The 115945-nt window shown below is 37.3% G+C and overlaps 12 protein-coding genes and 1 pseudogene across 17 annotated transcripts; 5 read left to right on the top strand and 8 right to left on the bottom strand.

The window, feature by feature from the left end:
- The first annotated feature begins 8214 nt into the window (after positions 1-8214).
- On the top strand, positions 8215-11053 carry LOC137956746 (transcription termination factor MTERF4, chloroplastic-like; annotated as a pseudogene).
- Positions 11054-11615: 562 nt separating this feature from the next.
- On the bottom strand, positions 11616-25376 carry LOC137955365 (choline/ethanolaminephosphotransferase 1-like). 3 transcript variants are annotated; one of them, XM_068802276.1, is made up of 19 exons: positions 25306-25376; positions 24820-24997; positions 24220-24229; positions 24071-24121; positions 23474-23551; positions 17709-17784; positions 17597-17619; positions 17410-17510; positions 16462-16556; positions 16302-16370; positions 15550-15619; positions 14528-14591; positions 14417-14457; positions 14256-14340; positions 12856-12918; positions 12405-12463; positions 12205-12257; positions 11986-12058; positions 11616-11897 (listed from the first exon to the last, which is right to left on the bottom strand). In XM_068802276.1, the coding sequence occupies exons 2-19, from the start codon at positions 24954-24956 to the stop codon at positions 11876-11878; spliced, it is 1170 nt and encodes a 389-aa protein (XP_068658377.1). In that variant the 5' UTR covers positions 24957-24997; positions 25306-25376; the 3' UTR covers positions 11616-11875. The 3 variants fall into 3 exon arrangements, with proteins under 3 accessions (XP_068658377.1, XP_068658376.1, XP_068658375.1); XM_068802275.1 differs by lacking the exons at positions 24820-24997; positions 25306-25376 and having other exon boundaries at positions 14420-14457; positions 24220-24815; XM_068802274.1 differs by lacking the exons at positions 24820-24997; positions 25306-25376 and having other exon boundaries at positions 24220-24813.
- Positions 25377-29270: 3894 nt separating this feature from the next.
- Positions 29271-33350, top strand: LOC137955935 (probable protein phosphatase 2C 35). The gene is made up of 5 exons (XM_068803163.1): positions 29271-31044; positions 32002-32136; positions 32213-32416; positions 32496-32553; positions 32729-33350. Exons 1-4 carry the CDS (start codon positions 30004-30006, stop codon positions 32496-32498), a joined length of 1383 nt encoding a protein of 460 aa, XP_068659264.1. The 5' UTR covers positions 29271-30003; the 3' UTR covers positions 32499-32553; positions 32729-33350.
- Positions 33351-33689: 339 nt separating this feature from the next.
- On the top strand, positions 33690-36921 carry LOC137955820 (small ribosomal subunit protein uS11y-like). The gene is made up of 6 exons (XM_068802974.1): positions 33690-33797; positions 34119-34241; positions 34323-34368; positions 35443-35528; positions 36315-36444; positions 36627-36921. The coding sequence occupies exons 1-6, from the start codon at positions 33795-33797 to the stop codon at positions 36692-36694; spliced, it is 456 nt and encodes a 151-aa protein (XP_068659075.1). The 5' UTR covers positions 33690-33794; the 3' UTR covers positions 36695-36921.
- A 3324-nt stretch (positions 36922-40245) lies between these two features.
- LOC137954805 (uncharacterized) lies at positions 40246-41044 on the top strand. The gene is made up of 2 exons (XM_068801702.1): positions 40246-40522; positions 40594-41044. Exons 1-2 carry the CDS (start codon positions 40354-40356, stop codon positions 40899-40901), a joined length of 477 nt encoding a protein of 158 aa, XP_068657803.1. The 5' UTR covers positions 40246-40353; the 3' UTR covers positions 40902-41044.
- Positions 41045-52785: 11741 nt separating this feature from the next.
- On the bottom strand, positions 52786-53844 carry LOC137956143 (probable galacturonosyltransferase-like 4). Its single transcript, XM_068803502.1, has one exon. The coding sequence runs from the start codon at positions 53842-53844 to the stop codon at positions 52786-52788; it is 1059 nt and encodes a 352-aa protein (XP_068659603.1).
- A 2795-nt stretch (positions 53845-56639) lies between these two features.
- LOC137955866 (sugar transporter ERD6-like 5) lies at positions 56640-60802 on the bottom strand. 3 transcript variants are annotated; one of them, XM_068803046.1, is made up of 18 exons: positions 60520-60796; positions 60346-60408; positions 59537-59626; positions 59386-59445; positions 59211-59276; positions 58969-59034; positions 58794-58869; positions 58473-58537; positions 58303-58395; positions 58102-58182; positions 57924-58008; positions 57810-57856; positions 57644-57706; positions 57498-57557; positions 57369-57422; positions 57203-57262; positions 57003-57117; positions 56640-56913 (listed from the first exon to the last, which is right to left on the bottom strand). In XM_068803046.1, the coding sequence occupies exons 1-18, from the start codon at positions 60655-60657 to the stop codon at positions 56780-56782; spliced, it is 1416 nt and encodes a 471-aa protein (XP_068659147.1). In that variant the 5' UTR covers positions 60658-60796; the 3' UTR covers positions 56640-56779. The 3 variants fall into 3 exon arrangements, with proteins under 3 accessions (XP_068659147.1, XP_068659148.1, XP_068659149.1); XM_068803047.1 differs by lacking the exon at positions 59211-59276 and having other exon boundaries at positions 60520-60795; XM_068803048.1 differs by lacking the exon at positions 56640-56913 and having other exon boundaries at positions 57030-57117; positions 57203-57252; positions 60520-60802.
- A 537-nt stretch (positions 60803-61339) lies between these two features.
- Positions 61340-64903, bottom strand: LOC137955865 (sugar transporter ERD6-like 7). 2 transcript variants are annotated; one of them, XM_068803043.1, is made up of 17 exons: positions 64565-64903; positions 64394-64456; positions 64221-64310; positions 64082-64141; positions 63872-64003; positions 63709-63780; positions 63558-63638; positions 63376-63468; positions 63227-63307; positions 63049-63133; positions 62909-62952; positions 62379-62441; positions 62213-62272; positions 62093-62146; positions 61951-62010; positions 61751-61865; positions 61340-61677 (listed from the first exon to the last, which is right to left on the bottom strand). In XM_068803043.1, exons 1-17 carry the CDS (start codon positions 64766-64768, stop codon positions 61538-61540), a joined length of 1497 nt encoding a protein of 498 aa, XP_068659144.1. In that variant the 5' UTR covers positions 64769-64903; the 3' UTR covers positions 61340-61537. The 2 variants fall into 2 exon arrangements, with proteins under 2 accessions (XP_068659144.1, XP_068659146.1); XM_068803045.1 differs by having other exon boundaries at positions 63558-63622; positions 63705-63780; positions 64565-64902.
- Positions 64904-66467: 1564 nt separating this feature from the next.
- Positions 66468-71766, bottom strand: LOC137956217 (sugar transporter ERD6-like 16). Its single transcript, XM_068803603.1, has 18 exons — positions 71423-71766; positions 70893-70955; positions 70224-70313; positions 70056-70115; positions 68701-68766; positions 68549-68614; positions 68372-68447; positions 68217-68281; positions 68047-68139; positions 67890-67970; positions 67725-67809; positions 67594-67640; positions 67453-67515; positions 67310-67369; positions 67155-67208; positions 67000-67059; positions 66801-66915; positions 66468-66706 (listed from the first exon to the last, which is right to left on the bottom strand). The coding sequence occupies exons 1-18, from the start codon at positions 71636-71638 to the stop codon at positions 66591-66593; spliced, it is 1476 nt and encodes a 491-aa protein (XP_068659704.1). The 5' UTR covers positions 71639-71766; the 3' UTR covers positions 66468-66590.
- A 1905-nt stretch (positions 71767-73671) lies between these two features.
- LOC137956218 (sugar transporter ERD6-like 16) lies at positions 73672-77195 on the bottom strand. Its single transcript, XM_068803604.1, has 18 exons — positions 76893-77195; positions 76460-76522; positions 76234-76323; positions 76077-76136; positions 75917-75982; positions 75750-75815; positions 75584-75659; positions 75425-75489; positions 75238-75330; positions 75079-75159; positions 74897-74981; positions 74763-74809; positions 74615-74677; positions 74471-74530; positions 74329-74382; positions 74181-74240; positions 73978-74092; positions 73672-73904 (listed from the first exon to the last, which is right to left on the bottom strand). Exons 1-18 carry the CDS (start codon positions 77082-77084, stop codon positions 73786-73788), a joined length of 1455 nt encoding a protein of 484 aa, XP_068659705.1. The 5' UTR covers positions 77085-77195; the 3' UTR covers positions 73672-73785.
- Positions 77196-85127: 7932 nt separating this feature from the next.
- LOC137957318 (sugar transporter ERD6-like 16) lies at positions 85128-88666 on the bottom strand. Its single transcript, XM_068805073.1, has 18 exons — positions 88454-88666; positions 88133-88195; positions 87796-87885; positions 87662-87721; positions 87494-87559; positions 87340-87405; positions 87183-87258; positions 87017-87081; positions 86833-86925; positions 86665-86745; positions 86496-86580; positions 86362-86408; positions 86223-86285; positions 86071-86130; positions 85910-85963; positions 85759-85818; positions 85553-85667; positions 85128-85443 (listed from the first exon to the last, which is right to left on the bottom strand). The coding sequence occupies exons 1-18, from the start codon at positions 88649-88651 to the stop codon at positions 85328-85330; spliced, it is 1458 nt and encodes a 485-aa protein (XP_068661174.1). The 5' UTR covers positions 88652-88666; the 3' UTR covers positions 85128-85327.
- An 11293-nt stretch (positions 88667-99959) lies between these two features.
- Positions 99960-102302, bottom strand: LOC137956571 (probable LRR receptor-like serine/threonine-protein kinase RKF3). The gene has a single exon (XM_068804113.1). It carries the CDS (start codon positions 102143-102145, stop codon positions 100217-100219), a length of 1929 nt encoding a protein of 642 aa, XP_068660214.1. The 5' UTR covers positions 102146-102302; the 3' UTR covers positions 99960-100216.
- Positions 102303-105799: 3497 nt separating this feature from the next.
- On the top strand, positions 105800-108093 carry LOC137957129 (receptor-like cytosolic serine/threonine-protein kinase RBK2). Its single transcript, XM_068804854.1, has 8 exons — positions 105800-105836; positions 105886-106263; positions 106362-106613; positions 106703-106857; positions 107001-107080; positions 107166-107301; positions 107485-107634; positions 107725-108093. The coding sequence occupies exons 1-8, from the start codon at positions 105800-105802 to the stop codon at positions 107881-107883; spliced, it is 1347 nt and encodes a 448-aa protein (XP_068660955.1). The 3' UTR covers positions 107884-108093.
- The last annotated feature ends 7852 nt before the right edge of the window (positions 108094-115945 follow it).

Below are 115945 nucleotides of genomic sequence, written 5' to 3'. Positions count from 1 at the left end.
TGAAATAATCTTCTTCGATAGAATTTTTTTTTGTCGAGCAACACTAATTATTTTTAACAAAAAATAGCGTCTTTCCACAATGAACTTGAATTGAAGTGAAGAATTGAATTGAACTTAAATGAATTTATTCAACTTCAATTCATATTTGGGTGTAAGTGTAGACTAGTTCAAGTGCACTGGACAACAAATTCTACTGTTAGTGTCCAAAAAAAAAAGTATGATAGAAAGAAGAGAATGAGTAACCTTTTATAATATAATTATATAGAACATATACCTAAACATATAATTAACATAAATAAACATGGTTACTACACTTATAAGTGATTTAATGTGTAGTATTAGAATATATTAATATCCTAATTAATGAAAAACTATATTCTATTACTTAATGATTATAGTTTATTATAAATTAAAACAATAATTACATGTGACTAGAATAAATTATTAAAAACTAATAAACAAATTAAAAAATAATGTAAGCGAATATAAAAAATAAACCTAATTGTTTAATTAATTATAAAATTTGTATAATTAAACAAATTAATGATTACAATTTATTATAAATTAATATACTAATTAAATGTGACTAGAATAAATTATTTAAAATAAATAAAAAATTAAAAAATAACATAAGTCAATATAATAAAAAAAATTATTTTGTAAAAACATAAGATATATTTTAACATTAAAAATCACAATTTTAATACAAAATAAAAAAATACATAATAAATAAATAAATATATTAATTTTTCAATAACATAATATATATTTTACATATTAATAATTAATAATATATTAACACAACATGAAAAACTAGTGGTTTAATTAATTGGATAATTAAACCAATTAATGATTACAGTTTATTATAAATTAATATACGAATTACGAGTAACTAGAATAAATTATTTAAAACAAATAAAAAAATTAAAAATAACTTAAGCGCATATAATAAATAAATACATAATTTTTTAATAACATAAGATATATTTTGACATTAAAACTCACTAATTTAATACAATAATAAAAATATATTATAAATAAATAAGTATATTAATTTATCAATAACATAATATATATTTTTACGTATTAATAATTAATAATATATTAACACAAAACGTAAAACCATTTGTTTAATTAATTATAGCAATTGGATAATTAAATTAATTAATGATTATAGTTGATTATAAATTAATATACTAATTACGTGTGACTAGAATAAATTTTAAACACGTACAAAAAGTATAAAATAACAAAAGAGAATATAATTAACGAATAAATTATTTAATTGAACTGAATAAATAAAAAAGATTATTTTATTAATAACATACTATGAATTTTTTTTGTAATTAATAATATATTTTTATGAAATAAAAACGAATAATTTAAATAATTTTTAATAATATATATATATATATATATATAATTTAAAGTTAATTTTTTTTTGAGTTACTCCTAATAGTCCTCAATTTACAGCATAAAAGCAAACATTTATGCTTTGGAATATAACAACGAGTTCGTGTGTTTAAAATCATCAACTTACTAGTTTAGTACATACGAACGACAATATACATGTTCATAAGCAATAAAGTACAACCATTAATAATCACTCCACATGCTAATCGCTATGGCATCTCAAAATTGTACAACTCTAGTAGATTCTAATATACGGCGCCTCCGCATGGTTGTTGATAAGTTACCTTTATCCCCAAGATCATCGCTATCATTGATATCTTCATCCTCAATTACACTTGCTAATTGAACCTCATCACCTCCTCCACCAAGTTCATCATTTGAATCACCCTTCCCCTAAAAGCCCCAAACCATAAACCCTAGACCTTAAAACCCCTGAAAGCCCCAAACACTAAACCCTAAGCCCTTAAAACATTATCACCCCAAAAATCGAGAACCCTATTTTTTTAAGAGAAGAGCGAGAGCGAGAAGGGAGAGGGAGGCCGAGAGGGAAAAGAGAGAGGGAGAAGGAAGAGTGAGGCCGAGAGAGACATGGAGAGGAGATGCGTAGAAGAGAAGAAGAAGATGGGGCCAAAAAAATCGTCGGGAGAGGGAGAGGAGAAAGGGAAATGACAATAATTTTTTCCTTTCGGGGAGGAAGAAGCAACGCGAGTCACGCGAGTCAAGTGGTTGATTCGAAAAATCGGGCTGAATCCAAATTCACCGATTTTTTATTGAGAGAATGAAGTGACATGATTCACTTTACACGTAATTCATTCTACACTATGAAGTGGAAATGAAGTGGAAAATTGAATTGAAGTGAGATGAATTACTTCCACTTCAATTCATGTTTGGGTGTTAGTATAGACGAGTTCAAGTGGCTGGAAAACAGATTCCAGTGTTAGTGCCCCTAAATAAAAAATATGATATAAAAAAGAGAATAAGTAACATTTTATAATATACTTAAATAGAATATATACCTAAATATATAATTAACAAAAATAAACGTGGTTACTACACTTATAAGTGATTTAACGTGTAGTATTAGAATATAGTAATATCTTAATTAATGAAAAATTATATTATATTACTTAATGATTATAATTTATTATAAATTAAAACAATAATTATGGTTTAATTAATTATAACAATTGGATAATTAAACCAATTAATGATTATAGTTTATTATAAATTAATATACTAATTACGGGTGACTAGAATAAATTATTTAAAATAAATAAAAAAAGTTAAAAATAACATAAGTGAATATAATAAATAAATAAATTATTCTGTAATAACATAAGATATAGTTTAACATTAAAACTCATTATTTTAATAAAAATAAATAAATACATAATAAATAAATAAATATATTAATTTATCAATAACATAATATACATTTTAAATATTATTATTTAATAATATATTAACAAAAAATAAAAATAGTTTAATTAATTGGATAATTAAACCGACGATGTTTAATTTTTCCTAACTTAGGAAAAATTAAATATCGTCTTCGTCTTCCTCTGCTGCGATCTTGGCAACGGCGACGGCAGCGGGCAACGGCGATGGCGGCGAGCAACGGCGACAGAGGCGACGCTCCGACGGTGCGCCGAGAGGGAGAAAATAGGGAGGCCGAGAGAGAAGAGAAGCCAGGAGGCCGAGGGGCTCTGGCCTCCCGTGCTCTGCGACGGAGGTCGAGAGAGGGAGGAAGGAAGGAAGGCCGACGGGGGGGGAGGAGAGGTGGAAAGAGAGGGAGACCGAGGGGCTCTGCAACAGAGCCTCCCGTGCTTTGCGACGGAGGTGGGGGCAGAGGGAGGACAGCCGACGGGGGTGGGGGCAGAGGGAGGAAAAAATATCGCGGAGGGGGGGAGAAGAGAGGGAGGCCGAGGGGGCTCTGCGTCTGGAGAGGCGGACGAGAAGGGGGAGGGGAAGAAGCAACGCGCGTCGCGCGTGGAAAGCAAATGATTTGCAAAATAGGTAGGAAACAGCTTTCCCCCGTTTTTGCCTGAGCGAATGAAATGGTGTTATCTCACTTCAATTCAAGTCATTCTAGACTAATACCATAAATGGGATGAACTAAGTAATGCGGGGGTAATTCATTCCACTTCATTGTGGACTAACCCCCCCTAACGACATTATTTAATGAACTAGGTAATACGAGGGAAATTCATTCCACTTCATTGTGGGGTGAGTCAACAAAACGAAAATTTGAAGTTCATCTTCATCTTCATTTCATGCATCTACATGAACTTCATCGTCGAACTGGGTGTTAGTGTGGACAAGTTCATGTGCACTGGAAAACAGTTTCCAGTGTTAGTGCCCCCAAATGAGAAAAATGTGGAAAATAAGAGAATTAATAATTTGTAATAGTATACTTAATTAAAATATAATACTTAAACATTAAATGAGGTAAAAAAATATTATTACTACACGAATAACTAATGTAATGTATAACTAAAATATATTAATATACTAATTAATTGAATTATATATTATATTAGTTAATGATTACTGTTTATAGTCCCCTGTAAATGATGATTCCAGTAATTGAAAACTCACATCCCCTATATAGTCCTCTTAACTCCAAATTTTAATATCGCAAAGCTTAGAGACTCTTATCTAATGAAGAATTTGGCTAACATGAACCGAGTGCATAAGAAAAGTTGAAATTTGGGAATCAGTGTCCACCTCTTAAACCGGCTGAGATCCAATGAAGAACTGAGCATGGAGAATGATTATAAAAATGACAAACTATTAGTTAAAAGTTTCCTTTGATAGTCAGCTCATAACACACAAAAAGGAAATAACATAGAAGACGAATTTGAGACCAGTGTGACCATCAAATAAATGCATCGAATTTTACTTCACGTAACAATTAAAGTACAAAGCTATATTTACCCAATTAAGGCTTATGTATACAGAGGCTCAATGCCTCATAGCCCACCCTCAGTTTGCAGGAAGCAATTTAGAAACAGCTGTGCAGACAAGGAACTTCACTCTTGTCATTTCAAACCACTGAGGGATTGATCAAAACCATAGCCATATTCGGAAACAATGCGATGCAACTGATCATATCCTGCCAGGACTCCAGCACCAGCCATCCCTGATAGTATGTTTACAGTAATTCCTCTAAACAATGCAGTCGGATCTTCACGGGAAACAATTTCCTAAAGGGCATGATACGCATTTTGATATTTGCATGGTTGGCCAGAAGTAAAAATATGATTACAAAAGAAAATCATCTTAATTTTAAAATAATGATACTTGTAAAAATATAATATGAATAAATGGACATAAATAGTTACTTTTATTTTTTTTTAAATTAAAGGTGTAGACATTATTCTAATATGTTGAAATCAAAAACGGTTTTCAAGAAATTTTGGGGAAAATTTTCTCGATTTTTATGTAAAAGTTCAGTTTGTCTAGAAGTGTTTACAATAAAATTAATTAGTTTATAATTTTTATATGAAATTTAATTTATCTTGAATTTGATATAAATTTTTTTTGTTTCTCATTAATTATTAGTAGAAATTAAAATTTGTATTATTATAATTTTTCTAAATGCAAGTGTTTTTAAATAAATTTTAAATAGTAGAAAAATTTAAATGAATTGTAGAGATGATAAATTCTAAAATAAAATATTGATTCACCATAAGATTTCATCATTCTAAAATGAAAAAAAAAATAGTGCATTGCAAATCTATATATGAGTTTTAAATTTTATCTTTAAATATGTATATTTGTGTATGCTCATGAATAAAAAATATGTCATCCCATTAGGTTGAGATTCAGTAATGACACATTACATTATTAATGAGGATTAACACAATTTTTATATTATGTTAAGATTTTTTTAAATTTGGATAATGTGATGTAATGTGACCCTATCAATTGACAAACATTGTCTTCAATAATGAAATGATAAAGGACAGAAGTCATATGTATTTCTAGAATCTCAAGTACAAGGTCTATGAGGAAGAATTGGCAAATCCGACACAAGACCTCGAGTCAAAATGAAGACTCAAGTCATATTGAAGAATCACCTTAGGGTGGGTTAGTGCACATGACTCAGGACATGATCTTCATGCGTATTACGCAGTTCATGTCCTGATGTCGTTAGGGGGCGCCGAAATTCATGTCATGTACATGAATATACATGAATCAAGAGTTCATGTATCAAGAGTTAAGGGCGGAAAGTGCTTTCCGCCCGATTTTGAGAATCATCCACTTGATTCTCTCGCGCGGGCTCTCTCTGGCTCGACCGTCTCGCTCTTTTTTTTTTCATTTCGCTCGTTTCGTTCCCGCACAGACACTCTCGTTCCCGTAGCCCTCTGTCGTCTCCGTGAAGCCCAAGCTCTCTGCTCGCTCTCTCATCTCTGCCGTCCCTCTCCGGTCTCCCTCTCTACTGCCTCCATCTCTCACTGCAAACGTTCTTCCGGCGTCCTTCTCTTTCTCGGACTCGCTCTCCCTCTGAACCTCCCGCTCGCTTCTCCCTTTCGGCATCTCACTCCCTTCTCCCAACGCTATTATTTTTCCCCCAAAAGACCTTCCAATTTCTTGCGATTTCCCCTGTTTCAGTTTCGTTTTTCTTCGATTTTGACATTTGGACTTCTCGGCCTCCCTCTCTTCTCCCTCTCTACGTACCGTCGAAGCGCCGCCTTCATCGGCGTTGCCCACCGCCGTCGCCGTCGCCTTTGCCCGCTGGCTCGCCCCTGACGAAGACGACGATAGTTTAAAACTATCGTCATTAATTTATAAAATAATTATTTTTATTTATTTAATACATTTATTTTATAATTACTATATTAAAATAGTGATTTAATAGTCATAATTAAAATATTTTTAAAATAAATATTTGATAAATTATCTTGGCATAATTATCCAGTTGCTATAGTTAATTAAACCAATGGTTTTAATTTTTGTGATAATATATTATTAATTGATAATACATAAAATATATTATATACAAATATATAGTGTGTTAAATTTATGATTAGATCAATTTTTTCTCTTAAATTATTCATTTTTAGGTTAAAGTATATCATATGTTATTAATAACTCCACGTATTACTCTCATTTTTTTTATTTATAACGTTATTAATAACTCCACGTTATTTATAACGTTATTAATAACTCCACATTATTTATTTATTATTTTTAATTAATCATGTGCGTATTTCATTGGCTCATATAATTACCATATTAATGCATAATAATATATCTAATTCAATTAATAGATATATTAATATATTTAATTATACATTAAATAATTTATTCGTGTAGTAATAATGGTTGTTTTACCTAATTTGGAGTTTAAAGACTATATTGTAATTAAGTGTATTGTAAAGGTTTAGAAATTCTCTTGTTTTTTATGTTTTTCTCATATTGGGACACTAACACTGGAAACTGTTTTCTAGTGCATATGAAGTTGTCAACACTAATACCGAATGCGAATATGATCTTCATGTACATGACTAACATGATCCTCATGTTGGACATGAACTTGATCTTCAAGAATCCATTAGGGGCACTAACCCCCCCTTAGAGAAGAATGGAGAATTGAAGACTCTTACCTATGTAAAAAATATAGTCATAAAGACTCCAAATTTTAGGCATAAATATGTTTTGGACCACAGGAGATGCATACTCTTTCCAAAACCATATTTTCAAAACTCATTCCATATTTTGAAATCTTTAACTCAAAAAGTTTTGGTGTTAATCATGTTTAGTACTAAAATATGTATGTTTCAAAATAGAGTGATGGATCAACCACTATAAGGCATGATCAATCACATGCTAGGCAACAAACCTTCAGCATAAAGTATGATCAACCAACCTCTATAGGCACGATTGATCAACCCCTCTAGGCATAATCGGTCATACAAAAAACTAAAAGCAAAAGTTATAAAACATGATTGATCAACCTATAGTAGCATGATCGATAAACTTGCTAAAAAAACATAAAAAGATCGTTTTAATCAATGATATGATTGAACATAATGCCATTGAAACTTCAAAATACGGTTCTTGGGGGTCAATTGGTCGATCAACCCTTCAAAACAACTTTTTGCACAACATTTCAAGAAACTTGTAAATTAGGACTCACACTGGTCCTTTAGCCACAATTGAGTATTTATTGGCAATATAAGTATTCAAGAAAGATTTCCTATTACAAACTTTCAACATTACCCTTTTGGCAAGACAAAACTCTGATTTTAGTCTTATCTTTCAACTCTCTTGCCTTTTTCTTGGCATTCTTAGTTTCTCAATGGCTCCAAACACATTTTCATTCTTGCTTAAAAGTATAAATATGGTTCATTTTTTATTTTTAATTATATCCATAAAAGTAAAAATATTATAGGAATAATTTTTCATTGTAAAATATTTTCAATAAAAAAAATTAGTCTGAAGTATTTTTTTTTTGTAAAATAAATAAAAATAATTATTTTATGACATAAATTTCAACAAAAAATTATTTTCTCAATTTCTGCACATTTTTTTATTTTTTATGCTTTAAGAGCAAAATGTCTAAGATAAAAAAAATTGATGCAATTAATTAATTAATTGACTAATTATCAATCAAGTTTAAAATTCTAAAATCTAAATTTTGTTTATTTTAATTTTTATGTCAAATCAATTTGTTCCGTAGCTGGTCCGAGACTCCGGTGACTGGTGAGGATGCAACGAACCCCTGAGAGATTTCTTTTTCCTATCCAAAACTATCTCGAGCTTTACGGAATCAAGTATTGATACTTGAGACGGACTACTTCTGAGTTCTGACATCTGGTCATTATATTTGTGTCTGCGTTTTTTCGTCTCCTGGCAGCCCCCGTCGATGTTTTTCTGTTCTTCTTCAGGTTACATTTTTATGCTAAGTGTTTTTCTTCCTCCCCCTTCACGTAGTAGAGATTTTGGAGAACCCATTTTCGCATTTGAGAAATTTTGGATTTTTTAAGAGGGATCCTAGGAATTTTCCAGGTAGAAATTTACTGGTATTATTGTCTTCAAGTGGTGTTTCTATTGCTGTTGTTTTAATTTACTGTACCGGCTACGCATTATCGATGTTGCCACGGAAAACCCAGGTTCTTATTATCGATTATCTTCTTCCTTCTCTTCTTGTTTTTTGCTTCTGCTCTTGTTTCTTACTTCTTTGCTGTCCCGTGATGAACTGGCAACAGACCGCTCTCTTTAAGAATTTAACTGTTATTTTTTCTCAAATTATAAGGAATCAGTGATTCTTGTTCTCTTATCTGGAAGTTGTCTTCGAATGTTGAGAATTGCTAGATTTCTATATTGTCTTGTTCATATTATTGGACTCGTTTTGCTTCTATTGTTGAGCTATTTGACCACAGTAGGCATGCTGAACTAGGATATCTCTCTTTCAGCTCCAGGGAGGCATGGACCTGACCCTTCTCTCTGCTTATTTATCTGTAAACTGCATATCAACCTTTCCCGGGTGGTAGAAGTTCAGATCACGATTCTACTGCTAAAGAGCCACCTCAAGAAATTTCTCCTCTTTTCTTAAGCTCTTAAAGGTGCTAATCATTGTTTTGGAAAATATGAATTATGATTTTACTTTATGCTTAATCCTTACATCTGCACTGCTTGAGCTTCCATTTTATCTCCAATCAGCCATGCTGTGAATTTTAAATACAAATCCACAAAAAATAAAATATTGAACATTTACCTCTCCTTGTAATTCCTTTATTTGGTTTTGACTTAATTAAATCTACCTATTTGATGTATTGATGCTTCTGTCAATTGTAAGTAACTTCTTCAGTATTATGAAATGCTGGATCTAATCTCTCATGCTGGTGGAAGCCTCTCTGTATGACAGGCGCTTATAAATATGAAGTCTTTCATCAATTGTAGCATAATTCAACCCGGACAGTTTTTCCTACATTATGAGTTATCCACTCCAACTCTCTGGTTTACCCAATTCAATGCGTACACTGAAATTTCCTGTAAGAAGAAAAATTGCATGGTTAGGCCAAGTCTGTAGTTCTGTTCTAGCAATCACATATTATTCTGCAGCATCTACCAAATCATCTTTGACAATGACAGCAGACTCAGATCGAAAACCAGGACGCCCTACATCACTCTACACTCAACCAAGTTTACATCAAATGAAGAATGAAAAGATAGCAAATAGGGCTCGAATTTTTGAGTTTTTGAGGGGTTTGAACTGGATGGCTTGGAGCTCCATGTCAGTGTTGAACTCATGAGGGAGCGGGTGGACTTCTTGCTTAAACTGGGTCTCACCATAGTTGATATGAACAACCATCCACTAATCCTTGGTTGTAGTGTGAAGAGGAATATGATTCCTGTGCTGGATTATCTTGGCAAATTATGTGTTAGAAAGGCCTCTCTAACAGAATTCTTGCGTAGATACCCACCAGTTCTCCATGCCAGTGTAGTTGTTGATCTCCAACCTATTGTGAAGTACCTACAAGGGATGGATATTAAGCCAAATGATATCCCTTGAGTTCTGGAAAGATATCCAGAGCCGCTTGGTTTCAAACTTGGAGGAACCATGAGTACATCAGTGGCATATTTGGTTGGGATCGGAGTGGGAAGGAGGGAGATTGGAGGCGTTCTTACCAGCTTTCCAGAGATATTAGGGATGCGAGTGGGAAGGGTCATCAAACCTTTTGTGGAACATCTTGAGAACCTCGGGATTCCAAAACTAGCTGTGGCTTGAAAAGCGGCCTCACATTCTTGGCTTTAGCTTGGATGATCAAGTGAAGCCAAATATGAATTCTCTCTTAGAATATAACGTCAAGAAAGAGTTGTTATCTTCTGTAATAGCACAGTATCCTGAGATCATTGGACTTAAAATCAAGCATAAGCTTTTCAAAGAAACTTTTTGGAGTCAATTTTGGAACTGGGTTTTGAGGATCTTGGTGTGATGATTGAAATGATGCCTCAGGTTGTGAGTCTAACCCAATCATCTATCCTAAAACATGTTGACTTCTTGAAGAATTGTGGGTTTTATCCACCACAACTGAAAAAGATGATTATCAGTTGCCCTCAGTTGCTTGCATTGAATCTTGATATCATGAGATTGAACCGAGTACTTTCAGAATGAGATGCACAGGGATTTGAAAGACTTGATCATCTTCCCTGCTTTCTTTACTTTTGGGCTTGAATCAACAATACGACCTCGACATGAAATTGTTGCTAAAAAAGGTCTCAAGTGCTCTTTAGCATGGCTTCTCAATTGCAGTGATGACAGGTCTGAGGAACGAATGAGCTATGATTCATTTGATATTCAAGAAATGGCAGTGGAGCCATCATTTGATTTGGGAACGCTAACCCAACCTAGGAACGAGGAATCAGATTCAGATAAGGATTATTAGGAGAGATGATGGGCATGTATCACTAACACAGTCAATCGGCGGTGCAAGGACTGATTCGTGTACATTAAATCACAATTGAAATATATGGACCCTTTTTTCTTGGTGAATTTGACCAGGGGAGATCACCAGTAGCTGAGTCTTGAAGAACACAAGGGTTCTGTTGGCTAATCGTTGTTATGGCATTATACAATTGATGCACTTTATTGTTCAGCTAACAGAAATACCTCATGAAATTGAAAGGATTCACTTACCAAAAAGATACAGCCTTTGCGAACTTATTTTCCAGCTTAAGACTTCGGCCGTCAATGGTTGCAGAGGGCGACCAATGTACCGTGTAGCATAACGATAAAGACAACAACCAGATGGGGACGGGTTAGTACAGAGCCAATTCCGATAATTCTTCAACCTAAACTTGCACGTGTTTGTGCGTCTCCACAGCCTGCTCCATTGCCTTTATCCCTTGATTTTGATGAGGGATAAGAGCCACGAGTGATACACCATTAGCAAATTTGATATCCCGGTTGCGGTACGACTGTCTACTCAACCAATAAATAAAATAATATAAAACGAATAAAAAATAACAACAGTAAAAGTAAACAGCCGGACCGGTTTAGCCAAAGCAACTAGCTGATTCCACCTAAACCCTAGAGTCCAGCAACATTGGACAGGAAGAGATGCATTTGGATCCACATAACTGCAGAAAAGAAAACTTGCATAGATTGTAGAATGCTTCACGCTCATAATAATCTCACTGAAGAAAACCTGTCCAGATCGAGCGCTAGCGAGGGTAAAAATGATCGCGTGTAAGCAGTTCAAAACAAATTTACTTCTAACTAGTCCTTCATTAATGAATTACAGTGATATTTTCAATAAAATTATTCTACAGCTGTGATGCCAAAATGACAAGACATAATCAGTCAGGGCAGTTTAGAAGACTTTTCGAGTAGTAACCGTAGAACTCATGGTAGTGGTTCCACCTGAATTGCAGGGACGATCACCAAAGATTATTCTACAGCTGTGCGGAAGACGCATGCCACAGCATCCAAAAAATAACTTCATTTATTTCAAGCTTCCTTCCGAGTTGTCCTGTCAGTCACAATCGTTACAAGCAATGAAATAATTTAAAAATATAAAAAAACTCAACAGTGATAAAAATTAAAGGCAAATGACGCACCTGAAACAGTAGATGCCTAGAGCGGCGGTGATCTCTTTGATCACTGAAGTAGCAAAATACAAGTAAAGTGATACTGTACCACATAAAAAAGGTGCAAGAGAACAGTTCAGCTAAATATCGTTGATTTTCTTCGTTATCTTTCACAATACTGCAGAGAACTGCCAAGCTAAATTTCCTTAATCCTAACAGTGGTCTAACTGCTAAGGAATCATTTTTTACCTGTGAATGCACAATACCCAAGGATCATTTTTTTTTCATCAGCCAGAGGAACTCTGTGAGAAAAAGCATGAAAAAGAAGGTGAAGTAAGGGAACTCTGCATCTAGCGAAAAAGAGGAATGTTGTATAGGTGCATGGTTCCAAAGGCAATCAAAACTGAAGTTAATGATACTTCCAGATGCGACAAGCTCTTTATACTTACCCATCATTGATCCAAGCAGTGAGCGAATTTGCAATAGCAAAAGGCAGAACCAAAAGGGACTGTACAGAATAATGAAATCCATTAATTTCCAGGATCATTTTTTGAATAACAAATATCCAATGGAATGACATTTTAAGAACCTATCTTAGAAAATAGTAGTAATAAGGAAATAAGATATTGCCTACGTGTTACCATGGAACCAACGAATGACCAACTTTGGACTTTAGCAGTCACATGACAAAAATTTAACCTCAGAGCGTCCACAAAAACAAAAACAAACAAAAAAAAAAGATTAAAAAGGAAAAAATATTTGTGGTGAATAAATAGCCCATATGCAGGTGAGTATATTACAAGAGCTAAAGCAGTAATAGGAATTTCCACTCAATACCAAATAATTAAAAATATGCAAATCTGAAATTGCACTTCTCGTTCTGTTAGAGATCAAACTCACCATACACATTCCAGTTTTTAAGCCCTTGGGTTCATCACATAAGTGAGCCAGAATCATTCTTCCCTGTGGACAGAACAACATGGGAACCATAAGTAACGGTCAGGAAAAGAGAAGTATTTATCATTTATTTGCATTACTCCTGAAAGGCACAGAGTATATTCAAAATTTAAATTTCATCCAATTTCCTCCTGCCTTCAGAGATTGTGCCCAGGCAATCTAAATTCACACACACACACACACACACACACACACACACATTCACACACACACACACACACACACACACACATTCACACACACACACACACACACATTCACACACACAAATACACACACACACACACACACACACACATTCACACACAAAAATTCTCACACACAATCACACACACACACACACACAAATTCACACACACACAAAAATTCACACACACACACAAACACACAAATTCACACACACACAAAAATTCACACACACACACACACACAAAAATTCACACACACACACACACACTTTCACACACATATATATGAAACAGAAAACTATCAGCTGTATGGCACCAAAAAGAAAAAACAGAATACCACCGGACATGCCTTTAATAAGCCTGATTCAATGAATATCCCAAACAAATCCCACAGAGTACTAACACCTAGTACATTTCTAAGTTGGGTTCTCATGTTGGATTATGAATGCCAATAAGAAAAACATAAAGAGATAATATGGAGGTTTCCCCACAAAACTACAATTTTTACTCTTGCCCAAACTACAAGCAGCCCGATGAAGACTAGAAGACACAAGCAGGCATAAACACTCAACATGGAACTCCATGCAACACTCGTCACCTAGGCACATGTCTGAAACCACTTCAGAAAGCATGAGGCGCATAACACCGTGTAAGATGTAAAGTTGAGCAGATGAATTTGCCAATAATACTACAGTGGGGTGCATTTGGAAAAAAATAAATCTTTTTCATAAAGCAAAAACGAGGAGTGAAAAACATAGAATGGCTGCTATTTCCTGTTTCAGCCAAAGCAGGCTAAAAGATTTCTAAACCAGTTCATCATTTTTACAGAGCGGGAGGCATCTTAATACGTTTTATGACTTTAAACCCCAAAAATCTAAACACAAGAGGCTCTAGTGCAGAAATGGCAGCTCAAAGCAACAAAGACATGTGATCCATAGCTCTCCTTGAATCGGTAGCAATTGCACAACTAGGCCAAACAATGTAGAGTTCAATAGGATTTCCCAATGCAAACATAGCAAAGGGTAACCAAATATATGAGGTGAAGAAAAAAGAATGTCTTCACCACAGTTAACCCAAGAAAACCCAAGAAAAGAAACTCAACCTATTCACTCTAGAACAGTTAATCCTAGGATAAGGGGAGCAAAAGGATCTCACCACAAGGTAGCCAAATGCAAGCCCTGTCCCTATTATCAACAAATGTGGGTAAGTTTGCATTATGTCAGACGTCGACAAATAAGACCTGCACAGATCAGGATTTCATGTCCATAAGCAGATCAAACATCAAACGAAAGAGCATTAGGCTTACGGGAACTAACCACGTTACAACTCCACCTAGAAGCACAGCAAATGGAAAGAGCTGGAAAAAGCAAACAAAGTCAATAAAAGAAGGATGGAAATTGGCTATGATGTAAACGGTTGTGTAGTACCATTGCTAGTGCCAACAGCATACTGCCTTTTCTTGCATGGACCACCTTATAAACATTGTAAATGCTGCAGAGAGAAATATAAATAAATAATGTGACAACATTGAAAATTTGGCCCTAGTTTGAAACCTTATTAAAGCATGCTCAACATCCCAAAGTAAAACAAATAGACCAAGGAGTTTGATGAGAATTTTGATGAGCTACATCAAAACTTCGCTTTCATTTCCTTTGCCCCATATTGTAGTCAACAAGAATGTCAGCAGCTGTGACAACCCACTAAAATAAAGTAAACTAAACCAATTGAAAGTAGCTGCGTTTATCCCAACTAATTGTCATCATTAGCAACTTGTCCAAACTTAAGAGTTGTTTGAAAAGAATTGTTCTTCATTCTGCTAATAGTTTTTTAATTTGCTTATGCTACTAGTTGGAATCATAAATTTCCATCTAAGCACTTTCTCCTAGCAAGGTGAGCTCATTTTCTCTCTATTTTCTGAAAGCATAGGATGCTGATACCTGGACAACTCCAATTCCGTCGTCCAAGCTTTTTCATGAAAGTACTTTTTTCCTATGACTAGTTTTTTCATGAACGTGAAAATACATTTCCTTTTGTTTTCTTTTTTTATTTTCTATGTTGATCACACACCTTAAAACTCCCAATGTGACCACTGAACCAAAGGCCCAAGTCACTTTTCCTTCAGTTTTTTTTATCCAAACAAATTACATTTCCTTGGTTACTGTGTAAAGTGAAGGATTCTAGCCAATAAGCAAAGGAATTACCAAATGTGGGAGGATGGCCCTCAAAAACAGTGGTGTATCCACCCACCATAAGTAAATTGAAAGACATCATAGTAACTTCCAGCAAGTGAAATCAATGGGCCTAATTTTTTAACTTATACCTCATAGTGAGTGTGGCAGCTTTTCATTTTAGAGTTGTTACCTATATAACCCTTTATCAACGTGTTCCAGATCAAACGAAGCAAAACCAGATATAGGATTCTAGACAAGATGTGTGAGCAATAACTTACTTGTATCCAACAGTAGGTATAACAGCACCAATGATCATACCTAAAAGCACAAGTTTGTACATAGGCATGCCTGACAGAAATCCACAAGCCAAAAGACAGTTCTTAGAAAAGAATAATATAACTGACATACAATGTAGGAATACAAAGACAATAATTTTCAACAACTGGTTCCTTCAAAAAATTGGATAAAGATCGACAGCTCAGTTCTGATGAAATCTAAGTACATGATAATATCTTTTTCTACCAATAATTCTTGCCACAACCCACTAGCAGCAACAGTGCCACCTTTTGAATTTTATCAAGAAGCACTTAGAACTTCAAAGTACTTACATTAGCACTTCTTGCAACTAGAACCCCACTCCAACAAGTGAAGGCAGTATAAGGATGGGAACTTTAAAAAGAGAGAACTATACGGGAACAATGGTAAAAAATTTAAAATAAAACCTCATACTTTATTAAATAGTTTTCCATTCCATGTATCATATTATAACCTAAAAATCCAAAACTGAACAGCCAATACAGGCAGAGCAATATAAGGCTCAATATCAGCCTGTATCAGCCAATGACTCCCATATTGGACACCTAAAAATACTAAATACAGTGATACAGAAAACAATCAACTCTTTTGCTGGATAACTGTTTTTATTTTTATTTTCTTAAAAAAAAATGCCTTCAATGCTTTCTACCCTCACATCTTGCTTCATAAAAAAGGAAAAGGAAACTATGCATCTTGTACTACTGAAAAATCTTACCAGGAACCAATGGAATCCAACTCAAGAAGGGAATAGATGTCCTAAAATCAAGCACCCACCATTCAGCACCTGAAGACACTCACATAGAACAGAGAATGATATAGCTTTTTATTAAAGGTAATAAGCATATTTCAGAAGAGAAGAAAATAATACAACTTACCTACAAATCCAGTAAAGATATGGCAGAGATAAATCAACATAAGACCTTCTGTAGGACCATTGATTTCTGGAAGAATAAGGGTATTGGTGAAAAAGCTGCACCAGCATGAGCAATGTCAATAAGTATACAACCAAAAAGCGTTTTAATTTCTCTCTCTATGATTATTTAAGAATACAATAAAGGACACATCAATTGTTATCAAGGTTTACAGTATCTGTCATGAAACAAAGATCCTCTCATCCCCAGCAATGTGGCAAATTGTGCATATTATCTGTTAAGGAATAGTCCCACATGGGTTAGTGAGTATAAAGATCTTTAGTTTATTAGTTAGGAAAAAGGTTTCCTAAGTTGGCTAGCCATTTTGGAATGGGCCTTGGACCCAATTTCACATTATAATTGCTAGATTAAAAGATAGAATAACCACGAGAAGAAGAGAAATTTAGTTTCAACATAGCAATGTTGGTTGAGTGTTTCAGAAGGAAAATGCTTTAAAAGTGCAAACAAACAACGATTAACTAAAGAATCTGGTCTAAAGTTGAAAATAACTGCATCCAATAAACAACAATGAGAATGCTTAAGCTACATAATTATTCTTACAAACTACATGACAGTTCAGCTTCACCATTTCATGATACTTTATCTAGATTGTTTCTCATTTAGACAGAAGTGAAGTCTAAAGAGGAAATGATGACAAAATGAAAAAATAGATACACATAAAAATGAGTAAATTATCTCTTAAAAACTACATGAAAGTTCAGCTTCACCATTTCAGGATACTTTGCTCTGGATTGTTTCTTATTTAGACAGAAATAAAATCTATAGAGGAAAGTACGACAAAATGAAAAATTGAATACACATAAAAATGACCAAAAAAGCCAAAAGAAGTTAAAATATGCCAACTTCTCCAGGAAGAACCTAAATAATAAACTAGTAACCTCAACAACTTACTGTTCCCATGTAGCACAATAAAATGGAACAGCTGAAATAACCCAGAACCAGAAAGTGTCCTTTCCACACATTGCAGTACTTCCAAATGCCAAGGATTCAAACTGAGAACCAGTAAAAGAGCCTACTCAGTGATGCCATAGCACAGTCAACAACACATCAAAACAGCTAAAATTTAAAGTAGACATACCGTACAAGCAAGTGCATCACATCCTGCAAATTAGGGTAAAATGTTTAAGGTTGTGTAATATGTAGACAAGTAACCTGCTCAAACATAAAGCACAGTGTTTAAAAAAAATAACCATGATCAAAAAGCTCCCCAAGTGGACTGGATGAATTTGTACGCCTAGCTTGTTTCCCATCAACAGCATCAAAAGTCTGATAAGCACAATGTTCAGGAATTATGAAAGGAACCAAGAGGCAAAAAAATGAATTTTATTCTTTTAAGTTCATGAATAGAAATAGCCAAAGATGCACATATTTCTCTTTTTTCTGTATTTTTTAAATTCTCAGAATGGCATAAAGACATTGACTAGGGTGCACCACTAATGAAAACATGCTGCAACTTGCATTGGTGCATGGGCAACTTGAAAAACCTGTACACGTGTTCCTCTACCATCATCACAGTCACATTTCTCTAGATCGAGAATTCAGAAGCCGATTTCCCTCAATTGTCTATTTTCAAAGCACTTCAACAAAGGTATTTGATCCAGACCAACCAAGGTCGACCAATCAAAATAACTGAAGAGCCAAGGTACTTAAGAGTGCATAGAGAGGATTGACAAGTAGGGGTGGCATTGAATCAAGCCGATCTCGAACCTACCTATGTTCGAGTTGGGTTTGATTTAAATATTTCGAACTCGAGCTCCAGCCGAACCCAACCTCGAGCCTAAAATTGTAATCGAGCTCGAGCCCAATAATTTTAACCAAGTTCGAGCTCGAGCTCAACCTACATTTAAAACTTTGCAAATAATATATGTCAAATAAATTATATATAAAATTATGCATATATTTTACATAAAATTGGGCATAACTTCGACAAAAAATTGGGCATAACCTATGTACATAATACCTGCATAAATTGTCTATACACTCATATTCCATTCAAAATGGTGATGGTGTTAAGATGAAAAAACAAGTGATCTATTTCATCAAGAACATCAAAAGTAATGTCTTCATGAACCCAATTCGTATTTGTAACTTCCGTTGGGATAACTATCCAGTTGTGCATAGACAAACATATAAAATGTCAAAGCGGTGAAGTCGGTCAATCACTTTGGCTCTGTCAAGGATGTGATTGCCCTGACTATAGCCACAATTGTTCCATTAGAGCACGATCTTCTTCCACGAAATAGGGTGTTGTTTAATCTTCCATATTCGTTCACCTACAATAAACTGATAAGGTTCACAACATCTATGCCTCAACTAATACATGATAAAACTAGTACAACACTGCAACTGGCTTTTTCTGAATGATTGAACTATTTGATGATCACTTGGGACCAATCATATACTTGTTGGCTTTCCCACAAAGAAACGGGATAATCTATGTGACATATCCAACTGTGATGGATAAGCCTTGATGCTTAATAACAGAGGTGAGAAAAATATAAGCAAAGGTGAGAAAAATAACAGAATAACGTAGCAATCGAAGTGAAGAGCATTCAGCAGCAAGATGAGTAAGAAATTGATTTGATGGCATTCATGTTCGATAGGTTTTTGAAACATCAAGCTGAAATAAGACTTCTACGCAATGCAAATAATGTACTTAGAATTCATCTTAGCGTGTTCCAACATCTATCCATCTCCTTTAATGGTAAGATTGAAGAAATTCCCTAGGAATTACAGAAAAAGGAAGAAAAATCTACACCACCTTGACCTCCTTCAATCATCCAATTGTTTTAGCTCTGCTTTCAGTTGCTCAATTTTAAGGCCAATCGACCTCTGCAATGTTGCTTCCTCGTCTTCCGGTAGTTTAGCCTAAAGGCCATCAAACATATCTAAAACAGTTTTCACCCCATCCCAAGTACATTCCGCCTCTTCGTTGAAATAAATAGTTTCTTTTGATTCCAACCCCATCTCAATCTCCTCATGAGCTTTTGTGAATTGGGTCAAGAGACTCGAGCGGCAAGAGAACAGAAAAGGACGAATTTTCGAAATGGATAAGGAAGACACATTGGGGTTTGCGAGTGAAAGAGGTTCTGAAATGGTTCGCTTTTGTTGAAGAACAGGGTTTTCCAGAATAAAGGAAGATAAGGGTTTCGAAGGTTGACGAAAAGGGTAACTGGAGATAAATTTGCAAAGTAAGCAAGGTCAAGTGGGCAACATTATTGAGAGTTGAGAGGAGAAACAGAAGAGTAAAGGTTTGGACGGTAATGGTCGGCTATGGCAACGACGAGAAGGATTTAGACTTTCGAGCCTCTCGAATCCCTAGCGAAATCAAAGATCAAAGACAAAGTCGAAGAGAGGAAGGTTTGAGGAAATCAGGGTTCGGGCCCGAAATTTCTTGTTAAGAGACAAGCCAACTCGCAAGTCGCTGAACCAAACCGCAGTCCGCTCAAGCTCGCTTCGTTTACTTAAACAAACCCGAAACTCTACTTGAATTCGGTTCGAGTTCGGGATTTATCGAGCCGAGACCGAGCCGATCTCGAGCTATTCGTAAACCGGCTCAGTTCGATGTCACCCCTATTGACAAGGATATAGGACCAAAGTGACACGTTCACATTGGTTGGGATTCAGCAAGGATGATATTTAATCAATAATATTTAGGATCATTAACCCCGAAATACCTCAATTAAATTGTTTCATCAATTGAACCCATCTGCTCAGGACCAACTAATGCAGCATTTCACCAAACAATCATAAAAAAAATAGTAGTTATAAAAATTTGAATTAGACCTAGTAGTGACACTAACCCAAATGTTCAATCTCAGTTGTCTCTGGTTGGCCCCAGATTAAGCAACATTGAAACATTCAAAATATTCAAAAAAAATTGCTTAGAGATCATCTTTGTGTTGAAGAGAAGATATTGAAAGCCCTTACATGACTCTCACAGTAAGAAGTCTCACAGAGCCAAAATTAATATGGTAGAATCTTACAGGAGTTTCTTTTTTTTTTTAGATAAAGATGTATATTTATATAATAACAAGAAAAATACAAAAGTTATAGGAGCAAATTCCTATCAATTGCCGAATTGGCAGATCTTGGAATGTGAGACCAAATACAAGAAATTGAGAAACAATTTTGAGAATCTCCCTAAAAGAGTCTCAATGGCGCCACAGGGGAGAGGAAGCATACTCAAACTCGCACCAACTAATTACCACCTTTGAGTCTCCTTCAATATGCAAAGGGCCACTACAATTTTCTTTGAAAACGCGAAGCCCATTCAGAAGACCTTGAAGCTCAGCCGACGTGGAATCAACAATGCCTAATTGGGAATCCCGCTTGACATTGGTTGACATTGGACACCTTTTCATAATGCAACTGAATTTCATCCTCAATGCTCATGATGATAAAATATGCATCAAAGAGGTATGGACAAGGGATTCCCAATTTATCATTTCCTCTTTCCACTTCCAAAGGACCGAATGTAAAATTACTCATACCCGTGCTACTCAGGTCCTTACTCAACTTTACAAACCAAAATCCACCAATGATGGTTTCAACTGGTTCCAATTTCTTGAGTCCCTTAAAACTTTCCTTCCAAAAACAAGGCTGAGAAGCTCACCTGGTTCCCAGACTTAAATGGAAACTTCACAGTTGCTTCCTGCCATGCCACCTTAATTGAAGACAGCACCTCTTCCGCCCCTCCCCAGCGGCCATCTCTTGGAGACTATCGCACCCTCCCAATGCAAAGCTTTTCCTATGGAGCACTCTTCATGAGAAAATTCTCACAAAAGAAAACCTTATACGTTGTGGCTCTACTTTTACTTGCAGTGTTTTGCCCCTTTGTCTTGGCAAGGAGGAATCAATTGATCACCTCCTGGTTTGTTGCCACTTTTCTTGGGGAATCTAGAGTTTCTTTCCATACAAGTTCGAGCTGCAAATGTGCCTCCCCAGCACCCTCTCACTCATAAAAAACAGCTCCAGTCTCATGCTCCCTGCTCTTGGCCACCTCATGACCGGCTTGCCTTGCAACTATTACTTGGGCCATTTGGAACAAGAAAAAGATTTCCTCGACTCAGCAAAGAGTTGCTGAAACCGCATTCTCTCATGTGGTAACTTGACTTAGGAGGGGATCTCCTTTCAACCCCCCTGTTAGTAGTTTTCACCTTTTGGCTAATAAAACCTCAAAATTTTCGAATAAAAAAAAACAGAAAATCCTAAATTAGGTAATTTGGAGAATCAGGATGCCCCTATAGCCACTATGGCAATTGTTTAATTCATGTCTCTTGCCTGACTATGGATTGAGCAGCACCCAATAGGTCAAACTATTCAAAGGTAGCCATCGTCTTTTAAATCCTTGAGCACGATAGTTTAAGACCAAACTCCATTTTTGCTCTATCAGTTGCTAGCTCATTTTTCTAGGCTAACCTGCACCAAGTCCTTCACTACTTTCATTTAATTCAAGTGTTCATCTATTGCTCTTGACCCAGTCTCCATCTAACACACACTATCTCAAAGGACTCCCTTATTTTCTCATTTATCGGTCCCATTCCAACCTGTTCTAATCAGTTCATATACAATTTTTAACTTTTCTAGTTCTGTCACATTCATAAAATACCGTTCAATGAATAAAGAATCCTTCCTATAAGATAAAGCAAGTCTCCATTAGTCTCTTGTTGCAGCAGAAAAAAAGCCTGAGCTGACTAAGAAGCAGGCTAACTTTTGAAAAGTCAATCTAGGAGAAGGGAATCCAGTATCTGTAATGCTCTTTGCACCATATGTGAGGGTAAGGAAAAAACTATTAACCACCTACTCATCCACTACCCTTTTGCTTGGCATGTATGGACGCATTCTTCGAGCAAGTTAGGAATTCAAACCTGCCTCCCCAACAGCATGCATGACCTAATCTCTTGGTGCACTGGAATTGGTCTGCGCAAATTGGGCAAAGCCCTTCTTTCGGTTTGCCTAACCCTACCATGGGAACTGTGGCTTGAGAGAAACCGCAGCAGCTTTGAGAACAAGGCAGCAGTCCTGAGAAGATCATTGAGACCATTTCCAGCTCTGTTCTTGCCTTGCCCAGCACTCGAAAATTTCTCTTTCCCTGACCAGAGGAATCATCAAGAACAACTAGTGCTTGATTGCCGAAATGACCTTGCCTCAGTGTTGTGCAAATGCTGAATGGACTCCTCCCCCGGGGCGTCATCAAACTGAATTTTGATAGGAGTATCTTTGGGAACCTGCGCCTAAAGATATTGACAATACTTTCAGAAGATATAAATGTGTCTCCATCATGCATACTCAGGACCCATTGGTACTGCTGACTCCACACAGCTGAGCTCCAGAGTCTTCAGCAAGGCCTCATTATCTTCAAGAATTCCATTTGTTGGCTCCCTATGGGTTGAAGAGACTCTACGAATGTCACTGGTTGGTGCTCAAAGGCGAAATGTACTCCTTGGGAGCATTTGCAAGTTTTCCATGAGAATATGGACATTGTACCTGAATTTCAATGTATTTGGAGCAATGTCCTGAGATCAGCCAATAGCATGGCTGATTCATTAGACAAAGTAAGGTAGTCCCTCCAATCTCTCATTGTAAAGAGACCCACTGCCTAAACTTTATTCTAGTAAACTTTGCTTTGAAATAAAATTTTCACCCTCCAAATAAGAAAATCAGTCTACAAGGCCCAGCATTTCTCAACAGATTAGATTTTGCTGCATCAGGTGACACAAAAGTGCTTTTAGATAAATATTGTTCTAGTTATCCTATATCTACGAATTTCATTCTATCAATCATTGATCTATAAGGCATAAAAGAATCATGAAAAGATAATGTATGGCTTTGAAACTCTCTGAAGATAACAGATAAAGAAGCCGACATTCTTAAAAGTGCTTAAGCAGCCACAAGGTGCAGAAATTACATGCATCAATGACAAGCACAGATTCACATAAACAAGAAATTGAACCTGATACAAGAAGAGAAGCAATCCATGTGCAAAATGAACCCATCTCGGCGGGGGTGTGTCAAGAAAAGGTGAGTATATCTGCCAATACAAATCGACAAAATCATAAGAACATTGATGAATAAGGATTATATAGAACAAGACATTATAAATTCTTTACATATGTCTTTTCTGTCACAGTTGGGGTGAGATGAATGGGTGTATGATTAGACATCTATATGCCTGTACAAAAGAAGTCCGCAGGAAATCCTTTGAGAAACCAGAAAAATGAATATATAGAAAAAGAAAATACAAGCTTCACAAAATTGCTTGGAAACCCCAAAAGAAACAGTAGCCTCAAGAAGGAAAAACATATCATTATTTCCTGGACACCTACAAATCCTCTTTCAGCAAAATGCTAATGGACACATGTTTCATTTCAAGAATTCCATTGCATCAGTTTGCTGAGTACAAAATGAAATACATTCTCTAGTTCCTCCAGATAATTTTGTCGATGACGTCAAATAGAAAATTATAAAATTTAGCTGATGAAAACAAAAACTATTGCAATAAAAAGTACCTAGCATGAATAATACTAAGCATGAGATAACAACAACTCACATATCCAAGAAGTGCGGACAAGACAAGGAACATGAAACCCGTTAGTGTAATCTGGAAACAGAAAATGACAACGAAAATTATAAGTAAATACAAACAAAGAAGAAGTAATAAATGCTTATTTTTTGTGGCGATTATAGAGTGTGCCTTACCATATTTGGCCTGGCAACGTACCCAGACATTCGAAAAGGAGAAAAAAAGAAACAGAATTTGCAGTTAGTGACCTCTCTTAACAGAGTCCATAAACTGATGTAGCAAAAAGAAATACTAACAGTGAAACAATACACCTCAGTAATAAGGTAAAGCCTAAGATGCAGGAAGATCATGTTGCACTTGGAAGAATACATACTGACTAAAAACGTAGCTATAGATATGAACTCAGATCCATTTAGAACGGAATTTCAGAATAATAGAGAGGATATTGGTCTGTGAAGATTAAAGACCGCAGCCCATTAATTTTCCTCCTCTCTCCCTCTCAAAAACTGTTTGCAGGTATAGAAAACATGCCGACAAAGGCCACCGTGATCATATAAATATGACCGGGCAGCTAAAGTTAAATAAGGTAGGTTAAGTAAGATGACGAATACGGTGACTTTTTAGAGTTGGCATACGGAACTGGAGCATTTTTTCACACTACTCTCAAACTTTCATGCAAGCTACAACAACAATATCAATCACATATTAATGAACTTTAACAACAGGGAAAAGAGAAAAGAGCTGTCGACAGAAGAATCCATTATTGGAGAACTCACGGCATCCAAAGTGGAAAGAGGTTAACACATCGGCTCCAATAAGGTTGCAAGATATATTTTGCAACATATGATCTGTCAACACCACTGTATTTGTACTTATGCAGGGTAGCAACGCCATGCTGACCAATGTACCCCATTTTCAAAGCAGCTTCAAGATTAATTTGCAGCGGCTTCTCCTCTGCTAAAATAAAACAAAAAAAATCAATCTAAACATCACATTTGGGCATAATAAATAGCGATGGATAAGAGCAAATATAAGTAGATTGCCACATATAGTTCAACGACTCCAAAACTGAAGTGCGTTTTCATATTTAATGAAAAAAGCAAGAAAAAATACAGTAAGATGTGGTCAACAGTGAGATACGCGAACAAAAGTAACCAGAAAAGGAGATCAAAAAATTACGAAAAGGTATCAAAGGACGAACACGATGCCGGATCTGCAGAAATGTAGAGACAAATAAGAGAAGAAGAGGAGAGTGCACCCACCTGTCACTAGTCGATGAGCTCGAGATCGCGAACTAGAGAAGCCTTTGCTTTTAGTGTAGAAAAGGGATTGATTAATTTTTGCTTTCTCCCGCCCTAAAGGAGAAAATGGTGACGCGACGAGCAACCAATGAGAGAGAGGGAGGACGGTCTCGGATCTTCCTGGGCCTAATGAACAATCTTCAAAGTAGAGAGTCAATCCAGTGTCACCCGCGGCGGGCTCCAGTGGAGCACCTATGCAATGGCTCAGATTATCAGTCGTGTGATCTTTGTTTTGCGGTTGCACAACTGGAAAAGTTGTAATTGCAAAGGCACACGTGTGACGTGTTTTGTAACAACACTTGAATAAAACGTGGTCCTTTCTAATCTCTCGTAGCCGGCTTGACCCTATTCAAACCGGCTCACAAACAGTTGGAGCTTGGCTCGAAAAAAAATAAGGCTTAGTTCAAACCACTTTTGAGTCTAGAAAATTGAATTACGGGAGCAAGAGCTACGCCACTACAGCTATCGGAAATTATTTAATCTGTAAAAGAGGAAATTAAAGTAACTGAAATGTTTGCTGCAGAAGATCTCCCGCCGTACTCAGTCTGCAATTAATCCATCAATGGACAAGAGGAGAAGATCGGTTTCGCTGGTTCGGGAAGAGCGTTTTTACTACATCAATGCATCTCATCGGGTAAGTACGGTCTCTTCCTCTGTCACCATTGTGCACACACAACTAGGAGGCGCAGAGTCCGTAGATCTGTATTGTTCTTTCCTTCTCCGTTTCGAACGGTATCGCTGCTTTCTGAGTTCTGCTCAGTCTGCGTGTCGTCCGGTTTTCAGATCAATTGATTTGACTCAAAATTCAAAGCTATTATCAGAAATTCAGAAGACAGAAAATGTTTTCGGTTTTGTTCGTTCTGAGCGTGCGTGTGAAAGAGGTAAAAGAATGGGCGTGCAGGCAGTCTGGGAGACTCTGCTTGGATACGTGAAAGATATTTGAGAGTTCCAATACCCGGGACGACAGAAGTTCACGGTGAGCGGTACCGAGTTTCGATTAAAATTATTAGTTTTCTAAGGTTCCGTCTTCCGACCAACAAAGTATGGAGTTCCAGGCTTCAGAAAACAAAGTAAAAAATAAAAAACCAAACACGTCTTTTGGAATTGGACTTCTGCTTCGGCTCTTTCTGATCAAATCAAATAAACAACTCTGTTACTGGCAATGAGCACGAGTGGGATTTCTTGTTGGTGTAAATATGCCCTTAAATTGAGTTTATTTATATATATTAAACATTTTTCTCGAAATTAGGATGATCATTTAGGAATATTGAAATATATAAAATCATCATAATTTTTGTAGTGATGCTCAACATGTTTTAGGAACATTGGAGTAAGAAGGAATGCTATAAAGAGTGAACATTACGCTTATCATCCCACCCATATTAGCGTAAGGTGGCTCTAGATTCTAGATTGATGTCACGGAGGTAGTATCAGAGGTATTACATCTCTTAGGGACCATTTGTGACGTTATAAGAAAACAAAATGTCAAAAAAATTATTTTTTCTTTGACTAATTTTTTTATTAAAATATTTGGTATTAAACGAAGAGCCAAATTCAAAATTTTATCCCATCTCTTCGCCACAAATCATTTCTATTGACATGAAATACCTATTTTACTTTCACTTTTGAGAGATTTCTCTTCGAATCCAAGGCTAAAACTCTAATTCTATCACTTTCTCACGAAGCAACGGTACGCAAAGAAGAAGACATTGAGAAAGGACAACGATGTATGCAAATAAATGCCTAATTGGAGGGACTAATTTGTTACTCAAACACAAGAGAAAGATATTTCTATATTTTTGCCCCAAAAAGTGTTGTTGAACCAACAAGGTTTGATATTTCCATTTGTGAAAGGGAAATAGAAGATTTTGGATAGCTTTTTCGGCCTTATATAGTTTTATTGGAGAGAGAGAGAAGACCATGTAACCCTTTTATAGTGAAAGCATTTTACACGAATATTGAGATTGAGGAGCTTTGTGAGAATAGCTTTTTATAGTTAAATTAAGAAAATCCATTTGTTGGTTTAGGTTGTTGCCTAGTGTCTTGTGCATTATAAATTGTTTGTTATGTTCAATCGAGTGATGCAAGTGTTCAATAGATGTCATTAATCCCGTCCGCAAAATAGAAAGAATCAGACTGATTAGAAGGACTCAAAATTGTAAAACTGTGAGGCCAAACTCCAAAGAGCAAACATCCAAGGAAGATGAGATTTGTCACACGTTCTCGCCTTATCTTTAAGACCTACTTTTGTGAGCTTTTCTCTTTAGCATTTTCTGCGACGGATTACTCACCCGCGGCCTACATTCTCAACTCCAAATGTCTCCATCTTTTTGTATGATTCCTCTTTTACAGGTCGAGTAAAGCATTAAAGAGGTAAAAGGCGTGGGAAAAAGTCTTAAAAGGCGATCGCAAGATCAGCCCCATCATTGGCTGCTCTAATTTTTTATGGAAAATAATCGTGATTGCCAATATCTACGCTAGATTTCACTTTCTGGACTCTAAAGACGTTCGGGATTTCTCTTTATCTGTAAATTCAATTCCTCTTGCGTACTCCTGCAATGTATCCGTCTGTTATCACTTTGACATCTATAATACAGTTGGGTTTTTCAAATACTGAGGCAGCAAAACAAAGCCAATTACAGAAGTGATGGACGTTTGCTATCTCTCAAAACGCTAGATTTTTGTTCTTCGTAGAAAAGAAAGAGAAAGCATCATCATTCTCAAAGCAGCTAAATCATTTCCCATGTTCTTTACACTTGTGGGCTTAATACAGAGGAAGCAATGGCGGGCAGTGATGAAACAGAGGAAAGCAAGAAAAGCAAGAAAAGTACATAGGGACCATTTCTGCATGCCTGCTGCTGCTGCTGTTCGATATGCTTTCCAGGAGGGATTGGATTTGCACAAAATAGTAACAGAGATTTATGAATTTTTCTTTGTCACGTAAAAGAAACTTAAGTGTATTATCTCTGCAACCCAAATTCCCAAAAGCTCTTCTCTCTCATGTGAAGGAAGGGCGTTTGGATGTTGCTTTGCTTGGGACTGATTCGATGCAGGAAAACCCATTTTTGCTTCCGTCACGGTTTATCCTTTTCCCTCTTCTCTCTCAAGAATTTCTTTGCACAGAGCTTCTTCTCATGAGGGGTTTGTGGCGCTTGTGAGGTCGTCGTTGGAATAAATACTTGCCCAGAATGGCATGGCTTTACGTTCGGAAACAACCAAAGTATCTTTTGACTGTTGTCGAACGTATTCCCCTGAAATACTTCTTTTGTTTCGGTGGGAAAGTGAATTAAAACTGTTTGTGAATGAGAAGCCATTTGGCAGTTCTGGATGCTGTTCTGTCACTGAGCATGTTTTTTAAACTTTATAATTTCTTTAACGATGGATTCCAGACCTTGATTTTGAATTTCGCTTGTGAATACCAGACCCTGTTCTCAGTTTTTTCTGCCTAGTACCGAGTTGGAAGTGTTAAAATCTGGTAGTAAGATGCGTAAGATACAACGGGAACTTGATGCGAATCAACAACTCTGGGAAACTGTCAGATTTCGGTCTGCACAATCTCAACTACCCTCACGGACTATTGTCTGAGACTGGTGCGTTTTTTTCTTTGAAAAATACTTTTATTTACGGAATGAACAGTAGAAGCAGAACACTAAAAATTCTTACCCCAAAAACAAAAAAAGGAAAATAAAAAACTGGAAAAGGATGGAGATGAGAGAGAAAAGGATTTATGAGCTAAATTAACCTGCCAGAGAGAAAGTTTAAAACGTGAGAGAGACTCGTTATCTTTATATTTTTTTATGTCTCGAATTCTCGATCGGCAAGGAAAGGCGCTTAGAGCTTAAAGATGCCCTTTTCCAACAGAAACCTGCCCCATGAAGCATTAAATCGTGTGCTCGGCTCTACTTCACTTCAGTGATCCTCAAGACTAAGCTCGACTTGCAAGTTGCAACTTTGCGATATCAGCGTTCTGCAGTAGACGTCGTTGCTTCCTCTGTTTTATAGAACTTTTTTAATTTTTTCCTCGAGGTTTTGAACTTTAGACTCTAGACTCGGTGTTTCTTGAACCATGAGAGGTGGTTTACAGATACCTCGTGTAGGCATGACCAAAGCTAGTTTTGAGATAAACCCATTTCAAGTTAATCAAATCCAAATGCTTCTATCAGTAGACGTTTATCTCGGGAATGGCCTTCTGCTTTTGGGGCGTTTCTATGTTTTGCTTTAGGGTTTTTGTCGTTGAAGTCTTTCTTTGATTCTGTCAAGAATTCCTTCCTCCAAGCTTCAAAAAGGAACAAAACTTCCGTGAGGAAAAAACCTTATCAGAGGTGCCCCTACATAACCACGAAGTCCTTGAAGAAGCTTGGCAAATTAGGGCTTCTTTCTCTTGTTTTGTGCTGAAATTCAGTTCAAGCACCCGAAAAAACTTGTTCCTGGAGATACCCTTTTACCAATAACAATTTCAAACTTCTGCAAAAATGGCTCCCAGTCTCGTCTTTTGCTGAAATTCTGTTGCTGTTCGTTATCTTCGGTTTTGCTCAAGAAACTGCCGCTACGTTGGAGACCTTTATCTACAGCTGATTCCTCAACGTAGTGAGTTTATATGCATTTTACTTATCTTGATACCTCAAGATCCGATTTTTAGACTTTCTTGGTGAAAGGGTTATGTTAACGTTAGATTTGCTACCTTCTTCTGAGGCTGAAATTGCGACCTTCCGCGACTTTGTGGCTTGTTTTCCGTGGCTGTCCCTCGCAACTGAGATGGGCTGTGCCAATTCAAAGTGTTGTGCCCATTACGAGTCCTCATCATCTGATGACGATGTCAAAAATACCACCGACGCCAGTATTTATGATCCCCGTAACGTCGGAGATCATCACAATCTCCGTCATGTCCTTACTGAAAGCCCAATTGGGTGTGCAATTGTACCTTCACACAACTACCAGCTTCAATATGCCTTCCTCACACAGCATGGCTACTACCCCGACTCTCCTGATAGAGAAAACCAGGACTCTTTTTGCATCAGAACCCAGCTCCAAGGTAACCCAAACCTCCACTTCTTTGGTGTCTTTGACGGGCATGGCCAGTTCGGCGCGCACTGTGCCAATTTCGTTCGAGAAAGATTAGTGGAATTACTGGCAAATGATCCCACATTGTTAGATGACCCTATAAAAGCATATACTTCTGCTTTCTTAGCTGTAAATAAGGAACTCCACGACAGTGAGATTGATGATACAATGAGTGGGACTACTGCTATAACCGTCCTTGTTATTGGTGACACTCTCTATGTTGCCAATGTGGGTGATTCTAGGGCAATACTGGGTGTGAGTAGAGGGAATTCTGGTGTAGTTGCCGAAGATCTTTCCAGTGATCAGACCCCATTTCGGAGGGATGAATATGAGAGGGTGAAGCTCTGCGGTGCCAGAGTTTTGAGCGTTGATCAGGTGGAAGGAATCAAAGATCCAAATATCCAGACATGGGGGAGTGAAGAAAGTGATGGTGGGGACCCGCCAAGGCTCTGGGTGCAGAATGGAATGTATCCAGGAACGGCATTTACTAGGAGCGTTGGTGATTCTACTGCTGAGAAGATAGGAGTTAATGCAGAACCTGAGATTCTGAAGCTCCAAATCACACAGGACCACCTGTTTTTTGTGATTGCAAGTGATGGGGTGTTTGAATTTCTCAACAGTCAGGCAGTTGTGAACATGGTAAGGAGAAAAATAGTAGTTTTAGATGTATTTTGGTGAATAGACAGAAGTTATCTATCTATCTATCTATCTTCACATCATTTGTTTTGGAAATGACTTCTTAATTCTGCCCTGTGATGTACTTAAGCTCAATATGCTCACAAGTGGTTTTTTCCCTTTGCTTAGTCCAACCTTATGCAAATATATGTACCGAATGAATGAGCAACCACATTTCTTTCTTATTTTTTATTAGTATGATGTCTTACCTGGTAAAGTTTCCTTAACTTAGCGTCTGGCAGTTGGAATTGAAATTACAATTAACAGGATATCTTCTCATCAGAGTATGATGAGTCATCCCTTCTTAATAAGGAATGATTAGTCATCCCTTCTATCTATCTATCTATCTATCTATCTATCTATATGTCTGTCTGTCTGTATATTCACATCATTTCTTTTGGAAATGACTTCTTAATTCTGCCCTATAATGTTCTTAAGCTCAATATGTTCACAAGAGTGTTTTTTCCTTTGCTTAGTCCAACACTATGCAAAAATATGTCGTAAATAAATGAACAACCACTTTTCTTCGTGATTTTTCATTATTATGATGTCATACCTGGTAAAGTTTCCTTAACTTGGCATCTGGCTGTTGGAACTGAAATTACAATTAACAGGATGTCTTTTCATCAGATTATGAGTTGTCATCCCTTCTTAATAAGGAATTTTGGCCTCCTCTAAGTAGGCTAAAGAAATTATGATGTTAGCAAACAGGTCTGTTTAATCTTGAGTTATAAATGAATAGATAGAAGTAACTTTTCGACATGAGGAGCAGAGAAGCATTACTTTGACTGTAGGTAGAGAAATTTCTCTTGAGGAGGTTATTCGAAACACCGTTCTGTTTGTTGTTGTGTTTCATTTGAAGTGTCTTGCTTTGGATCAATTTGTTGGGCGTCATAAAAACACTGCTCTTACTTAATGCAGGTGGTCAAATTTATGGACCCTCGCGATGCTTGTGCTGCAATTGCTGCAGAGTCATATAAGATATGGCTTGATCATGAGAATCGAACTGATGATATAACAATCATCATTGTCCACATCAAAGACCTACCTCAAAATGTATGAAGAACTCTCTGTTTCCTCTGTTATGGTTTGGTTGATTTCTATTTCTCAGTTTTCTGTCTTTCGGATTCAGGCTGGTAATGCTGCAATAAATGGAACAAGAGGAGTTAATACCAAACCAGCTCTCCTAGTTTCTGAGAGAACAGCATCCGATAGGTTGTTTGCTCCCAAGAGCGAGATAAATTCGGACACACAGCCTACTTCACTTAACCTATCCATGGAGCGTAGTTCAGCATGTGTTGTTCCATCTCCAACACGCCTAAAGCCCCTGGAAATGGTTTGTTGATCTTCTCTAATTTGGCATTTTGCAGTACTTGTCCTCCTAGCTTGACCCGGTTTCTTGTGTTTCATGTCAGTGATGGGATTTATTAACCTAAGCAAGCTGTGTGGTGTGTTCTGTAAAATGCATAAAAGGTATTCTTCACATCTAGTACTCACGTTGATACATATAATTTGAGTAATCTAGTGTCAATTCTGTTTAAAATTTGGTGCACTGATGTAATATGTTCTTGTCACCATAGGAGCACAACTGCTTTCTTATCTTATTTTGTCTGGAACTCTTTTAACTTATTGAATGATGGATGATCAGATAAAATCCAGCATGATCTTGCAAGAATGGTAGCAGGAGTTAAGTGGGATTCTAGAGTTCTTCTTTCCATGAATCTGTCTGCTGCTATCGGTGTTATTCTTTCTCTACCCTGAAACTTATCTTTTAGCTGGGTTTGACTACACAAACACATTGTAAATCCCCTAGTGAGTTATTCAAGAAAAGCTGACGAGTACGAACGTCCACATGAAAGCTGATCCGCACCTAAGAGAGTGGAGGCAGAAGCTTCTACAGGGAAACTGCTCTTTTAGAAAGCTTTTCTCTTCTTCATGAGGAGTCAGCCGAATGTATCCATTGTCAAATACTAAGGAACAGTGTACTTGTTTCTCTTGGTTGGAATATCAAGTTAAATATCTAACTAGATGATCATTATTTGAGCTTGTTAAGGTTCTAAGAATTATTTGTAAAGCCAGTACCAGAGTGGTTGTCATAGCTGGTTTTATGTGATTGAATTTGGTTGTCTAAGCCTGATGGAGTTGATGATTCAGAAGATTGTTAAGCGGTATATATACACTAGAAATTCGTTTGTGTTCATTTCAGAACTGTAAAACTTCCTGATTCTCTCTTGTAATTCTAATGAATATGGATGTAACAGTTGTAATTAGTTACTTTTCACTAAAATGCTTGCAGTGAGCAAAATGGTGCTACCTATTGTGGATACCGAGTATCCAAATGAGAACGAAAGACCAAAAATAAATAAATAAAATAATAATTAGCAGAATTTTCAGATTATTGAGGCAGGGACGGGATCTCATCTCTAAACACCTTTGATCTCTGAGTTGGGGTACCAGAGTCGGTCGGGTGAGTCGCTAGTCCCAACTCCAAGTCCAAACCGGTTCAAAGGAGTCTGGGGACAGGACAATTATTTAGGGGTATTTACGGAATAAGATATAGAACCCTAACTAATAGAGCGAGGTATCTATATCAAGGCGGCTGTTGGAGTTTATCTCTTCCACGAGAGGTTCGACGGGGGAAGAAGGTGGAAGCGTTAGTTTTTCTGATCTTCGAGTCTACAACCCCCCCCCCCCCCCCCCGTCAGTGGGAAATCATGGTATAAGCATTTTCTTCGTTCATCGTTTCCATGCTTATCGTATATTTAGTTTTCTAGGGCGTTGCCATCGTTTCTGCGCCTTTTGTTGGGGGTTCAGTTTACTGCGTCGATATGGAAATTCGATTTTATATCGACCAAAGTTACTGCCCCAACCTTGTGTGGGCAGGATACAAATGAAATAGCCCTTGATGTCCTGCATTATCTCAGTCGATGTATAGCTTTACGATGTGCTTGTTTTTGCTCTATAGGATCTCTTGTTACGTGTTTTTGCTGTTTGAATTCTGAGTTGTGCTCACTTGTGCTCTTGGGGTTTTTCTTTAGTCTGGAAGAAAGAAGACCAGGGAGCCGAAGGAGGAGAATGTGAACCTTGGCCCCACTGTGAGAGAGGGTGAACATGTCTTTGGTGTGGCTCACATCTTTGCTTCATTCAACGATACATTCATTGTGAGTACCTTATAATTACGTGTTTTTAGTTTGCATTTCTTCAGTGCCTTTTTTATGACATTTTGTTATTTGGTTTGACAGCACGTTACTGATTTGTCTGGGCGTGAAACCATGGTGCGTGTTACTGGTATGAGATATCTCTTATTCTGAATTGTTGGTTTTTTTCTAGCCTTTTATGTGCTATCTGTTATTCAAAAAACTTGCTGTGGTTGTTTCTTTCACCTGAAGGAAAGAAATCATGGAAGAAAGATTGAGATGAAATCAACTAAAATGTTTATAGGCAATCACCTCAAAAATGAGAAACTATGATATTCTTATGATATTCTTGGTTACATTTGATTGTCTACATTCCTTTGAGGAGGTAGAAAGAAATTTTAAATTATAGGAATAAAAAGCACTCGTGGCGAAAACCCAGCTTTCCACCTATTTGGTTGTCTTTATTTTTTTGTTTGTTTGCTCTTGAGCAAATGGGGCGAGTCCTCACCTTTTCAATTATGTCACATGAGAGGTGATATAAGAGGCACATTAGAGGTCTCTTGTGTTATTGCATGGCACTGAAAGTAGTGGCAGTAGGGATCCTAGAGCAAAAAGAAAGAGATGAAAAGAAACTTTGGAGGAATGGGTGTCTTTTGACAGTACTTTGTCCTGATTTCATTTTCACAATGGTTTTTATGTTTCTGTTTTAGAGATGCAAGCAGATGGCTTGTATCTTTCTTTCTCTTGTTGTGGTAATTTTAGTCATTGTTCTGCAACCTGGCCTCCAGATTTCACTTGGTACCATCAGGGTTACCTCAATTGGATTGATTCTTCTGAATTCAGAAGCCTGAATCAGAGCTAGCAGGAGTTTGTCTTGGTGTAGTATTTTAGTTCGACTCCAACCTTGTGTACTGCCTACTTTCTCCCAAATCTGGGTTAATCTGGCTGAGTTGTGGGTTTACCTGGTTGAGTTGAGAGACCATGTTTGTGTGGTATTTTGCTACTTATTTTTAATTTCTCTGTTGTGTTTCCATTATTTATTATTGGGGTTGTGGATCTTAGGACTATGAATTGTATAGTAGTCATTTCCTTGAAAGTGTCAAAAATCATGACAAGTTTATGTCAATATATGCATTTGCTTTAGATGATTAAAAAAGGAGTATTTCGTGTAATACTCTTATGATATGAGCATAAAAGTTTTATTTATCTTTTAATTTATTAACAGGTGGAATGAAAGTCAAAGCAGATAGGGACGAGTCTTCGCCATATGCTGCCATGCTTGCTGCACAAGATGTTGCACAGCGTTGCAAGGTGTCTATTTTTTCTTAAACTAGTGTTATCATTCGTGGAGATTTCTTTGTGTTAGGGCTAGCATTGAGCTGAGCCAAGCTCGAACCTTCATACGTTCGAGTTTGGCTTGATTTGAATACTTCGAACTAGACCTTGACCTCAAGCTCGAGCCCAAAATTTTTAACAGAGTTTGAGTTTGAGTTTGAGCCCCAAAAATTTTGCGGAAAATTTTTAATATGATGAACTTAGTACCATTGAACTGCAAACTATCACATAGGAGTCCAAGATTTTGCAATGGAACATACTAATGGTTAATAATCAGTTTAATAGACCTAAAAGAAAAAGCTAACACCTCCATCAATAGTATTTATTCTATTGGTAAACAACAATATCTGATGTTAAGGGACCCAAAAGGGTTGAACGATCGATCGTCTTTGAGGTTTGAGATAAATAAGAGCAACTATCAACCAAGTAAAGAGGAAATTGATGAGAGCAATTAAAGTGATGAGAGCAATTAAAGTGAGGGGTATTTTCATAAAAAAATACATACTAACAAATCTGCTCACGATCTAACAAGCGAGCTTGGTTTGTTATACTAAACGAGTCGGTCAAGTTCAAGTAAAAACTAAACTGAGCCGAGTTTTTTTTCGAGCCGGTTTGGCTCGGTGCCACCCCTACTTTTTGTCTCAACTCATAAGTGAATTACAAGAAAACTTATTGTCCCCAAATCCTTATCAAAAGTTGCAGTTAATCTAGATGGTTTTCTCATCAACTATTTTGTTTATCTCATGCTATTTCTTTATGTAGGAGCTTGGAATTACAGCTCTGCATATCAAGCTTAGAGCAACAGGTGGAAACAAGACAAAGACCCCTGGTCCTGGCGCTCAGTCAGCTCTTAGGGCCCTAGCTCGATCTGGAATGAGAGTTGGTCGTATTGGTATGTATTCTCACAATAACTCTCCTCTTTGTTGTTGAGTTCTGGTCTATACTTGGTATTAGTTATATGTACAAAAAAAAATCTCATCACCGTTGAACATGCTTTTAAGTAACTGAGCACCTGCTCTTGTTGCTCTTGTTGAGTTCTGTTTAGTTCTGATCCGCTCTTGTTATTTATTTCAGAGGACGTCACACCTATTCCAACTGACAGCACCCGTAGAAAGGGTGGAAGAAGAGGGAGGAGGCTGTAGAATTATCATCTTCCTTATCACCATATCCATCTGTTGTGGCTTTTTTTTTCAAAGGCAAATGTTGGTTTTAAAAGAGATTAGTTGTTTTGATGCCATGATGGATACTTTAGCTTAGTGGGGTGACAGTAATACTTAATTGTTTTGGAATTTTGAATTGTGTCCTGAAGTTCCTCATCGGCTGAGTGTCCAACTGTCTACATGATTTTTTTTTTTTTTTTTCAAGATTATCTAGGTGTGTCGCAGTGCTATGAGGTTTTGATCTTTTACCAAATGCTGAGCTTGTCCACCTGCGGCCTCAAGATTTGGTGACTTCGTTGCAGGGGTTCTAAGTCGCTTGCCCCTCTCCATTGTTTGAACATATCTGCTCAAGCTTGAAGAGCAAAGTTTGGTGGAGATTGTTTGAGATGAGAAGATGCGATTTATGAGAAAATTTAACATGAGCCCAATAAGGCATTTTCTGCACAAGGCAATTGTATAATAAGTGAATAGCCACTAATATAAATTTCAGTTTGATATCCTGGTTAATCAGATGCGGCTTTCAAAATTCTCTACAAGCAAACAGTAGGCACCAATTTCGCATGTGATTGAAGCGAGGCCATTGACGACCAAGAACAAGAGTAATCTACAAAGCATTAGCATCGCCATACTTATGATTAACTATTAGGGGTTCGTTTAAATTAACGAGCCGAGCTCGACCGAAGCAAGGTTCGATTCGTTGGCTCACGAGCCTGCTCGTGAGTTGGGATCGGTCTCGGATTGGGAGCAGGAGTCGGGAGCGTGAACGAGAGCGGGGGGGGCCTTTCGTTGGCTATTGTTGCCGCCTCTACCGCCGTCGATATTTGCTCACTGGCTGCCTCTGTGGCCGTCTGTTCGATTCTTCCTCTCCTAGCCATCGCCGCCATTTCCGTCATCTCTCCCCTCCCCCGCACGCGTGCTAGATCATTAAGTAAAAAAAAATTCCTTTAACTTTCCTTCCTCATAGCTTTTGAAAAAATTTAAAATACATTTTATAGAAATAAGTTTATATGAACTATTAGTGTCTCATGTTTTTTTAAATATTTTTCTAATTGAAAATTCATATTAAAATTAATATAATTTTCTAAATAAGATTTTCTCACCAAGATGGGGTAGAAAACTGTATCAAATTTTTTTGAATAAATATTTATGCTATAATACTTTTAGCATAAAGCAATTTTCATTGCAATTTTGTGTGTGACATTTTATTTGATTAAAAATTTATCGATAAGTATAATAATATATTAGATTGATTATTAATTTTTATTTATTTCCCTAGAAGAGGCAATAAAAAGTCCATTTAACTTTCCTAAGAAAATTTTAAAATATTTCTTGTAATTTTCTAATAAGTCACTAATAGTAATAGGATTTTATTTAAAGTTTTTTTTGGGAATATGTATCATAGGAAAAATATTTCTAGTTTTTCCTAGAATATAAATTTTCATCTAGGGGCACTATGGAGGCCACAATACATTTATGGCCAGATTCAAAAATTACAAAACAAGCTAGACAACAATTGTGAGTAAAAAAAAATTAATATTGGTGCATTTTAATCCATTATTTGAAATTCAATCCTGAACTTCCCCTATCATTCTTTTTTTTTTAAATGTATGCATAATTTTATATATAATTTATTCGAAACCTCCCCTACGTGCGAGATCATAAACAAGGAAAAAAAAAAATCTTTGTCCATTCCTCATGATTCTTGAAGAAATTGAAAAGATATTTTAGTATAAATACATTTCTATAAACTATTAGTGGTTTTTTCAATAAATGTTGAAAAGACATTTTAAGTAGAAATATAAGGACAATTAGTGCCTCATGTTTTTTGAAAATATTTTTCTAATTATAAATTCTTGTTAAAAAATCATATAATTTTTTAAGTAAGATTTTCTTGCCAAGATGGGCTAGAAAACCATATAGAAAAAATTTGAATAAGTATTTGACAATTGATGATATAATACTTTTAGCATGAGACAATTTTTATAGCAATTTTGTGTGTGACATTTTATTTAATTAAAATTTATCAATAAGTATAATAATATATTAGATTAATTATTATTTTTTATTTATTTCCTTAGAAAAGACAATAAGAGGTCCATTTAACTTTCCTAAGAAAAATTTAAAATATTTCTTGTAATTTTCTAGTAAGTCTCTAATAGTAATAGGATTTTATTTAAAGGATTTATAGTTTTATTTGGGTGATATTAAATTGATAGTGATATTTCATTTAATTTTGTTGTATTTGATTATTTTATGAAGTTTATTCATAATGTTATGCAATGTATGGAGTGTTTCAACTATTTTATGGAGTGTATAGAGTATATAAACAATTTCATGGAGTGTTTATGAAATATATAGACAGTTTTATGGAGTGTTTATGCAAGTATTATGTATATAGATTATGCCCAATTTTAAGTAGAGGTCATATCGAATATTATATATGTATTATATACAGATTATACTCAATTTTAAATAGAGGGCATGCCCAATCTTATACATGTATTATATATATATAGGTTATGTCCAATTTTATGTATAGGTCATGCCTAATTTGTAAAATATATGCATAATTTTATATATATTTTTTGAAAAATTTTAAATGTATGTTGAAGCTCAAGCTTGGCTCGAATCTCGGCTTGAATTCGGTTAAAATTTTTGGGTTCGAGCTCAATAACAATTTTAGGCTTGAGACGAGGTTCGGTTCGAAGCTTGGCTCAAACATAGTCAGGTTCGGGCTCCGCTCAATGCCACCCTTAGATGTCACTTATTTCTAATTTGCCTTAGACAAATTTGTGGTAGCCGTTTTGTACCACCTATATGTATTTGGTACCCTAAAATGGTTGACTTGTGGGATTTGTACACACTGTCCGTCACACTATGGGAGTTGGCCATGCCGAAATTGTATTGGCCGATACACATCTGTATCAGCTTGCATCAACTGGTACGAGGTGTATAGGATATCCCAATCCGAGACATTAACGATTGGAGCCCATCGAAGTTGGATATCTAAAATCGCAGCATTAATGGCTTTGCCTGTACATCTCTGATTTCTAAACCTTATCTTTCGGCTTGATGTCTCTTTCGAAAGCGATGATTCCATTTGTTTGGGGATCTGGGTCTGCTTGACCGTCGAAAGTTAAAGCTGAAGAGAGGAGTTTTTGCTCGGATAACGAGCCAACAGGAATTTAATAATTGATCGAATCAGCCACTGTCCGTGTTCGAGATCGTTTTTCGTTTTCAACCGTGATTCTTTGTACTGGTCTACAACTAGTTTAAATGTTCAAAAAGGAAAAGAAACCCATAGTTGATTCATTCTCGTCTGTACTCAGGTGAATTTCTGTGAAGTGGTTATTGGATGCCAACAAAGGGAAGATTCTCCCTGTGTGTATCCTTTTGATTAAAGAAAGAGCCAAAATGGAAGAACGCTTCTTTGGATCATATGGATATGTGTGTTTTTTTTTTCTTTTGGGAAAAGCAAGAAAAGAAGAACAGTGCTCTGGATTATATGGGTCTGCTTTTTTCTTTTCAAAAACTGGAGTTCTTTGACAGTTAAGACGTTGCCTGTTGATGTGTGATTCTGGTACTGAAACTATGAAGAAATCGCACATCGGCTTTTGAGCTCATCGAACAGTGCTGAGGAGATGGCACATCAATTCATCCATGGTTCCTGTAATCTCACCATTCTGAGACTCCTTGTGTTTTTGCTGGGGGTAAGCATTGTTGGTTACAACTGGCTATCAAATGCAAGAGTTCCCTGTTCGCCATGCCACTGTGACTGCTCCTCAGAATCAGTTCTCTCCGTTCTGTCAGGTAACTCCGTTATACCCAGCTTTTTTTATCCATTCCTTTTCCTTGTTCTGGCGTTTCACCTTTTCGTGCAGACTCTGGAAGTTACGATCCTTACATGAAGGACGATATGGAGAAACCTACAATAGATTTACTAGCTGAAGAACTGAAGTTGAGGGCAGGAGTTACAGAGGACCTCAAACAACAGATGCAGGCCAACATGCTAGATACCAAGAAGCTCGCTTCCAAGTACCAAAAAGAAGCAGAAAAGTGCAACACTGGAGTGGAAGCATGCGAGGAAGCTAGAGAAAGACTAGAAGCAGCACTGAGTGCTGAATTAAAGGTATCAGCACAATGGGAACGACGAGCACGCCAGTATGGATGGACAAATACAACACGTTAATTCCTTTTCATTTTCCTTTCACCTGTAGGCTTTGGTGTTGCTCAAATCTTCGATACCAATCTTGTGCATATTTACCTCGTCTTGGGTTAGTGTTGAATCATCGATTGGACGACCCATGTTATCAATTGCCAGAATTGCTTGTACTTGTTACTCATTGCATTTCACCCATGATCTGATACATCTCACATACTATGCAAATCATAGGTGGGCGAACCCAGTCTATACGTCGGCGAGTCCCATTTAATTCTCGAGTCCAGTGGAGAACTCAGGCTTGTGGGCTAAACATCAATTCGCCCCTGCCATATTTAACCCCATAGTTGAAGAACAAAAAAGACAATTGCAGTGGAAATCACAACATCAAGAGCAGGATACATATAACTAGCCCTTCTTTTCGGTCAATGACTTCCTTATGTGAAGAACTCTGCTCCAAGCATGTCTTTGATTTTGATGCTCAAAGAGGCTTCCACTGTACAAAGAATCCCTTCAACAGACAGAGTGAAACCCAACATAGACAAGACTCGATCTCCATTAGCTATACGACATGTGTTACCTAGTCTCCAATGGGGTAAACACCCCCTCTTGCTCTTCTAGGGTAGTTAATTTTGATTTGGTTTTTGTTACTTTTGGCTTCAATTTCTTTTAAGAATTTATTTAAAGGAACAAAAATTCAACAACAAATCAATGTGGAAAAAGCCATATTATGGATGATCAATTACAAAGGTTGATGTTTGTGCAATTAAAGAAAGTCACTCCGAGAGGGAGAGTCATGTGGAATAACTTTCTTTTTTATCTTCTTTACAAAAAGATGAGATTTTTATCAGAAGCAACAAGAAAGTACAGCACCTACCAGTAAAAAAAGCTAACATGAGAAGCAATGAATAAGGGGAATGGTGGACGATGGACAACAAGAAACAGCTCCATCCTCACACAGTCTTATCAGCATGTCCATCGGTTGATCTAGGGGTGTGAATTGTAATTTTCAAGGTGCATCATCATTATGATAGCACCAGTAAATCACATTTAGAGAGTCCCCATGGAATGACTTTCTCCCTGCTGTATGGTTGGAGGCACTTGCGAGGTGTTCCAAACTAGAGTTTAACTACTTTAATCTAATAAATGTAGTAATTTGATTCTGACCTCCAGAGATCAAGACCACATTCCAACCTGTTTGCTAGTAATTGATTGCAAAACCACATCCTACCAGTCCATTTGATGATACCCAACCTCAAATTTTCCATGTTCCCGGATCTTAAAAAATACAGTAAACTATTAGCATTTTTAAGCCTCAGTACAACATCCTTGGAAATTTTCTACGCAAGATGACCAAGTCTCTTCCCTTATCGCTTGCTTGAAATATCTGGAACTCATGAGCCATCCTTCACAGTCAGGAATATTTATTTCTTTTCATGTTAATTGAACGTAGCAGCTGGCTGCCTTCCACCGAGATCCCCAAATATTTGTCAACATTCGTTTTTTAGAAATTAAGAGACACAAGATGAAATTTTAAACAGGTTGCACACGGTTTGTGGCCGAAAAGGGAGCAAGAGAACCAAGAGTCTATCTAGAGTATTTTCTTTCTAGTGTGTGACATTTTATTTTCACACAAAAGAGGAAATAATCACAGTATCCTTTGAGGTTGCTCAAGCCATTGTTTTCAATCTTATACATAACCTAAGTAACCAAAGGAAATGCAAAAAATATGGGAAAAAATCAAGAACTTACACAAATGACATCATTTTCCTCAACGATACTTCGCGTGTTGAGTTCATCAACTGCTTTTCGTCGTCTCTACATGAGACAGATAGTAAAGGAAGGAGAATTAGCTCACAGCCTGCAAACATACAAAAAAGTCAGCAAAAGGACATTGTTTTTTCTTATTTGAGACTAGAACATTAAAATGTATGCTTTCATGCAGTAAGTTGGATACTCAAAGATAACTCAAAAGATCTATTTTGCTTTCCGGCTCAACCAAAAGAGTAGTTAGAATTTTTGAAAATGCAGAAAAAGAACCATAAATACTGATAATTACTTGCAACTGGCAGAAGAATTAACAACTTTACCTGGATACCATCTGGCAAGTTAAAAAAAAAAAAAAAAATAGTTCATTGATAACAGCATTAATACTCATTAAAAAAAAACAGCATTAATACTGCATCTTGACTGAAATTTATCTCTAACCTCCATCATTTTGGAGCAATCTAGCAGAAACTACTGATAGTTAGCAAATCAACATGAACAACCACATAGGCAACAAAAAACACCCAATTACCTGTCTAGGAGCAGAAAAATATGGTGAAATCATTTTTAACAATTGTCATTTAAACATGTTCAGCTTTTGACTCCTAAAAAAAGATGACATACTCTTTGTAACTATGAAATTCAGTCTGCAATCTGCAATGTAATCAATGGGACAGTAAAATGAGTTTCAAACACATCATTTTTAAAATTAAATAGATTAGCCGCCATTCAAATGTCACATGAATAGCATGATGAATGGCTGGAAGATAATGGTAAAAAACAGCTTCTGAGAGCGAAGAGAATTGTCATAAGCACCAGATAACTTTATCAATTCTCAGAGAGTCAGTTCTCTTATGGGACACAAGCAAAATAAGCATTGATTCTATTGCTTTAAAACCCTAATTTCTTGATGCTTGTTTTCAACGTATCAGTTTGATTTTCTTGTGTTACAAACGCACATCAATGTCAGACTATCTGAATAATAGATTTCACAATCTTTTTTTTCATAGAGAAAATTTTCCTTAGGGTTTTTGGGAGAACACATGAATTTTTTTAGAAAGCTTTTAAAGTCCAACTCACCATAATGCACATAAAAGAAGTGTCTAAATCATAATTGGAACACTAGCAGATTAGAGCATTTTCACGGTGAGTGAAATAGAAGGAAGCTTAGAGGAGAGGGCAGGAGATGGAGGAAGAAGGAGAAAAGTGAAAGAGATTGCATTCACTTTAGCTGTACAACATTGTGAGATGAAAAGTGTGTATTGAAGTGGTGGACTCTGGTGCATAAATTTATGCATGCATGCGTTAAGAAAAAAATATCTTCAAGAACAGAAACAAAAATCATCATGACAGCTGAAAATGAGGGATTAAAAAGTGACTACTATTCAGCAATATGACAAACACCAAGAAATGATCATGCTTCATTTAGAACCTTCTTTGATACAGTATTTAAACTATAAAAGTAAAAAATTACGTATAAAATAAAATGCAAAAATCTATTGAAAAGAAAAAAGACAATGGTCCTGCATTGCAAAAGAGGCTGACGGATGTTGTAGTTGGGTCTGTATTTACATAGAAACTCTTTCGTACTTGTAATTTTAATTCCAGTTAGTGTTCACTCCTTTGTTCGAATCCTCTGTTCTGTCCTGCAGAACCAGATACCATTATTCACTTTCCTTGAGATAAAACATATTGTTTCTGCTTATAGCGGTTAAGATAGTTAATCCAAACATCCGAGAGTAAAATGCACGGACTATGATAAACAATGCGTTAATTGGGTCTTAACTTTGATGTATAAGTATTTACACAATAAGCAGGAGAACTTCAGTGAATTTTCAGAAGTTTGTATTTCTTTCGTTGATTTTCCAGTCGTAACCAGAATTCAGACACACATCTGATCTGAAAAGTATAGCTTCATAGTCACCTGGCTTTAAAGCACAGTCATACGCCATTAACCTCGGATGTACCGTGTCCCCTAAATCAAAGTTGCAATCAAATACACAATGCAAAAGTGTTAGAACCTTAGAACCTCGAATGGCAAAGAGCCGTTGAGCTCTGTCGTCGGGAGACACAGTCGGGAAGACGAAGACGAGAGGCAAAAATAATTTTTTCATTCCTTCGATTTACAGGATACAGATGGGTTTTTTAAAAGTAAGGGGCAAAATAGTAAAAATACAATTATTACATAAAATGAATTAATAAAATAAATAAATACATTCTAATACTCCCCCTTAAGGTGGCTTATAAATATCCTTGACAGCCATCTTGGACAATAAAGAAAAAAGGTGAGTAAAGGGAAGAGGTTTAGTGAACATGTCAGCTAACTGGTATGGAGAACGAATGGGAAGTAACTTGAAGACGCCCGAACTAACACGTTCACGAACAAAATGGCAATCGATCTCAATGTGTTTGGTACGCTCATGAAATGTAGGGTTAGAAGCAATATGTATCGCAGCTTGATTGTCACAGTATAGTAACGCAGGAGAGTCGACTTTGACGTGAAAATCTTGAAGCAGTTGCTGTAACCAAATAAGTTCACTGGCAGTTGAAGAAAGTGCTCTATATTCAGCTTCGACGGAGGAGCGAGAGACGGTGGTCTGCTTTTTGGCCTTCCAGGAGACCAAAGAATCACCAATGAAGATGCAAAAGCCGGTAGTATAGCGGCGAGAATCAAGGCATAATCCCCAATCAGCATCAGAGTAGGCTTCAGTAGATAAATCCAAGTAAATCGAGTACAATCATCGACAAGAGTTAAGAAAAAACGATGGCCAGTATAAGAGACAGTTTGATATGGTCCCCAAATATCACAGTGCACAAGATCAAAAGGAAATTTGGATAAATGATTATGAGATTCAAAAGATAGTCTACGTTGTTTAGCAAGAGGACAAATATAACAAGGATCTGCTTTGTGTAATCTAGTTACATCACAGTGCAACTGATCCTTCAAAAAATCAAGTCGCTTGAAAGAAATGTGTCATAACCTATTATGCCAAACATGGGCAGAAACATTGCTAACAAAAACATGAGAAGCAGAGGGCAAATGTTGAGCACGGAGGACATAAAGATCTTGAACTTTGTCACCCTTGCCAATCGTCCGCTGGGTGGAGAGATCCTAGATAACAAAACAATCAGGAAAGAAACTTACTGTAAGACCAGAAGCAGTAGCTAAAGCACTAACAGAGATTAAGTTGAATTGGAATTGAGGAACAAATAGTACGTCTTTAAGTAGAAGGTGAGAATGTAATTTAATATCACCAGCAAAGCGGACTAAAAGATGAGAATTATCTGGCAAGGTAACAGTAGTATGAGGAATAACATGCAAGGAGATAAAAATATGAGCTTGAGAGCAAATATGTCGAGTAGCTCCGGAGTCGACAATCCAGAATGGAGTGGAAGAACATAAACCACGTAAGGAGACAGAAAAACAAGTACCTGCCAAGCAACTGGATGTAGAAGAGTCTGGAGCAGTGGTGACCGTTGCTGAGCTACTCAGTTGAGTAGAAAGCATGGATATGAGCTGCTGACATTGAGTGGGGTCCAGATTCTGAATAAAACCCCCGACAGAAGAAGAACCAGGGCGAGCATCCGCAAGGGAAACTTGATGAACAGCAGCAGGAGAATTTGGCTTGGTGTTGAATGTAGATCCAGACGGATAACCATGGAGCTTGAAGCAACGAGAGATGGTATGGCCAGTAATCTTGCAGTGGGTACAGTAATACTTGTCCTTGTTTGGATTCCGAGGAGCACTGGAATTCTGAGTCCGGGAAGTGTGGTAAGGTGGAGGGCGTGGAGCATTGTAACCTCTGTCAGGGTGGGGGTGGTTCCCAGATTTACTAACTTCTATCTTGTCAGATTTAACTGCAAACGCCATTGTGTCAGTGGGAGCATTCGAACCCGAGGCATGAGTAGTTCGTCGTTGTTGTTCCTCTTGGACAACCAGAGAAAAAACACGGTTAAGAGGGGGCATCGGATCCATGAGGAGCAACTGACCACGAACATGAGAGAAAGAGTCGTCAAGGCCCATTAAGAAGGACATGATATACTCCATATGGTGGTGATCATTCAGATTCGTAACGCTACCGCATGAGCATTTCCCACAAGAACAATGAGGACGGTAGTTGCGCAGTTCTTCCCAAATGGTTTTCAATTTGGTAAAATAAGTACTAACGGAATCCTTGTCTTGAACCAAGTTCATCAATTCCCGTTTAAGCTAAAAAATACGAGGGCCGTTCCGCTGTTGAAAACGATCCCGAAGATCGAGCCAAATTTCTCTGGCAGATACAGCAAAGATAACACTCGCAGAAAGTTCCTTGGAGACGGAATTTAAGATCCAAGAGATAACCATATTGTTATTCTGGGTCCAAGAGTTTAGCAGAATAGGATCAGCACTGGGAGGTTCAAGAATGGAGCCATCGACAAAACCAACTTTGTTCTTTACGGATAGGGCGATCAACATGGCACGGCTCCAACTAGTGTAATTTTCGCCGGTAAGAAGTTGAGAGACAAGTTGCCTGGGGCTGTCTGAGTGGTGGATATAGTACAGATTCGATGATTCGTCAAAAACTGAACGAGCCGAACTAGTACGTAAACCAGAATCTGAAGATGAATAAGTCTCCATGGAGCACTGACCACCAATGCAACTCCAATTTTTTTTTTTTTTGTCTGATCTTCCACCAAAGCACTTCAAAATACCCAAACTGCCCTCGAGATGATACCAACCTCGAAAAAGGGAACAACAATGCTCAGCTCACGGCCAACCAGAGAAGGCCAGAAGAAAACCAGCTCTCGGCGACCCTCTCGGCGCCGGAAATGATGTCTCCTCAACGAATCCAGGAAGACGCCCAAAGAAAAATCAGAAACGAACGTAGCTGGAGAAAAACAACCTCTCGGCGACGGAATCCAGAGAAAAATTAAATGGGAACGGGAACTAACCTCTTTGCTGGGAATAACCACCGGAAATACCAGATGAGCTTCCCAATAGCTTGAATCGCAGATTCAAGTCCGAACAGAGGGCGGAAACCTCTTTGTCGGAAATAATGGCGAAACCGCCGGAAAACAGTAGTCGAAAAGGGAAAGGAAGGGCCGTCGTCGGAAGGGGAATCAGAAATGGCGGATCGTCCGCTCTGATACCATGTTAGAACCTCGAATGGCAAAGAGCCGTTGAGCTCTGTCGTCGGGAGACACAGTCGGGAAGACGAAGACGAGAGGCAAAAATAATTTTTTCATTCCTACGATTTACAGGATACAGATGGGTTTTTAAAGAGTAAGGGGCAAAATAGTAAAAATACAATTATTACATAAAATGAATTAATAAAATAAATAAATACATTCTAATAAAAAAAACAACAGTTTTAAAAGAAAACACTTCCTACATGCTTTAATCTTGGTCAGTGCTGAAGTTCACTAAAAGGTAATATCACACTAACTCACTTGAGAACACCATCTTCATGGTTGATCGGAATGGCATCGGCAACGGTAACAGTCACAGAGGAGTTCACTTTAGAAGACAAATCCTGCAGCTTCTGCAATGCTGCTTGGAGTCGAACTTTTTGTGTTTGATTTAGAGAAAACTTGAATTCTCTCATGATAAAACCTCAAACGAGCATTAGACCCCCTTCAGCTCCCACTGTTTAGGTTTTCTTCCTTTTGAAGTTAGAAGGTTCTACTAGATTATCGTATTTCGAACTATGTATTTATTTATTTATTAAATTTAGGGTCAGTAAAATTATCTGTTTGTAGGAAATGATTATTTATTTATTAAATTTAGGGTCATATAGTTATTGTTTCTTAAAACGTAAAACTACATGTACATATAATAATATTATTAAAATATTATTAAAGAGCATATATGGAAAAGACTTATATGACTCTCACAGTAAGAAGTATGATGGAGTCTTACATGAGGAGGTTTCAAAGAAGAGTCTCAGTTAAATGTATTTTAATTATATTAGTCTTATATTTATGTTCAGTTTTTCAATTATTCTAAGACTTATCTTTTATAGTTTAACTTTGGTTATAAATGGGATAAAACTAGTTTAATTGTAATTGGATTCTACTTGTTTCCTTTATTATAAATAGAGACTCATTATATTAAAATTACATTAAGTCAATGAAAATTTTCACTTTTCCAAAAAAATTAACATAGTATTAGAGCGGGTTCTGTGAGTTTACTTGGTCAACCCACAAAGATAATGTAATCACTTTTTTATCTATCATCTCTAGTAGTTTAGGTGTGTATTCTATCTTTTTCCTTTCTTTCTTATTCCGGTACCTATTATTTTCTTGGCGTTCACACCTCTATACTGAAGTTTTCATATTGAAAATTATATATTGAGGAAAATATCTTCGAGTCTACTTTCCAACGTTAAAAGAAGTTTGGAAATCAAAGTTTTCTTTAGAGAGTAATCGATATTTGAAGCAACAAAGGTCAAATTGCAAGAGAGGTTCGAGCAGTAGCAGAAAACTTCAACTTTCAAGTCATTTTATTTCATTAAGAACAAGACTTTATATAGAAAAATATATGTTAAAAGATAGATCTTTAAGTTTATTTTGTTACCTATTAAACCAATTCTCAATCTAAGTTTTCTAGAGGGAGATATCAATTTAGGAAGAATCAATGGTCATGCTTGCCAAAGAAGAAATAATACTTAGTTTGGTCAGATTACATAGTTCATAATTTATTATATTTTTTTCTCAAAATAAGTATATTTTATGAAGAAATTTTATACTTTAATGAAAGTTATTGAAGTATAGTTTCGAAAGAAAAAAATTTCATATCAATCTGATCTATATGTATTAGAGTCGACAACCATCAAGTTACAAAATGAAAAAAAATGAATAGGTCATAACATATTCAATAACGAAGCTTCTTATGTCAAATTAGGTATCAAATTAAATCTCTTTGAATCTAGTTTCTTAAGTCATAAATGGTTTGTGATTCTGATCAATATTATGGGAGATATTGATATCAGAAGTACTAAAGGACAACAATTTTGCCAAATTTCCCTATTTTTCTTCTATTGGCGTGAGTTGAGTTTCCTTTTCTCCTAGAATCCTAGTTTTTTAGCTAAATTTCTCCTCTAATAGAGAGTTTTGGTTAGAATTAATCACTCCATTATGTGCTCGTTCAAGGTATGCAAAAATTTCCTTCGATACTGTTTTCAAGTTTTGTGTTTTTGTTATTTGGTTGTGTATCTTACACATTGTTAACTCCAAAAATTGTGGTCACCCCCAAAAAAAGTTATACTTGGTCAAATTTATTAAGTTCTACCATTATAATCTCCCCTAGTTTTTTTTAAAAAAGAAAAAGTTCATGTTCTAGATTCATTTGAAAGTATGAGTGTTGCATAGTCACCTCCTGCAGATTAAAGTTATTTTTCTCTAGTATTTTTTCATTTTATCTTCTTTCATCATTTAAGAGTTATGCCTAAACCCACTACCTAAAAAATATAGGAGTGTCTCCACCATCTAGTTTGAGTTAAATCTTTTACTTTTCACCCGAGTTGTGATTTGTGTTTGAGCTATCTTTCAAAAGTGAGTAGTCTTTTTATGAAGCCCTAAACTTGAGCTATTTTTTTGCCTTTAAAATTGAGTTGAGTGTGTTTCAGACTATGACCAATTTGACCAGCGTACAGAGGTTTGTCATATGACTAGGAGTGATTTTCTTCTCTCAAATTGGGTTTTGTCCAAGCTGGGTCTCTATGTTCTTTCTATCTCCATCTTGAAAGGGAGAACTAGTAGAAGAAGTACAAGAAATAGGTATTTTGTTTAACATATTGTGGTAATTTTTATGTGACCAAAATATTCAAGAAAGGGGAAGAATAAATGATGAAGATTTAACATCTATGAAATTTTTTTAGCCAATGAAGATTGAAGACAAAAAGTCATTTTCATTGCAAGTTGAAGTTATAAATTCCAACTAGAGGGGGAACATTGAAGAACATGTATGGAAGAGTCTAAGAAGTCTCACAGAGCAAGAATTAATATAGTGGAGTATTACGAGAGTCTCACATGAGAACTTCTCACATAAGAGATGTTATAGTTATGTTAGTCTTCTATCTATGTTTAGTTGTTCATTTATTCTTAACCTTATCTTTTAATGTTTAACTTTGGGTGTAATTGGGATAAAGGTCATTTAATTATAATTGTATTCTACTTATTTTCTCTATTATAAATAGATGCTTATTGTACTCAAATTATATCAAATCCGTAAAGTTTTTTACTTTTCCAGAAATTGCAAAATATTAAAATAAAATTAAATAAAATATGTTGCCCCTTCTCTCCCTATTTTCTCTGGTTTCTTATTTGCTTAGACATAATGTGTCAAGAGAGATGTTACCATCTTACCAACTTGAGAAAAACTCTCAAATCCCTTTGTTCACACACACAGACACACAGACACACAGACACACACACAGACACACAGACACACAGACACACACACACACACACACACACACACACACACACACACACACACACACACACACACACACACACACACACGTTCATAATTTGGTATTAGAGCTAAGTTGATTGATCGTTTATTATCATTGAAAATTGTAACCAGAGAAAAAAATCGATGTTTGTGCTGTTTTGAGGGTACCATCATTAGAACCCCCCCCGCCATAAGTATGAAACTGCTTTTTACTACTTTGACCAAATCTCTCTACACAAAACAGCTCGGTCTCATTCAAATGAATTGGAGCGAGCATGGATCAATGCTCGAAGGAGAGGATGTGATAGTCATGGTTGAAACGGACTCACCTATGTTTTTACACATAAATTGTGATTTCAGATGTAGGTGACTCAAGTTTTCAGATATATAGGAAGGATAACTCTTGTAAGTCGGCATCGAGGCGACTCACTGAGGCTCAAGGTTTCCTTCATCCTTCAACTACAATGGCCGAGATCAAGTTTGTCTTGGCAAGATGCGACTTTTCAGCTTCTAGGATGTCTTGAGGCTGGTATCTTCTCTGATTATGAGACATTTCCGGCCGACTTGTGTGCAGCTTTGCTTCAAACAAAAAACTTTCCTAGCATAGAACCAAAGTTGAGAGCTGGTTCGGGTTTTATATTAATATTTTTAAGCCAGATTTGTAAGCATATGAGATGAAATCAAGTCTATCCTGTTAATGAATAGTCCTATATGGATTAGTGAGTACAAAAATCTTGAATTTATTAGTTGGGAAATAGCCTTTCTAAGTTGGTTAGTTATTTTGGGATGGACCTTAGACCCAACTTCGCATGGTATCAAAACAATACTCATATGTAAGTCTTCACCCAAATTATCTACATGCAGAGCTACAAAAGAGAACCTACACGTGAGGGGTAGTGTTAAAGAATAATCCCACATGGATTAGTGAGTACAAAGATATTGAGTTTATTAGTTGAAAAACAGACTTCCAAAGTTGGTTAATAATTTTGGGATGGGCGTTGACTCAACTTCACACATCCATTCATATAAGATGCATCTTGCTCACGTAATGTCAGGGGAGATTGTCAAATTTATTAACAAAAAAATATAGAAAACAAGGGAAAAAGAAAATATACGTTATATTCATCGTCTCATACTACTTGTAATCTTACATATATTTACTAATTTACACATGGACAGGATCCCAATAAAATTGCAAACATATTAACAAGAAAAAAATTGGTCTACTTTTTCTTTTTTGACGTTTCGGGGTTTTGTTAATCCAGTTCAACACACTGTAATCCGGAAACAAATGTAAACACCACCTTCTTCCATTCCCTTTTCATGGCATAAGAGGCACTGTGCAACATTTTGTTAACGGAATCCATCGTTTCGGCGTTCTGTACACCTTCACCATGCATGGACAAACCTACAACTGTTCTTCTTCTTCCTCTTCGTCTTCTTCTCTCTCTCTCTCTCTCTCTCTCGCTCTCTCTCTTCGTCTTCTCTTTTCTCTCTCCCTTAACCCTGAAATTATAATGTTCTCCTTTAAATTGAACGAATTTGGAGGTCATGTTTGGTCTGATAATTGCATGCCTCGAAGAGTTGCAGTGCTGCACCAGTCTTGGCTCCTCTCGGCTCCTGCTTCTCTCCGTTACCCAGAATTTCTACAGGTTCTCTATCTCATACTATATGGTTTACGCGCGGTCACACACCTGTTTCCCGCCGTCGTTATTCTTCCAGGGAGTGTGACGACGAGAGGTAGAGATCGTAAGGGGCCCAGAGATGATCGACGTCACACGGTTTCCTGGAGTCCAACCTCAACCATGGCTTCCCTTTGCCACTCCAGTGCAGGAGGCTGATGGGGCCTGGATGAAGTTTCCTGCACTTGCCTTCGAGGTTATCCCCTCCCAAGCCATGTTGGTTCCACCTAAGGTTGACGGGGGTGATGTTTCCGGCCAAAACTAGCAAAAACGGCGGCAAGGAGCCGAGGTGATATATCCGCTTGTTCTTTTGTATCGTCATCCAGTCCTCAACCTTCGCCGTATACCCGCCGCGCCTCCATTGATCGATGTCCAGAACCATGACTCCCGTGTTGAAGTAGCAAGGCTTTTGCCTTCCCTGGAAGGTGGCCGCCAAGGAGGGATCATTCCAGAAAACATGGGTGAAGTACTCGGAGAAGTTGGCGTGGCAGTACTCGGGCGCGGCCACCACCTTGTCGGCCAAGTCCACGTTCCACAGCTCGGCGATGTCGTCGACGACGATGAGGTCGGAGTCGAGGTAGATAACGCGGACGACATCGACGGGGATGATGTCAGAGAGGTAAATCCGGGCGTAGTTGAGGGGTTGATCCAGGGCCTGGCGAACGGAGTTGGAGATCTTGCCCTTGACGCGACCGGAGTCGAAGTGGTAGACCCTGAAGTTGAGATAAGGGAAGGTGGACCTGATGATGGCGAAGAGCTCGCTCTCGAAGCGGTTGGAGAGGAAATGGAAGGCGACGTTCTCTGGGCAGGAGGTGTGTTGAAGAATGGAGAGGACGGCAGCCATGGTGCCCCGGAGGTAGTTGGCGTCGAGCGTCATGGCAACGTGGATAACCTTGTTGGCACCGCACTCGTCGCCATTGCGGAAGGCCGGAGCCTCCCTGAAGGTGGGAACCTCCGGCGACGCGGGCTTCCTGACGATGCCAACATGAACCTCGGGGGAGGTGCGGCAATGAAGGGGGAGGAGGAGGAGGAGGAGGAAGGACAGGAGGCCGAGGAATGGAAGAGCGGAGAAGCTCCAGGAGGCCATCCTGCCATTAACCTGGGAGGGTGAGGGACCTTCAAATGGTGTTTGGGGGGAGAGAAAGAGACGGCATGACAGGCTAGTGTTGAGAAACCTTGGGAGACGTTGCCAACGGCTGATAAAAAAAGGATCTGCATGGCTGGTGTGATTGTGAGGAAGAGAACAATCGTCGGACTTTTTTCTTTTTCTTTTTTTAATTTTCGCCTTTCTTCATTATATGCCCACAAGATGAAGACTTAATTAGATTCTACAAAGTTAATATAAGTTAGAGAAATCTATTTTCAGTAAATCAGCGTGGAAGAACAGAAGCCAAATTCTACAGGGAAAGAGTCCCGTCGGAAAAGATGTTTTGTTGGTTCGTTGAATTCCAGAAGAATGGGTCTTCTGTAATCTCCGGCATTAATGCACTGCCGTCGGAGTTCTGGATGGTTGCCAGCTTGAGCTTCATGCCTCCGGCTTTATTCTCACTCCAACTATGGGATCCGATTCTCCATCGCAGAATAGAAATTTATTTAAAAGAAAGCTCTCCAATTTCTAAAAAATATTTCTTGGTGAAATAATTTAGAAGAGATTTATTTATTTTTTAAAAATATTTTTAATTTGTAAAAATTATTGCAACATCACATGACGACAAGAAGAGAATCGAAGGAAAATGAGGAAATTGATCAATACTATATTAATACTATATTAACACTCTATTAAATTACTAATTTATTTATTTACTGTTAATATTATATTAAATTAATAATTTATTTATTTACCATAATTTATTTTATTATATTTATTACTCTTAATGCTATATTAAATTATTAATTTAAGAGTGGTAATTAAGATATTGTTAAAGTAAGAATTTGATCAAGTATCTAGACATTATAAAAGTAAACATTTTTGTTTTGAGTATTCTATATTTAATAATTAATTAATTTAATAATTTAATTTTAACTCATAATTATTGTATTAATTTAGGCTAAACTATAATTTATCTTAAATTATTAATAAAATACCCTACTTAATTATTTATTATGTTAATATATTTTAATATTATATTAAATTACTTATTATAAAAGTAACCATGTTTTTTAGGTTTATTATTTATTTAGATATATTATAAAAAAATAACTCATTCTCTTGTTTCTACTACATTTTTCATTTTGTGCACGCACTAACACAATAAATTACTTTCCAATGCACTTTACATTAAATACACTAAGGGGGGGTTAGTCCCCCAAATAGATTTTTTAAGTTCAAGTTCATGTCCAACATGAAGATCATGTCAGTTATGTACATGAAGATCATCTTCGCACTTGGTGTTAGAGTTGACGACTTCATGTGCATTGGAAAACAGTTTCCAGTGTTAGTGCCCCAACATGAGAAAAACATAAAAAATAAGAGAATCTCTAAACCTTTACGGTGCACTTAATTACAACATAATCCTTAAACCCCAAATTAGGTAAAACAACTATTATTACTACACGAATAAGTTATTTAATATATAATTAAATATATTAATATATTTATTAATTGAATTAGATATTTTATTGTGCATTAATATGGTAATTACATGAGCCAATGAAATACGTATATGATTAATTACAAATAATAAATAAATAACTTTATAAATAAAAAACGAAAGTAATACGTTAAGTTATTGATTTATTAATAACATATGATATACTTTAACCTAAAAATGAATAATTTAAGAGAAAAAATTGATCTAATCATAACTTTAACACACTATATATTTGTACATAATATATTTTATGTATTATTAATTAATAATATATTATCACAAAATTTAAAACCATTGGTTTAATTAACTATAACAATCTGATAATTATGCCAAAATAATTTATCAAATATTTATTTTAACAATATTTTAATTATGACTATTAAATCACTATTTTAATATAGTAATTTTAAAATAAAAATAATTATTTTATAAATAAAAATTATAAATTAATGATTTTTATGAAGATAGTTTAATTTTTCCTAACTTAGGAAAAATTAAACATCTTCGTCTTCCTCAGCAGTGAGCAAGCGGGCAACGACGATGGCGACGGGGACGGGCTAGGCAAAGGCGACGGCGACGGGCAATGCCAAAAGAGGCGGCGCTCCGACGGTACGCCGAGAGGGAGAAGAGAGGGAGGCCGAGAAGCTCTGCAACAGATGCTCGACCTCCTATGCTCTACGGGAACGAGAGAGGGTTGCGGGAATGGAGACGAGAGAGGGCTACGGGAATGCAATGGCAGAGAGGTGTGCGGCAGAGAGAGCCCTGAGACAGCCCCACACGAGAGTCATGTAGATAATTCTTAAAATCGGGCGGAAAACGCTTTCCGCCGTTTACTCTTGGGACATGAACTCCTCAGTCATGTATGTTCATGTACACAACATGAATTTCGGCGCCCCCTAACAACACCAGAACATGAACTGCGTAATACGCATGAAGATCATGTCCTGAGTCATGTGCACTAACCCAATACCAAAAAATGATTCACTTTCCACCTCACTTTCAGCATGGAATTGTGAACCAGTGAGTCAACTCGTGTTCACACAAAGGCTGGTCGCATCCCAGGTGAGCGCCCTTACTATCTATGGTTTTCCAATTCGGATTCAGAGTCGACTCTGTTACCCGAAAATCTGAATCAGGCTGGGTCGCCCATTATAAACCAGGACTCGAGCCAGAGGGAAAATGCCCAAAACAGGAGGGATTCCACCCCCTCAACCCGACTCGGCAGTCTCCAAAGGCGAGTTGAGCACCCGAGCGCTCCCTGGTTTCCGAAAATGAGCATAACTATCCCTATTCTTACTTATTTGAGAATATATGTATATATTTATGAGTTCTCTGTTATGGTCCATAAAACGAATATTACATTAAACACACTTCATGTCAGCCCCTTGAAATTTGTCACAGAAGGAGTTGGCTTAGTCGCTTGAGTGCTGATTACTGCCCTGCTAAGGAAATTGTGTTCATTGAGCTTTGTATTTCTTCTAGTGTTCTTCCCTTTGTCTCTGGCACTAGCTTTGCTACAAACAGCACAGTTATGCCACAAATACTAGCAAATAGGAAAAAGGTTCCTGAAAGATAAAAGAGTGCATAAGCACTGCGTCAAACAACAAATTTTTGAGAGTGTCAGTTTTTAGGCTCCTCTGGCTAGCTCTATTACCTGCCGAGCTCCAGACCATGAGAAAGTTGAAAGTATAGGAAATAGCCCAGGAACCAAACCAATTTACCAGAGTCACAAGGCTTCCTGCTGTGCCCTTCAAGTTTATAGGGAATATCTGAGATTAAAACCAATTTCAGATGGTGATTACAGCTTTATAATTTGTGTCATGTGAGTATTACTGTGAGAGTAGAAGGACTTGCCTCAGACATTATCACCCATGGTATTCCTCCCATGCCCAAGGAGAAGGACCCTGTGTACAACTAATCCTAGGAATATTATGGAGAAGCATACATAGAACAAAGACTGAACAGTTTCTAAAGAATGGACTAAATGATTCAAAGAAGAACTACAATTGCTTGTTATTACCAGTATGCCTACTAGTGCCAGTATAAGAGCCAGTTCTTTCCACTTTTCATTGCCCTGCATATGAAAATCTATGTGCTAGTTAATATGCATGCATGGGTGCTCTGAGAGTGAGATAGGCTGGTGACAAACCTGAATTACAAATGATATTGCAGTGAGGAAGCAACCCAAACATGTTCCTGCTGCAGATACCTGAAAATAGTAGTGGTGCTTAAATAAACAAGGCTTTTCATGCAAATGTTACCAAATTCTTTGAACAGATCTTTTGTAATTCTTACCATTAAAAGTGGCCTTCTTCCAGACTTGTCCGTCAAGAGCACTCCTAGAGTAGTCATTGGGATCTGCAAGTATTTTGGTATCAAGAAATAGCACATTTTTGTTCTTTTTTTGAATGCAACAAGAGTAAAATAAGTGACAATCATAAATAGAGAGAACATGTATGACCTGAATGGCAGCCATTGCAATAGTTCCAAGACTTCCGGAAGAAAAACCTGGGATTGGATTAATAGAGATTTAAATGATAGAAGAAAATAAGCATTAGGCTGAAGTGACTCTTACCTGCTGAGACAAAAATTGAACTTGCATAGAAACAGATTGCATTCACTCCCCCAAACTGCTGAAGTACCATCAGGCCAACTCCAACCTACAGAATGAGATCAGGAATCAGAGATCAGATAGAATAAACAATGTGTATAGTTCATGGCTTCTTAGAGGTTTAGATTAGAAGAACGCTCACAATGACTGAATGAGCATGTTTTCTTTGAAATAAATCGTATATCTTGGCCTCTTCTTGGAGTTGAAGACTTTCAGTGAAGTCCTATAAAATAAATGAAAGGACATTCACAGCTCATAATCTTTAACAAAACAGTTCATATTTTTTAAGAATATCTATTTAATTAAATGTAAGAACAATTTATTTTAATCAAAATTTAAGTACTCTTATTTCAGCAGCTTCTTGAGAAATATCAGCATGCTTCCCACGAAGGCTTAGTAAAGCTGCTTCAAAATCTTCTGGACAATTTCTGTTTGCCTGCAAAGTTATAAAAATTTCACCATCTTTGTCATAATAACGTTCACATTATAATGTTTAACTGAATAAAGACAGACCAGCCATCTTGGGGACTCTGGAATGAAGAAGAGGCCCACAAGCTGCAGAAGGCAAGGAATAGTTCCTGTGAATGCAAGAGTAGAAAGTGGTTCTTGTATTAATAATGCAACATTGACATATAACCATTTTTTGCTGTAAATATTTATTTCAGAATTTTGAACTGTAATAATAAAAGTTTAATTGGCCAACCACTGATTCACTCTTCATCTATAAACCACATTTAGGGCGTTTATATTAAACTACAACCCATTTTTTATGTATGGGAGCACTCTGCTTAATTGGAATTGAATGTGCAAACTTTACTAAATGTTCCAGTTTACCTAATATTGCTAGTGCTTTCCAGGTTACAATGGTGCCCAGAAGGTAAGACAGAGATGCTCCACAGCATATCATTAACTGCAGAAAGAAAAACAAATAAAACATTTGTATCATTTTTTTCAGAAACCAACAAAATAAAATAACTGAAGAACAAAACTTGGAAGTTAAAAAGATTACTTGATTTACTGTTGTAAAGCCTCCTCTCAGATTCTTTGGTGTTATTTCTGCAATGTACACTGGGACCTGTAAGCCATCAGGTCTAAAAGTTAAAAGTAGAGAGAGAAATATATTGTGTATTCTCAATGCCTGTGCTAGATGGGTTGATTTGCTAGCAAGCAAAACAGTGACATACACTATCACTACTGTTGAATTGTCATGTGAATGTGTTACATGAAAGTATAAAGAACCATAGGAGTTACCACGTAAGAAAGGAGCCCAATCCCATATCCGACAGAGAGCCTCCCAAGATCAAGTGACCAGGCGGCCTTCAGTATGTGTTAAGATATGTTACTGACTCCATATTAAATAAAAGAGTATACTTTTTCAGAGTTCAATTTTTATCTTTAGCCAATTTGCTAAAAATGATCAACTAACCTTTGAAAAGTATATGGCAAGCCATCCAGCAATGCAAAAAACATCTGAGAATCCCATCGCCTGCTTTCCACCCAAAATTAGAACAGAAACAGAGTCGGATGAAATTTATCTCAAAAGGTTCTACTAGAGCAAAAATCCCATGTTCACTTACTCCTCTCCGACCAAGAAAGTCTGCAACATACCCACTCATTATAGCTCCAACCATTGCTCCAATTGTCAGTATAGATCCAAAAACAGAATACTGCAAAATAAAACGAGATAATAATTTCAAACACTCGAAAACAGAGCTCTAATGAACTCTGAACTATTGTCCTCAGCGTAGGTCTTTGACTCAAAAACATTGTCCTTGTCTAAAACGGCTTTCTCATATCTATTCTAGGACCAGAAATGGAACTCAAAAAGGAGGCTATGGTGTCTGTGCCTCTTTTGCAAATTACAAAATACCTTTTCTTTTTCTCTGTAAAACTAATCTTGGCGGTTGCTGCAGAAGAGAGAAAATTATATGAAGAGAGAAAGATCAAGAGGAAATCTGATCTTACATATGATAGGGAAAAAAAAAAAAAACCAATGTTAGCCGTCTGACTAAGTTTTGAATATTGAGCAGTTTGGGGTAAATTGGAATAGTCCGTATCGAGTACCATCTAATGCAGAGATTTAAATCTTAGAAATTTTCAGTATTCGGATTCTGAAGCATCTGTGTTTGCATTTACATTTTTCACTTCGACCACCTTATTCGGTCTCCACAAGTTTGAAGAACCAGGAGAGGAAAGAAGGATAACACGCTACATTTGGACAAACTTGAATCAGTTTGCTGCATCTGAATCAGCGTGCTTGTGTGAGCAGATGGTTAGCACAGTTCCATCAAGTATAATTTATCGGTCAACGCCCATCCACATTGGGTCTAAACTAATACGTCTCTTCAACCAACTGATGCGAGAGCCTTTTGAAGAGTAATCTTACCTGGGCTAAGGACAGATGGAGATCACTCATAATCCCCGATTGCGCCGGCGAAGAGTATCCGACCTACCCCGAATTAAGAGAGATCAAAATAAAATGATGTTCCAATTTAGATTTAAAAAAAAAACAATATTATGAGGCAGGAGAAGGATCTGTATATGCGACTGGATTACTTACAGAGCATCCGAACTCGTAGGAGCCTGAAACAGCAACGGCAGTGCTCAAAAGCAGCATCCATATGGATTCCTGCTGACTTTTGCTTATTATGAGTGGCTTTGATATCTCGCCTTCTTCGATGCCCACCTGGTTCTCCATGGTTATCTCTCCTAATGAAGCAGAAACGACTGAAGGAGCGAAACTAAAAAGGACGAGAAGAAAGGTCTTCCTTCCTCTGTTTCTTTTGTTTGAAATTAAAAAGTTTCGGGTTTGTCTTGTCTGCTTGTACGTAATCCTATTTGGAGTTTTCAGTTTTACCCTAGTTGAAGCCTAGAGGTCGTCCTTTCCTTACCTGCCTCTGTGCATTTTTTTCCTGTTTTAACCGTGTTAAGTCACTGAACAGGGAGTGGCGGTAGCTTGAATTTCTTTGGTTTTTTCTTAACAACTGCAGGGGAAAGAAAACAGAAAACGACTGCAGGAAATCGACTGGTCTCTTCTATTTCCATAATCAATTCAGACGATCAAACTGGCGGTCGGATCAGATGAATTTACAGTGATCGTGAGGTCAGGTGTGGAATTAACAACAGAAACTTGTCTTGACGTTCTTCTTAGATGCAGTGTATCAAAGGGAAGCCTAAGGTTTTCAATCCCCTCTTGTCAGTAATTTGCTTGCTTGATCGGCCAATCCTCAAACCTTTCTTATTTTATTGATACGACGCAGTGGCTACAACGGCATATGAAAGTCGCCATCGAAAATGAAGCTTTCTTCGTTGATTACCTTCCCCAGAGTAATTTTTTAGAAGAATTTTCTCTACTTGATTCAAGCGTTCATGGCGGCCGATTGAATTTTTCAAGTGTTTAACATTGCCACGAACGCTACAGTTAGTACACTCGCCCTGGCAAACAGAAAAAAGGTTCCTGAAATCCAAGAGAATTCACCATGTCTGTTGAAATCATCTCGAAATAAGCATCCGCTAAGCACCTCTAATAACAGTGGTTTCTAATGAATATAAGCATCTGCTAAGCAACCTCTAGATTTCTAATGAATATTTTCTATATTCTTCGAAGAATTCATCGACGCCTGTATTTCTTCAAGAGTTTTCCCTTTGGTTTCCGGAACTAGAATTGCCACAAATACAACAGCTGCTGCATAAACTCCGGCGTAGAGGAAAAATGTCCCTACAGTAGAAGAAAACTCCACTAGTTCATCAGCTGCGCAAAATGGATGAAATTATGCCAGTAATTTAGTCACCTGACTGGCTCCAATTCGTCAGAAAAATGAATGTGTATGAAGCCACCCACGAACCAAACCAATTCACAGCAGTCGCCAAGCTTCCTGCAGTACCCTTCACATTGATAGGGAATATCTGGAACCAAGCCAAACATTTGAGCAATGTAAATTGATTCCTTTCATCACATAACCTGTTATAACAAGGTAAGTTTGAGCTAAACCTCGGACATAATAACCCAGGGAACTGCTCCCATTCCTGTTGAGAATGATGCAAAGTAAACCTGGTGCCAATGATGATAAGTTATCACAGAGACAGATTGAAGGGTGGTTAGTTCTTATGAAATCTGGGATTTGATCTATTACCAGTAGTCCAGCAAAGACGAGTTCTGGAACCCAGTCAATCACCATTTCATGCTCCTGTTTCATATTAAAGACTATGAGAACTGAGAGAGTAAATGAATGTTTTAATCTGTAATTAACTACCTGTAGATAGAATGCTACTCCAGTAAGAACACTGCCCAGACATGTCCCTGTTGCAGAGAACTGGCCATGGAAGAAAAAATTAAAATAAAATAAAAGTTCTATCTTAATGGAATTCATTATGATGGACTTGTGGAAAGGCTAAACATTCCTTGGTTGAACTACTTACCATTATAAGTGGTTTTCTTCCACATTTATCCATCAAAATGGCACCCAATAGATTTATTGGAGGCTGCAAGAAAACCATATATATAGAGCAAATATGGATTAATAGGTCAAGTATGAAGGGCAGACTATTAGGAATTAGACACCCTAATTTAATACTATCGAGAGTAATAATAATCGCAGAAGAATGAACAATCAGGCATGAACCTACAATATTTATACAAGTTTGCCTCAAGGTGAGACTACGTCATGTTTTTCAACCACTGCAATCATTCACTATGATAAAAAATAAGTTTATAAGAGAAAATCGCACACCATTCTCTTTGTGTTTTTTCTTTAATCTCTCTCACACTCTCATGATCGTCAATCACTATTATAACAGCGCCCTAAACCCTAGGAGAAAATTAGGGCAACTGAATTATAAGTGTAAAATCCCTAAACTATCCTTAATAAAACAATAGTCAATATATCGTAGACTCTGCGTATGGGCGTTAATTAGACTCCACAATTTAACAATGACAAAGTAGGACAAACCTGGATGTAACCAATAATTGCAGTCCCATTTCCTCCGGAGAATCCTAAGATCACCATTGATGGAGAAATAAGGTGGTTGCCATAGTTTGACATGACCATAAAAATCTTTAAAGAAAAGGTTTCCAGAGCAATATGCTTACCTGCTAATTCTAGTGTCTCCCTCGTATAAAAACCAATTCCATTAATGCCTCCGAACTGTTGGAATATCATTAATCCAACTCCAACCTGATTCACAAATGGATACAGGATGAGAAACATAGAAGTAAACGTATAAACTTTCTGCTAGTGATTGGGAAATGCAAGTTTGTATGAGCTCACGATGACGGAGTGCGAATATCTCTTTTGAAACAGGTCCATAACCGTAGATTCTGGAAGAACTTCAAGAGTTTGTATATACTCCTGCAAAAGTTCATTAGAATACCTATTATCATGACAGTATTGATTGATGTTCAGAGGAGGGTACGCACTTGAATTTCAGCTGCTTCAGATGAAATATCAGCTTCGTTCCCACGAAGTCTCCTTAGTGCTGCATTGAATTCCTTTCCACGACCAACTTTAGCCTGAAAATAGACCAAGGGACTCTTGGCTCATCAAATCGTTGGAAGTCTGAACAATAACTATACACAATCTTGAGGTTTCAAGAGCTTACAAGCCATCTGGGAGACTCTGGGACGACAAATAAACCCAGCAGTACCAGAATACATGGCAGAAGTCCTGCAAGTAAAATACTCTGCAAGTTGTATAATGCAGACAGAGAAGAAAACAAGAGAAAATAAAAATGCTGGTGATCGATTACCAACTAGTGCTAGTGTCCGCCATGTTAATACTATCCCCAGTATAAAACCAGTAGAAGCTCCACAACAGATCATTAACTGTATAGAAGAAATTTAAAAAGTAAAAACACATAACCTTCTACATTAAAATGAAAATTAACCTGGTTTCATATCAGTGATCGACGCCCACCTGGTTCACTGTGGTGAGCCCTCCTCGAAGATTCTTTGGCGTTATTTCGGCTATGAAGACTGGTACCACGTAAGAAAAGACGCCCATTCCGTAGCCCGTGGAGATTCGTCCCAGATCAAGTGTGAAGGCACCCTTTAACATCCAGGTGGAAACGCATGAGAAATGAAGCTTTTAGAAACATAACTGAAGAAATGAAAAGGAGAAGCTCACCCGAGAAAAGTAAATCGCCAACCATCCTAAAATACAGAATATAGCCGACACTCTCATTGCCTGGATTCAGAAGGCAAACGCGGTGAGCAGCACTACGGTGTTAATGGAAAACATTTAAGGGAATTTTATATATTATTACCCCTTTTCGACCAACAGAGTCTGCAATCTTCCCACTGGTGATAGCACCGATCATGGCACCCACCGTCAGTATGGATCCAAAAACGGAGTACTGCACAACCCGAAGCAATCTCTCTAACTGTAATCATTAGCGTTTTTTATAGACAAGAAGGAGATTGTAGCTATGTAACAAACCTCGGTTAGAGAAAGACCGAGATCCTTCCTTATTCCCGACTGTGTTGGAGACGAATAACCCACCTACAAATCCAATTCATCCACATTGAGAGAGCCAATTCAGCATGAAATGGAACAGAGCCACTGATCTTGTTTTTGGAAAGAACTGGATCAGTCACTTTCAGTACTTACACAAGTTCCGAACTCGAAAGAACCACACACTGCGACTGAAGTGCTAATCAGAACCATAGAGATGGATCCATCGTTTCTGCTGCCGCTGTGATCTCCACCCACTGCTATGGCTGTGGTCTTCCCTTTCGGCTGGATGAGAGGCTCACTGAAATCAGTGTGTTGAGCGAGTCTCTCTCCACTTTCTGCGTCATGATTCAGAGTCATGGGGGCTGATCTTCAGTTACCGGCACGAACAAGTGATAGAAATGGAAACGAGAAGCCTGTTCAAAATCAAGAAAGAGATGAACTGAAAGACAAAGATGAGTGAAGTGGGTATGATTCCGTGTCTAATCTGAACTTTTTCTTAAGAAACAAACACATAGAGCTCGAAGAAATGACAATTGGAGAGGTGAGGAAGACATGTGACTCCATGCGTGGTTCTGTATATTTGTCTCCTACTAAATCGGAAAGATTCTGTCTCTATGTGAGATTCAACATGTGATCCCGTAAAGCTGATTAGGTTCCCTCTTATGTGCTCTCTTGATCGGAAATTAGATTGAGCGTATGAAGAACAAAAAACACAATCTAATTTTACGTGGTTTGGTTCTAGGAGCCTAATCTAGTAGAGAGAGATTTTCCATTCAATTGGAATAATTTTCTACATCAATTATAAGCATATTTATAAGTTAAGAGTGTAAGAAGGAGCATGTCTTTAATATGCAAGTTGCGCCTTCGCTAACAGGTTGATCTTTTGGCGCAATGGTTAGTAACATGGTATCAGAGCAGGTTGGTCTCGAGTTCAAGTCCCACTTCCCCGTTTGTTCCGTCCTCGCATAGGTAGGACTTTGTCTTTGGCCGTCCCCGTATAGGTGGGATTGTGCATTTGTATTTGTACACGAATGTTCCCCGTGCGGAGGAGTGGTGGAATGGGTATGTCTTTAATATACAAGTTGCGCCTTCGCTAAGAAGTTGATCTTTTGGCGCAATGGTTAGTAACATGGTATCAGAACAGGTTGGTCTCGAGTTCGAGTCCTGCTCTCCCCGTTTGTTCCGTCCCCGCATAGGTGGGACTTTGTCTTTGGTCGTCCCCGTATAGGTGGGATTGTGCATTTGCATTTGTACACGGGTGTTCCAATGTGGGGGAGTGTTGGAATGGGCATGTCTTTAATATGTAAGTCGCGCCTTCGCTAACAGGTCGATCTTTTTGGCATAATGGTTAGTAACAAAGAGATGGATAATTTGAAACCTTAATCAAGGATTCGAATTTCCTTGATAATGAAATAAAATTGATCAATTTGTTTTCTTGAACTTTAGAAATGAAGACAAATCAATCTCTAGAGTGGTTTGTCATTGATTTATTAATTTATTTTATAATTAATTATAATTTTAAAATTTTATATGTCTCTTAGCATCTATCACATGCCAATTTAGAGGCTAAGGAAATAATCCTTTGGGTACTTAATTAAGATCAGAATAATTCTCATTTTCGCAATCATGTGAATCAAAAAAATTTCGATAAACATAAACCCATGAAAAATTGTGATGAGTTTATAAATTTAATCTTATCATCGTTTAACCCTCCTACTCTTGGAGGGTATTTAGAATCCCTAGAAAAAAAATAAAATTTAATCGTTATTATTCCAAAAAATAGTTAGTAAAAATAAGATAATGATCAAATTCTTGCAGCTTTGAGACGGTGGAGTGTGATCCATTCATCACTGCCCTTTATTCGTTACAGATGTCACACAAGCGTACGTGAACTGTGTACGATCGAGATTAGAGTTGATGTATCATTAACTTAACTTATTTACGGTTTAGAAAAATTTTTAGCCACACATCGAAGAATATCATCACTTGTTCGTCTTTGGTTGGTATATTCTGTCACCTAATCCTACTAATATGAGATAAAATTCGACACCAATGATTCGTATCTTCAACATGAATATCTAATTTTTTATTCTGAACCTTAGTCTAGATGGCTCACATTTCACAAATTAGTTATCTGCTGCAAGCCTTAATTTAGGCGAGAGGGAGGGGTTGCTACTTGCTACGAGTTCAAGTCGGCCTGTATTTCTTCAAGGGTCCGACCCTTGGTTTCTGGGACTATGAGAGCTACAAATACAACTGTAAGTGCACAAAATCCAGCAAAGAGGAAAAACGTACCTGAAACCAAAAAGAAAAGAGAAAGTCACGCGTAAATTTATCGAATTTGTGAATACTAGGAATGAGAGACGTTTTAGTTCGTTCATGTCTTTACCGGGAGGGCTCCACTTCATGAGAAAGTTGAAAGTGAAAGAAAGAGCCCAAGACCCCAACCAGGAGATCATCGTGACGAAACTTCCAGCAATCCCCTTCATGTTGATTGGAAATATCTGCAACCAGAAGCAGCTTGCTTATCAAGAAAACTCATCCTGGTGAGCTCACAAATATTAATGTGCAGAAACACTTCCTCCTACCTCGGACATCATAACCCATGGAATTGCAGCCATTCCCAAAGAAAATGATCCCAGATAGAGCTGAAGAACATATTAACAGGATATCAAAAGTGAGATTCTTTTAGGCCAAGTTTTGTTCTACAATCGCAAGAGCGGATTCTTTTGTTTAGGCTTACCAGAATACCCACTAAAGCTAATATGGGTACCCAACCTTGAGATAATCCATCGGCCTATTACACAACAAAACAAGATTGTTGAAAAAAAAAAAAAAAACGAAAAACAAAAGTGCTGGAAAAGTTTCTATATAAGCCATTCAAGCTTGATCCCTCACCTTTAAATATAATGAAAGTCCAGTAAAAAGACAGCCCATACATGACCCAGAAGCAGAAGCCTACCACAAATTCGATAAGGATGATAAAGAGTTTATGCACTAAAATATGAATCCTGTGGGATATCAGAGTGTCATGCACCTACCATTAGCAGAGCTCTTCTTCCAGATTTATCCATCAAGAGAGCTCCCAAAATAGTGACTGGAACCTGCAGAAACGGTATATATATATAACTGTTACAATCTTCCATAGACGACGCAAGGGCGGGGAAGAAACACCCGGTTACCTGGATACATCCCGTGGCCATTGTCCCAATCTTCCCTGAAGAAAATCCTGATTTGATAGAGAATAAACTAGACGTGAGTCACTCTGAGAAGTTGTTATTACTAACGGAAGCTTAACGAAGTTAGTAATCACCTGCTGATATGAATGTCTCACTCGCGTAAAATAAAACACCATTGATGCCACTAAATTGCTGAAACAACATTAATCCCACCCCTACCTGAATACCCAAGCAATCAGTGTTACGGACTTGAGAAGAAATTTAGAATACCAAGTTATAAAGGAAGTGAGCGTCCTCACGATGAGTGAACGTGTATATCTTCCTTGAAACAGGTCCTGCACTCTGGCCTTTGGAAGCGTCTTAAGATTTTCAATGTAATCCTGTGATTTTCCCAGAACGTGATTAGACCGAGTTACATTTTATCAAACAGCTGATGTTCAGAGTTGAAGTGCGAACCTGAATTTCTGCAGCTTCTTGGTAAATATCGGCATCATTTCCTCGTAGTCTCCGCAGTGCTTCTTCAAATTGTTTGTGACGGCCAATTTTCGCCTGGATCACCATATTAATTAGCAAAACTTTAGGTGATATTCCTACGTAGAAGAATGACTATCATCGTTTCAGATTACCAGCCATCTAGGCGATTCAGGAATGAAACCTATTCCACACAGTAAAATGACACAGGGGATAATTCCTGTAATGTTGAATCCACAGTTTATACGTAAGCGTAATGTATGTCTAATCCAGAAAAAGGAGAAATCGCTGGTGGCATGGTAGTACTAACCTGTTATCGCTAACAGGCGCCATGGCATTACGGTGCCGATGATGAAGGTGACAGAAATGCCGCTAGTGATCAATACCTGCAAGGTTAAATCAAGCAGTACAGTGTTTTCCTATAAATCAGTGGACTTGAAGTAGACTTTGGGCACATTTTACTGCTACGGCTTGACCAAGTAATCACCTGATGTATCGTTGCCAACCCTCCTCGACGATTCTTGGGTGTTATTTCTGCTATAAAGACTGGTACCTGCTCCAGAACAAATCAGTAAGAAAATTTAAAAGTTTGACAGTACTGAAAAGAACTGCTGTCGATCGAGTGAACAGCTGGCCTACCACGTAAGAGAAGACGCCAATTCCATATCCCGTACAAAATCTCCCAATGTCAAGGAAGACAGCACCCTTTATAAGAGAAATTAAGTAGTCAATTCATACCGTCTGACGAAACTCGAACTTTTCAGAGAGAAAGAGAGAGAGAGTTTTGTTAAAGCCATATTTTATTTTACTAAATTACCCACTTTTAACAAATATTAACAAAAATAACCACTTTTCTGGTTAATAAAAAAATATTATTCTAATATATTTCACAACTTACATTATCAATTTAAGATATTATTTATTTAAATAAATTTTTTTATTATATTACTTTAGTTTTTAAAAATCTTATTTTTTTTTTAAGAATTATTGATCAATTAAACTTGGTACACCAAAAATAATTTGATTTGTTGGTACATTATTACCTTCTTTTTATAATAAAAAATATATTAAAATTTTATATTAATTAATAAAAATATATTTTAATCTATTTAACATATTTTATTATTGATTTTGAAAATATTTATTTTGCTTTTAAAATCTTAATTGTAGGTATATGTTTTATTTCCTTCTATTTATTTTAATTAAAAATAAATTTTGTATATTAATTAATTTAAAAAAATCACATTCTAATCAATCACCTTTCATTCTTGATTTAACATATTTTCAAAATTTTTAAATATTTTAAAAATATTTTAGTTTTCTAAAATATTTTTTTGGGTACATGTTTTATTACCATCTATTTAGAATAATAAAATATAAAATTAGTATATTAATTAATTAAAAATCTTAATTTTATATTTTATTAGTATAAATACAAGGTAACAAAACATGTATCGACAAACAAGATTTTTGAAAACTAAAATATTTTTAAAAATTAAAAAAAAATCTTAAATCGATCATGAAAGTTGTGAATTACATTAGAAAATATTTTTTAAATGATTAATAATTTTTTTATCTTTTTATTATTTTAAATAGAAGGTAAAGAAATATGTAAGATTTTTAAAACCAGAAGTTAATGATTTTAATTTTTTTTAAATCACAAAAAATTTAAATAAATAAGAAAATTGGGAGAAAAAAGGTATGTAGACACGAAAGGCTGACGTGGCGGGTTGATGACGTATCACAATGATTTGTTGTTCACCCGTCTGATGACGTGGTGATGTGATGACATGTAAGGTGATACGGCATTAATTCCTTTGATTGCTCTGTGGTGTGCTGACATGGCACTACTTAAGCAGTCAATGTTAGACGTATTGTCTTGGACCGTACTTTGTATAGTTGAAATTGGTTATTTTGGTTAATATTTATTTTAAAATAAATAATTTAGTAAAATTCCCACGAGAGTAACGTGATTCAATGTAGCAGGAACAAACCTTAGATAGGGAAAGGGCAAGCCAACCAACTATGCAGACTCCAGCTGACATCGCCATTGCCTACTTTCATCAAGAAAAAAACAACCAAGTAGCGGTAGGAGTAAGGAGAATGGTCACAAAGGCAAGCATGAGTCACAGAACACAAGAAACTGGCTTATTCTCTTTTACCCTCTTTCGTCCAATCCAATCGGCGATCTCTCCACTCGTTATTGCTCCTATCATTGCACCAATGGTGACGATGGAACCGAACACTGAATACTGCAAAAACAGAGAATAACCTCAATATATCCATGCGCGTTCATCATCAGAATGATCAGATTAAGTCAATTTTGGATCTTCTAAAACTGAAAACGGAGAAGAAGCAGAAAACAAGGTGGTGGCGTTATTTATCCTCTAAGCGGCGTGCTGCCCAGAATAGTAAAAGTCTATCTATCTCAGCAGATTTGGTTCTTTCTGAAAACCAAACATATTTGGTTTTACAATGAATAGAGGGCACTGATTCCGTAATTTGGACTATCTTCCTCTCGGAAAAGAAACAGTTTCCAACTCGTCCTTGTGGGGTTTTCTAGCTATCATGGTCTAATATGAAACACAGATACTCAAAAAGGATACAAATTTCTGAACCGAATTGCGCCATTCATCAAAGCTTCACGAGCAAACTTTGCTCGAGTTGGTTTTCCTGACGTTCTAAATGTTTAACGACTGGACAGTACGACTAATTCAGTAGCTACAGTAGATGCTAGCAGCGAAATGGTGAAGATGAAGTTGTTTTTCTTCTATAATTCCATTAATTACGTGGAAGGAGTTTGATCATTAGATGGAAAGTTGATAACAAACCTCAGCTAAAGAAAGATCAAGATTTTTTCTTATATCCGACTGGGTTGGTGCCGAATAACCCACCTGCAAAAACAACTCGTTCTGGTCAGTAAAGTAGTCAACAATGGACTGATGCTCGCTCTCTCTGTGAATGAGACTGTTTGGTTGTAATTTGACCGGCAGGCCAAGGTCGCCACTCTTTCGAGCAACGTGAATCTCAACGATTACATATACCAAGACATGGTCGAGAAACTTATCAGTAACTGCTCAGATAGAATTTGTGAAGTTGTAATCTCTGTTATCTTTCTTAGAGAGGCAGGAGTGAGAAAAATGAATATATACAGTTCACAATAGAAGAAAACAAGCTGTGATGACAGCCGGTATGACTGAAATACAGCTAATAGAAGAAGAAAGTTACAGCAAATTAATAACAATAAAACTGACAGTAACAAGTTGGCTTCTATAACTGACTCCTTTGTATTTGGCTTATCATGATCTGACATGAAGTCTGCTCGTAAACGAAAGAGAAAGAGCTGTTAATGACTACTTACGCAGCAGCCAAACTCGTAGGAGCCGCAGACGGCCACCAAGGTGCTAAGCAGAACCATCCATATAGATCCTTCGTCACCGCCGCTGCTGCCATGGATCCTGTCCTCCTCACAAACAGCAGAAACAAATCCCTTCTGCTGACACTTGATGAGAGGCTCCTTAATCTCATCTCCCTTACCTCGTCTCCCTCCGTTCTCTACGTCCCGCGGTATCGCCATGCTCGTCAGCCAAAACCGAGTCTATGAATCTCAAAAAACACAACCAGACTGTACTAACAAGAGAAAAAGCAAGAGAGAACTGGAGATGTGCAACTTCAACTTAACCAGCTGACAACGAAAGCTAGCTAAAAGAGCTACCACTCAGAAAAGGTCCCGGGCCTCAGATATTAATAAGGGAGAGGTTGGGTCAGAGCCTCAGAGGTCAAGATGGGGCTGAGATTAGGCATGTGGCGTAGCTGTCAACATGGTGGACGATTGGGCGGTAGGAACTGGAAACCAGCTCTAATAATGTTGGCTATGCAATTTGCAGAAAGAGTAAGAACAAGACGTGGCTCTGACGCGGATAGGAGTAAGCAAGACGTGGCCTTTTCACGCAAACTGATGCGCTTGTCGCGTCTTTTTCTGTTGGTTATCAAATGAAGGCCGACCAATGAAGGCCGACCGAGCCTTCTCGAGGTGCCGGCCTGTTAACGCTAAACGTCCGTCCGGCGCCTTGGAAAAGATCTAGCACTGCGACATGATCTTGCGGTCTCGATAGACATGAAAGCAAGCAAATAAGCAAGGGTCAATGTCAAGGCTTAATAAAAGTAATCCTCTACTTGTACGATAAGATGATTGGAGTAAGAAATCTAAACATCAGGTTAGTATTTAGAAACATGGATGTGGAGCTTACTGCACGTATTGAAAAAGAGACCAATGGAAAGCTCTCTTCCAGGACCGCTGATGAGAGCGATGTTAGTGCAATGAGCGAAGCGATGGATTTTAATTTTTGCTACGATAGGAAAAAACCACAGCCACAGCCTCTGGTGAGGGGTTTTGGTTAGAGAATTAGTTTTTCCTTGAATCACCTTTACTGTATACCAACTTTCCGGCCGGCAAGAGTTTCTTCACCAAACGGAAATTCTCGCAAACTTTAGAAACTGGTGGATTTTGCCAGTTCATAAAACTCTTGTTGGGAAAGAGCAAGAGGTGTCCCAGAAAACGAGTGTTAGATAAGTATTTCCTTCTCTGGCACAACTGAGTCATCGTCGACGGCTCCTTGCAAGTTCTGCAATCTCCACTTTGGTAAGATTCTGCTGCTGTAGAAGACGATGTCTGATGCAGAATAAGCCAGGTTGCAAGACAAAGCTGCCGACAGTACTCATGGATCTATTTCTGTATTCATTTAACTTCATCCGACTGAGAGAGAGAGCGTAAAGAAATAAAAAATAAAAAGTTATAAAACAGTTGCAGAGAAGACGTTGAAGAAGGCTTAGAAGGGTGCTGTGCTCGCCGTGAAATGATGGGATTCCCGGTTCCCCAAGAAGAAAAAATCGCTCAAAGTACTGCTTTGGTCAACAACGTCGTCGTCCATCTTCGTTAACCGGCTAAACCGGTTTTTCTTTCACGTGCGTGGTGCATGGAATATTTATATATATTACAAATATATTATATGTTTTGGTGGTCAAAAAGGCTCTTTCGTCATATCCAGAGAAAAGTTGCACGGCCGAGTCCGATTCGTCTTCATGGTTCTCTAATTCGTACATGGCTAAGTGACAGACCAAACCGTGCAACGAAACCGGTTCGCGGAAAATCTATTAGCCGATACGTATCCGGTAACACTGCATCATCTCCGGATAAGGCATGTTTTAGTTCAATTTCATTCCTTTTAACTGATTGAACTAAGCTTATCTTATGCATCAATGCCATTGGTGATAATGAATAGTCCTATATAGATTAGTTATATAAAAGATTTTGAGTTTATTAGTTGACAGAAAAGGTTTTCTAAGTGACTAGTCATTTTGGGATGGAACCTTCAACTCAATTTAACATGGTGTCAGAATAACTACTCAGTATGTGGATATTCCACTCAAATTATCCATGTACCACATGTGAAGGCCTAACATGAGGGGAGTGTTAAAGAACATGGTATTAGAGTAACCACTCAGTATGTAGTATTAAATAATAGTCCCACATGAATTAGTGAAATAAAAGATCTTGAGTTTATTTTGGGATAGAACTTTTAACCTAATATCAATTACCCAAAGTGGAAATTCTTCAAAAAAAGAAATTTTCATTAGGAGAAATTGATCTAATAAACAAATGAGAAGAGGATAAGCCTCCCCGAGATAACTGTGTACAATAATCAGAAAAAAGTCTCTCCTCGTCTACAAGCTGCTCAACTCGGCCTGTATTTCTTCCAGAGTCCGTCCCTTCGTCTCTGGCACTATCTTCGCTACAAATACCACTGTTATTGCGCAAACTCCAGCGTAGAGGAAAAATGTACCTGGAATCAAGAATCATTCTGAGACGCCGTAACCTTGAAGCCAATAAAAAAGATACTCATTTGATAATCGTACCTGATGAGCTCCAGCTCATGAGGAAGTTGAAAGTGAAAGAAACAGCCCAGGACCCGAACCATGTAATCAGTGTTACCAAGCTTCCAGCCACACCCTTTATGTTAATTGGGAAAATCTGCAATTCAAATGCGATATCATGTCAAATTGTTTGATCTAGGAGGCTGCATACGAGTCGTCAAATTGTGCAGGAACAGTTCCCCTACCTCAGACATCATCACCCACGGCACTGCTCCCAGTCCAAGTGAGAATGATCCCAAGTAAATCTGATTCACACCAGAACATTAGAGTTTTCTGCTAACTGGAGGCCCTTTTTCATTAAAGACTGTTCTTAGTATGTACAGTTATGCTTACCAGAATGCCGGAGAGAGCTAGTATGGGCACCCAGCCTAGTAACATTTCGTGACCCTATTTCAACAAAAAATGGAGAATAAGAAGGGTGAAGTCTGATTTCATAACAAAACGTATTTTATGTAAGGTGAGCTAGAATTTCTACCTTGAGGTAGAGTGCAAGCCCTGTCATAAGGCAGCCTAAGCTTGCACCTGTTGCAGACATCTAAGAAAAAAAATTATGGGTTACATCAGTAAGTGTACAGATATTATGTTCTATTAGTAAAAGAAAGTGTGTAGCTAAGCTCACCATTAGAAGAGGTCTTCTGCCTGTTTTATCCATCAAGAGTGCACCCAGTGCAGTAACTGGAATCTGTGAAAGGGGAGAGTAATTCGCAAATTAGCATAACAGGGATACAACTATGAAGAAATTGAAGAACATTGAAAGAGTGAGCAACCTGAACTAAGCCCATGGCGATGGTCCCAAGTTTGCCAGAAGAAAATCCTGAAGCAACAGAGAAATGATAATTAGAACAGGCACTGAAAGAGAATTCATATAGTTTGAACAAATTACAAGGAAGATAACACAGACCTGCTTGCACAAAAGTTTCACTTGCGTAAAATAAAATCCCATTGATACCACTGAACTGTTGGAATACCATCAGTCCCACTCCGACCTGAATATAGAATAGGAAGTAATTTAAGATTTCTTACGTTTTTGCTATGAAAGCTTCACGATACTTCAATTCATTAGGGTCAAAGAATGTTGCTCACAATTACTGAACGCGCATATCTCCCCTGGAACAAGTCCTGTATCCTTGCTTTTGGAAGACTCTCCAAAGTTACAATGTAGTCCTGCAATACCAGATCCAAGATCAGTCAGGCAATTCTTCATTCAGTTTAGGTTCAGGGTTATAACTAGTAACAACCAACCTTAATTTCTGCCATTTCGTGAGAGATATCAGCATTCCTTCCGCGAAGCCTTCTCAAAGCTAGTTCAAATTCTTTCTGCTGGCCAACTTTTGCCTGATTACACGAAAATTGTGAAAGATTTAGTATCTTCTGTTCTGGTGAGATCGTAATTCTAGAGTTAACATATTCGGTATGACTCTCTGCTTACAAGCCATCTAGGAGATTCGGGAATGAAGCAGAGCCCAAAGAGCAGTGATCCACATGGAATAAGTCCTAGAAGAAAACGTTACAATACGCGGATTATCAGAACTGAATAACAGGCGATAATGTTCGTCCATATTAAGCAAGCTTTATAATCGGTAAAAACCTGCTAATGCTAACATCCGCCATGAAATAATTGTCCCTATGATGAAGGTGACTGATACTCCGGTACAGATCATAAGCTGTAAAAAAGAAGAGGATAGACTTAGATGGGATGTTACTTCCACAATCGATTCTCAGCTCAATTGAAGCAGATAAGTTCAGAAAGTCACTTGATTTACTGTTGTCAGACCTCCACGAAGATGCTTGGGTGCAATTTCAGCAATGAAAACAGGTACCTGAAGACTCATCCAATTAATTAGTAAGGATTTTTTAAAGAGATTTAAGCTTTTAGAGCAAGTCTTAGCATCCACTAATAGGAGTTTTTACAGTGACATACCACATAGGACAACACTCCAATTCCGTATCCTAAACAAAACCTTCCGATGTCAAGAGGCAGAGCAGCCTGCATAAGTTCCAATTGTGAATCAGCACAGACTGATCATATATAGTGCTCAATTAGAAGTGGCAAAAACCGAAGCGAAAAAGATATAACAAACCTGAGAGAAGTAAACGACAAGCCATCCGATGATGCAGTAAATAGCCGACATTCTCATTGCCTGGTTTCGAAAAAATCAAATGAGAAGAGGCAAGAATCGGAAGTTTTGTGTTTCCCTTGAAGAACAATTATAGCTGAGCTCAGCTCAAATGTCTTACCCCTTTCCGGCCAACGAAATCTGCAATTTGCCCACTCATCACGGCTCCGATCATGGCGCCAATGGTGACAATGGAGCCAAAAACAGAATACTGCGAAAAAGATTGGAGGGATCATCAATTTACCAATTGCCAATTCAACTGTTTGGCTACGCATGTTGGCTTCATCTTGTTGTAAGCACAGGATACTGAATGAAATTGAGTAAATGTGTTGTTATGTAGAACAAACCTCAGCTAAAGATAGACGAAGATCATCCCTGATGCCGGCCTGAGTTGGAGCAGAATAACCCACCTGCAAAAACCAGGGAGTTTGTGCTCAATAACGGACCGAGCAGTTGGGCACTGTTACTGCTCGGTGATTTAACCCGGTTGATTCCTCTGAGTACTCGTCAAATCCCTTCACTTTGTGAATTGTGATGGATTCACATCGGTTCAAATGTGTTAATGATCGACAAGGCCACTTTCGCATTCCGAAAAAAAAAAAAAAAAATGTAAGAGAAAAAAGACCTCGTCAGAACTCTGAACCAATCTTTGACTGCAACAACCCGAGACCCAGTAGGCGACATCTTTGATTCGATTGCGGTAATAGACGACCGAAACCCAGATAACACCCAAAAGAACAAAAGAACCGGAGAAGAGGATGAGTGTGATTATATACTTACACAGCAACCGAACTCGAAAGAGCCGCAAACTGCCACGAAAGTGCAAACAAGAACCATCAATAACGACCCATCATCAGAAGTAGCTGCAACGGCCGCTTCCTTGTCTGCATATTCCAGGAGTGGCTCACTGAGCGCGAGCTCATCTATCTCGACTCTCTTCTCCCCTTTCTCCAGATCCTGATTAATAGCCATGTTTATCTGAACGTATCTAATTTACTATACGATTAGGAGCTGGAGGAGAAGAAAAAAGGGGTCAAAATAAAGAAAGAGAAGAGCAATGAGGAGTGCAGAAGCTAGGGAGAAGAGAAGCAGTTCAGGTGTAGTAGCAGGGACGAATCGGGTGAGGTATTTATAGGGAGAAGAGAAAAAGGATAATAGATATGAAGCAAGCTGTAAAGGAGGCGAAGCAAGTAGGCAGGAACAGCTCTGAGAAAGTTGGCCGTAATGAATCGAAGCATGCGTCTGACTCGGATACGAGTAAGAGGGACGTGGATTCTTGACATTCTTTGTCGCATACCCCATGAAACGGGGGCTTCCACATGACCCGCAAATGCACCAAATCCTCAGACTCTTTAATCTCAATCATTGATGCGGGCTCCTCGTACGGTGCCGTATATTGGATTTACAATTGGCCGGTGTTCCCTCGTCGGCGCCATGAATCTGACCCACTTTGGCTTTTCTCTTCTATTTCATTTTTAACATCCAAATCATACCCAGCCGACGTGAGGAAGAAGAGATTCTTCTCGGCGGTCTCCGACTAAATTAAAGTTTACCAGTAGGGTCATTTTTTTTCTTCCTCCGTCAGAAGATTTGTTGGGTTTGCAGAAGAGGAAATAACATTATCAGTTCGACGTTTTTATCCTTTCAGCTTTGTACCAGTTTTTCAAACTCTCATACGGAGAAGGCGGCGGATGTGATCTCCAGTGTCCATCCATTTTTATCTCATTTATAGACTCGGTGGCTTTCGTTAAGAATAATGCAAAGTGGCGGAGAGTTTTCACCGGCGGGTCAATTCTCATGTCTTCCACGCAGCAACGAAGACTCCCGATTATCTTATCATCATGTTAAGAGCATTCCCTGGATTATTCTATTTTGATACTCATATACTTTAAAGAGGGATTTCAACGCAGAAAACACAACCTGTCTGAGCACATGGCATATTAATCCCCGAAACCACCTTCAACGACCACGATTTTCATTTTTATGCTTCCGAACTAACATGGACGATCTTTTTTGAATTCGTCAATCTTTTATGGAGAATACATATTGTCCCATGAGGTTCTCGCAGCGAAGCTGCCTCTCATTTAACTCGAAAGGAGTTTTTGAATTGAGAAAAAAGTTAATTTTGCTGAGAGAAAGAGGAAAAGGCATTTCCTGTTCATCGTTTCGGTGGCCAAGGTATTAACTTTTTGTATGATAATAAACCGCAACTTGGAAGAGCAAAAAACCAGAGACGGAAACAGGAAAAATAGGCCAGAAAATCCATCTTGGCCACAGAAAACTGTTTCCCTTGTTTAAAACAAGACCGTCCTTCCTGATACTTTTGTTTTTTTTTTACGGTTCTTGGTAGACTTCATGATGTGAACAACGGGTTCGGAGATCGTTCCATCGTCGCTGCGTCACGATTTTATTATTAAATTAATGGAATTCAGACTCCAGCTGGGAGGACGAATTTCGCAAAACCATTGAACGAATGCTTTTGCTTCACAGTCGATCGCATAGCTCATACTCGCGTTTTAAATAATTTATTCCCGTCGGATCTTTCTCCAACATTATTTTGTTAGTTGTCTCGCATGCATTCTTTAATCTTGGAAGCCAGCGGTCATCGCGGGAAAACTAAAGAATTCTATGCACCTCTGCACTTGCGAAGAGAACGACGCGGATCCACGTAAGACGTGAGCTGTAACCCTGGAAGCAGCCGTTCTTTTCTGACGATCTGAATCCTGTCCACAGAAGAATTATAGACTGGAGATTTTTTCAAAAGCCGTCGCCAGATATTTATCCAGAAATGGGATTGGAGGAGGTGCAAGTTGAAACGATACTCTAATGGGAAAAAAACGTCTCCTCCCTAACTTGATCGACTTCCGGTGGTCTCAACTCTTCGCATGCTTGTCTCAGCTGAATGCTTCCAAGTTCCACGTCCAATGCACCCATCACCACAACCTTAGAACATGACTTTTCGCAACCCATTTGCAGGAATTTCAAGTTTTTTCTTCTTTCCGAACCAATCAATCATCTTAAGGGAAGCAACAGAGAGAGACTCCTTTGCCTTTCTTCTCTCTTGTTGGAAGATATCCTTTTTCTGTTTTAGATTCCGGCGACCCCGGGAAAGTTACAGACGAGAAAGTGAAAGTGAACGTGAGACTGGGTTTTTTTTTTTTCTTCTGTATTTTCTTTTAGAGAGGAAACAAAGGACTAGTTGCAGAAAGCTGGGCCATTTGATAACGTTGTCGTCCACTTACCAGATTAGGTTACTCACTCGCTTTTTTTTTTACAACGATGAATTGAGAAGCTTTTTATAATGCCAAATGGTTCCAAAGTGAATCCCAACTTGTTGTCTAAGATAATTTTAAAATTCCAAAATAATAATATTCTACACAAATTTAAGTGGGGTAACGTGGAATAAAACACAGACATTCAGTATCAACCCACTTAGTTTATGAACAATGTATGAGTGTGGCATTGACCCAAACCGACTCGCGAGCCACTCAAGCTCAGCACTATTTAGTTTTTCCCTTAGCTTAAGTTGATCTCAAATCTGGAATAAGGCTTGTTAAGTGTAACATGCCAAACTTTATATTTTTTTCAAGCTTAAAAAATTATTTGTCCCTTAATTGCTCTCATCTGTTCATTCTTTAGTTGGTTGAGGATTAATGTTATTTTACTCAAACTTCAAAGATGACTGATCGTTCAACCCTTTTGGGTCTCTTAACATTTGATGTTGTTGCTTGTCAATGGAGAAAACACTATTGATAGAAAAGTTTATTTTTTCTATCAGGTCTATTAAACTAGCTATTGTACATTGGTGCATGATCCATTGCAAAGTTCTAGACTCTTCTGCAATTGCATGCAGTTCAATGGTATCGAGCTCATCACCAAATTCTCCTTGTTCATTTTTTATTTATATAATTTTAAATGCATGTGGAGCTCGAACTTGGCTTGGACTCGAGCTTGAACTCTTTTAAAATTTTCAACATGGAGCTCAAATTCAATTTAAGGCTCGAGGCTGAGCTCGAACTTAGCTTCAAGGCAAGCCAAGGTCAAACTATCATAGGTTCAAGCTTGGCTGACTTGGTGTTACCCCTAGACAGCTATAACCCATGATTTGTCCTTGTAAAAGACTAAAAGTGAAAGTAAAAGTGAGAGTGAAAGTGATAATAGTTTTTGACTTTTGAATTATCTTTTATAGAGGAAACAAACATGTCACTTGTCAAACATGCTTTGATTATGTTGTTGTCCCCTTTCTAGATTAGGGTATTCATGAGCCATAATAATGTTATAGTGCCAAATAGTAATTCTAAAGTGAATCCCAACTTTTTTTTTTATTTAGGATACATTTAAAATTCCAATTAAGTATAATGTAGACGTACAAATGATCTGGTCCATGAAACGGTGCAATTTTAAGTATAATATGATAACATAACAAGATTACAAGTGATTTTTGCATCTTATCTATAGTAACCCTCGGATTTGATCTCCACAACAAGTTTGAAACACCTTTTTAAAACAAGTCGACTAACTTGGATATGATACTTTAAGTAATCTCTACTTTACGTTTGGATGAGAATTTCGTATGGCAGTTTTGGGTTACAACAAGGATGGTTTGCTTGTTGTGACTCTAAAGCAAAAATTTCATGGAGTATTAACACTCCAATTCAACTTGTAGAATTCCTTTTTCAGCTTCTTCAGCTTCCACAAATGGTAAAGGGTTCACTCCTTATAGAGGGGTAAGGGTGGTTGAACCATCTCCTTTTCTCTCCCTTAATGCTCTTCACCAAGTCCTCAACCCATGAAAATTTTGACATGTGGCAAGAACAAATCCTCGTCTCATTAGATTTTGACACGTGGTAGGATCAAGTCCTCATTCAATTTTTTGCCTCTTCTTCTGTCTACTTTTGCACTGGTTACTACGCTTTAGCTTCAACTTAGCTCTTGCCACCTTTGCTCAGCTCAGACTTTCTGCTTCTGCATCAGCCAATTCTGTCACGATTTCTATGTTTTCACTTAGCTTAGCTCTTGCATTCTCATAGCTTCAATCCCTCCATCTTCGCTCAGCTCAGCCTTTCCATTTCTGCATTAGTCGATTTCGTGTCGGTTCCTATGCCCTTCACTTCAGCTCAACTCTTGCCTTTACGTCTGTTCAATCTCGCCACCTCCGCTCAGCCTTTCTGTGGTGGCTTCTATGCCTTTGCTTCAGCTTAGCTCTTGCCTTCGCATCTTTTCAGTATAGCCACCTCTGCTCAACTCAGCCTTTCAGCCTCTGCGTCAACCGACTCTACATTGGCTTCTACGCCTTCACTTCAATTCGACTTTGCTTTAGTTCAGCTTTGTCTTAGCATCGATTCTTTCGCCACCTCCACTCAGCTTGGCCTTTCTGCCTCTACATGAGTTTCTATACCTTTGCTGCAACTCAGCTCTCTCGCGACCTCCGCTCGGCTCAACCTTTTCGCCTTCATGTCAATTTATTCTGCACTGCCTTTTGCGCCTTTGCTTCTCAACTTTGTTGTATCGCCGACTTGGCTTAGCTATTATTGACCGGTATTATTGACCGTGTGTTGACTCCAAGTAGGAGGTAAGGAGGATTAGGATCAGGTGATATGCTTAATCCTCTCCCTCAATGTATATATTTATAATAATGAGAAGACTTACAATTACATCATTACCCTTTACCCTAAGAAGAGTAAGAAAAGGACAAAAAAAAAGAGAAAATTACATCTTGCTACTATACTGTGATCTTATCTTCTAACATCAACAAGTCATAGGAAATAAATGGGGTTTTAGGAACAAAGTCAATGAGGATAACCAAATAATGAGAAACAAAGCTAGGTTAGTTGATAAAAGATATCCTGAGAAAAAAGAATTGATTTTGAAGAAACTTATGCACCCAAAACAAGACTAGAGGTAATTTGAATCCTATTAGCCTATGTTTGTCACATGATATTCAAATTGTACCTAATGGACGTAAAAAGTGCATTCCTAAATGGGTAAATTCAAGAACAAGTTTATGGTAAACAACACGAAGGATTTGAATACATGAGTAAGTTTGACCATGTATACAACTACATCTGGGTTAAAGCAAGCTCCTAGAGCATGGTATGAAACATTAAGTGAATTCTTAGAGAAAAACGGTTGTAAGAGAGATAATGTAGATAAGACTCTATTTACAAAGAACTATGATCAAAATTTGGTTACCGTTCAAATTTATGTGGATGATATCATATTTGGTTCTACAAATCCCTCTCAATGTCAAGAATTTGCGAGTGTAATGAAAATTGAGTTCTAAATAAGTTTAGTAGGTGAACTCATATTCTTCTTTGAATTTCAAGTAATGCAAACCAAAAATGATTCATTCATAAATCTATCCAAATACACTAAAGGATTGCTTAATAGATTCGATTTTAAAAATCCTAAGTCAATTAGTATAGTAATAAGTTCATCCTTGAAACTTGACTCTGACAACTCTGGTAGGGCCATAGATCAAAAACTCTATTGTAGCATGATAGGATTCCTACTTTACCTTTCAGCCAATAGACTGGATATAATGTTCTCGGTATACCTATGTGCTAGATTTCAATCCGACCCTACAAAATCTCAGTTAGTAGCTGTGAAAAGAATTTTCCATTATCTATCTACTTGGAACGCCAAACTTAGGTCTTTGGTACTCAAGCTCATCAGCTATTGATCTAGTAGGTTACTCCAATGCCTATTTTATCGAATACAAAGTTGATATAAAGAGAACGAGTGGTAGTTGCCAACTACTTGGAAATATACATGTCTCTTAGTTTTCCAAGAAACAACATTCAGTTGCACTATCCACCACCGAAGCTGAATACATAACATGTGGAAGTTGTTGTGTTCAATTTGTTTGGATGAAACGACAACTAGATGATTATGACTTAGAGCAAAGAGACATTCCAGTCTTTTGTGACAATATGAATGCCATAAGTCTAAGTAAGAACTCCATTCACTACTCTTGATCAAAATACATAGAAATAAGACATCACTTCATCACAGAGTTAGTTCAAACCAAAGTGATTAGAATCAAATTTATTCCTATTGAAATCCAGCTAGCGGACATCTTCACAAAACCATTAGGACTTGATCAGTTCTCAAAGCTTTGAGGAGAACTAGGCATGAGCAACCCACCTTGATCCGCTTAGGCTAATAAAATTGAGCTTAAAAGACAGATCCCATACTACTAATGCCATAAGAGTGAAGTAGAAAAATAAAATATTTACATTTCAATCACTTCAGAAAGGGCATTGATTGATTGATCAATTTGAAACAAAATGATCGATCATTCACGCTACGAAATGAGAAGTTGAAAAGTTTTAAATGACCTTTCATTTCATTTCTCATTCCAAAACCCTTCCAACTTCAAGCCTTAGCGATTTTCTACCTTCCAGAGCCTTTGCTTTCAATCCTATTTAGATTTTAGGGGTATTCCACCTCAAAATCTGAACAATGAACCCTTTTCTTCACTACCTCCACCAAGTCCTAACTTTTCAAGATGGTTTACACTAAGGTCATGGCTCAGAAGCATACTCCATCAAAAGAACCCAACACATGCAATGAAATATTGAATTGGTGAGAACACTTTTGTACTCTCAAACACAAGATTAAGTATTTTTTTTTTTTTGCTTCTTAAAGTATTATTGAGCTAAGTAGGGTGGATTTGAATTTCTATTGGAGGGAAATACAATACTTTGAAGAATTGCTCCTCCCCTACATGGGTATTTTTGAGAGAGAGGAGGCTATTTACCTCCGGCCGGTAAAAGTCTTCTTTTCCATTTTGGAAGTAGATGAACTTTCCCCAAACAACCTAAGGATCACTTTATATGTGAAGAAAACTACCATGTCTATTAACTCTATTGACTTGAATGACATCTTGGGGAGAACCTTCACACGCATGACACGATATGTTAAGGAAAATTAGCCAATCAACCTACATGATGATCTCCCACAAAATATTCAAGACCCCATACAATTAGGTTTTTTTTTTTTTTTTGGCAAACTACCAGAAGTTCCTACGAGGTGAAGATCAATGACCTCACTATGGCACAATGAGTCATCATGGAGAGAGTCACACATGTCCTCAACCTGAGGAAAGGGACTTCCTCCCATTTGAGTACGACTAACATCTTTTGGATGCGGGCCATCATTTAGACGGTGAAATTCAACTTTGGGTACTTCATGGCATGTAGGATGATGGGCATAGTGATTGGATCATGAGCAGATGATCTCCAGTTTTCTCATGAGATTATGGCCATCCTACGCCATTGTGGGGTTGATCTCATCGATGAAGAGAGCATTGACATGATGAGGAAGATGTCAATAAGTGAGACCAAAGTTGGAAAGTTTGGCTTCACCAAATGGTGAGGTCAATGGGTGTAAAAGAAAATAATAAACAATGAGGCACCTTAAGTCATCGGCTCAAGGTATGAGATGATCGCTGAACCTCAAGCCAACTAGTTCTAGTTTGCAAAGAGGAGACGGACCACTAAAGAAGCTTCCTTCTCCATGGACCGATTGAGAGCATTGGTGGTTGAAGTGCACGATGTTCAGGCCACTTAGGCAGCAACCTAGTGACTTGGTCTAATAAGAAACAATGTTGTAGCTCAATCCACCATAGAGGTTGAATACAAGGCTATGATACAAACACTGAATGAGATAGTATAGCTTCCATCTTTACTGAGTGAGCTTGGGTTTTTGATAGAGACTCCCGTGTAGCTTTATTGTGACAATTAAGTAATCATTCATATTGCTATAAATCCAGTATTTTATGAAAGAACAAAACACATTGGGATTAACTATCATTTTATTCATGAAAAACTTAAGATTATTAGTATGCATTACAGTCCTTCCAAGAATCAGAGCTCATCCTCACTAAGGCAGTTGCAAGCACTACACTTAATGTTCATGTTCTAAACTTAGGGTGTTTGATGTCTTTGTACCTTCAGCCTATATGGGGGTTTGTTTATTTTCTCTAAGTGACCAGGGTATTTTTTATAAATAGGGACTTAATGCCATAGAAATCCCTGCAAAAACTGCGGATAATTGGTTGCCTCAACATTTCCAAATAAAATTTTACAAGGAGATCATACCTATAATGATGCCACTATCATTAATCGAGACCAACAAATCACAATGGAAAAAATTGCAAATTCCAAAAAGCTCTACATTTCTAGACAGAACATCATTCTCTTCGTCTTGCTTTATGAGTTCATGTCTGCCTGTATTTCTTCAAGGGTCCGCCCCTTTGTTTCAGGGACTACCTTTGCTACGAAAACAACTGCTATTGCAGAGACTGCGGCGTACAAGAAAAGTGTACCTGAAACCAAACAAAAACATCAATCGCCAAAACAAAGAAGTCGACCAGTTCCTGTTAGTATTCCAACAAGGTACAGCCAAATTACAGAGATCTGATGAATTCTGCTCACCTGGTGAGCTCCAGCTCATGAGAAAGTTGAAGGTGAACGAAACAGCCCAAGATCCGAACCAGTTGACTGAGGTGACTAAACTCCCTGCGATGCCCTTTATATTAATTGGGAAAATCTGCAGCAAATTCAAATCTTTTAGTCAAGGAATTTGCACATTCAGTAGCTACGGATTTCATGTTCAGGTACTTTCAATGCTAATCTCCTACCTCAGACATCATAACCCAAGGAACTGCGCCCATTCCCAGTGAGAACGATCCTAAGAATAGCTGATCCAAACATAAGATTGGAGTAACTAATGAGATTTCACAATTAACCGGCTGAATTCAATTTATTGTTTGATGTCCAGAATTAGCTTACCAAAATGCCGGACAGAGCTAATATGGGGACCCAACCTAGTAACATTCCATGTGCCTGTTTCAGAGAATGTAAAGTGTCAGTATCCCTTTGGAGAAACATTTACAGGCAGATATGGTCTGAGGTGAAAGATGTTTGTTTTGACTAGGGAGTTTGGTGATTACCTTCAAGTACAATGAAGTCCCTGTCAAGAGGCAGCCCAGGCATGTGCCAGTGGAAGAGAACTGAAACAAGATTTATTCGATAGCCTTTTCAGTTGTTTTACCCAAAAACAATCTTTATTTGCAATCCTATTGGTCTGTATGTTATTGCCTACCATCAAGAGAGGTCTTCTTCCAGATTTGTCCATCAACAGAGCACCCAAGGCTGTAATAGGAATCTGAAACACAGTGAAGGCCGTAAGAAATCTGGATTATACGGTGGTAGAACTCCAAATATGTTGAAAGAGATGGTACCTGAACACAACCCATGGCTATAGTCCCAAGCTTGCCAGAAGAAAATCCTGATATTTTATAGAAATAATTAGAAACTTTTGTCCAGTAGAATGAAAGATATGAAAGTAGCAGAGAGCAATGAAAATTTGAACTACCTGCTGAAACAAAAGTCTCACTAGCATAGAAAAGAATTCCATTAATCCCACCAAACTGTTGGAAGATCATTAGTCCGACTCCCACCTGAAGTTCGAAACATTCTTACTTTCAGTTACCTTCGTGACGGGAGAAATTGAAAATGGTTTTTAGTGTAACAAAGATACTCACAATTACTGATCGTGCATATCTCCTGTTAAACAAGTCCAGTATTTTGCCCTTTGGCAGATTCTCAAGAGTTTCTATATAATCCTGTGTTTCCCATTTCCTGATATCAGTCACAACTCACAGCTCTTTACCATCAATCAGATTGGTGCTCACAGAGTTGAAATTACTTACTTTAATTTCCGCTGCTTCATTAGAGATATCTGCATCCTTTCCGCGAAGTCTCCGCAAAGCAACCTCAAAATCTTTTTGACGGCCAACTTTTGCCTACATGGTTTTTTTTTTCCACATCTAAATGTTATCTTATTTTCATTTCAAGCTTACAGAGATGGCCAACTACAGAAGTGTTATAATTTACCAGCCATCTAGGAGACTCAGGAATGAAACAGAGCCCAATGAGAAGAATAACACTAGGAATTAGTCCTGCAAGCAAAACCCACCATAAACTCCAGACCAGAAATCCAACTTTGTAAACTGTGCTTCTGAAAATTTAGACGATATTCAGTCCAGAATAAGGGCGGTACCTGTTAGTGCTAGCAAACGCCAGGGGACAATTGTTCCAATGATGAATGCTACTGATACACCAGTACAGATCATGAGCTACAAGGCAAAAGAAAAGAGTTTATACATTTCAACGAGCAAGAAAACCAACTGGTTGCAGTCATCTAATCCAAAGATCACCTGATTTATAGTTGTTAGCCCTCCACGAAGATTCTTTGGTGTTATTTCTGCTATGAACACTGGAACCTGTTATACATGAAAAAGAAGAAGAAGAATAAGAAAAAGAAGAAGAAGAAGAAGAAGAAGAATAATGGAAAAAAAGGGTGTAACTTACCACATAAGAGAGAACACCGATACCATAACCTGTGCAAAATCTTCCAATATCCAGAGACAGAGCACCCTAAATCAAAGACAATATAGAGAATGAGACGAGTTCGTTCTCTGAGAATTCAAATTAAGGCAATAATTCAAGTAATAAACATCAACAGAGCATATGACAAACCTGGGAGAAGTAAACAGCTAACCATCCCACAAGGCAGCAAATAGCTGACATGCCCATCGCCTGAATAATCAAGAAAGAGCAATTAGAGTGAATGAAATTGAATGACAGAGACCATTGTTAGTAAACCCCCTTACCCCTTTTCGACCAGCAAAATCAGCTATACGGCCACTGGTGACGGCTCCAATCATTGCTCCAATGGTGACTATGGATCCAAATAATGAATACTGAAGAACAGAAAGAACAATGTCATCCCTTGTTCAGTTTTTTCTTCTGCAGCATATTCGGCTCGCAAGCTATTTATTGATTTTTCAGTTCACAGATTTTTCAAGTAGTATAAGAGCAATTTACTTTCAGAAGAATTTTTTGTTTAGATTAGTTACAAATAAATTCTAAATTAGCAACTAATCGATTAGATTAGGATCAATAATGGTCTCATTGGTATGACGTTGTAAGGAAAGACCGGATACAAACCTCAGCTAATGATAGACCAAGATCTTCCCTGATGTCAGCCTGAGTCGGTGCTGAATAACCCATCTGCAAAAACCAGTGAGCCGTGCTCAAACAAGAGCGACGGCAAGGAATAAAACTCAAAATCACTCCATGAGATATGCATCGGCAATGCCGTCTGCCGGATATTGTTTGAAAACAAAACCGGCGGCAATATCTGCTGTTTGATAGACCTTTAACTGATAGATCGAAACTGAGACAGTTAAATCTCTTTCTTCTCATGAACCCAAAAATCAGATACGACTACTTCCAAATCCTGAAAAACAAGAAGTCTTCATCACTTACACAAATCCCGAATTCAAAGGAGCCGCAGACTGCGACGAAGGTGCTCAGCAGAACCATGCCAATGGAGCCTCCATCGTGAGCACCACCTTCTTCTCGCGCAATGACTATCTTCTCATAGTTATCGATGAGAGGCCGATTCATCTCCTTCACTTCCCTAGTGTTGCTGCTCCCATTTTCAAGGTCTTGATCTATTGCCATTTCTATCCTTCTCTCCTTCAGTACATCAAATTTGTAGGACAGTAACAAGAACAGAGAAGGAAAAGGGATAAAGTCAGATCAAATTATTAACGCGGACAACCCAAGAAGCAGAACGAAAAGCGAAGAGGTTCTTCTTCTCTTCAGTTACAAATGGGCTTGACTGGAACATTTATAATAAGGGAAGTCAGAGAAATGTGGATTTAGACAGAATCAGAGCACATTTTATGCAAAAGGAAACAAAATAAAAGAAAGAAAATCAGAGGGAGAGGAATCCTTGTGGAGGTTTAGCTGTCAAACGAATAACGGGATGCAGACCAGCTTCAAGTAAGGTTGGCTGCTACTTTAGATAAATGGGCAGCTAACGTGGATTTGAAACTATCTGACGTGGAAGATTTGTTTGCCTACCGAAACCTCCGTCGTTTATCTTAAAACAAGATTATCATTTCCCATCACCATTGACTCCCCTTCGATTGGTGAAGAACTTCTCAATTCGCAGTTCTTCTTTTATCGTCAATGGGTTTATCTAGTTCTTGATTCTTGACGTGGCAGACTCTTGCATCCTTTCTTAAATCCTTAAAACTCTCCCAGCCCATTATTCATTTTTTTTTTTTATTCTTGACGTGGCTTCATTAGTATCTAGGTAGAATTGCCGTCGCAGACTCATGCATCCTTTCTTAAAATCATTAAAAGTCTCCCCAGCCCATTACTCATAGTTGGGGGAGCAAAGATTTTATTTTTATTTTTTTATCTGCCTCTTGCTCGTCACCAGCAGCCATGACTGTATTGTAATGGTCGGGCCATCTGTACCAGTACCAAGCCAGTGTAGAACAGAGGACAATACAGAAGAAAGAACAAACAGATGAGATCATGGTAGGTGGGTCGATCTGATTTCAGTCTGAAAAGAACTGATAGAGCCACACATAAGGATTAGAAAAAGAATTGAAACGGAAACTCTCATGCGATCGGATCTCAGAGAGCTATTTCCCAGATTTGAATCGTTTAGTTTTACAGTGAGTCTGATTTGGGAAGAACTTGGTTGGAAACTGCATCACATGATGTCCGCTAGGGAATCAAGATTCGGTGCCAGCATGTTACGTACTGTTGTCGACTGGTTTTCTTCTCAACACCAGAAACAGGACGAAAGAAGCAAACCAGCGACAACCTAAAGGGTAAAGAACTGGCAAACAAATAAGAACAGCAGCAGTTCAAGATGTAAGAGTCGAATCTTGTCTGTATACTTTGTTAATATCTCAGATATAGAGAGAAGTTAAAGTAATCGGATTCAAAATATTTATGATTTTTTTTTTTGTTGTTGGAATGATTAGTATGTTCATGGAAGCACCTCTCATGGTCATACATATGTGATTGGTCATTTGTCACAGGCTTAAAAAGTAGGAACAAAATGTAGTGGCTAGATCTAATGTTGAGGCATAGTACAGAACAATAGCACATGCTACATGTGAGATGATTTGGATCCAATCACTTCTGTCAAATCTTGAAGTGAATATGAACTAGTGATGATTATGAATTGTGATAATCGAACATCTTTTCTATTGTTAACAATTCAGTATTCCACGAGAGAACTAAACACATGGAAGTTGATTGTTATTTTGTAAGAGATTAGGTGTTGAATGGTAAAATTACTACAAAACATATCAGAATAGAGAATTAACTTACAAATCTCTTCATAAAATCTCTTCAAGCATATATAAAAGAAAAATATCGAGCCTAGTAGCCCCATAGCTTCTTGGGCAGGCTCTTGAGAAAGCTATCATTTTCCTTCTTTCTTCTTCTTCTTCTTCTAGTTGTTGTTCTTTTTGTTATTTCTCTCATGAAACAAACTTCAATAAATTAAGCACAAAATCTCTTGATGAGCATATATTACATAACAATATTTAAAATATTACACTTAATCTTAGGTAATTCAACCACAATTACAAGCATATGCAAAAGTGGTATTTAAAAAACTCAATAATTAGAGTTTGAAAAGTTGTGGAAATGCCCCGAATTTTATTGTGATGAAATATATTCATAGTAGACTCACAATCAAAGCTTAATTCATTTGAGTTAGGTGCACTCCTATTATACATAAACCTACTTTAATCAAAATAGTGGACAAGCTTAACCATGGTCACATACCTTTATTGCAATGTTAAAACGATATATACCAATGTATTTGACAAATTATAAGCTAAAAAGATATGTAATTGGTATCAGAGTCATGGAAAGCTAAACCTTGAATATCCAGGTATGGAGGAAGCTATTATAATTTTTTTATATCTTAATCATCAGGGGAATTAACTTACTTCGCAATGTTATAATGATTTTACTATTCATACGGGACATCACCCAAGTCACGTTGAGTCAAGGCCGTGTTGTTGTTGTCGTGGATAGGCGAAGGCATTGAGGGCCACTACTCATAAGTCGTTGACAGATGTGTATTTGATCAAGAAGATGATGAACAGTAAATTAATTATGATATTATGAACAATAGTTTGCTTCGTTCATGATTACCTTATACTCAGTTTATAATATGTTTACTTCATACTAGGATATTCCTCCTTCTGGTTTTCTTTTACCACTGTTAGTTGTAGTGTAATTTAGTTTACTTTTAGATTACTTAAATTTTATTATTTTAATTGTGTTTTAAATCTTAATTTGTTACAAAGATGACATCCAGTAGTAGGATTACCAAATCAATTAAAAATGCATCTCTCATTGAATATAAAATTCAACAATAATTAAATGATTAGACAATTCCGTCCATTCAACCAACTTCAATTTATAAGAAAGAAACTTTCACCCTTTCTAGTACCATGGGAATTAAAACCATGGAACAAACAATCAATCTTGAAAATCAAGATTCAACTCTAAAATTATTAGAGTTAACAGATCTCAAGATACTGAGAAGAAATATATACATATTGGGTGCATACAAATTACGTTCAAACCCTTGACCTTATTAGGGATGAACACATGTCTGCAGGCTATTCTTCGAGATGTCGCTATTTGGATTGGAAACCCTCATTAATGGGTATTGTGGAAACGAGTCTCAGTAGAGGACCCGTTTATTTTAATGTCCATCCAAACCTCACCTATCTTTAACAGATAGGAATTTGTTAGAATCATTCCAGTTGAGGATTCTAACACATGGATATAATTTCATTCCTGGAGCTGAAACCATTGCAGTCATTACAAGGATTCATTTCAAAATTATGAATACCTTAGACACTTACCAGATCAGGGTAAGACATTTTTTATCTACACCGATCTTATGAGTGGAAATGTTGCCACTCCCTTCATGATCAATTGGGAGGAACAACAATCCTGTAAGGATGATTCCTCATTAAAAGGAATCCACATATCCGACACCCAAATTCCTCATGGTGTCTACACCGAAAGGGAGCATGAGCGAACCTCTCCCACTCCCAGTGAAATAACTTGTTTCAATATGTCATTATGATTTTTACGCCCACACAGATTGACCACGATCCACCACCACCATTTGTGGTGGATAAAGCAACCATTAAAGCTGAATTCTTTCACCCCCATAATCTAGGTTTCAAAAGATGGTTTTTTTACACCTATGGGGACGCAGAACGCATGAAAATTTCAAAGGACTTTTATCTTTATTTGGAAACAAATAGGGTAATTATGTTTTTTGTTGATTGGTTTATGTGTTTTAGATTGAAGTAAGCGGAGAATGACCATTAGTTTCTTCCACAGATTCCACTCTTTTAACCCTAACGAAAGAATGACAGTTTCAATCTGGCACAACCATCAGATCAGTACATCCTCCAACTGATTCGATAAAGCTTGAATTTCCAAGCTCCTCAGGAAAATTCCCTGATTATGTAGAGGCAGTTGCTTTTGTTAATCCTGAACCCATTCTTAACATCATGGGTCAAATCAGGAGACAAAACAATTTTACTAATTTAAATCTCAAAACAATTGGCCAACAACTAATTCGTATTGAAGATTTATTAGATAAAGGTAATCCAAAAAACTATTGTCAAAATCCTTATGATTTATCTTCTGGAAAATTACCTTTGTTGATGAACAATAAACCGCTCATCAAACCACCTATTCCTATTAGGAACTTCAAATTTGATAATAATTCTGAAGTTGTTGATGAATTATTATCTCGGCTTGGAAGATTGAATCTTTCTGAAGATCAATTAAAACAAACCAAAGAAGCAAAAACTGCTGAGATTCTGAAAAGTATTCAAACATTAGAATCTCACAAGGATTTAATTGAAGATTCATCGCAAAATACTGAGGAACAAAATACTGAGGATTTAACTCCTTCAGCATATTCTGATTCTGATATTGGTCAAGACTCTAATCTCAAAGATTTATGTTTAATCAATGTTAATTAGACAGAAGAAATTCTTCAGGAAATGATTCAAGACCCGAGTATCCAAAAATTAGAAAATGAGAAAAAGTCTACTCGGCAATGGGATTTTCTGAATAAACATTATTACCATAGGCCTACACTCAGGACCTATTGTATGAAGAGAATGTTTATTTAGATAAAAAAACTTATGATGGTAAATCCATTTATGAATGAAATATAGATGGATTATCTGAGTATCAGATATTAGAATATTGTCGTCGAATGCTTACGTATTGTACAATCTGTCGACAACATAAGAATTTCGATCAAGGAATTGCAGTAATGCTTACTGCAGGGTTTTCTGGAACCCTCAAAGGTTGGTGGGATAATATCCTCACCCTTGAACAAAATTAGGAAATTTATAATTCCAAAAAGGTTATCAAAACTGAATATGGCCAAGCCTACCTCGGTGAGGACGATGCAGTTTATACCTTAATTTCCTGTATTGTCCACCATTTCATTGGAAATTTGACTTCCCAATCAGATAAGGGAAGAGAGGTTTTGCAAAATTTTAGATGTAGAACACTTAGCCAGTTTCGCTGGTATAAAGATGTTTTCCTCACTAAGGTTATACAAAGACCAGATGCCAATAATGAATATTGGAAAGCAAAATTTATTGATGGTTTACCAACTCTTTTTGCCAACAAGGTAAGAAAAAAGGTTAGGTAATGAGGTAAGAATTATAAACTACCATAAATATACATATGGTCGCCTTACCAGTGCTATTATCCAAGAAGGACTGACCTTATGTAATGATTTAAAGCTTCAAACTCAGCTTAAAAAATAAAATCTTACTGGAAAACGTGAGCTTGGTGAATTCTGTGAACAATTTGCTTGTGACACAGGATCACCACCTTCCAATCAAAGGAAGGGAAAAGGTCAAGTCTCTCATTCTAAGAGACAGGAACCCATTCACACCAGAATAGGAGATATTCAAAAAGATAATCTCATCAAAAAACTCGACATGAACCTAGGAGACTTCCTCCTCGTCAGAAACCACCTCCTAGAAGGAATCCTCCAAACAAAAAGAATATTGTATGTTACAAATGTGGTAAATTAGGCAACTATTCAAATAGATACAAAACCAAAGAGAAACTTAACCAACTTCAGATTGATGAAGGATTAAGGATTCAGTTGGCTAAAATTCTCTTAAATTCTGATTCTGGGGATGATATTGATTATGCCTCATCCAGCCAATCAGAAGAAGACCAAGATTGTAGTTGTTCACATCTACAATCTGTGATACAAATGCATCAGATTAATGTTCTTACTAATGAACAACAAATTTTGATCAAGAGGAAAATCCTTTTGCCAAAAGATATTTAATCAAAGAATATCTTGAACAAATTCAAAGTACTTCAAAGATACCTACCATTCCAGGGGTTAAACCTTATTATTTGAAGAAAATTATTGGTCGTTATGAAGAAACCAATTCTTCAAAACAACCAGTATCCATGTCCTCATTACAAGGAGAAATTAAAGAAATCAAGGTTGAATTAAAAGAATTAAAATCCCTTAAAAAGCTTGAACAAAAATGTGAACAAAATGGTTTGCATCAAGAAAAGAAATTTGATGATTCTTTCCTTGATCAAATCACCAAAGTCATCCATCAAAGATGACATACTGTCATTAATTTGGTTATTGATCAGAACTTTGTCATCCCCAAATTGACAACTCTAATTGATAATGGAGAAGACTTAAACTGCATCCAGGAAGGGTTAATTCCAACCCAATATTTTGAGAAAATCACTCAAACATTGGCCAATGCCAATGGAGACAAAATGAGAATTAAGTATAAATTAAACAATGCCTCCATATGTACTAATGATCAGTGCATCGTTACAGACTTCAAAATTTTTGTTAGTAAAAAATATGACTTAACAAGTCATATTAGGCACTCTTTTTCTGGAGAAAATTATGCCATTAAGGCATTGACAACCATGGAATTCTTGGTCAGATTAATAATAAACTTATATATTTCTCGTTCAAATCTCCACCTCAAATTAGTTTTATCAATGAGATTTCAAAATTGAGAAATGTGAAAGAACATCATCTTAGTTTCTTACATAAAGAGATTCAATTTTTAACTCTTGAACAACAGCTAGAAACTACAGCTGGAAACTACAGCGTTGAAAGAGAAAATTAGTTCTCTTCAGAAAATACTTACCCAAGAAATTTGTAGTGACATTCCTACAACTTTTTGGGATCGACATAAATATATTGTGTCTTTACCATATATTGATGAGTTCAATAAAAGAACCATCCCGACAAAAGCAAGGCCTAGTCAAATGAAACATGACTTACTAGACTTATGCAAAAAGGAAATCCAAAATCTCTTGGATAAGAAATTAATTAGAAAATCTTACTCCCCATGGAGTTTTACTGCTTTTATGTCAATAAAAATGCAGAAAAGGAATGATGTGTTCCTAGATTAGTGGTTAATTATAAACCACTCAATGATTGTTTGAGATGGATTCACTGCCCTATCCCAAACAAAAAAGATTTATTAAACAAATTGTTTTCTGCTAAAATCTTTTTGAAATTTGATTTGAAATCTGGATACTGGCAAATTCAAATCAACGAAAAGGATAAATATAAGATTGCATTCACTGTCCCTTTTGGTCACTTTGAATGGAATGTTATGCCTTTTGGTTTGAAAAATGCTCCATCTGAATTTCAGAATATCATGAATGATATCTTTGCTCCTTATTCTAAGTTTACAATTGTTTATATTGATGATATACTTGTTTATTCAGAATCTATTGATGCCCATTTTAAACATTTAAATGTTTTCAAAACAGTGATTAGAAAACATGGGTTGGTGATATTGGCACCGAAAATGAAATTGTTTCAGCCCTCTATTATATTCTTAGGTCACAATATTCACAATGGAAAAATAGTTCTCATTGCAAGAAGTATTGAGTTTGTTTCCAAATTTCCTAATGAATTATTGGAGAAAACTCAACTCCAGAGATTTCTAGGAAGTCTCAATTATATTGCTGACTATTATCCTCATCTGGCACAAGATTCAACAATATTGCATAAAAGACTTAGAAAGAATCCTGAGCCTTGGACTCCGAAATATATTCAGGCAGTCCAATTAATCAAAAGTAAGGTTAAACAACTCCCTTGTCTTAACCTAACCAATCTTTCTTATCCGAAGGTTGTAGAGACAGATGTCTCCCATCTAGGCTATGGTGGCATATTAAAACAAGTTAACCCAGCAGGTAAAGAAGAACTAGTAAGATTTACCTTTGGTAACTAGCATGATGCATAAATTAATTATTCCACTGTTAAACAAGAGATTTTGGCAATAATGAAGTGCATTCATAAATTTTAAGACGATTTATTAAATCAAAAATTTCTGTTAAGAGTTGATTGTTCTGCGGCAAAATCGATTCTTAAGAAGGATGTGAAAAATCTTACTTCCAAACAAATCTTTGCCAGATGGTAGGCGGAATTAAGCGCCTTTGATTTTGATATTGAACATATCAAAGGAGAATTAAACTCCTTACCTGATTTTCTAACCCGTGAATTTCTCCAGGGTCAAAATCAGGTATAACCCCAGAAGGGGCAATCCACCTCCAATCAGAGGTCGTGGAAATCAATCCAGAGGCCGAGGCCGAAAAAATCAAGATCAAGGAAATTCCTCAGAGAAGAAGGGCAAAGCCCCAGTGTCGTATAAGGAGACACTTGAAGCCGAACCAAAATATATTACTCTTCCTGAAAAGGACACAATTTTTATCCTCAATAAAGAGGACTTGGATGGTACCTTGGATTCCTAGGAGATGTTACAGAAATGGCTTGGAGAAGCCTACTGTCCCATCCGTGCAGAAAAATGATAGTATTTATTTGAATCTATTTTGGTTCATTTAAATTTCATAGCAATGCATCATACACTGTCTAATGTGGCTAAATGGGATAGCCCAAGAGCGTACAGTAAATGTACGATCCAGAGATTCTTGCATCCCTCTACATGGGGAAATTTTGATTTGGCTAAAGCAGCTAATCTTCCTAATGATAAGGAATTCAATTATTGAGACTATATGGATTCTTGGTATAATACCTTTTATTACCAAAATCCCTCCCATAGACATTTATAGTTTTTCCAGTGGGAAAAGAATGTTTATCAGAGGTCCTGGGTATATGCATGGTGGAACAAATTTGGGCCACCCCTTTCCATCTTAAACGAACCAATCAAGGTTAATTTTGTAAAATGGACTAAATCCAGTCCTGAGCTTAAAGCTCTGGGGTTTAACAAACCCCCTGATCACAGTGATGTCTTCACCTTCATTATGGTATTTTCTATACCATGGATTTGGAGATGGGATTACACTACAGACTTTAATGATAAAGGCCTTTCAATATTATTACAGACATTCCATGGTCGTTGGTAGAAAATTTTTCCCAATATTGATACTAAAGTTGCAGAAATTACGTCTGCTGTTATCCAGAATGAGAATAATCTTGGATTACATAGAATCCCGGAAGTCTATTATGACTCAACGAATTTATTTGGCACATTCAAAACTCAATTAAGGAGTATGTTTTTGAATATTTCGGAGAAAGATATTATGAAAAAATTACTGGAATCAATGAAGGATTCTATGGTTACTCAGTGCAATGAAGGCACATCCTCTCACCCAGCTAAAGACAACATATCTATCTCAGATCTATTTGCTACAGAAGAAGAAGAAGAAAATATCGAAGAGCATGATGATAATGCTACTGAGTCGTTACCAGATAGTCAACCTCTGGAAGATGACGAATATATTGCTGCAATGTTTCGTATGTTTGAAGCAAAACCTAAACACAAATAATAAGTTTCAAGATATGACTATGACAACAAAGTCAAAATCATCTCAATTATGGAGACAACATTCAAAGTAATCTCAATAATAGAGATAACTCAGCTCAGCACCTCAATTATAGAGGCTTCTCGCTTTATTAGTGGTGGATTGCAAAAATTGTTAGAATCCACTTTAGTTTCCAAAGAGTTGTTTTCTTTTATTAAAGCATCACTTGTTTTTCGGAGCTTTCTCTTTTGTACCCAAGGTTGCTTATTTGTGAGTTGTATTTGCTTGGAGTTTTATTGTAAGTATTCTATGATATTGTGAATAAGATAAGGTAGTAAGGGTTTAAAATTATTCTCTCTTTTCTTCTCTTTGCCTTCTGTTTTATTTTCTTATTTTCCCTCTGTAATTGGTATAGACCAATGTATTTGACAAATTATAAGCTAAAGAGATATATTTTTATCTTAATTATGGTTATACATATAAGACATGGGACCCATAATCAAGCTTATTAAAGTCATAATCTGTATCTATATCGTTGATTAAGGTATCTTAACAAAGAAAAAGCTTCAGTCCAACCATGATTCTTGTTCTAACGAGGCATTTCTGGAGAAAACTCTTCAACGAACCACTGAAGGAAAATGATGCCATTAGCCTTCTTCCAAACAGATTTCATCACTAAAAAACTAAACCCCCGAACTCAATTGTCAAATGACAGGAGTGTGCGTAGTAGTCGGTCGATTGATTCCTGAGTAGCCCAAAAAAGAATTTCTGCAACATGATACCCTGTCTCTTACAAGTCATTCTAATTCCCAACTTTACTGGTACAAAAATGACTTTTAACTACCAAGTAAGCCATGAAAACTGAGAAGGAGAAGAACAAAAGTGACTGTTTTAGTGGTATTCATAACCACTGTAACAAAGTATCGGGAAGTAATAATCAAAATCACCATGAGAAGTTACTCAGGAAACTTTTAGTAGATGGAGTGGCATCACTTTTCTTACAGATTTCATCCCAAACTTCAAAAAAATATAGATTTTCGCACATAAATTGTAAAAAGAAAAAGAAAAAGAAAGTAAAACAGAGGCAAGATAAAAGCATCCAATCAAAGTTGACATGTTTTGTATCAAAGTTTACTTGTTTCAGTAAAACCAGAGCTTGCAACTGCCCAGAATGAAATGATAAGACATTTGAGTATGTCGTTTTTTAGTCTGCATAAGTATCAACACTTGTCTGGTTGATTCAACATGGGAGTTGAGTCTAATTCTGTCTCAGATATGAAGGGTTTCATTTTCCAGTCAAAGATAATTTTGTGATCATGCATCATATCATCTGTCATAAGATTTACTAGAACAGAATAATTCCTAAGAAAAGTAAATTCACTACATCTACAAATGAATAATGTTAAAAACAAAAAGTCCCTTAAAAACTCACTTTCATTAAAATACTATTCCCTAAAACAAATGGTCAATCTATAACTCCAACTTCTTAAGCTTTTTTCTAGATCAAATATTCAAAGTTATACAAAAAATATGACATTTGTATTGTTGCACATTACCATGACACAAGTCAAGTTCAAGCTGAAATAGAAGACATTAAATTGTACAAAATTTATCCATTTGAACCAGTCACTAAAGCAAAGAAATTCTTGAATAATAGGAAAACTCTTACTTGTGGCTTATCTATCATGAAAACAGAAGGGACACACCGGTCCTGAAAGGACAAAGAATGTCAATGCCAGCAAAAGCATCTGTATTGTCAAGCTGTTACATGTCAAGAACTAAAACATCTACAAATAATTTCGAACAGGTAAGTTCATAGTTGTGGCCACATTAACATGAAAATAATGACAAGCACTATCTATTTGTAAATTCATTTGCAGAATTTTTAAAAACAAAAGTGGGACTAGGTTCAAAGTGTTGTTCATGACACCCTGAAAAGAAAAGTTCTAACCCCTGAACCCTGCAATTTCATATAGAATTAGTGCTAATTTCCATTGCACAACTGAGGGAGTAGATGGCCCTCCATTATTACTCAATAACCCTTGAGATAAAGTTGCTGAGTCAAACCACCAGATACAACATGAAGATCAGAAATACATATGAAAACAGTTCGGTTTAAAGCATGCCTTTTTTTTTAGATCTTAAGGCATACTTGTATGATAGTTATGACTCCTAGTGCTGAAGCATTCCTAAATTCAACCAACAAACTGAAACTTAAAAATGCAACTTCTGCATATAATTTAAATGTGTTATACACAAGCTATAAGTAAACAGTGCTTACAATATAAAAAAAAGTTGTTCAAATTATAAACCAGGTGATTTACAAATGTAACTTATACCAGAGTTGGAATGAATGCTCCTCAAGACTTCACATCATTCCATCTCCTTTTCAGTATTATCTGAACATGAATGACCCTCAAATGTAAAGGGCCGGTACCCGACACTACTGGAAAAGTGGCTTGACCCACTACTACTGATAGATTTCTCTATGTCCTCAATATTAGAAACAAGAGGAATAGGTCGATCTGGAATCGAAGGGACCTGAACATCTGTTTCCAGTATCTTCACAATTTGATCAATCGTGGGCCTAGCATGCAACTGTGGATGAGAACAAAGAACAGCAACCAACACATATTTCTCCATTACTTCCATTGGCCCTGCCTCAGGCATGCCCTCCTCAATAACATCTAATGCCTTCCCTTCCCTTACTAGTGACCAAGCCCAATCAGTGACAAGCCACGTCTGACTCTCACTGCTAGAGGTAAGAGCCTTCTTCCCACTCAGAAGCTCAAGAAGCACAACCCCAAAACTGTAAACATCACTTCTGTCTGTCAACTGCCCATATAAAGCATACTCTGGAGCAACATAACCCATGGTCCCTGCAACTCTAGTACTCAAATGCGTCATCCCTTCTGGAGTGAACTTTGCCAATCCAAAGTCTGCCACCTTGGGCTCAAAATTCTCATCTAAAAGAATGTTACTAGCTTTGATGTCCCTGTGTATAATAGCAGGTTGTGCGCCATAATGCAGATAGGCTAAACCCCTTGCTGTCCCCATGGCAATTTTTTGTCGGAGTGGCCAGCTTAGCTTCTTCCCCATGTTCCCGAACAAGTGATCATACAAGCTTCCATTGCGAACCAAATCACACACTATTATTCTCTGGTGGCCATCAAACGAGGCAGTTGCAGTACAATAACCTCTTAACCCAACAAGATTAACATGTCTAATACTAGCTATAACCTCTACTTCGTGAGTAAAGCTTGCATCTCCGGCAGCAGAGCAGTTCTTAAATCTCTTCAATGCCACTTCTGAACCGTCGAACAACACTCCCCTATAAACGTTGCCGTAACCTCCCTTACCAATGATGTTGTCTCTGGAGAAATTTCCAGTCGCCTCTTTGATCTCCTCAAAGGTGTACTTAACTAAAGTCGTGCTTGCGCCAATCTTATCCAAGCCAGAGATTGAATTTTCGGTAATTTTGATAAAATTTTGTTTCCTCCTTTTCTTGCACCGTCTCGACAAAAACCAGATAGCAACACTTGCGGCCAACAATCCAATAATACAACAGGCTAAAATAGCAACAATCATACCTTTCCGACTCTTGTTTGGCGACGAAGGGATCGGAAGGAGGAACAAGCAGAGGGCGGTGCCTTCATCGGCAGGACCAAAGCGGTTGGCCGATCCAGCGGCATAGATGAAAGGATAGGCGGAGCAACCGGTAACGTTCCCAACTTCTGATCCCGTAAGGTACGATGACCGGAGGCGGGTCAAGCTAGTTATACAAGTGGCACACGGCGAGTTATTCTCAAGCGACTGATTACAGGAGCGTCGCAGGTCCTGGAGAGAGGATTCAGGGATTAAATTCTCGAATTGGGAGCGGGTGGTTATGTTCATGCAGCCCTGGGAAATCCAATCGGTCTCAAAGCCGCAGAGGGATTGAATGTTAATATTTGGGATATATGCCCCAACCAACCGTTGGTAGGAGTCCCAACAAGACTTGGCGGCTTTGGCGGGCGGAAGAAAGAGACCGTCGGTGCGGAGATACTCGGCCTGGGCGAGGTGCAGGCCCTGAAGAGCGTACTGGCACTGCAAAGAGACGTTGGAGGGTATTGTATCCCCTACAGAAACGAGGAACTTGCGAAGAACAGAGAAGTTCAAGGGGCAGCCGGAACCCGAATCGGAACCGGCGAGCTGACGGGTAACAATGATTCGACTACCATGAGCAACAAAGGAGCTTGAATCTGGAGGTACCAGGAATGTGAAGAAGAAAAGGGGGAAAACAAAGAGAGGTCGACAAAACATTGAAAGCTAAAGCCGGCAAGAATCGAAATCCTCCGATCAGTGAAATGAACAAGAGAAGAAAAGAGAAAAGAGCAAAAGGGGAGATTGGGTTCGAGGTGACGGTCAACCCCTGATCGTCAAAAGGTACCGGCTTCCAAATCCTAGCCTTGCTTGAACAAAAAAACTCAAAGACGAATAACGAAAAAATATATAATATATATATTTTTTAATCTTTCCTTTTTTGTTCGTATGCAGCACAGGAGCAGCCGTTTTTGGACATTGGGCGCAAGGCGGCTTCCCAGAAAAGGAGGGCTTGACGAAGCTGGGGGGAACCCATCTTCTTCAACCTATTATCTATCCACCACGCCTCCTCCCAACGTGTCTAAATTGAATCAGATAAAAATGTATAACAAGAATAGGTCCTAATGAGTCTCCTTATTTCTGGTGTCTCCCTTTCCGGTCAGCTTGAAGACTAAAAGCCACTAATGTCATTTTCTTTTTTACAGCAAGTAGGTGCTCCACCTGTTGCTGCAAAGCAAATTCCAATTTCATCTTAGGAGAAACCTCATTTTCACATTCTCTTGATGTCATTTCTGTGGCAGCTTATAGACCTGGTATATCGCAACTCGCAAGGATTCGTATTAGCATCTCAGAGTAGCACACAGAAAATTACTCATCCAGATTCCCCACATAGATTTTCTATACCAGTATCACCCATGAGATCATCGAAGCCCGCATCACCACGACGGGATTCCATCTTCTTTTCATCTACAAGGAGCTTTGATGAAAAAGCGTCAATACTTTCTTCTCTGTCATCAAGTCACAATTCAAGATCCCGGCCAAGTTAGCTCCCGAAGCTTCTGATGGAGAATATGAGTGAGTAATTTCGTCTCTGAAACCAAACTACCATCATGTGGAGACGCTTGATTCATTCAAGTTTTCATGTGAATAGAATCATGAATCAAGTTTTTTTGAGCAGGTGTTAGTGATTGCCAATGAACTAGTGCCACCTTACAAAGTACCTCCTTAGCTAGATCATAGCTGGCCTTTGCCATGAGGTTATAGACATTTAGGTCTAGTCCTTCCTTTGTGCAAGTTGAAGGCAATTGTGATGACATGTGATCTTTTCCAAACTTGGTGGATTAAAGGCCGATAGCAAAACCCAGGTACCTTTTATGAGGTGAAAAAAATTGTTTTAGCATAAGAAGTTTTTTCTTTAATGAAAGGGCTTTTGCCACTGTTGTGCAACCCAAGCCTTCCAAGGAGAAGGTTGTACGATATCTTACAATGCTAGAGTTCTTGTGTGTTAGTCTTTTGACTTAGAATCTTCAAAATCTTCAAAAAATTATTTAGAGGAAAACTCGTTTAATGCAGGCGATGGACCTATCTCTTCTAGGTGGAATTAGAATTCCTTAATGGTCCTTTCTCTTCTCGGCAGCACCCACCGCATCCATTTTATTTACAGTCACTTCATTAGTAATGAAAACTTAATGACAGAGAAACAGTAATGGCAGATGCGGTCGGAACAAATGGAGGTCCTTTATTCGATAAACAGGGCACCCTGCCCTCGACCACACACTGATCAAACAACTCACAATCGCCTCTGGTTCAATCATTTCAAAGTATTAAGTGTTGATGGCCCTTTTGAAGACACCGGCTCCCCGTCAAACTACAAGGACCCTCTTCTTTCCAATCAATATTTGTCGCTTACTCTTTCGCCGTCAAGAACAACAATGTCCATTCGTCTTTTAGTAGAATTAAATTTGACTATTTCGGTGGAGAGTAATGAAAAAAGCTGCTTCACTTTTAAGTAACATACAGTAAAGTAATAAGTTCTCCCGTTAGAGGAAGGAAGATAATTGTTTAATGCAGGCGATGTTCCTTGTAAATCCAAAAACAAAATAAAAAAAATGAAGAAGTGAAAAAGAAATAATTAGCTGTGAAATAGTTAACAAATAGTGGGAATCTGTTACCTGTATGATCGTTCTTCAACGTGAAGTAGGCGAAAAACCCATTGTAAAAGGCAGCTTACTGGCTACGTCTTCTTCGTGATTAATGCATATTTCAACGATGCGAATTTCTGAAAAGATTGCAGAAAGTGACTAGAAAAACTGAAAAAATAAAGCGACAAGGCAGCGAACACCCTTGTTCATTTATCTTTCTCAACAGCTAGGAGTGATCAGTATCAAATATCATGAAATGGGTAGTGTTGCAACTGCGAATTATAGTTAGATTTCATTCTCAGTTGCCGACGGCGGAGGAATTCACCACTGACCACTTCGCTCTAGTCCATCCTGGCGTCGCCGAGGTCGACAGTTTCTGCCGTTTTTCTAACAGCACTAAAGACGTCGGAGAAGACAACATTTATGTTTCGCCCTCCCGCTTACTTGTTTTATTGTATTATTATGTGCAGGAAATTATCTCCCCTTTGTTAACGGCACGCAATTGGCTGTTTTCCGACGTAATTCTGAATCATAAATGAATAAAAATATAATTTCATGGATAAAAATCAAGTTCACCCATATAGATTAAGAGATTGGATTCTCCTGAATCGTTTATCCCGGTAAAATTGGACACACACCCGCCGCCGCCTCCCCCGCCCCGTAAAACTTGGCCGGGTCAGGGTGTTCCAGGAAATCCGGAGTCGGGCCGACTTCACATACGGCCATCAACTGTTAACGAACAAACGGAATTCTGATAATTTTCTCTCGTGGAAGGAGTGGAGGGATCAGAATCACTTGCCTATATCTGGACACTCCCCGCTTTGTTCGCATTCCCGTAGAATCGAAAAATCCAGCGGCAGCCACTCTTCAGTTGCAGCCGGTGATGGCAATCTCCCTCCTTTTCTTAAAATAATCATTTTCTCTTTTCTTATATTTGGATTCCGGTTTTGAGAAGCACAACCCGTTCATGCCCTCTCATATTTAGTTACGACCGGCGTTGTTCCCTTCCTCCCTTCCGTTGTGCCTGCTCCGTCTCGTCTGAGTTCGTATGGAGATCCATGTCGCAGATCCCACTAACAATGATGATTCTGCTTCATGGTATCTTTCCTTTCCTTATTTTTTCCTCTGTTTTTTGCTTTCCGAATTATTCTCGACCTATGACTTGTTTTGAACTCATGAGCTTTTCTGGGTTTCGGCCGGTTCCTCGCTAGCTTCTCGTGTGATGGTTTTACTTGATTCTGTAAAGCCCGTTATACCACCTGGGTTTCACTTTCTTTATGTTTATTTTCTGTGCTATGGTTCCGTGCTACGGATAATTTGTTGCCTCGTTCTTTTAGATTATTCTCTTCTTACGTGCGTTCTTAACTTTTCCACAGTTTTTGACCTCTCTGCCGAATTTTGATCATTTTTTTCTGCCTCTGCGTTTTTCTACATAGATTATCAGTTTTATTCCCATTTACGGCTTCATCTGTTTTTGCTTCTTTTCTGTTTTCCGTTCTCTGAAGCAGGCTACAAGTTCATCTATTTTGACGATTGTAATTAGTTTCCTTTTCTCTGAATTTTCTCATATATGTTCTGTTCGCACTTTTTATTTTTATCCTTTTCCAGTGAAAGTCCGGACAATTCAGGCAAGGCGCCAGGAACCAGAAAGAATTTTGCCTTGGATAATGACCCTCCAGTGCTGCTTTTATCTGTCTCTGTTTCTGCTCAAGGTAATAACGATGCCCCAGATATGACAGTTTCGGTTCTACCGTCCTCTTCAACAATCAGTTGCTTATTGCATTATCATTCTTTTCGTCTCAGACTTGAGATCTTTAGATGTGGAAAAAGATGAGCCAGAACCTGGTGAGCAAGACTCTCCAAGAGCAGTTCTGGAAAATTGCACGCGGAGCTCAGAATCTGAACCAAACTCACCAAAGGCCAGCACTTCAAGTTCGGACACTTTCCTAACTCGAGGTGCCTCTACGAATTGGCGTGGATTCCTTCGATTATTTAGACAGAGATCCATGAAAAGATTATGCGCCTTACCTCCTCTTCCTGTCCCCAAGATGCCAAAAAGGAACCGAAGTGCCAGAGAGAACTCATCAAGCAAAAAACTGATTCCCCCTATTGACCCTGAAAGCATCTGTTTCAAACCATCATGGAAGAACTTCTCGCTCGCTGAGCTGAAAGCAATAACGAACAATTTTAGCTCTGGTCAGTAATCTCTCACTGTCTATTACTGCTTAGTGTCTAGGGAGATCGAAGCCAGTCTGATGAAACAAAAATTCCCCTATCCTCTTTCGTTTTTATAGAGAATGTGATAGGAAGTGGCGGCTATGGTGAAGTTTACAAGGGACAACTACCAGATGGTCAGTATGTAGCTGTGAAGCGGCTGAGTCGAGGAACAATGGAAGAGAGAACCAGTGATTTTTTATCTGAAATCGGGATCATTGTTCATATTAATCATCCTAATGCCGCGAAGTTGATTGGATTTGGCGTTGAAGGAGGGATGTTCCTGGTGCTTCAGCTATCTCCACATGGGAGCTTAGCATGTCTACTTACTGGTAAACTTATGACATGGATCTGCTCCCAAAAGTGATCATGGTATTCTGGTTTTCCGTCCGTTAATTCTGTTTTTCCCTTATGATTTTAGGTTCAAAAGAGAAGTTGAAATGGAGTGTCAGATACAAAATAGCTTTAGGCATTGCAGAGGGTTTGCAGTATTTTCATGAAGGTTGCAAGAGAAGAATCATCCACAGAGACATCAAGGCTGCTAATGTCTTGCTCACTGAAGAATTTGAACCTCAGGTATGAGGAAAAACCATTGCCTTGGATCTTTGAAACTAATTCTTTAGGACGATTTCATTTTCATACTCAGACATGTCTTAAGAGTTTCTTTCACAAAAGTAAGATGATTCAAGCTAACAGTTCGAGATCTCTCTCAATTCCAGATTTGTGATTTTGGCCTGGCAAAGTGGCTTCCAGAACAATGGAGCCATCATACAATATCCAAATTAGAAGGAACATTTGGGTTAGTATTTTTTCCCTTCTTTTTAACTCATTAGATTTTTTATTTTATTTTTTCTTATCATCTGTAACTCTTACCTGTATGGCAGATTCCTAGCTCCAGAGTACCTCCTACATGGGGTAGTTGATGAGAAAACTGATGTCTATGCCTTTGGGGTTCTCCTGTTAGAGCTAATCACAGGACGCCTAGGATTAGATCGTTCAAATCAAAGCCTTCTAATGTGGGTATGTTCACTTCTGCTTCATTAGCATTTCTGCTTTCCTCTGAGCCATGAGAGTACACACTTCATCAAGTACGATATTTTCTTTCCTAGAAAAGAAGAAAGGTTGTCGTTAATTCATTTCCTACTCCATTTTCCATTTGATTAGTAGGTAACTGACTGGTAACATAAAATTTCTTTGTTCCAGGCAAAGCCAATGCTCGAAAAGAATGATATAGACCAGCTTGTTGATCCCTCTCTGCTTGATGCTTTCGATAAAGAACAGATGAATCATTTGGTCATGGCTGCGTGTAGATGTGTGGAGAACTCCTCACTTTTTCGGCCTCGAATGAGCCAGGCATGTTCGAAACCAGTTTAGATACTGGATACCAGTCTTTTCCATGATTAATCGTAAAGGGTGACTTACAGTTTCGGTTACTGAGTGCAGGTTTTACAGATTCTGAAGGGTGAAGGTGACCTCGTGTCAGGGAAACCCATATTTATGCAGAGGACCTTCTCAGAAGAGTTGCTGGACGCTGATGAATATAACTCCACGAGATATTTAAACGATCTTCATCGACATAGGCAGCTTGCTTTGGAGTTCTGAAGGAGAAAGAAACTCCCTGTATATTATGGGAAGTTGGGATCTTAATCCTGGAAGGACTTTTTAAACAAGAAAAAATGTGATTATATTGCAGTATATAGATTTGTTTTCAATTGAGATTAGCTCCCCTTCTCGGAAGAATGTAGCTTGATTACCTCAGACACTATGGGAATAAATGAAATCAATCTGTAAGGAAAAAGACAATGAGTTGCAAATGTGGATCAAATTCTTTCAATCTTGGTATGGGAGCTTCTTTTTTTTATCATTGTTCATGTTAGAAAGCATCCATATGGAACTACCAAGACTGGTGACTAATACCAAAATTTGAGAGAAGATACTGCCTAATAATGTACAAGAAGAAATACATTTCTTCTTGGTAAAGGCCGATAAGCTTCCTCTACTATAAATCTTCTTGAGAATAAGCTTGGTTTAAGGTTTAAGGTAATTGTCAGTGACATTGAGAACCGAATGATACTGTTCACAGTGAGGAGAGTGGGAAACCTCTCAGGGATGATTTCTGAAATGGTACAGGACAAATGGAAAACAGACAAACCGGAGGTTAGATCGTTAGAGGACTTGCTTTTCACGGTAGGGCTTTATTTTACCTCGAGAAGTTTCTGTTGGAATTATGGTTTCAAATATATTATTTATAAAAATAAAAATACCATGATGTTAGAGGTGTGGGGCCCACTTCTAGATGTTTTGTCATTGAATGTTCAGTACATAGAATAATGGCCAGCACATCCCCCTATAGAGGTAGATTCATTGGGTGTATTGACTTTACACATCCCTTGGGCATAAGGAAATGTATCTCTCTTGAGGGGATGTATCTCTCCTTAGGGGATGTATCTTTCCTTAGAGGATGTATCTCTCCTAAGGGGATGTATCCTTATGAATAGTCATAATTGCCACACCCTTTGAAAATCTATAAATTCCTCCATGGTCTTACAAGTGAGGCTAAGGCTATTTGCACACCCAATCTGGCTGAACGGGAGCAAACTTATCACTTGTAAACGAATTATAAAAGGTTATCTTGTACACTTCAAGTTCTATTTATATTCTTCAAGATGAAAGGTACGCTCTCTTTATTGTTCTTATTTCAATTCTATGATATATGTATGGCTTTCATGATAATGGAATTATGGAGGATTTAATATCTATTTTATATGATGTTTATATTATTATTAGACATCAAGTATAACAGTTTCAATTTAAGGACGACTGCCTCAGCCTGTTCTCTTGTCTTCTATGACGATTTCGAATCAGAAGAACTAGGCATTGGAGATATCTCAAGGTTTCATTTTGAGACCTATTGCCATCCTTTTCTCCAAAAATTGAGTTTGACTCTTACGTCGAAGGTAAATCTTTTGCAATACTTCAGGCTTCGTTTATGTTATTTCTCGGTTAAACAACTTCCTTTTTAGTAATATTAGTTGCATGAGATAGTTACCATTGACAATTTGTTGTTTTGCAATAAAGTAGAGATGATTGGTGTTCGGGATCGAAGAGATAGAATTAGGTGAGCTAATATATAGATTTGCAAAATCAAGAATTTCATGAATATTCTCAAGTTCTATAGATTCTTATGGATTTAAAACTCTCTTTTTTGCATACAATATATTATTTTAAAAAAATTAATTTTGAAACTGAAAGGGAAGGGGAGGGAGAATACCAAATTTTTTTATCAAGTCAAGTAAGTATTTTCACTTCCTTATCTTTTACAAGTAGGGAAATCGATAGTCCGGTCCACCTTTGGTAACACTGGTTTTAAATTTTAACGTTATTTTTTAATCTATTTTTCTTGAAACAAACGTTACACTATGTATTGATATTAATACAAAAAAAACATATGTAGCGGGGGTACTGTGTTAAGAAGTGTTTACTTTTTTGGTATATCTGAAACCTGTTCAAAAAGTTTTTTTCATTATTACCAGGTTTTGTTCCTTTCTCGTTGACAAGATAGACAAGATAGGAGGGGAGGACTGAGGCTCCATCTTTCTTTTTTGTTAAAGAGTAGGAATGGAAGAGTCTTACATGACTCTCGCAAGAAAAAGTCTCACAAAAGGAGAGTTAATATGATTGAATCTAATAGGAGTCTCATAGGAAGAAGTTTCACATGAGTATCTCAGTTAAGAAGATACTTAATTATTTTAGTCTTCTATTTATGTTTAGTTGTTTAACTATTCTAGGAGTTGGACTTGGGCGTACCTGAGACATAAGTAGTTTAAATGTAATTTGATTCAACTTATTTTCTCTATTAAAAATAGAGGTTCATTGTACTCAGTTATTAATGAAGTCAGTGAATTGTTTATCTTCTCTAAAAATATAACATTGTATCAGAGCAAGTTCTATAAGTCGACTTGGTCAACCCACAGAGATAGTGTTTTTTTTTTTACTCTTTAGTCTTGTGTCTCCCTTATTTCAATAGTTATTTCCATGTTTATAGTTCATTCCTCAATTCAGGTTTTTATTTATTTGTTATTTGTTCAATCCTTTGGCTCCCTATGAGTTGTTGAAGATATTTGGCCTTCTCTTATTTCTCTTGTTACAGTCTCCTTCATGAGTTGGTCTTCTTAGTTGGTAGTTTGAAAACTACGCAATTTTTCTTGTTTATTTCATTGTCTAATCCAAAGACAATGAGGGAAGGTACAACTCTCTTTCAGGGCCTAATCGTCGTGTCCACCTATGTTACTACAGCATTCAAGGAAACCAAAAAATCTTCGGCCCTATGCCTTGTGGTTTCTACTTGTCCATACTAGTATTTGCATTGCATATGGATTATTATGCTTCACTTTTGTTGTTGTTATTTACGTTGTAGTTGTTTTGAAAACTTGTGTTGTCGTTTGAACTTTAGTTGTTGCATTAATTCTTGCCAAGAGGAAGTCCTAATCCAATTGGGTTCCATTTTTCCTAATTGGAGACTAATTTTTCACTGTGATAGTTTCTTTTTCAAATTAACTTTGGTGAGAATTGGCATTAGGAGTCTATTTACAACTCATTATGGTTGGTGCTAAAGTGCTCTATTTTTTTAGCACTAAGAATTGCATTCTTTAAGTTCGTTTATGAATAGCTCGTTTTCGGATGTTAAAACTATTGGGCTCGAGGTCGTGCTCGACTCAAACTCGAGTTTGAAGTATTTAAATCATGCCCAACTGGAACATTTGCAAGTTCGAGCTCAGTTCGGCTCGATGCCACCCCTACCCTTAACCACCTAGGAAAATTAGTAGGAAATGTAAGTAAATTAGAAAATAAAACAGATACAATCTTCTAAATTATTACTTAACTACCCTTACAATGTCCCTTTCACAATTGTCATCTTAGTTAATGAAAAATACATAAATAATAGACTTGAAGGTTCTATATCAATTATTAGGCATTAAAATTGGCCACCATTTTCGTAATTCCAAGGTTGGTGAACTTCGCCAAACTAGCTATATTTTCGAAAGCTAATCACAAAGTTGGAGCCCAGCACATTTGTATATTGAGAAGCACATGGGCTAAACAACATTTGTATCTGACATCAAATGTCACAAATGTAGTTCCTAATGTCTTTTTCACTATGAACAATGATTGAACCTAATGTTGTAAAACTTGACCCAATGAAGTGATCAAGTCCCATCCAACGTAGTTCAACTCTACCACTGGTCGAACAGGTGCTTTATTCATGATGATGTCAACATATCCACCACCCTCTTCCATCATGGATCCCTATTTCGTCAACCAGACAAAAAGGGGAGGGACAACCACCACCTAACCCTCCCCTCTCTGCAAATCCCATGCCTGTCATTGCCGTCACCTTCCCCCTTCATAGGAGAGAAACTGCCTCTCTTGCCTCCTCTATGCGCCCCCCTCGAATGTGATCCAGTTGGTTGATCAGGTCACTTGGTTTGTTCGTCAAACTGGCATAGCTGACCAGGTTAGTTGGGATTTCTCATATGATCTCGTAACCGAATAGAGGACCAGGTCTAATTGAACCTGGTTCAAGTGACCGATTTAGTTCAAATTAATAACACTGGTTCTACTTGTCATATATAATGATGCATTTTATGTTCAAATTAAATTTATTAGACATAAAAGAGGCTTGACTCAAACTCAATTAACCTTAGTTCCACCCAACTTATCTTATTTAATAAAGTAGTATTATTTATGAGAATGTCATTTATTTTAGTATCATTATATATAAATCTTGATTTGCATTAAGGGGGGCTTAGTCAACTTGAATTAGGAGATAAACTTCAGCCGTATTACTCAATTTATCTCTTGACGTCGTTAGTGGTGCAGCGCACCCGATTCATGTCAATGAATAAGATGAATCCGAAGATAACACCCATGGTTTAATTTCCGGATTTAGGATTTTGTAGTATTTTGCGAATCATCCGGATGAAGCGAGCGGGTTGCGTCGTTGTAGGAGGCCAATTTTATTTTTTTCTTTCTCTCCCACTCTCTTCTCCCTCTCAGTCTGTCCCGGCATCTCCGTCGCATCACACCGTTGTACCTTCCAGCCTCCCGACGTCAAACATCGTCTCTGTCGCAGCCCTCGCAGGGCCCACTTTCCCTGTTGAAGCGTCTCTATTGCAGTGCCTACGGCGTAGCAGAGCCTCCGTCGCAGCACCCCCCTAGGGCCGCCTCTATCTCAAGGCCGTGAGGAAGAAGATGCCAATTTAATTTTTCCTAAGCTAGGAAAAATTAAACCACCTGTTTTGCCTAAGTCTTGGATCGAACTCTCCCAAGTTCAACCGAGTTAATCCAGGTCAACTCGATTTTAAAAAAATCTATATTATTATGGAAATATATTATTAATACTATGTAAAAAAATCCATCTTGTGTTATTAATAAAATAATATTTTTATTTATTCATTATAGTTATTTTGGTTTAATTAATTTTTATAATTAATAAAACCAATGGTATTAAATTTAACAGAAAAATATTATTAATTAATAATACATAAAAATATATAGTGTGTTAAAGTTAGCATTTGATCAATTCTTTTTGTTTAATCATTCCTTTTTATGTTAAAGTATATCATATGTTATTAATAAATTAATTTATTATATTCGTTTATGTTATTTTTAACTTTATTTTTTTATAATTAATCATGTGCACAGTTAATTGGCTTCACGTAATTATTGTATTAATGTACAATAAATTGCAATCATTAAATCATATAATATCTAATTTAATTAATTAGTATGTTAGTATATTTTAATTATACATTAAATTATTTAATCGTGTAGTAATCATGTTTGTTTTACCTAATTTGGGGTTTAGGTATTATGTTTTATCTAAGTATATTATTACATGTTACTCATTCTCTTATTTTTTATATTTTTCTTGTTTTGGGGCACTAACACTGGAAACTGTTTTCCAGTGCACATGAACTCCTCTATACTAGTACCAAATTTGAAGTTAAAGTTCATGTAGATCACTGAAATGAATTTGAAATTGAAGTTCAAATTTGAAGTTTGTTAACTTACCCGTCCTAACTAGTTGAATTGTGTTTAGCCAGACTTGGTCAATTGTCTAAGTTATATGGTTAAAGACCCAAGAAAATAAAAAAAACTACCTTACCTACTCAGGTTTATCGGTTCAACAAGTAAATCAATTTATCCAGCTTGGTCAATTGTTGGCCCAAGTGGCTTCTCAAGAGAGGATGAATTAAGATATTCAAATTAAAAATAACTTGTGTATATAATAAAAATATCATATATAAAAACAATTCAACTCAAATAACAATGTACTCACACCACAGGGACAAATAGATTTTTTTGTGATCGATGTTCCCCTAATGGTAGTCACTACCCAAAGAGCATGTGCTTGGGAAAATTCTAGTAATTCGCTTTAATAACTGGAAAATTACAAAAGAGATTCCGACTATTTTTGGCTATGTGTAACTCATTAAACGATTTTTTACCCAAACCAATCTTCCTAAGAGATTGTTGCTAGATTCTAGCTCTAGCTAGGCTTTTCTATCTAGAATAACAGGTTTTAGATGAACCTTTTACAATATCTTAAAAAAATAAGGAAAAATTACACTCTTACTTGGAAAATTTCCTTGAGAGATTCATCTTGCCTCCTCCTTTGTAGCACGTTGAGAATAGACCAATTTTTTTTTTTACTATGATGAATACAAGGATGATTGAAAGAGAATGAAGGATGTACAAAATATGTGGTTCTCTCTCTCTCTTTCTCTCTAAAGCACTTTGATGAAATTTTGCAAGATTATGGATTGTGGCTTGAAGATGTGCCACTAAACTCTCATACACTATTTTACTCACGGTTTGGTGGGGTATTTGTACCTTCCATAACTCAAACTAGCCATTATTTGTCCGTTTGAAAAAAATTGTACCTTGATTGATTGATCATTGGTAACTGGTTGATCGATCGATAATAATAACTACTTTTCGATCGATAGACTAATCAATCAATATGTTACTATTGGTCCAGAAAAGTCAAGTTGATCGATCATTGCCAATGGCTGGTTGATTAATTGAGATTCCCTCTGGCTGTGCAATACAAATATGATCAATCAGTGTATTTTCCTTTGATCGACCATGCTTGAAGTCCCTTACAGGCAAAGTTCTAATTGATCGATCAATCAAAAGGGATGATCGATCATTCCATGAGAATTTTGCTTGCCTGGACAACAATGATCGATCAATCCAAGTGGGATGATCGATCATGCGTTATAGAATGAAATGGCCATGTCCTGGATGATCGATCAATCGACTAAGGTTGATCGATCATGCTTTAGATTTTTAGCTGGCATAGCTTTGGATGATCGATCATTACCAATGGTTGATCAATAATTCCAATGCCAGTTAAAAATATAGACTTTATGAAGCATGAGAATTTCTCTCTAAGTGCTTTAATATGTTTCTAGGTGATGTGTATGATAATTCTAAACACATCTATATGTAATTTATAACCTAAAGCTCCGATTTCACAAGTACTTAAAGGAATAGGAGTTAGAATACTCTCTTACAAAAATTAACTGAGTTTAGATGTTTGTCTATAATGCTTGAATTTGAGTCTTCTCATTGTCTTATTCCTTGGGAATTCTTCAAGAAATGTTATTCAATTGTGTTTTAAGTCTTGAATTTGGTTTTGGCGCTTTAGACCTTGAGATGTTCTCGAAAGTTAAGTATCTAAAATACTTTAGATTTACAAGTTATTAATTCAATTAAGTTTTATTATTATTAAAATCAATATGGGAGACAACTTACAATGAACATCAGCCAGGTCATATAGGTCGAGGGAAATTCAGCCCTATCCTTCTCCCCTCATGGCATGCAAAAAAAGGTTATTGGGGGAGAAGAAAACTTTTCTCGATCAATTTATTATTAATATTTTTAGCATGATTTCTAATGAATATCATTAAAGTTAATCAATGGTCAAATCCATATGATCACCTCTTTGAGTTGGTGACGTAGTCATTTTTTTAAACATTACTATTATCTTCATTTTATCATTAAAAATTAAAAAAATAAGGAAAAACTCAAATTGACACATTAATAATTTGTATTAATTTCTCGTTTTTGGGGTTACCCCCGGCTGGCTGTGAATAAGAAGAGGAAGTGGGAGGCAGGATAAGGTCGCCGAAACCGAATCTTTGACGGTAACCTCCAAAAAGTTTGGGCGAGGATTGGCCAAGAAAACCCAGTCAGCACTCATAACCGTTAAAACCATACGGATGGACGAGGGTGGGGTCCACCCACCTCGACAGAATATCCCTATCCCTCCACTGCAAAATGACTTTAATACCCTTATCTTGGGCCCAACGGGGTATCTTCGAACTTGCCTCGTCTTGCCCAGAAGCCTTTAATGTCGCAGCTGTAAATCCTGTGTTCTCTTCTCGCGTCTCCTTTCCTTGGGAAGCAAAAAAAAAAAACCAATGGGCAAATCACGTCCGGGACGTCTCCCTCCTTTTCGGGCTGCTCCTGTGATTCACCGCCTCCCCAGAACCACTTATTAGATTCTAGTAAACTCATTATCGTTTCTTATCCACTATCCAGTTGAAAAACTTTTCTTATTTTCAGACTCTTTTGATTGAAAAGAGTTACTCTT

This window comes from Aristolochia californica, unplaced genomic scaffold (assembly GCF_029961685.1).
Source record: "Aristolochia californica isolate CCGP_79_NKW_82.1479 unplaced genomic scaffold, dmAriCali1.0.hap1 SCAF_2, whole genome shotgun sequence".
Lineage (NCBI taxonomy): Eukaryota > Viridiplantae > Streptophyta > Magnoliopsida > Piperales > Aristolochiaceae > Aristolochia > Aristolochia californica.
This window is presented reverse-complemented; position numbering and strand designations above follow the sequence as displayed.

What these genes read in the sequence shown, in the direction of transcription:
- LOC137956217 (XM_068803603.1), bottom strand. Translation starts at nt 71,638, where the DNA reads ATGGCGATACCGCGGGACGTAGAGAACGGAGGGAGACGAGGTAAGGGA. An exon ending in CATGGGTTATGATGTCCGAG is followed by an intron (nt 66,916 to 66,999) that starts GTAGGAGGAAGT and finishes TTCTGGTTGCAG; the next exon opens with ATATTTCCAATCAACATGAA. An exon ending in CATGAAGTGGAGCCCTCCCG is followed by an intron (nt 66,707 to 66,800) that starts GTAAAGACATGA and finishes TTTTGGTTTCAG; the next exon opens with GTACGTTTTTCCTCTTTGCT.
- LOC137955365 (XM_068802274.1), bottom strand. Translation starts at nt 24,414, where the DNA reads ATGTATTCTTCCAAGTGCAACATGATCTTCCTGCATCTTAGGCTTTAC. An exon ending in TGTCCGCACTTCTTGGATAT is followed by an intron (nt 23,552 to 24,070) that starts GTGAGTTGTTGT and finishes TTGTATTGGCAG; the next exon opens with ATATACTCACCTTTTCTTGA. An exon ending in TATCTTTACTGGATTTGTAG is followed by an intron (nt 16,371 to 16,461) that starts GTAAGTTGTATT and finishes GAGTGTCTTCAG; the next exon opens with GTGCTGAATGGTGGGTGCTT.
- LOC137955820 (XM_068802974.1), top strand. An exon ending in AACCATGGTGCGTGTTACTG is followed by an intron (nt 34,369 to 35,442) that starts GTATGAGATATC and finishes ATTTATTAACAG; the next exon opens with GTGGAATGAAAGTCAAAGCA. An exon ending in AATGAGAGTTGGTCGTATTG is followed by an intron (nt 36,445 to 36,626) that starts GTATGTATTCTC and finishes TATTTATTTCAG; the next exon opens with AGGACGTCACACCTATTCCA.
- LOC137956143 (XM_068803502.1), bottom strand. Translation starts at nt 53,844, where the DNA reads ATGGCCTCCTGGAGCTTCTCCGCTCTTCCATTCCTCGGCCTCCTGTCC.
- LOC137954805 (XM_068801702.1), top strand. Translation starts at nt 40,354, where the DNA reads ATGGCACATCAATTCATCCATGGTTCCTGTAATCTCACCATTCTGAGA. An exon ending in AGTTCTCTCCGTTCTGTCAG is followed by an intron (nt 40,523 to 40,593) that starts GTAACTCCGTTA and finishes CTTTTCGTGCAG; the next exon opens with ACTCTGGAAGTTACGATCCT.
- LOC137957318 (XM_068805073.1), bottom strand. Translation starts at nt 88,651, where the DNA reads ATGGCAATAGATCAAGACCTTGAAAATGGGAGCAGCAACACTAGGGAA. An exon ending in TAGCTGTTTACTTCTCCCAG is followed by an intron (nt 87,560 to 87,661) that starts GTTTGTCATATG and finishes TCTTTGATTTAG; the next exon opens with GGTGCTCTGTCTCTGGATAT. An exon ending in CTTGGGTTATGATGTCTGAG is followed by an intron (nt 85,668 to 85,758) that starts GTAGGAGATTAG and finishes AATTTGCTGCAG; the next exon opens with ATTTTCCCAATTAATATAAA.
- LOC137956571 (XM_068804113.1), bottom strand. Translation starts at nt 102,145, where the DNA reads ATGTTTTGTCGACCTCTCTTTGTTTTCCCCCTTTTCTTCTTCACATTC.
- LOC137955865 (XM_068803043.1), bottom strand. Translation starts at nt 64,768, where the DNA reads ATGACTCTGAATCATGACGCAGAAAGTGGAGAGAGACTCGCTCAACAC. An exon ending in ACTCTGTTGGTCGAAAAGGG is followed by an intron (nt 64,142 to 64,220) that starts GTAATAATATAT and finishes TTCTGAATCCAG; the next exon opens with GCAATGAGAGTGTCGGCTAT. An exon ending in GATATTCGCACTCCGTCATC is followed by an intron (nt 63,134 to 63,226) that starts GTGAGCTCATAC and finishes TTTGTGAATCAG; the next exon opens with GTTGGAGTTGGATTAATGAT.
- LOC137956218 (XM_068803604.1), bottom strand. Translation starts at nt 77,084, where the DNA reads ATGGCTATTAATCAGGATCTGGAGAAAGGGGAGAAGAGAGTCGAGATA. An exon ending in ACGAAATGGCAGAAATTAAG is followed by an intron (nt 75,160 to 75,237) that starts GTTGGTTGTTAC and finishes CTGGTATTGCAG; the next exon opens with GACTACATTGTAACTTTGGA. An exon ending in GATATGCGCGTTCAGTAATT is followed by an intron (nt 74,982 to 75,078) that starts GTGAGCAACATT and finishes TTCTATATTCAG; the next exon opens with GTCGGAGTGGGACTGATGGT.
- LOC137957129 (XM_068804854.1), top strand. Translation starts at nt 105,800, where the DNA reads ATGACAGTTTCGGTTCTACCGTCCTCTTCAACAATCA. An exon ending in CTGAAGAATTTGAACCTCAG is followed by an intron (nt 106,858 to 107,000) that starts GTATGAGGAAAA and finishes TCTCAATTCCAG; the next exon opens with ATTTGTGATTTTGGCCTGGC. An exon ending in AAATTAGAAGGAACATTTGG is followed by an intron (nt 107,081 to 107,165) that starts GTTAGTATTTTT and finishes CCTGTATGGCAG; the next exon opens with ATTCCTAGCTCCAGAGTACC.
- LOC137955935 (XM_068803163.1), top strand. Translation starts at nt 30,004, where the DNA reads ATGTTAACGTTAGATTTGCTACCTTCTTCTGAGGCTGAAATTGCGACC. An exon ending in GTCAGGCAGTTGTGAACATG is followed by an intron (nt 31,045 to 32,001) that starts GTAAGGAGAAAA and finishes TACTTAATGCAG; the next exon opens with GTGGTCAAATTTATGGACCC. An exon ending in TCAAAGACCTACCTCAAAAT is followed by an intron (nt 32,137 to 32,212) that starts GTATGAAGAACT and finishes TTTCGGATTCAG; the next exon opens with GCTGGTAATGCTGCAATAAA.
- LOC137955866 (XM_068803046.1), bottom strand. Translation starts at nt 60,657, where the DNA reads ATGGAGAACCAGGTGGGCATCGAAGAAGGCGAGATATCAAAGCCACTC. An exon ending in AAGAAGCTGCTGAAATAAGA is followed by an intron (nt 58,183 to 58,302) that starts GTACTTAAATTT and finishes TTTATTTTATAG; the next exon opens with GACTTCACTGAAAGTCTTCA. An exon ending in CATGGTCTGGAGCTCGGCAG is followed by an intron (nt 56,914 to 57,002) that starts GTAATAGAGCTA and finishes TTTATCTTTCAG; the next exon opens with GAACCTTTTTCCTATTTGCT.